We start from the raw sequence: 126,767 nt of genomic DNA on the forward strand, positions 1-126,767 counted from the left end.
TTCTCATCCCACCCCTCCTCCGGTGGATGCACCCAGCATGCCGTCCACTTCCTGCAGGGCTGTGGCTGCCGAGGGTGGTCAAGCTCAGGTCTGGCTTTCGTCAGACACCACCCATCCCAAAGACCACAAGCCTACGCGGAGGAGGAAGGGGTCAGGGGAAGGGGTGGAATTCTCCAGATTTTCTCCCAGCCTCCAAAGGGCCTCCAGAGAGGTAGTTATATAAGCTTTCTTTGTAAAAAGCGTGGAAAGGAATTTCTTGCAAATATTAAGAAGTGCCACGCAGGACAAATAACGGGTGGACACCCTGCTTGTGGATAGGGCCAGTTCTGAGCCAGAGAGGCTCAGCGGCTCCCCCGTGGGCAGGGGCTGGACCAGCCCGTCCCTTTGGGTCCCCAGGGCCAAGCTCGGCACCAGGCAGGAGGAGGCGCTCAGCGAATATTTGCAGATTTAGCAAATGAAATCAAGGAGAAAAGAGCTGGAGAGGAGGAGAAATAGGCCAGGATTGGGGGTGAAAGGAGGGAGCCCGAGAGAGAGAAGGCAGGAGGGTGGCTCCTGATGGAGATGGGGCTCGGGAATCAGGAAAAGTGCTGAGTAAAAACTGCCTTTGAAAAGGCCCCAGATTATTCATCTAAGTCCTCATCTCGCTAAATTTCAGTTCAAGCGGCTGCAAATATTTGAAATGAGTAATTTCTCCTGATGAAGAGAGTCTGATTTTGATTCTGCCTAATTTATTTTGAGATTTGGGGGAGCACCCAGAGGAGAGGGGTTGAGTCTGTGATCAGGCAGCTCCCGGCCGCCCTCTCCTCCAAGTCTCCCAGTCCTGCCCCGCCCTGCTCCGGAGTTGAGATCCTTGGGAGAGGAGGGTGGGCTGCTGCCCCTGCACCGGTGGAGGGGCCTGCCTGGACCACACGTGAGCCCCTAGGCCCAGTCAGCTGAGGGGCCCCCTTCGGGGGGCGGAATCAGAGCCAGGTGGCCCCAGGCCTCCACGAGCTCCTGGCCACTGCAGACTCACCTGGGCCTCTAGGCCCTCTGGTCCTAGCCTCTGGTCCGCTCTGTCACAGCTGCCGGCCCTGGGCCCCTGAGCCCCTCCGCAAATCCCTGAACCCAGCTAGTCTGGCCAGAGTTTACCTCCCAGCCCCGCCACCCCTAGGGCCCCTCCCTCATCCTCTACTCACCATGGCCAAAGTGTCCCCAGGCCCTGGTGGCTTCTCATCACTCGGGCGGGCACCAGGCAGTCCCCTGTTCCTCCTACAAGGCTTTTGAGCCCAATGTCACCTCCTCTGTGAAGTTTGCCCTGCCACCTGGGGCTCCCCCACCCTGCAGAGCCCTTGCCCCCTGAGCAGGTCTGTAGGCCTCCCCATTTTCCTCCCGGAGTGAGGCGCAGGGCTGCTCTGTGAGGCGCAGGCTGCCCAGCCTGGCACAAACAGTGTGCCAGGGAAATATTGGGGGTAAGAATTAACCATAAGGACACAGATGAAGAGGTGACGAGTGTCTGGATAAACATGACGGGACCAACAGATGAACTCAGGGCCCACCCTGAACAAGCAGAGGCCCCGGCACCCTGTCTGGGTCCAGGGGCAGCCACGGGAGCCTCCAAGAGAGGTCAGTCCATGGAACCTTTCCAGAGTCCAGCCACCCAGACAGGGAACAAAATGTCGGCCTTGGCCCTGGGACCCAGACAACACGGTATCTCAGCAGCCCCTCACTACATGCAGAGTGTGGCTGGCTCAGGGCCATCTGTCACCACTGGGAGAAGGCCACTGAAATGGCACACAGTGGGCACTCAATAAACACTTGTCAAATGGATGGATGGATGGAGGGAGGGATGGAGGGATGGAGGGACGGAGGGATGGTGAGATGGAGGGATGGAGGGATGGAGGGAGGGAGGGATGGAGGGAGGGAGGGACGGAGGGATGGTGAGATGGAGGGATGGAGGGACGGTGAGATGGAGGGATGGAGGGATGGAGGGAGGGATGGAGGGAGGGAGGGAGGGAGGGATGGAGGGAGGGAGGGATGGAGGGAGGGAGGGATGGAGGGATGGAGGGATGGAGGGAGGGAGGGAGGGATGGAGGGATGGAGGGATGGAGGGATGGAGGGATGGAGGGAGGGAGGGAGGGATGGAGGGAGGGAGGGAGGGAGGGATGGAGGGATGGTGGGATGGAGGGATGGAGGGAGGGATGGAGGGATGGAGGGACGGAGGGACGGTGAGATGGAGGGATGGAGGGATGGAGGGATGGAGGGATGGAGGGATGGAGGGATGGAGGGATGGAGGGATGGAGGGATGGAGGGATGGAGGGATGGAGGGAGGGAGGGAGGGATGGAGGGATGGAGGGATGGTGGGATGGAGGGATGGAGGGATGGAGGGAGGGAGGGAGGGATGGAGGAAGGGAGGGATGTTTGGATGGAGAAGGAGGCTCCATCTGATTCTAGATCCCTGGTAAGGAACACAGGCTCTGGGTAAGAGAGCCTGGGCTTGAATGTGGGTTTTTTTTTTTTTAATTGAAATATAATTGATTTACAATGTTGTGTTAATTTCTGCTGTACAACGAAGTGACTCAGTTATACATATATATATTCTTTTTTCATATTCTTTTCCCTTATGGTTTATCACAGGATATTGAATATACTTCCCTGTGCTCTACAGTAGGACCTTGTTGTTTAGCCATCCTATATATACTAGTTTGCATCTGCTAGTCCCAAATTCCCAATCCTTCCTTCTCCCACCCTCCTCCCCCTTGGCAGCCACGAGTCTGTTCTCTAGGTCTGTGAGTCTGATTCTCTTTTGTAGATATGTTCACCTGTGTCGTATTTTAGATTCCACATGTAAGTGATGTCATGTGGTATTTGTCTCTCTTTCTGGCTTACTTTGCTTATTACAATGATCTCTGGCTCCACCCATGTTGCTGCAAATGGCGTTATTTCATTACTTTTATGGCTGTGTAATATTCCAGTGTGTGTGTGTGTGTGTGTGTGTGTGTGTGTGTGTGTCTGTGTGTATACATACCACATCTTCTTTATCCATTCATCTGCCAATGGACATTTAGGTTGTTTCCATGTCTTGGTTATTGTAAATAGTGCTGCTATGAACATAGGGGTGCATGTATCTTTTCAAATTATAGTTTTGTCTGGGTATATGCCCAGGAGTGGGCTTGCTGGATCATATGGCAGCTCTATTTTTAATTTTTTGAGGAACCTCCAGACTGTTTTCCATAATGGCTGCACCGATTTACATTCCCACGAACAGTGTAAGAGGGTTCCCTTTTCTCCACACTTGAATGAGGTTTTGCCGCTTCCTGGCCCCGAGACCACGTCAAGCCACTTAGCCTCGGGTGCTGGGGCTTCCAGAACATCTGAGGTGCCTTGTCTCCCAGGGCCCTAGGAACCTGAGGCCCTGACGACCTGGATAACAGCACTCACATCTATTGAGTACTGGCCGGGTGCCTGGCCTATGTCAAGGCCTCTCCACCCCATGCGACCCACCAGTGACACCACACTGACACCGTGTCACAAATGAGGAGACTAAAGTGCAAAGAGGTACAGCGACAGGTCCCCGTTTAGAGAGGGGAAACTCACGCCCCCAAAATTAACTCGGTAAGAAGGGGAAAGAGCCCTGGGACAGGAGCCCAGGAGCCTGGGTCTAGGCCACCTCTGCCCCTGCCAGGAGACCCACAGCCCGCAGGTCCTCCTGTCCCCAGTGGTGAGTCCGCTGTCCCACACTCAGGATCAGAGCAACACCCAACAGAGCGGGATTCAGCTGAGCGAGCTCGGCCCTGAGACCCTAGTGAGTCCTGAGCCCTAGAGAAGAGGCAGGTGTGTGCCCAGAGGGAGGGGGCATCAGAGGGCAGCGGCACAAAAGCTGGAAAAGGTAGGCGTGTTGATGCCTGGGTGCCCGGCTAGGCGCTCTCGCCTGCATTTCCCTATAAAGGAAAAGCAGCACGTGCGTGGGGGGTAAAGGGAGCGTCACCAGACAGGTGACAACAGGCTTTACATACATGCCCAAGAGCCTTGGTTCATTTCCAGGATGCTGACCCGGCCCTACAGTGCTCCAGGTCCTGGGCTGGGGTGGGGTTCAGAGCTAAGTGAGGGCGGGGGGTCCCTGTACTTGAGGATTCGCGGTGGGGGAGGAGAGGCAAGCTGAAGCATCTTTGGAGGTGGCGGGGCTACTCTCCAAGGCAGACAGGGCTGGCAGCTCCCACCAGGGATCAGCTTCTGGGCGGAGCGGCGATGCCAGGCCCAGAACTCCACTCTGGCCGGCAGAGACAAGCACAGACGCTGCCACCCATCCTCCCAGCGAGGTCTGGGCTGGGCTTAGACCCCAGGGGGGATATATTTGAGCTGAGTGAGCCGGTGAGTTCCCACCCCCAACCACCTTGGGTCTCAGATTTCAGGATGCCCATAAGGGCTGGGGTAGGGTAAGGGGGGGGGCAGGAATAGCCCTAGTTTTAAATGCAGGTTTCCAGGCCCCACCCCAGAGGCTCTGATTCTGCCAGTCTGGCCCAGGCCCAGGAATCTGCATTTGACAAGCTGTCCGGGTGACTCTAGTGCAGCAGGTCCAGGAGGGTATCACTGCCCAACAGTGTATTGATGGAGAACCTGGCAAACGTGAGGGCGAGTCCCACGTCCCCCCTTCCCTGCTGCATGGCCTTCAACTTTCTGCTAGCACCCAGCGCAGCCATTCAGAGAGGCCGGTGGGTACAGGGTTTAAAAGCTCAGGCTCCCAGTCAGATGACCTAAGCTTCTGTCCTGCTTCTGTCCCACCTCTGCTCCTCACGGCTGTGTGACCTTCCACAGGCTAATCAACCTCTCTGTGCCACAGTTCCTTCATCTGCACAGGAAAGGTAATAATAGCACCTGCTCCCAGGGGTGTTAATGGAAAGTACATGTTTACGCTAAACATTCCGTGAACCGTGGCTCTTGGGTACGAATTCTCGACTTCCCAACGGTCTCCCTGAACCTGCCCTCACCCCCAGAGCAGCCAGAGGGATCCTGTTAAAACCTGTGTCCCCGGGCTTCCCTGGTGGCACAGTGGTTGAGAGTCCGCCTGCCGATGCAGGGGACGCGGGTTCGTGCCCCGGTCAGGGAAGATCCCACATGCCGCGGAGCGGCTGGGCCCATGAGCCATGGCCGCTAAGCCTGCGCGTCCGGAGCCTGTGCTCCGCTGCGGGAGAGGCCACAGCAGTGAGAGGCCCGCATACTGCAAAAAATAAAAACAAACAAACAAAAGACCTGTGTCCCATCAAGTCAGGCCCCCCATGCAGTGGCCTCCTGGCCAGTAGCCTTCTTTCTCACCATGGACCACTGGCCCTGGATGCTCTAACCCCTGCCCATGTCTGTGTGCTCAGCCCCAGCCAGCACCTGGGCCCTGGCTCATGTGCCTGCCCTCCCCAGGAGCCCTCCCCGGTTGGGCTCCTTCTTAGCCAGGCCTCAGTCCAAATGTTAGTACCCACTGTGTGCCGGCTTTTTCGTTTGAACAGAATATTTATATTTTCTCCAACAGGGACACCTCGTCTCACTGTGCTTCGATTTGTTGCACTTTGCAGTTACTGCGTCTCTTACAAATTGAAGGTTTGTGGCAACCCTGCATCAAGCAAGTCTATCAGTGCCGTTTTCCCAACAGCATTGGCTCACTTCGTGTCTCCGTGTCACATTTTGGCCACTCTCAAAATATTTCAAACCCTCCACCAGCAAAAACATGATTGTTTGCTGAAGGCTCAGATGATGGTTAGCATTTTTTGGCAACAAAGTATTTTGAATTAAGGGGTGTGTATTGTTTTTTGTTTTGTTTTGTTTTAAATATAAATCTGTATTTATTTATTTTTGGCTGCGTTGGGTCTTTGTTGCTGCGCACGGGCTTTTCTCTAGTTGCGGCGAGTGGGGGCTACTCTTCATTGCTGTGTGCGGGCTTCTCATTGCGGTAGCTTCTCTTGTTGCAGAGCACGGGCTCTAGGTGCGCAGGCTTCAGTAGTTGTGGCACTTGGGCTCAGTAGTCGTGGTTCGCGGGCTCTAGAGCACCAGCTCAGTAGTTGTGGCACACGGGCTTAGCTGCTCCACGGCATGTGGGATCTTCCCGGACAAGGACTCAAACCCGTGTCTCCTGCACTGGCAGGCAGATTCTCAACCACTGCGCCACCAGGGAAGCCCCTGTACATTGGCTTTTTTAGACATAATTCTACTGCACACTTAATAGACTGTGGTATAGTGTAAACATGACTTTTATGTGCACTGGGAAACCAAAAAATACCCATGACTTGCTTTATTGAAATATTCGCTTTATTGCAGTGGTCTGGAACCAAACCCGCAATATCTCCAAGGTATAACTTTATCTACCGAAAGAAAATGTGAAAGATTCTTTAAAAACTAAGAACAGTGATTGTTGGGTTAGGGAATCAGGCAGATAGGAGCAGAGGTGAGAGAAGGGCTTTCCTTTATAACCTTTTCTCTATTCTGGGTTTTGAACCACATGAATGCTCTATATATTCACCTTTTTTGGTGAATAAATGTATAAATAAATGGATGGATGCTTTTTTTAAAAAGTTTCCACCTTTTTCATTGAAAAAAACAGAAAGACAACTTACTGAATTGGAGAAGATATTTGCAAACGATATGACAAATAAGGAGTTAATATCCAACATATATAAGCAGCTCATACAACCCAACATGAAAAAAAACACAAACAACCCAAATAAAGAATGGGCAGAAGAACTGAATAGACATTTTCCCAAGCGGAAATGCAGATAGCCAACAGGCACATGAAAAGATGCTCAACATTGCTAATTATCAGGGAAATGCAAATCAAAACCACAGTGAGATATCACCTCACACCTGTCAGAATGGCTATCATCAAAAAGAACACAAATAATAAATATTGTCAAGGATGTGGAGAAAAGGGAACCCTCGTACACTGTTGGTGGGAATGTAAATCGGTGCAGCCACTGTGGAAAACAGTATGGAGGTTTTTCAAAAAACTAAAAAGAACTACCATGTGAGCCAGCAATTCCACTCCTGGGTATATAGCCCCCCAAAGTAAAAACACTAATTCGAAAAGATACATGCACCCCAATGCTCATGGTAGCATTATTGACAATTGCCAAGATATGGAAGTCACCCAAGTATCCATCAACAGATGAACGGATAAAGTTGTGGTATATATATATATATATATATATATATATATATATACACAATGGAATACTACTCAGCCATTAAAAAAGAATGAAATCTTGCCATTTGCAGCAACATGGAGGGACTTGGAGGGCATTATGCTAAGTGAAATAAGTCAGACAGAGAAAGACAAATATGTTATGATATCACTTATATGTGGACTCTAAAAATAATACAGCAAACTAGTGAATAAAACAAAAAGGAAAAAAAAAAACAAAAAACAAAAAGGAAGCAGACTCACAGATATCCAGAACACACTAGTGGTTACCAGTGAGGAGAGGGATGGGGGGGAGGGACAGTATAAGGATGGGGAAAAAAAGGGTTATTGTGGATTTATGAAATCAAGTGTGTGAAACTCTTGAAGACTGTAAAGCACTATAGAATTTAAAGCATCTTTCATTCAATTTAAAAAAAGGGCTTCCCTGGTGGCGCAGTGGTTAAGAACCTGCCTGCTAACGCAGGGAACACGGGTTCAAGCCCTGGTCCGCGAAGATCCCACATGCCACGGAGCAACGAAGCCCGTGCGCCACAACTACTGAGCCTGTGCTCTAGAGCCTGCGAGCCACAACTACTGAGCCCGCGTGCCACAACTATTGAAGCCCATGCGCCTGGAGCCCGTGCTCCACAACAAGAGAAGCCACCGCAATGAGAAGCCCGCGCACCGCAACGAAGAGCAGCCCCCACTCGCTGCTACTGAGAAAGCCTGCGCGCAGCAACGAAGACCCCACGCAGCCAAAAATAAATAAAACAAATAAATAAATTTATTTCAAAAAAAACTTGAAAAAATTTTCAATTAAATAAATAAATTTTTAAATCACCTTTCTGGAGAGGCTCGCCCTGACCAACCTTAATAAAACTGCCCCCTTTCCATCACTCTCATTCCCTCACCTGCTTTATTTTTATTCATAATCCTGTCACTGGCTGCCATCATTTTAAGTGTGTATTGGCTGATTACTGTGTGTCCCTCCCACTGCAATGTCACCCTGTGAGCAGCAGGCCATATCCCGCCCCAGCGCCTTGTCGGAGGTGTGTCATAGATCCCGAGGGGAAGAGTGAAAATCGTCACAGAGTTAGCTGCTCTCACCTGCCCGGCTGTGTGCACCTCCACACCCTGTCCAGGGCTTGTTGATACGGCACCCAGTATTGAACCTGGCACAACTTCACGCTCAATAAACCCTTGTTGAGTGAATAAAGACATGAATGTCTAAAGGACCTTTTAATAGGTGGACACATACCTCCCAGAGGAACAAGCAAAGCCTTTTAAGAGGAAAACACCTAGAAGAGGTACTGGTATCGCGTAGTTGTTCCATACGTGGTAGCTACTACAATTCTACTAAAGTCTAAATGACTTACCTGAACCCCTTTCCTTGAGCAGGAAGAAGTAAGACCAGGAGAGCCCTGAGAAGACAGGGAGGAAGCAATTCCAGAGACACAAAAATCTTCTTTGGAGTTTTTCTCCAATAATTGTATCATTTCCTTTTTCTTTTCAGAAAGTCTCTGTCCGTGTGGGTCTCTGCTTGCCTGCCCCTCCCTGCTGTAAAACATCCCAGACAGTCTGAGGGTCAGGAGCCCCCATCAGAGAAGCTACAGCTTCAGATTCAAGGTCACGAAGCTCACAGCCCCCGAAGGGGCCAAAGGGGCCACACCCAGGTGTTGAGGGTAGGGAGAGCAGGGAGTGACCACCTCTTACCCCCCACCTATGCCCAGGGCTCCTCCAGGCCGTGCTCCCAGCAGCCCTGAGAGGCCACAAACGTGCAGAGGAAAGAACTTGGTCTCTAGAATCTGTCAGCCCTGGATCCAGTCCCAGCTCCTGACCTTCCAGTACATTCTGTGCCCCAGTCACCTTACCCACTATTTGATATGCCTGGTTTTATTTCACCCTCACATCTTTGGGAAGCAGTTGTGATACTGCCCCATTTCATAGCTGGGGAGGATGAGGCCAGAGAATCACTTGCTCACACACTGTAAGAGTGTCCCAAGCCAGGAGTCCCAGCCACCCTGCCTGTGCTCCCATCTCCCACCACACCGCCTTAGGCCAGGTGCTCCACCTGCTGAGTCTCAGTTTCCCTATTAGTAAAACGTGAGGAATGGAGGCTCCTTTTCAAGCTTATTGTGAACATTTAATCGCTTGAAAAGTGACTCACGGAAGCGTTTGACCCAGGAGGGGCTCATCAAACGTCTCCTTCCCTCCCTGGGGAAGCCCTGCATCCGTTTGCCACTGGACAGCAGCCTTGGTTGGTCACTTCTTGCATTTCCCATGTCAGTGGGATGGGGATGCAGGAAGGGCTGCAGGGAGGACCTGAAGGGTCATAGTGTCCACCAAGCCCGGCGTGGGGAGGGGCTGGGGGCTGAGAGTCCACGTGCCAGGACCCTGCAGCCCCTGCCCCCGGCCTGTCCCCACAGTGACACGGTACCTGCTGCCATCAGCTCTCCAGCAGGGCCAGCAAGGAGCTGGCAAAGGAGGGCTGAACAAAGAGGAGAGAGCAGCCCTCCTCCCAGCTTTTGTTTCTTCCTTGCAGTACTGTTTTTTGCTTTTTGGTTTTTTTTTTAAATCCAGCCACGCTGTGGTCCCATCCAGGGCCTCCTGCCTCCTTCCACCTCCTCACTGGTGGCTGTCACACGACAGACATTTTTAGTGGTGACAGCTGGCCTTGTGGAACTCAGCTCGAGTACGGGAATGTTTTTTAAAAAAAGAGCGAGCCAAACCACCGTCACTTTAAATAGCAATGCAGCGGGAGGAGAGGCGGGGAAGCGCATGCAGACAGGAGCCCCATGTCCCCACGTCCCCACGTCCCGCATCCCCACGTCAGGCTGGGCTTCCACACACAGTGTCAATGGAAGGAGGAAGGTCCAAGCCGAGACGACCTCAGAGCTCACAGGTCCCACCTCTGCATTTGACAAAGGGAGAAACTGAGGCCCAGAGAGGGAGGGTGTCACACCCAAGATCACACGCTTGGGAGTGGCAGGGCTGGGACGCCAACCGAGGTGTGTGTGGGTCCAGCACCAGGCTCTTCACTGTGACAAGGCCCGGCCCCCCGATGCCCCCAGCCCCTTTCCTGACCTTGGAGAGAGCCCACTGCAATGGGCGTGACTGGTGACCGCTGCTGAGACCAGCGTTCCCAGACCAGGGCACCATGAGAGCAGAGGCCCCCGGGGCCCAGAACAGGCTGGAACTCAGTTAACAGCTACAAAGGAATGACAGGTACAGGCTCAGATTCCAAGGGGTCCACAAGCCTCCCCGGGACCTCATCTTTGTAGCTGCAGGATCTAGAGCCTGTTGACCCCCCTTGGTCCCATCCAACACCAAGTCTTGTCACTTTTGTCCCCACCACATTCCCTTCAGCAGCCTGAAACTGACCACAGTGGGCTACTGATTCCGTGAAATGGACTAATGCGACCACAGCTTCACACACAGACCACGAGCGTCAGCTCTGAGCCCGAGAGACCTGGGCTCCAGGCCTGTCTCTTCCGCTTCTCTCTGTGAACTCAGGCATGCTGAGCCCCCTTCAGCTCCTCTGCGGGTGAGGATAAGGGTATCAGGTGGACTGACTGTGAGAATCAACAAGGAAATGCGTGTAGAGCCCGGAGCCCAGCGCCTGCCTTAGTAAGTGGTGGCCGTTCTTGTGATTACTAAGGTGATACGGTTCCCTGTCCCTTCGCCATCCAGGTCTCCCCTCTCTGGACATCTGCCCCTTCGCTGCGACATCCATCTGGCCTGAGCAGAGAGAGAAGAAGAGGACTCTCCCCTTCCCTGTTCCAGAGACCGCACTGCTCCTAGTGTAACCTGAGAACGAGCTCCCCAGGCCTTCCGGGCCACCCCATTCCCTACCATTGCCCTTTCCTGCCTAATTCTGGCACTTACCATCAGCGCTGTGTTGGTTGGTTTAATGCGCATCTCCCCCCTCATCCCCACAACAGGGGCTCCATGAGGGCAAAGAGTTTGCTGCGACATCCAGAGTCTAGCCGGGTGCCTGGCACATCACAAGAACTTAATACACGACCACTGAGGCTCAAACGTGCCCTGGGGGCACCTCAGCGGACTGACAGCTTCTCTGTGCCTCATCCAGAGCAACCTGGGCAGCCATGGGAGAAGTTAAAAATTAGAGAAGGGAAACATGGAGCAGAACGGGGAGATGAGGGCACAACTCCTGCATAGCAAGAGGGAAAGTTTGTGTCCCAGGAACCTTAGTTTAAACGCAAACCTCTAGATGCCCTCCTCTGCTGAGGACCTACTGGATGTCTCTCATTTGACCCTCACAACACCTAGGAGGTGAATTTTTTTTACTACCTCTCCACCCAATTTTACAGAGAAGGACACTGAGGTTCAGAGAGGTGAATACACTTGCCCAAGGTCACACAGCACTAAGTAAGCGTGGGACTAAGAATTCTAACCAAAGTCTGACCCTAGTGCCTGCACTCTTGTTATTAATAATCTATTAATAATCTTCAGCCCTGCCCAAGAGAATCATTCTGCATCAGGGCAAAAGATTCAGAAATTAAACAGGCTGGTACATGAAGCAGGGAGCTCCCCATCACTAGAAGCATTCAAGCAGGGGCTTAGCAACCCCCAGAGATGGACAGGATGGCAGGGTCCCTGAACTGGGTGAGGGTGGGTGTGAACTAGAGGGACTTTAGGATCTCAATGCTGAGACATTTCGATTCTGTGATCCACACCCCAGGCTGTGACCTGTGGGTCTGTGTTTCCGTAAGCAACACAGTCACTCCTTGTTTCAAGACTTAGAAAAGAAAACATAACCCAGAGAGTTAAATAAATGTATCAGCATGTCATGTCCTACATTGGAGAAACACACTTATTTTTACATAAGAAAAATTCTGGTAAATAATAATATCTAATATTTTATGGAGTTACTACATGCCAGACTATAACAAATATTTTAATATATTAAATTGTTTAAATATATTATCCCATTTAATCCACACTGTGATCCTGTGTGGTGGGTACTATTATTATACGGGTGGATTAGTCAGGTTTCTGCTACAACCCTGCTGTGTAACAAACCACGCCACCAATCCAGTGGCTCGCCACATTTCTCTTCCTCTCTCATAGGTCTGCGGGTCAACTGGGGTGACTCTGCTTCATTCTGTGAGTCGGCTTGATTTAGCTCCAGGCCATGGGTCAGATTCAGGTCAGCTCCACAAGTGTCTCCTTCTAGAACCATCAGCGAGCTACCTGGGACATTTTGCCTTGTAGCACATGGCAGAAGCTCAAGCATCACGGCCAAAAGTCCAACCACGTATCAAGCCAGTGCTTTTGTCACATCCACTAATGTCAGACTGGCCAAGGCAAGTCACATGGCCAAGCCCACACTTCAGCGGACTGGGGATTATACCCTGGCTACTCCAGTGGGGGCACTGCAAAGTCACGTGGCAAAGAGAATGGATGTATTAACCTATGACAGGAGGGAATGAAAATTTGAGAATAATACCCAGTCTATCCCCAAGAGGTGTCACAGTTGAGAACCCAGGGCCTCACCTAGGGACACAAGTGGCCCAAGGTCACAGGGCTGGTTACTGGGATTCCAGCTGGGATTCTGACCCAGGATGTCTGACATCCAAGCTACTCCACCCCCACAGGCTGTCAGGCCAGTACCTGATATGTACCAGGTGCTCCATTAATTATCAGCTCATCATTAAGGTGTATATGCTTCAAATAGGTGCAGTTTATTGCACGTCAGTTATAGTCAGTGAAACTTAAGTTGTCTTTAAAAAGAAAATTTAAAGAGCAAGAGAAAGGGCTTCCCTGGTGGCGCAGTGGTTAAGAATCCACCTGCCAATGCAGGGGACACGGGTTCGAGCCCTGGTCTGGGAAGATCCCACATGCCGCGGAGCAACTAAGCCCTTGGGCCACAACTACTGAGCCTGCGCGTCTGGAGCCTATGTGCCACAATTACTGAGCCCGCGATCCACAACTACTGAGCCCATGCGCCACAACCACTGAAGCCCGCGCACCTAGAGCCCGAGCTCCACAACAAGAGAAGCCACCCAATGAGAAGTCCGCGCACCGCAACAAAGACCCAACGCAGCCAAAAATAAAAATAAATACATAAATTTAGTTTTTAAATAAAGAAAGAAAGAACAAGAGAAAACTGATCAGCCAATGAATGAGATGTTAGTACCTGGTGCAGGACTTGGTTTTGAAGAACATCAGCAAAGGATTGGAGCTTGGCTTCCACAGTGAGAACGAAGAAAGCCTCCGAGACATCCATAGGGAGCTGCTCAGATGGGAGGTCAGGCCTCCACCGCAAGGCTGCCCGGAAGAGAGGCCAAAGGGAGGCCTGGTTCTTCTCCAGATCCGAAGGCTGAGAGCAAGCAAGTCTGGTCGGCCTGGACATCGAGCAGCCGCAGGTAAGGAGAGCGGAGGGTCCACTGCTTGCTGGGACCTGCCCCAAACACCCCTCGCACTGAGCCAAAGAGGGTGATGCACCCGACGCAGCCGATGAGCGCGGGGCGGTCGGCAGGATTCAGGGAACGGGGTCAAGACTGCAGCCCAAGGTCAGTTCCCACACTACATCTGCCCTTTCACCTCTTGGGTTGCAGAAGTGACCAGGGGTGAACATAGAGAGGATGTAGCCCTTGCCCAGCGGGGTCCTTTGCTTCGTGACCCAGAATTTGGGTCACATGTTGCCTCAGAGCCCCAGATTCCTCCTCAGTTAAAAACAAGGGGGCGGGGGCTTCCCTGGTGGCGCAGTGGTTGAGAGTCCGCCTGCTGATGCAGGGGACACGGGTTCGTGCCTCGGTCCTGGAAGATCCCACATGCCGCGGAGCAGCTGGGCCCACGAGCCATGGCCACTGAGCCTGCGTGTCCGGAGCCTGTGCTCCGCAACGGGAGAGACCACAACAGTGAGAGGCCCGTGTACTGCAAAAAAAAACCAAACCAAACCAAACCCCCCCCCCAAAAAATAAAATAAAATAAGGGGGCGGGAGAGAGGGTGGTAAAAGACGGTACATAAAGGGAAAGGATGGAGCATCTGTTCTACCTGTCCTAGTCAAACTGTATCACCTGGTGCCCAAACATAGAGGAGGAACATCTCAGCTAATCGATGAAGCAGGGATAGCGCTGGGCTACATGCACTTTGCGGCCCCTCATGAATTAATGGGTCTGGGCAATGAGGAACAACTGGCTGCTGACCTCCCAAAATGAGAAGCCAGAGGGTGTTGTGCCCGGTGGGGAAAGTGCTTCAAAAGCACGCCTCTGAAGTCGTCTTACCAAAAACAGCGAACTTAAACCTGGAAGAGCCTCTAGACCCGAATGCCAATTTACAGGAAATACAGAGAGCAGAGAAACAGGTTAGAAACCACCAAGGGGACACAGTCGGCAAGATCCAGACCAAGGGGAGCTCTTCATGACAAATACATTGCAAGGAAAACAACATGGGACACCGGGAGCTTATTTAAGAACAGATTAAAAGCACTTGTCAATTTCAGTACGTGGCCCTTATTTAGATGCTGGTTCAAATGAAAATAAACGCATATGAATGCATGTTGTATATATTTTCACATATTAAATACATAAATATAAATATATATTAAGTATCTAATATATGAGTGCCCTAAATATTAAATAGATATGTTTATATATTAAATGTAAATTGAGACCATTGGAAATGAGACCATTATGTAATGACACTGCATACGTGTTTTACATGTATAATTAGGTATGAAATATATTTGCACTTAGAAATGTGATGGCTTGATTTGGGTTTTTTAGGTATTGTAGCTATGTGTTACACTTTGAAAGGCCTTATTTTTTAGAGCTGCACTCTGGAGTATTTCCAGATGAAACAATATGGTGTCTGGGATTTGCTTCACAGTAAATAGGGAGGAGAAGCAGGGGGTAGGGGACAGAGGTGAAATGACACTGATCATGAGCGATGGTTGGCACAGCTGCGTGATGGGCACATGGGGCTCATTATACCATCCTCTCCATTTTTTTTTTTTTTTTATCCTCTCCATTTTTGGTAAATGCTTGAAAATTTCCATCTGGAGAAATTAAAGCTAAATAACCTCCATAATAAAAAATTTAGAAAGTTTTTCTCCATTTTTTATTGCATAAACTACAAACATAAACTTTACCGTTTTAACCGCTTTTAAGTGTACTGTTTGGTGGCATTAAGTCCAGTCACATGGCTGCGCAACCATCACCACCATCCGTCTCCAGAATCCTTCTCACCTTGCAAAACTGGAACTCTGTCCCCATCAAACAATTCCCCATTTTCCCCTCCCCACAGCAGCTGGCACCCACCATTCTACTTTCTATCTCTATGAATTTGATAATCTAGGTGCCTCATATAAGTGGAATCACGTAGTATTTGTCCATTTGTGACAGGCTGATTTCACGTAGCATAATGTCCTCAAGCTTCATTCATGGTGTAACATGAGTCAGGATTTCCTTCCTCTTAAAAGCTGACTAATATTCCATTGCACCTATAGACCACATTTGGTTTATCCATTCATCCATCAGTGGACACTTGGGTGGCTTCCACATTTTGACTACTGTGAATAACGCTGTGATGAACATAGCTGTATAAATATCTTTTTTTTTTTAAGATTTTCTAAGAAGATAATTATGGAGGCCATTCTTTCCAAATCAGAAGTGGGAACTCATGGCCTGACATCCCTGCAACATTCGAAATAAGACACACTGGGCCCCTGCTAAACGTCAGGTACCGTATTAGGTTCTATGGATCCACCAGGGAGCAGGACAGACACACACTGGGCTGAGTGGAGCTGCCTGTCCCATGGGACCTGTCAGGTCGGGGGGTCTCCAGGGCAGGGGGAGAGGGCATGGGGGGTCAGGCCTGTGTTTTCAGGAGCTCTGGCAGGGTGGCATGCTGAAAGGGGACAAGTTCACCAGCCAAGCAAAGGGCAACAGCAGAGCCATTCCACGCACCCCCATCCATGTCATTGTTCTGCTCCCAACCAGAAAGTGACCCTCTCATCTCCTCCATCCCTCCCTCCCATCCCCTCCATCTCTCCCTCCCGGCAGCCCTCCTCTGAGCATTAGACTCAGGCAGCCGTGGCTGTCAGGCCGGCCAGCCCAGCAAGACTCAAGGGGTCGCCTCTGCTTTAACAGGAGAGTAACCTGCAGGCCAGCTTTTGGAGTGAGCCGGGATGCCTCTTCCTCTTCTCCTTTCTAATCTGTGTCCAGGAAAGGAGGGCGGTCCTTGAGGTGGTGAAGAATGCTGGGGCCGTGCATCTAGCCGCTCACCATGAGCCCCTGTGTGCCACGGCCTGAGTGGCCGTCGGGGAGATGGAGGTGGCCGGGCTCCCGATTTCTGCTCTCAAGGGGTTTGTAGTCTTTAATTGGAAAGCCAGACACACACCCAGTGGCAGTGCGGCAAGGAAAGTGCTGTGATGGGGGAAGTATAGGCCCAAAGAGGACCCCAAGCCCCACTGAAAGGGGATACCTGGGCCAGAAGGCCCACCTGGGATGACTCTGGAAGGTGGAAAGGCAGTGTGCCTCCTGCAGCTCAGAGGGGAGGGTGGCCATGGTTCACTGTGACTGGGCTGGGCTGCAACAAAGAAGCTGAGCAGGGGGCGGGGCCAGGGACTGAAGAGCCTGTAGGCAAAGGGAAAGGGTCTGGATTTTACCCAAGGGCAGTAGGGAGCCACTGAAGACTGTTGTGCGACAGAGAGAGAACTGAGCACGCACGCCCTCAAAGGTTCCGTCGCTCTTGCTGCCGCGGCAGAGATGGGAAGTGGGAGGGGTCAGGCTGGAGGAGGGCAGACGGGTTGGAGGGTCCCACAGCAATCACAGCGAGAGTCTCCAGCGCCATCTCGGGAGCCTGCCTACAGGGCAAGCCCCCTCCCACTCACCCCCCGGCACTGGAAACTCCAGAAATGGCCAGGGCTGCTTCTTTGGCCTCCACCCCGACCTCCTGCCAAGGCATTTAGGAAGACGTGGCTAAAAATGAAGAGCTGCAAAGAGTCCACGTGGGCCTGAGCGGTTAAGAACTTGGGATGGAAATCAGAGAGACTGGTTGGCACACTTGGCCTCTGCAGAACTTTGAGAAGGTCCCCACTCCTCTGGGCTTCAGTTTCCTCGCCTCTAAAATGGACATAATACACATGCTTCCCCTACAGGGAGGCGGAGAGGATCAGTGAGAAAATAAACATCAAGAGCTACCACGGTGCTTGCTGAACAAACGTTGGTTACTGATCATCAGTAGCAGTACTGCTATTACATATGTCCCAGCAGTTCACAAAATCTCAACCCCTCCACCCAGGGCAGCAGGATTCAAGTGTTCCTGGTCTTTTCTACCTGCTTTCTTGTGACTCCTTCTGCCCTGAAAGGTCCCCTCCCTGATTCTCAAACCAGTGAAATCCTGCCTGTGCCTCAAAGTCCAGCCCAAAGGTCACCTCCTCCACAAAGCCTGCCCGGATTCCTCCTCCCCACAACACAGAGACTCTCACGTCCACAGCCTCCAGGGCTCACCTCTGTGGCAGCTCCTAGTTTCCCATGAGGCAAGAAGCTTGTGTCACCCTGTCGCTTCCCCCTTCAGTCTGTGAGGGCTGAGGTTCCAGCATAGGGACTGGCGTGGAGCAGTTCAGCAAATGTGGGCTGGCTGGGTGGACAGATGGACAGAAGAATGGTGAAACAAGCTTTCTGTAACAGTCAGAACTAGTTGCAAGTACAGAAACCCAACTCAATCTTCTGTAAGCCAGAAGGCAGGACTGCTTCAGGCAAAGCTGGATCCAGGTGTTCAAACAATGTCATCTCTTTTTCTCTGTCTCCATCTCTCATCAGTGTTCTCTACTATGTTGGCTTCATCTTTGCCCATGCTGTCCACGTGGTTGACCTTTTACCTCACACCCTACCAGCCTTGACTGCCAGCAGAAAACAGCTTCACTTTCCCCCTTATCTGAGCCCTTGTCCCAGGATTACATCTCATTGGCCTGCCTTGGGTCACATGACGACAACCACCAAGCCCTCTAGCCAGTGGGATGGCCAGGCCAGGGTCACAGTCTCGTCCCCGACCGAGGGAACCAGAGAACCAAGGGTGGGCATGGAGCAGGGGGCAGGTAAAAACAACAGCCACATCCCATGTTCCCGTCTTACCCTGAGCAGCGGATCTACAGGCTGGGTCTAGCTTTGGCCTAAGTGTAAAGAGAAGACAGAGGGCCCTCCTCAGAGAACTCAGCCCCAAAGAGGAAACGGACAAGTAAACATATCACTAGGAGCCTCGCTGTGCGGCCACCAGAGCCGAGCAGATGGCCCGAAGGAGGTGACCGAGGAGGGAGCCAGCCCCTCCGCCTGGGTGGTCAGGAGGGGCTGTCCCCAGGAGAAACGGAGCAGGGTCATCGCACTCACCTTGACCAGGCATCCCAAGACCCTCCTCCCACAGGCTAACCTGCCCGCCCCACCGGGCCACACCCAGACCTGGTATGAGGAGGCCCGTGGGTCTCCAGCTCCGACTGGCCCTGATCTGGAGGGTGGTTTCCCTCAGCACACAAGAGAAGGGCACCGCGCCCCACAGTGTGCACTCGAGGCAAGAAGAACTGGAGTCATTTGGATGGCAGTAAATTCAAAAGCTGTCGCCTCCTCTCCCTCCCTCCCAGGAACAACAATAATGATGACCTTATGCACACCTCATGCAGCCCCGGGAGACTGCTGCACGCCATTTCATCACCACGCACAGACACGGACTCGAGGTCCAGAGAAGGACGTCCCCTGCCCAGTGTTACACAGTAAGCACTGGGCTGGGATTGAAGTGACCCCAGAGCTGTGTCCTCCATGCTTCGCTGCCGCCTTTCACTCCAGAGCAGTGTCTCCACACTCGCATGCCCCTCACCACTGCCTTGGGAGCTGCTTATAAAACCTTATTCCTGGGCCCTCCTCGGACTCTCTGCATCAGGATCTCAGGATGGGAGGGGCCCAGGAGTCTGCATTTAGCCAGCCTCCGGGGGGTTTCTGATTCAGCCCGACTAGCAGGCACCTGGGGAAACCATTTGGTTTCCAGAATATCCCCATCAAGAGGGCGAGGAGCCAGGTAGAGACAGTCCCCAAGGGTCCCACTGGGGAAGGGACCTCAGGGACAAACGGCCCCCTTGTTCTTCCCAGCCCCTCCTCATGTCCCCACATATGCTCAGTTTTTAACTTAAATATTCAGAGTCCCCTCCCCTGTTTGAGCATAAATGTGCAGTTCCCACCAGGATTTGGGGGCTGGAGGGGATCTCAGGCCAACACTTTCTGTGTGCTCCAATCTTTTCAGGAAGAAGAGGCCCCCAAGCCTCAAGAGAGATTTTTTTTCCTACTGTCTGAATTGCATTTGTGAAGGGGTCATTGATTTGCTTCCCCATTTTTTATTAATCAAAGGCAAACCACAGCCAGTCAGGCCTCTGATCTGGGGGACGCAGCCACACTGAGATGATCCCATCCTCACCCAGAGCACAGGCACCCAATGTTTCTGATGGGGTCACAGGGGCTTTGTTCCTACTAGGCCTTCTCACATATCTAGAACACTCCCCAGCAGTCCACGAGCCCAAGGTGCCAGATACGGAGCCTGGGTTCCAGGCAGAGGGGACAGAGAGTAGGTTGAGAACAATTTGCCAAGGTTACCTTGGAAGCAAAACCCAGGTGCTGTCATAATTGAGGCCCGGGCTTCCTGCCTCTCTCTTTAGATGTGAGCAGAGCCCAAAAGCACATCCCCAGGGTCTCTTGGCCACAGTGTCAAAGCAGAGAAAACCAGAGCAGCAACCCAGTTAGGGCTCATTTTCAAACAGCAGAACTCCAGACATGGCCCCTCCACCCCCATGCAACTTGCTGGGCCTATGGATCCCCAACATCTGGCCTGAATCCGTTCTGCTTCTACCACATCTGGGATGGGGAGAGGGTGTGAAAATGACCCTCCCCTATTTCCCAGGGCTGGTTCCTGACAGTTGGAAAGTCTGAGGAGGAGAAGGCTTTTCTTGGATCTCACACAGAAGCTCACTCAGCAGAAGTTTGCCCGAAGTCTCAGTTTCCCCTCCCAGTAACAGGGATGCTGAGCCTGCCCCGCAGCCAACCCACAGCTCTCCCAGCTCCCTGGTGACTCCTGGAACAGCTCCAGGACAGCACCAGACCAGCTCTTGCTGCAAGCCTGCCCTGGAGCACGTCAGGACCTAGAGACAGGGCCCCTGGGCTGGGTCCAGGCTCTGCCACTGACCCCTTAGGCCGGCCGTCCTGCCTGAGAAACACACATCCGTGTGAGATCAAATGAACACTCCTCACCACGATTCCAGGTCCTTCAGATGCCCCCACTGGACTCCCCACCTCTCACACTGGCCTCTTAGCCCCAAGTCCCCTCCAGCCGCAGAGCTCTCCCTCATGCTGTTCCCTCCAACTGGAACACCTTTCCCTGCTCCTAATCTGGCCAGCCCGGCTCAGGCTGAATATCACCGCCCTTTGAAAGCTTTGCCCCTTTGCCCATAGCTAGGGTCTCTTTCAGGCCCCTGGGCCGCCTTCCCCACGATTCAGGTGGGGTCATCTCATGTGTTATTGATGGTTGAATGCCTCTGATCCCCCTCTCACGCCGCACCCTGACCCCAAAGGACCAGATACACAGCTGACAACGCTTGGCCAATGGAGACTGGAAAGGTTTCAGTGAGATCACGGGTTTTAAAGGGCCGGATCGCATGCCGCTGGGGGCTGATGTTTGTGAGAAGATGGTTGGTGAGTCAGGGATGGGGCAGGAGCTCGGTCCCGCCCCTTAAAGGGCTCCCGGGAGCATGCGACCGAGCTATCCAGGGTTCCTCAGTGTCGTGAGGGTTAATTCCAAGGGCCTTCCACGGGTGTGCCCTCCACCGGGGAAAATGGCCTGCGCTCCCCCACCAACCGCGAGCCCTGCGGGTGCCCGGCTGCTCCGCTCACGTTCGCGCCAGCGGCGAAGCAACCAGGGCCACGGGGCTGAACTACAACTCCCATGAGGCCGCGCTCCACGGCGTGTCCGGGAGGAGCGAGCGCCGGCAGCACCACCCCTCACGGCCTTCTGGGGACTGTAGTTCTCCCCAGAGGGGCGCGGCCTGGGGAAAGAGGCATCTGGGCCGTCTCAGGGAAAGGCTGAGCCTCCAGCCCGCTAGTAGGGAGGGGCTGAGGACGCTGCAGGCCTGGCTGGGCCTCCCTTCACTCCAGCAGCGGTCTCTCCCAGCGTCACTTCTTCTTCAGCTTCATCATGATCATCACCACCACCCTCATCATCATCAACGTCATCACAGCTACTCTATTCCGTGAGCAGCTACTTTGTGCCAGGCCCTGAGCTCATCTCTTGGAAGACAGAGATAAAGGCAGACATGGTCCCCGTCTTTGCTGGCACACAGTCCAGGCAGGGAGACAGACATGGGACATTTAATCGCAGACTTAATTATTTGTGCGGGGTCCAAAAGAGTACAGTATGAGGCTGTAAGAGCAGAGGGGACAGGGAAGGTGATGATGAATATTTTCTGAGCTAAAGACAGACACAGAGTGTGGACAACAATGGACTGGAATCTTTGAAATTCAAAGAGTGAATTTGATGGGTGGGGTGGGAAAATCCAGAACCATTCCTGCAAATCCTTTCATTATCCCCAAGAAGAAATTTGCCCAGAGAGATTTGGGGACTTGCCCTAAGTCACACAGCAAGTCAGAGGAAGTTGGTACAAGGAGGCAACCCCAGATGTTAAACTCCCCAAGGACAGGGCCTGGGTCTTCTGTCTTCTAGATGCCCCACCCCGCAACACACACACACACACACACACACACACACGTCTCGCCCAGTCTTGCACATAGTGGTGTGAGGAAGAGTTCCAGGGGCAAAAACATCTCATGCCCAGTGTCCTCCCTCAACGTGGCAGAGCCCAGCCCTTACTCAGCAAAAGTTTTCGCCTCCCTGAGCCTGTTTCCCCATCAATGAAAGGAGGGCACAGTACACCCCCCTCATGGGGTAGTTCTAGCAGAAAAACCAAAGATGATGGATCTGAAACCAGCGTTTTACAAGCAGGAGAGGTGCCGGTGTGAGTCACTTCCCATTCTGTGCCCCATTGCAACACTGTGGGGCAGCCAGGAGCCATCTGTGAACTGCCATTGGGTGCCGACTGGCGGACAGCTGCCCATGCGGGAGGTGCACATAGGAGAGAGCTGGCAGCTGGAGGCCCTTCTCTAAGGGGTTCGAGTTTGATCTGAGCCCTGAGGACACCCCCGTCGAGTCTTCAAGGTGAGCATGGAATGTGTCTCCCTCAGCGACACATCGCAGGTGCTCAGCTTGAATAGCAGAGCTTCAGGGCAAATATGACCACGTCACTCGTCCTGAAAACTCGTCCGTCGCTCCCTGTGGCCCTCCAGATGAAATCCACAGTCCATAGTCTGACCCCAGCTGACTCCTTGCCCCAGAAGTCACCAAACCCTTCCCTCCAAGAGAAGGAAGGCCTTTGGCCAAAGCTATGGGTTGGCAACCCGAAGGGCATTACAATCCCTCTCCCTTTCCACCTTCTACTGTAGAGATGAGGAAAATTGTAAAACTCCATTTTCCCAGCCTCTCTTGCAGTCTGAGATGACCATGTAACCCAGTTCTAGCTAATGAGATAGAACAGAAGTCCCTGCGGAGCAATTCCCTTTCTGAATAAAGAGATGGAGTCTGGCGGGGAAAAGGCCTTTTCACCCTTTGCTCTTTGGCTTTTAGCTTTTTCCCCTTCTTCCTGCCTGGAACACAGACATGAGACCCAGAGGTTCGGCAGCCATATTGTGACCATGAGGCACCAATGTGAGTTCAAGGCCTCCCTGCTGAGGATAGTGAAAAGGAAGACAGAAAGAGCCAGGGCGCCTTGTGGCATCTATAAACCTCTATGCCAACCCCTGACTGCTCACCCCCGGCTTGTTGTTGTCTAAGTCAGAATCCCCTATCTGTTTAAGCTGCTGTAATAGAGTTTCTTTATTTGACCTGAACACAATGCTGATGATACACGACCCTGCATGAATGGCCCCTGCTGAGCTCATATCTTATTGCTCTCCTGGGGGGTTCACTGTACTCCAGCCTCTATACTGGCCTCTTTCGGTTCTTTGGCCACACTGAGCTCATTCCTGCCCCAGGGCCTTTGCACTGCCCACGTCTACTCGTGGCTGGTTCCTTCCATCATCCAGGCCTCACCTTAAATGCTACCTCCTCCGAAAGGCCCCCTGGTCCACTACACAATCTGGGGGAGCCTTGCCAGAGCCTCCCCTCTACCATATGACCTTGCTTAATTTTACCACCATTCCTTATTGCTAGCTGATTGTTTCTCTTTCAACTTATTTCTTCATTTGCTTATTATACAGAATGGGAGCTTCGTGGGAGGCGGGTTGTCAGGATTTTCACCTGTATTACTCGCCCCTGTATCCCCAGTGCATGGTACATAGTAGGCATTCACTAAGGGTTTGTTGGATTAATTCAGCAATCTGTTAATTAACGCTGCTGCCCTGCCTGACATACTCTCTCTCTCTCCCACTTTGCTTGGGAACTGGAAATGTCCACTCTTTCTTTGAGCCACCCCTCCTAGGAAAACCTTCTTGGTACTCCTGTATTTGGGCTGGGACAGGTCTGGTTCCCACACCCGTGACTTTCCACGTCTCTCCTCCTCTGCCCTTTCACACGCATAACTGCAGGGCAGTTGACATCCGGCTCTGTTAGATGTCATCTTCCCCTCCAGGACGTAAGCTCTAAGAGGGCAGGGGCTGTCTGCTCTGTCTTTCATTCCATGGCTAGTGCCTGGCACAGGTAAAAGTGATTGCTGAATGAATGAATGAGTAACGAATGATTGACAGGAGCTACTTGCTGACTGTGCGCCAGCTGGGCAAGGGGCTATTTTGACGACTTGGTTCACTGTCCCAGCCTAAAAGGGCTGGGTCTTGAGGGCAGGGACCACTTAAGTCCCATCGACCCCAACCCCTGCTACGAGAAAAAACTAAATCAAAGCAGTGCGGCCAGTTCAGATTTGCCCTGCTCTGAACAAAGGGGCAGCTGTGGCTTCTGCCTAGACAGGCGCCGGCACCATAGCCGAGCAAAGCCAGCCTGCCTGCACAGCCCAAGGGGCTCCGGGCTGTTTCTCAGCAATATTTTGCCCCTTCCCTCCGCCCCATCCTCCTTCCTCAACCTCTCCCCCAAATAACAGCACAAACCCTCGCCCTCGCATGGAATTTTTCGTCTTCAAAGCACTTTATAAACATTAGCTCATTAGCTGAGCAGCCCCTTGACACCAGGAGGCTGCTCCCTGGGTGTCTTCTGAATCATAGCGCCAGAGTTTACCGACGAAAACAAGTTTTTCCCATAGAGCGAATGTAGCGCCACAGCCAAGATCAGTGTGTCTCAGAAAAAAGGAAGAAGGAAGGAGAGAAACTCTGCCTCTGGCGAGTGTCAACTCCGAGAACCAGGAGAGCGGAGGGGTGCCAGGCTCGGGGCGATGCCACCAGGCTTCTGTCCCCCGCCCAGGGTCCGACGACCCCACACACGGGGGAGCAGCTGCTGGAGCATCGCCCCCAGCACCCTGGCACCTCTTCCTGCCTCCCCTCCAGCCCCACATCTGCCTTCCCACCGCTGGGGGAGTTTCCCGCCTCCCACCCCCACTCCCAGCCACAGCCCATCCACAGCGAGCAGAGGACCAGCGCCTCCTAATCTAGAAGAGGTGGCGTCGGCCGCCGTCGGTACAGACGGCGGCTGCTTTGGGACTGGACAACCTGGGTTCAAATCCCAGATCTGCACCTACAAGCTTGGAGCCCTCAGGCAAGTGGCTGAGACTCTGTTTCCCCCTCCGTAGAGCAGGGCCAGATGGGCACGTCCTCTCTCGGGGGGTGGTCGTGAGCCATCTGTGGAAGATGCGTGAGAAGCACCTGGCACTTGGGGGTCGGCGTTGTTCTCAGTGAAGGCGGCAGCTTCCTCCCTCCCTGGTTCCCGAGCGTGGCAGAGGTAGGGCACAGGTCTCCATGGAGGGAACTAAGGCCTGAGCATCACTGAAGCCTACCACAGAAGTAGGCCCTCTCCCCGAGGGAGGGCCTGGTCTCAGCCACCCCCGCCTCCACACCCCGCACCGTCTCATCTCTGGAGGAGGTATTTAGTGAAGGCCCAAACTAAAAGCCCGGAAAACATCACCGAAACCACTGCGGAAGTTAAACTGGCTCATGGTAAAAGCCCCGGAAGTACTGCTTTCTAGAACCTCCTCCCCTGTTTCCCCGACAGATATTGACCGAGGCCCTGCTGTGCGCCAGGCACTGCGCTGGGCAGAGGACACTGCCTCCGAGGACGGTAAAAGAGAACTGAGGGTCTCCCCTGAGCACACGCCAGCTGCTTGCTACTTCCAACTACAGTGAAAAGGTCCAAATCTACGTGGCCCCCAAACGTGGACTCCTTGAGGGCAGAGACCCTGCCGGGTGGGTAAGAATACTGCTGGCCAGCTGGGTGTCCATTTCAGCTCCATCTCCCCTCCTAACAGAACCTTGGTTTGAAGTGAGTAAATATGCTCAGATAAAATATTCACCTCCCAGACTCCCTTGCAGCTAGCTGGGCTGCTTGACCCAATTCTGGCCAATGAAATGGAGTTAGGAGTCTCCTGCTGGGAACACCCAGGAAATCGGTTGTTTTTCCGATAAAAAGAGGAATTCACCTGGCGGGAGCCTTTTATCCTTTGCCCTTCACCTTTCCCCGATCTTCACCCTAACTTTCCTGCCTGGAATGCTGTCGTGACACCTGGAGGTGAAGCAGCCATTTTGTGCCATAAGGACGAAAGCCACATGCTAGGGATAGTGGAGCAGGAAGCCAGAAGGATATCCCGAGAGGCTGCCCAGCTCTGACTGCCTCCCCCAGGACTATCTGGGTTCTGTGTTTAAGCCATCTTGGTCAGGTTCCTGTGACTTGCAGCTGACTGTAAATCCTGCCTCATCGGCAGGCCACCTCGGAGACCCTCACGGTGCTCAGCAGAAGGGCCAGCACAGAGCAGCTGCTTAATAAACATAAGTGAATGACGGAGTGAATGGATGGAGGGGACAGACCAGCCCTGAGACTGTAGGACCTGAACTGCAAACTCAACCCAAAAAGGAAGAGTGGTGGACAATCTAGTCAGTTAGGAGACCTGCATTCCTGACCAGCCCTCCCTGGGCCACGCTGTGTGACCCTGAGCAAGTTCCTTCCCCAGTCTGGGCCTCAGTTTTCCTATCTGAAAAATTCGTGTGTGGACTTTGATGGGTACGCAAAGGGAGCAGTCAGATTCACAGGCAGTGGCCTCTGTGATTCTTCCTTCTTTACTTTCTGGTGAGGGAGGAAGGGGGCTCCTCTCACCTTCAAGCCGAATTCCACAGAGGGGACGACAAAGGAAGAAGCTGCTGGGTTTGGTTATTATCTGGGAAGGGCTGGCCTTCCTGTGCCAGACACCACCAGCTCTGTGTCATCTCTCTGAATCTTCACTCCATCCCATGAACTGGGTGCTCTTATTATCCCTTTTTAACAGATGAGGAAACTGAGGTTCAAGGGTTAAATAGCAGGGCCTAATTTACAGAGTGAGCATGTGGCAGAGCCAGGGCTTGGGAGCCGAAGGGATGAGGCCAGACATAACTGTAGTCCCCGGTTATGGGGACGGAGGGACGGAACCTATAAGAGGTGACATCATTTTTCCCAAGGTCCTAGGGAAAAGTTCAACAGGTAGTCCCAGGACCGGGCCCCAGGTCTTTCTGCCTCCAAAGCAGGTGCCTCCTCCCAGGAGGAGCTGGCCATCGAGGGTAGGAGAAGGATAGAAGGAGAGACAGACATCGGTGTGAACCCAACCCGTGGGATGTTTGGTAAGCAGAGATGCTCAGAGGCACGGGGACAAAGAGAAGTGAATAGTTCTGATGGGGACATCAAGGAAGGCTTCCTGGAGGAAGTGACGTTAGAAAGGGACATTTTGAAGGGGTGGGAGCAAGGAAGGGATTGTATCCCAGGCCTGCAGAACCACAGGAGGGCTGGACACTTGCTCCACTGTGTTCTCTGAGTTTGGGGGAGGGCTGACTGTGGAGGCAGCCCACCCATGACTGTCTCCCCCATCAAACGACATGCTCCTCAGCGTCTTCCTCAGGACTTAGCACGGGCTGGGACTCAGGGGACGGAGAGAGGTTGGATGAGGTCCAGCTGGGTCCCAGAACGTCTTGGGGTGAGCAGGGAGTGAGGGCGGGAATTTTCGCCCAGTCCCAGCCTGGCATACAAGGCAGCTTCCTCCCAAAGAGCTCTCACCTCTTCCTACCTCTCTCACCTCTGGAACCCATCGCATCCCCCACCCCCACCAGAGAATCCCCAGCTGCCCCTGGGAGGCAGGCAGTGCTGGCTGGCAGCTGAGACCGGAGGGGAGTCTGGGGTGGTTAGACTCGTAAGAGTCAGTGTGATGACACTCTCCCTCCCAAGCTTCTGCATAATTAACAGGCCCTCCGGTGGTTCTGAGGCACAGCCAGGTTTGAGAACCACTGACTTAACCTGCTCAAGTCTCAGTTTCCTTATCTGGAAAATGGAGGAGTATATGTCCCACCCCCATAGCATAGCTCTGGAGATGGTAAGATGCACAGGGGTGTTTAGCAAGGGGGAAGAGCCCTGCGAGTAAATAATGGTGACTGGTATTCCACACACTCAGCTAGTAACCGGCCACAGCAATGAAGCAATGGCCCAGACCTCCACCAGAGCCCAGGAAATGGCCCGGAATCTGTGCAAGAAGCTGGAGCATTATTAATTTGTGAAAAATTCACTGTGACCAAATAGTTATTCAGTACCTCCCAGATCATTTTTAAAATGCAAATTTTATCAACAAAGAGGAGAGCCTAATGCAGTAACTAGCAGAAGGGAAAGCAGAAAAGTGAATAAACTAGAAAACCAAAAATCAGCCTCTTCTACCCACCCCCACACATGCCCAGCAGGAGTCAAATATTAATTAACTGCTTCTTCCACTTGGACCCCCTCTTTGCAGGATTCATTCATGTTTGTTATGACAAACACTGCAGGAGCCAACCAACAAAACCCATCTCTTCAGAGGAAGAGATGGAGCCCAAAGTCACCAACAGAACAGACCCCTAGCTGGGCTGGACCTTGGGGAGTTTTCTCTTAAAACAAATGTGCCCTAATTTTCAGTCACTTGTGTATGATACCAAGGAGCGGCAGTAGGGTGAGGTGTTTGATTACTTTTACCTGGAGTGCAAGTATTTGCAGGTACTTGGAGCTGTCGAAAACTTGCACTCTTGAAAATAATAATCCCACAGAACATTTAAATGATAAACATGGTATTCAGGCACAAAGACAATTTCAACAAATTCCAAAGTAAAACACATTCTCAACACAGTGAAATAAAAAAATTAAATTAATAGCTAGAGAGGGTTCTTCTAATCTAACTTGGTAGAAATTTGAAAACTCTTTTCCAAATAACTCGAGATAAAGAGGGAATTCAAAAGGAAATTACAGCCTACTTAGATGTTTCATACTATTTGGACATTAAATAAAATGAGAGCGTTGAATACTAAAACTTATAGGATGCAGCCAAAGCAATACTCAAAGGAAAATTCATATCCATAAATATACCTAAAGGATATTAAGTCCCTAAGAAAGAGATTCTTTTAACAGAAAGTTGGCTTACCCATCAAACGGCCCTCAGTAAGGGGAGAAACATCAGTCTAGTTGTCTTGCCAAGGTTCCTTAAAGTTCATACAAAAGAAAGATTGCTAATACAGTTTTCTTTCCCAAAACTCACCATCTCCAAACTTGAGATGTATGGTGATGAAATCACAGGAGTAGCAGAGATGCGTACATATACACTGGGTTTGCTATTTCCAGTAGACAGATAAAGAAAGCAAGCTAGAGGAAGTTCGTCATGCCTACAGAGAACCCTCAGTCCCAGTTCTGTTCTCATTACTGGTTCCTCTACCTGAAAACTGCAGTTAAGCAGTGAATAGGGAGGCCAAAATTCTAGACTCTGGCTCTTCCGTTCATTAGCTGTGTGACCTTCACAGAATCACTTAACACTTATGGAATAGTCAGCTTTTGCCATAATGATGCTGTTTAACAAACAACCCCAAGCCCTCAGAGACCTACACATTTATTCTCATTGGTCTGGAGGTTGACTGCAACTGGTTGATCTAGGCTGGACTCAACTAGGTAGTTCTGTTTCAGGCCGTAGGTCAGTTGAACTTGACTCCAGGCTGTGGCTTGGGCTCAAGTGTGCCCCGTGTGTCTTCACATTATTTTGGTATCAGAATCCAAATGGGATATATTCTGTTGTGACAGAACACAAATAGGCAAGACATAGGGCAGGAGCGTGTGATGTCTCCTAAGGCTTCCTCTCAAGAGGCATCCTGTCTCTTCCACTAACAGTCTGTTGGCCAAAGTAAGTCACGTGGCCAATGACAAAGTCAGTGGGACAGGAAAATCTATTCTGCCTCAAGAAGAAGGGGACTGAAGAGTTGCTGAACAATAATCCAATCTATCCTACTTTCTTAGCTTCATCTTTCCTGTCTGTAAAATGCGGTTGACGGAAATTCCCACCTCATAGCAAAAAAAGTCCTGAGCTTTGCTCTAACCTAACAGTACCCGAACCCTCCACTGGTTGGCTTTGACTCGGGTTATGTCCCCCTGCTGCCCAGTAGAGGGATGGGGTGGCCAGTCCTGGAGCCGGGGGTGGAGCCAGTGCCATTCAAACCCCAGGTCTGTTCCTGGATGGAGAAGAATTGGAACCTGTGTCAGGAACCTCACCGCAAAGCCCACTCTCAGTGTTATACACTTGTTATCCATCAAATTTCCAAAACTGCTCAAGTCCCACTGAAAGGTTCACTACAGGGATCACCTCCCCTTATCCAGGCCCCTCCGGAGCTGTAAGCAAGGCTGGCTGCCATCACTGATTTACCAGCTGCCTTTTCATCTTCGTCGGCACCTCGAGTCCCTCTGGGCCAAGAGGTGAGCAGCCTCATGCAGACCCCTGGAGATGGAGGGGCTCAAACAGACTCGCTTCAAGGTCCAGTCTCAGGATGATTCCCCAGTCAGTCCAGCCTCCTTTTCAAAGGAAGAAAGAAGAAGCCAAAGGCAGGAGAGTAGAGTTGTGAAGCGTTTGGGTTCTGGAATAGGAAAGACTTTGAGTTCAAACCCCATCTCTGCCACTTTCCGACTCTGTACATTTAAGCAAATCAGGTAAGCTCTGTACACCTCAGTACCCTCATCTGGGAAATGGGCCTGATGACTACATCTCAGGTGGGTGTCTGCACAGAGTGGTGGAGGGATGATTCAGAACATGGGATAGAACAGCACCAGGTTGGAACCCCAGCGCTTCCAGTGAGGGTTTCTAGAAAAGCTTTGGTCTCTTCTTCTGTGAATTGGGGATGATACAACAAACTGCCTGACGGGGTGTTTGAAAGTCCTGTGCTGGGAACCAGCGAGCGCTGTGCCTCATAGGCACTCAGTTCTCAGTAAATGATGGTTCCGTCCCTTCTCCGTGACTCTGAAAATACCAAATGGGCTGCCTTTAACAACAGAGTCACTAAATGTGGGCTGATTCGGTGTGTTGCATGATGCGCCTTATAAATGTTAATTAGTCCAATGAGTAAAATACCCAGACGTTGTCAGATCTAAGATGTTATCAATGCTAAGACACAACACAATTTCAGAGGTATTAGATGGGGGCGGGGCGGGGGGGGAAGGGCAGGGCGGGGAGTAGGTGCCTTAGAATAGATTAAATTCAGTGCTTGGTACTACAGGTGAGAAATCAAGCCATGGTTCCAAAGAATTAAATGGTGTCTGATTTCATTACCTTGGAATAGCCTCATCTGCGAGTATATTGCATCCACTGGAGAATGACTGTCCTTTCCGATTCCCTAATATCTTGAAAGGGTTTGGCACATAGCAGACACTCCACAAATATCTGTCGAAAGAGTGTATCAGTCTCTCCCTCCAGTCATCAAAGAATCAAAGAACAAATCAGCAATGAATGACACTTGTTGGTAAAAAACTGTGCTCACCACGAAGAAAGGACAAGACTGGTTAAAACTTTTTTTTTTCTTTTCAAAAGGGACTTCCATTCTAGACTGATGTTAAAAAATATTTTTGTCCATATCCGATACATGGAAAGGTAAAACAGTTGTTCACCAGTATCCTCTCGCACAGATAATGTTTGTTCATTGAACAGAGAGAAGTTGGGCGTCTGTTATTGGCTAGGGACTAAATAAGGTATCAAGCACAGAGAGTTGCTTGTGGACTCTGCCCACAGGGAGTTTACAGTCTAGGAGGGAAGACAGACAGACATGCTTAAAAAAATAAACTTTTCTTGGTAGCCATGTGATAAGAAGCCCTCCCCACCCTGTCCCCAGATAAGAGCTTTTCAGTTTATTTTTGTGGTCCACAAATGGGTGAAGCTCTGCTTTCGCTTTCTTCAAGGCCTTCACGTCAGTGACAAAGCTGTGTATTCACTGAACCGGGCCGTCTGCCTCCTGCGTGCAACTGAGGACTACACTGTCCAGCCTCCCTTGCAGGTAGGTGGTGCCATGTGACTCCATTCTGGCCAATGGAGGGGAAGAATGCAAATTTAGACTTCACCGTGAGACAAGCTGCAGCATCAAGCACATACTGGCTCCTGCCTCCCCCGTGTGCAAGGCTGAAAGCAACAAAGTATGGTATGGTGGAACTGACAATGGGAGGAGGCTGGAGGACAGCCGTCTGATCCATTGGACTGAGATAGAAAGAAACTGTTATTGGGTCAAGTCCCTAAGATTTCAGGAACTATTTGTTACTGCAGCAGAGCATAGCCCCACTCACCCAGACCTTTATGAAAATCATTCCCATTTTCAAATGAATGGGACTAAAGATCTCCTCACTGCCAAGGAGGAAAACCAGGCACTGAGGAAAGACCCTGCTACGAAGAGGCAGCACAAAGGGGAGATGAGGCTCTAGGCTGGGGCCATTGCTGTCCCGAGAGGATCAGTGATGGGGCAAACCACCTCCCAACCCTGAGCACCATGAACCAGCGAAATCAGGCTGAAAAGATGAACCAGAACAACATCAAAGGTTCACAAGTTCACACGGATATTCACCAGCCTCAGCTCTCAGAGTCCCGGAGCCACGTTCTTCTTCCTGCCATCTGCTTCCCCAGGTGTCAGGGTTAAAGGAGCCACGTGTGGAGGCAAGCCAGTCTAGATTCCAGTCAGTTCACCTCTCTGAGCCTCAGCACCCTCCTCTGTAAAGTGGGCACGATAATAAAAGTACTTCAGTCATAGATTCTACCATGAGGCTCCAACAAGATGATTCATGTCAAGAACTTGGTGGCTAGTACACAGTAAGTGCTCAATAAATAGGCTAAGGGGAGGGCACTGGGAGCCACCACCAAGGACACGAGGCAGAGACCCACTTTGCTACATCCTAGGGTCAGTTCTGGGGAAAGGTTTTGACCCCCCAGCACAAACCACACGGGTTCACTCTCCAACCTGTAAGTCTCTCTCCCCCTCCTCCCTCTCGGCCAGATTAATCCCAGCCCCTTTGAGGTCACAGGCTGGGCTCCTTCCCTCATTTCCACCCTTCCTGAGGCCAGAGCTGTGACTAGGTAACTCACTTAGCCCTGAGAGTGAGTGTGTGTGTGTGTGTGTGCGCGTGCACGCGCATGCACATGTGAGTGAGTGTGTGTGAGTGTGTGATGGGGCAGGCAGTGTGGAGCCATGTGACTCCTGCCTCCCTCTCCACCACTCATTAGCGGGAGGACCCACACAGATACTTCTTGTTTCTGCACCTCGGTTTCCTCATCTGTATGACAAACGTAATGATGGGGCCTGGGTCCCCCAGGAACTAGGTGGGTTTGCTTAGGACATGGATGTCGAGGGCCCCCCCAGGTGCCCTTTCACCAGCACAAAGTCCCGAACTGAGATACTACTTAGCCCCACGTTTTAAACAATTTTTAAATAAAAAGGAACTCAGGAGATGAATTGAGGACAGTTGATCAATACTCACTGGGCTGTCTCTTTCTCACTCTACACACACACACACGCACACACGTGCACGCACACATACACACGCGTGCGCGCATAATGCACCCTTGAGAAATGGGGGTTTTTTGAGAAATGCTCTCAAAACAAAAACAAAAACTCTGCTTTGTTCCATGTAAGCAGCATTAAAAATTCACCAGTTGTGGGGAGTAGGAGGGCCGGGAGTGCAGCCCGAGCTCAGGACAGATTGCTGGAGAGTTCGGGCCAGCAAAGCAGGGACTTGGGCCTGGGGAAGGCCGGGGGTGGGGGAGGGGCCAGGGGAGAGTTGGGAGCTTGGGACCCTGTGACCAGTGTGCCTTCGAGGCTGGTCACCCCCCTGCCACAAGTCTCCATCACAAAGCCCTGTTTACTTCTTTATCACCCTCATTGCAATCTTGTTTATTTATCTGCTTACTTATTCCTTGTGTTTCCTGTCTGGTCTGGAATCTAAGTAAGGTGCTTGAGAGAGAGGTTATCCTGGTTCTAGGAGCTGATGCAGAGCCTGGCACACAGTAAGCACTTAATATTTGTGAAGGAACAAAAGGATGAAGTGAACAAATGAGTAAATGGATGAATGGACAAAAGACCAAGGACGAGGTACAGCTGGTCAAGAATGGATGAGACAGTCTTTCTCTAGCTTGGATCAGAGTCTGGTACCCACGGACCAGCAGCAGCCAGGAGATGTGTGGCCCCAGAACTTCAGTTCTCTGGGCCTCAGTTTCCTCAACTGTGAAATGGGGATTATTGTGCTACCCACCTCATTAGATTGTCTTGAGGATTAATGAAAAAATCCATATTAAACATAGTTCTGTGCCTGGCACAATGGTCTATAGTTTTATTCCCTGAGTAGGGAGGTGGGGGTGGCAGGTGGCACATACACCAGCTCCCACTACTCAAATGAAAAAAAAAATCTCAGATTCAGTTCCTAAGATCCAAGGAGCTTCTCACTCCTTAGCAACTCCCAGCTGAGGCCGGTGAGGGGACAAAGGTCTGTACTAAGTGAGTTATAAAAACAACTCTGAGCCAGGAACCTCTGAGCCACCCCCCAGCCACCCACACACACACACACACACACACACACACACACACACACACACACACACACACACACACACACACGGCTGACCCAGGATTAACTCTGGTCTGCTTCTGGCAGGATTTTGAGAAAGGAAAAGAGGGGTGGGGGAGTGGGAGTGTCCCGTCTCAGAACTAATCCCCTCAACTCTTCAAAGCACTTTCCGGTCATTTGATGCTCACAGTGCCTCCTGGAGGAAGGTGACAAATGAGCAAACTGAGGCCCAAGAGAGGCCATGCGCATTACCTGAGGATAATAGGCCAATCTGGGGCTAGAACCCGTTTCTCCTGACCTCCAGACCCACTCTGTCTGCTGAACCGGCCCAGATGTCCAAAGCGCTGAACAGACACTCCATCCTCATCCCAGGGGCAGCTACCCAGCAGGTTTGCCGTAAAGGCTCCCAGCTGAGCCCTTGGCAGACATCACTAATCAACTGGAGCACGCACCAAATCCCTTTCAACCCAGGGTTCCGGGCAGACACTACCAATCAATCAGGGTTGGCCTAGGAGATTAAAAGGATCCTCAGCCCTGCTCCGGCAGGGAGAGCTGCCTGGTGTTCTTAGCACAGCGCCTGCTCATTGGCCAGTATTTAGTCCATGGTTATTGAGTGAGTGAATGAATACATGAAGGAATGGGTGAGTGCACAAACAAATGGGCACCCAGCTGGTATCAGGTGCTCGGGCAGAGACCCCAGGTGAGAGATCACATCCGCCCTGTATGCACATTCCATCCATAAGTACAGAAATCATTCAAAAGTAGCAGCGGGGGTCTCCAGTCCTCCCCTGCTGCTCCCGGTGCCCCCACTTCCCCAGAGTCCTGGGATTGCAGTCACTTCTCCCTCCTTGCTCTGTGACCCCAGGCAAATCACCCAAGCTCTCTGTGCCTCAGTTGCTTCATCCATAAAATGGAGATGATAACCAAACCTGCCCCAGAGGTTGGTGTGGGGCTTCAAGGAGACCAGCGTGCGACGCGCTTGGCCCGGTGGCTGGCACAGAGCAAGAGCTCCAAAAAGCCAAGCTGCTGTCAACCTTCCACATTACATTTGAGGACCTTGAAGCCAGGAGCCATGATGTCTTCCTGGGCACTAAGCCTGTTGCCCAGGACCATGCTGGGCAAACACAGACCTGTCATTAACCTGGGCCTGGGACAGTGACAGGATGACGGTTCTTCAGGGCAGAAGGAGGGTTTCCCCGGCCCCAGGACCCCAGCCAAGCTTCCCAGTGCCCATCAGCCACAGAACAGCCTTCTTGGGGTACAGCAGGGGGCTCTCTCGTCCAAACACCACTGGCTCCACAGCCTCAGAGGGGACTCAGCAGTGACCCCTGTGGTCAGCTGTGCCCCATGCCTTCTCTGCCACTGTCAACAGTCCCAAATCTCAGTCCCCACGGAGCAACGCCCACTCCAAGCCATGGAGACAGCAAGCTGGGGCAGCCAGAGGCTGGACTGGGAGGTGGGACGTCGGGGTTCCAGTCCCAGCTCGGGGCGACACCTCAGCACATCCTTCCTCCTCTCTGGACCTCAGTTTACCCATCTGAAATTAGGGATGGGGGCAGCCCAATGCCTAGGACCCTTCCAATTCTAAGTGTCTTCTGCATACTTACATTTATTGACTGATTTATTTCACAAATGTTTATTGAGTGCCTACTGCATACCAGGCCCTGGGCCTCAAGCTGTTCTCTCTGGTGAAAGGCTCCTCCCCCTCCTGGGCCTCCCAGTCTCAGCTTCCTGCAGGAAGCCTTTTCCAGGCCAGCTTTGGGGTCTCTCCCCTGCCCTCCTCCAGCCCCGACCTTCCTATCACAGACTTATCGCTCTGTGTCATCTGGTCTGTTTATCTTGTCTGCTTCCCTCTGAATTGTGGCCTCCTGAGGGCAGGATCACGTCTTGCTCCCCCGACCCATTTGCAGGAATTCCAGAGTAGTGTTCTGGAAATACCTCTTGGGCCACTGAACAAAGGAATGAATATGTCAATTCCAAATCTCTCTCCCCCTTCCCCCGCCACCCAATACAAAACCCTCAATTAACCTTTTGTCTCTGCAGCCTCTTCGCCAAACCAATCCCTGGGAACCCACCAGGCAAGTCCCAAAGCTGACCAGGGTCCTTCCTGGCATGTCTCCCACTTCTGAACTGGGCGACCAAAAGGTGCCCACAGGCATATGTGGCATTTCAAAGTGTTCAGGGCTCCACTGTGGGGCTGACACCACCTGGGGTTTGATGGGAGCCCAGGTCCCGATAGGTTCTGTGCCCTGCTCCACACTGTCCCAGCAGACCCTCGGTAAATATTTAGGCATTAATTAACTTCCTCCAGGGAGCGGTGACTCAGGGCCAGATGTAATCTCCCAGCTCCGGGGGGAAAAGGTGAGCGCCCCAACCTTTCTCAGGTGCCCCAGACCAATAAGGCCAGCCCTTCATTCCAAGAAGCCTGGTCTCACTCAAACCTGCCCCCCGGCACACGTGTGGACGCAGATACTCACACACACGTGTACACCCAGTGCCCTGGACGGTCTGTAGTACCCTGCTCTGAGCCGTTGAACATCCGAACAGAAGCCTTATGTGTGACCCACCTATTCTATAAACGTTTGTGAATTCCTACTGTGTGCCCCCCAATCTTCGCTACTCCCAGGGCACCAAAGAGCTCAGCTGTTCCACTGCCTCCTGCAGCAAGTGTTTTCTTACGACAGCTGCAGCAACTCCCCCGTCCAGGCCACCCCAAAAAAGATCAAGGGTTTTATTAATCTGGACAACTGCTCAGCCCTCCCCACTAGCCACTTCTTGATTCTTGAGAAGGAGGGGAGACCAAGTGAATGCGGGCCCCAGACAGGAGGGCCCAAAGAATGGGGCCACGCAGACGGGGCTGACCACTTCTCAGCTGGCCCCAGGGAGTGGAAGAGCCTTAGCAGAGCTCAAACTCACCTTGGGGCAGAGGCTAAGTGGGGGGGAGGGGGGGCCTGGCTCCCCTGCCCCCAGCCTGTAGCTAGGGAATCCATTTCCATCCCTACCTGGTGTCCCATCTGGACCCCCAGGGTTAGGGGGTGCAGCTGTGAGAATGGCTGTCGATGATGAGCTGAGCTTGGAGAGAGATTTGCTCCTTCACAGATCCTGCAGGCCCTGGTCTCACAGCAGTTGTCAGGAATAGTGGTGGGGTGTTGATGAAGTCAAGGTTACGTTCGCCATGAGCTGAGCCCTGAGAACTGGACTCAGATCCACCCAAGGCAGAAGCAAGCAGCTGATTTCAAAGAACCTAAAGCAAGTTCCAATCCTGGAAACAGACCTGGGTTCAAATCCTGCCTCAACCTCTTCTTGGCTGAGTGACCTTGAGCAAGATACATATACTCAAAGTCTTAGTTTCCCCCAACAAATTCTCAGCAAGCACAGAATGAAGGTCCAAAATCAGCATTAATAACACATTCTTGAGATGTGGCACATATATACAATGGAAAATTACTCAGCCAATAAAAGAAATGAAATTGAGTTATTTGTAGTGAGTTGGATGGACCTAGAGTCTGCCATACAGAGTAAAGTAAGTCAGAAAGAGAAAAACAAATACCGTGTGCTAACACATATATATGGAATCTTAAAAAAAAAAAAAAAAGGTTCTGAAGAACCTAGGGGCAGGACAGGAATAAAGATGCAGACGTACAGAATGGACTTGAGGACATAGGGAGGGGGAAAGGTAAGCTGGGACAAAGTGAGAGAGTGGCATGGACATATATACACTACCAAATGTAAAATAGATAGCTAGTGGGAAGCAGTCGCATAGCACAGGGAGATCAGCTCCGCGCTTTGTGACCACCTAGAGGGGTGGGATTAGGGAGGGTGGGAGGGAGATGCAAGAGGGAGGAGATATGGGGATATATGTATATGTATAGCTGATTCACTTTGTTATAAAGCAGAAACTAACACCATTGTAAAGCAATTATACTCCAATAAAGACGTTAAAAAAAAATTACATTCTTGGAATCATGCAATGTGCCAGACGCCATGGGTCCCAGACGTGACGGTAGAACCAGATAGGACCTCCCGCTTCCCTCCACATGCTAATGATATCTCAGAGGTGAACTTCAAAAATAAACGAATGGGGGCTTCCCTGGTGGCGCAGTGGTTAAGAATCCACCTGCCAATACAGGGGACACAGTTTCAACCCCTGGTCCGGGAAGATCCCACATGCCGCGGAGCAAATAAGCCCGTGCGCCACAACTACTGAACCTGCACTCTAGAGCCCGCGAGCCACAACTACTGAGCCCACGTGCCACAACTACTGAAGCCCACGTGCCTAGAGCCCGTGCTCCGCAACAAGAGAAGCCACCGCAATGAGAAGCCCACGCACCGCAACGAAGACCCAACGCGGCCAAAAATAAATAAATTTACTTTAAGAAAAACAAATAAATAAACGAACGAAGGCTTTGTGTGTCAAGACAGGCCCTGGGGAAGTAAGGAGCAGTATATTTTTATTCTTACAGGTACTGTCACATAAACAAGTTCCACTCCTGTGTGTTCCTATCACCAGATCACCAATAGTATAGAAGATGCCCTTTCTCACAGTTCCCCTAAAATGTCAATCCTGGCTTCTCTGGGTGGGGGCAGAAGAGGTGCTTCTGATCACAGGGGCTCAGACCAGTTTGAGATTGTTCACAGATGGCATGGAAAGGCCAGAGCACTGGATCTGGAGCTGTGGGACCTCAGGCAAGTCCCTTCCACTGTCAGTGTCCCAAGTTTCATCTGAAAAGTGGGGTACGTGCTCCCTAAATCTGTTTTTACCCTTGATGCCTGGCACTGAGTAGATGCTGAAAAATTGTTTGAGGAAACAAACCTGGAGAATTCTTAAGTCTGAGGGGAGACCCAGAAAGTACAGAATGGGCTGGCTGGGTCTCTTTACTCCTGCCAAGGGATGAAGTAGGTGCTGAGGACAACAGGCCCAACGAAAGAGGAAACTCAGAAGAAATCCCAAGGAGAGGGGGAAAGAGCAGGAAGTTTGCTCCTGGGACCTCGTCCCACCCCAGCCCCGCCCCCAACCGCCCCCAAGGCCCACCTAGCCCTCATACTCTCTGTGAAGCCTCTTCCTCCTTCAGGGGCCAACCCTCAGGCAAACCACTTCAAAGACACCCTCCCACCCAGGCGCCTTGGACCCCAACCCCCCCTTTGAGCAGCAGTCACCCCCTTTCAGGCTTCCCAGTCCAGGAGGAGAGCGCCCTGGAGATCGTCCCCACCATATCAGGCCCCAGCTGGGAGGAGGTGACCCGTGAAATGGTTCAGGACAAGAAGGAAAACAAAAGTGTCAACAAAAGTTAAGAGGGCGAGTGCCTCGGCCCTTGGTATTCGCCTCCCGTCTGGAGCTCACAGTCCTGGTACCAATCCGAGCCCTGCCCCTTAGGAGCTGTGGGATTCCCACGAGTCACCCCACTCCTCAGAGACTCAGGTCCCCGCTCTGCCTGCAGTCACAGGGAGGGAGTCAGGGCGCTTCTGGCAGGGCCGGCCCCATCCTAGGCACTTAATAACAGTCCCTAGTGTCATTATTATTAGTTAGGAAGGCAAGGAAAGGTTACAGAACCGGTGATTAGGACACTGGATGTCAGCTCTCGGAACGCCTTTAGACCTCAGCGGTTTGCGAGGGGCACGCCTCCAAGCCTCCTCTATCAGAGGAGACCAAAATTCACCATGTTTTGGTTTCTCCCGTCAGACAAATGGGGAGGCCGGCCCTTCCCCGAGTGTTCTCTGAATCTCCTCAGCCCAAAAGTCAAGGAGTCAGGCCCAACATACTCGGCGGCTGAGGGTACCTCGAAATCTCTTTCTCCTGAGGAGTCCCCAAAGGTCAAGCCGGCGGCCCCACTAGTCTCTTGCAAAAACCTTGCGTCCCGCGGGTCACCCGGGGGCGGTAGGTATGAAAGGAGGTGCCGCGTGGCCGGGAATGGGAGCCGCGCTCACCTGCCGCAGGTGAGGCCCAGCCGTGCGGAAGGGGGAGGAGCCGTAGCAGCAGCACGCAGGTGAGCCGACCCCCGGCTCCCAGGAACTAGGCCGAGGGCGGCCGCGGGCTCCAACGTGGCGGCTGCGAGGCGACCCATGTCGCAGACAGCGGCCTCGGTGGCTCCGAGTCCCGCGCGGCGCCGCAGCCACAGGAGAACATTCGAGGCAGCGGCGGCGTTGGAGGCCCGGGGTCCGTTCGGTATTTGAATAGCACAAAGGAACCGCCTTGGTCTGATTGGCCAGTCTAGTGGCCCCGGGGCGGGTAGCGTCTGTCACTCGGGAGGTTTGGGGCACTCTTATTGGCTCATCCGGTGTGGGGCGGGGCCCGGACGCCCGGCTAAATAGCTGGGGCCGGGGCCGGCCGAGGCTCATTGCTTTGGCGCCGTCTGGGGAGCACGAGCCCGCGGGTGGCGCGCAGCGCATGGTGGCGGCTCCTCTCGGAGCGCAGCCGACCCGCTGACCCGGACTCCGTTTCCCCTGACCAGCGCGTCCCGGAGGCCGGCTGGAGGCCGAAACAGCAGCAGCATTAGCAGCAGCAGCGGTCGCGGCTGCTCCGCCGCAGCCGTCTCCGCGGGAGCATGGAGTGCGCCCTGGACGCCCAGAGCCTGATCAGCATCTCCCTGCGCAAGATCCACAGCTCCCGGACCCAGCGCGGCGGCATCAAGCTGCACAAGAACCTCCTGGTGTCCTACGTGCTCCGCAACGCGCGCCAGCTCTACCTGAGCGAGCGCTACGCCGAGCTCTACCGGCGCCAGCAGCAGCAGCAACAGCAGCAGCCGCCCCACCACCAGCACCAGCACCTCGCGTACGCGGCGCCGGGCATGCCGGCCAGCGCGGCCGACTTCGGCCCGCTCCAACTTGGCGGCGGCGGGGACGCGGAGGCGCGCGAACCTGTCGCCCGGCACCAGCTGCACCAGCTCCACCAGCTCCACCAGCTGCACCTCCAGCAGCAGCTGCACCAGCACCAGCACCCTGCGCCCAGGGGCTGCGCGGCGGCGGCGGCCGGGGCGCCCGCGGGCGGCGCGGGGGCGCTCTCGGAGCTGCCCGGGTGCGCCGCGCTCCAGCCGCCGCACGGCGCGCCCCACCGCGGGCAGCCCTTGGAGCCGCTGCAGCCGGGTCCTGCGCCGCTGCCGCTGCCGCCGCCCGCGCCCGCCGCGCTCTGCCAGCGGGACCCTCGCGCCTCGGCCGCCTGTTCCGCGCCCTCCGCGCCCCCAGGGGCCGCCCCTCAGGCGGCTACCGCCGCCTCCCCGCCCGCCTCCCCGGCCCCCGCCTCCTCCCCCGGCTTCTACCGGGGCGCGTACCCGGCCCCCTCGGACTTCGGCGTGCACTGCAGCAGCCAGACCACCGTGCTGGACCTGGACACTCACGTGGTGACCACGGTGGAGAACGGCTACTTGCACCAGGACTGCTGCGCCTCCGCCCACTGCCCCTGCTGTGGCCAGGGCGCCCCGGGACCCGGCCTGGCGTCCGCCGCCGGCTGCAAGCGCAAGTATTACCCAGGCCAGGAGGAGGAGGACAACGACGACGAGGACGCGGGCGACCTGGGGGCCGAGCCCCCCGGGGGCGTCCCGTTCGCCCCCTGCAAGCGCGCCCGCTTCGAGGACTTCTGCCCGGACTCGTCCCCGGACGCGTCCAACATCTCAAACTTGATCTCCATCTTTGGCTCGGGCTTCTCCGGGCTAGTGAGCCGACAGCCGGACTCCTCTGAGCAGCCGCCGCCGCTCAACGGGCAGCTGTGCGCCAAGCAGGCGCTCGCCAGCCTCGGCGCCTGGACTCGAGCCATTGTCGCCTTCTAGGGACCCCCGAGGGCACGGGGACCCGGGGCCCCGCGGGGCTGGGGACAGACAAAGACTCGGCCAAGGGGCGAGAGGAGGGAACGAACGGGCACCCGGCCACTCGGGGCTGAGCTGGGGGCGAGCAGAGGGAGATGGCTGATGTTTTATAAATTGTAAAATAAAAGAAAAAGAAATCTAAGATCTTGGACTTTATTTTTGCAGAGAGAAAAAGCGCCTATTTAAGTATGCTTTGTGTTTCTCCTACTCTTTTTTTTTTCTTTTTATTGTAGTGATTGCAGTGGTGTTTAGAGAGGAGCCAGCCACGTGAGGAAGGGCTGCTGCCCGGCGGAGCTGCCGGGCAGCCGGGGGCGAGGCAGGGCGCCCGGACCGCCGGGGCGCGCTGGGGGCGCAGCGCAGGAGGGCGCGGGGCCCGGGGCTCCGATTCCAATCAGTTGTCAGACCTAGGAAGCCCGGCGCTCCGTTCTCCCGAGTTCCTCCGTGGGGTGAGGAATGGGTCTTGTGAAATCCTGAGCAAAAACAAAGGCAAACTCTATCTCCGAAAGGGACGTTTGGGTCACATTTCCTCTCTGGGGGCGGCCTCCAAAGTTCTCAAAATGAGAAGGCAGAAATGAAAACACTTCAACTTTTTTTTTCTTTTCTTCGCGGGGCGGGTGTCTTGAACCCCTCCTCTCCCCGCCCCTCTGGCTCTGTTCTCCTCCCCTCCTCCACCCGTCTTCCAGACTCGGGGGTGGCGCCCGACACCCCGACACTCTCGGACACTGTTTGGGGAAGGGGTGGGGAGCGGGCACAGCCGACTACATTTCCCATCATGCCCAGCACTGCGGTCCTCACTAAACAAAAAAGGAAGTCGATTCCTTCACCTGGATCTCCGGCGGCCCCGAGGGAGGGAGGGGCCGGGACCGCCGACTGCGTTGGAGACTTTTCACTAAGTTCCTGGTCAGATGTGGTGTTTGTGTGTGTGCTTCTAAGTTGCACTGTCCTGGTTCAGCCTTCGGTTGCATTTCATGAAACCAGCATTGTTCGAGCCTGTGACAACCCCGTCCTGTGTCTTCAGCTCGATAGATCTTGTTTAATTTAAAGCCTTTTGTTGTAAAAAGGTGGGGTTGGTCTGCAGCCCCTCTGGTTCTCTATCATCAGCACCATGTGGACTCCAAAACAAGTTGCCAACCCTTCCTTTCTTGGCCCTTCTCCCTCATTCCCCTGTATTTTTGTGCATACTGAATTGTATATCACCGGGTAAAACTGTTCAGATTTGTTTAAATTTATAATCTTAATAAAAAGTCGATTATAGAGGATGGCGGTGCCTTGTTTTCAGGTCAACCTGGAGGTGGAGGGGAGGATAGAGGGTGGTGAGGAGAGACCCCTACCCTCCGGCAAACCCCAGCTCTCCTGGGCCTGGGAGGGCAGGATCTGCCCACAACCGCAGGGCCGGGGGTGGGAGCGGAATGGGGGTGTGGTGCTGGTTGCTGGGGAAGGAGCCGGCGCTGCGCGCTTCCCGGGCCCCCCTCCCTAGAGGCGCCTGCTCCCCACGGGAACCGGTCGCCCCCAGGGTCTCCATCAGGAAGCCGAGCGAGCCTCCAGCACATTTCCTGACCTGCCAGGGGCGCAGGGCCTGGTCGGCCTCACGTCTGAGCTCTCTTCGGCTGGGGAGAGCAGCCGGGGGGCTTGCGGGCCACCCACACCCCCCGCCCTGCGCCTCTGCCCGCACGTCCGCACATCTTGGGCTGCAACTTGGGGAAGTTTTTTCCTTTTCCTTTTCTTTTTTTTAAGTTGAGTTTGTTATCACTGCTCGGTGCCACTTGGTGGTGTGCTGGCGGCGTCTCCCTCCCTCCTCGCGCCCCTCCCTTCTCCCTCTCCCCTCCCCAGTGGATGGAGGCAGGAAGGCTCCAGGCGCGCTCTCCCCGCTGACCACCTACGGAATGACCTCAGAGTGGGAGAATGTGCCAAGGCCCCGAGGAAGCTCGCGTCCTCCCCCCGGAACCAAATTCACATCTGGAGCCGCACCTCGGGCTCGGGGGCGCGCGGGTTGGTTCCAGCGTAAGAGGGGATAGGAAGGATTGAAGCCGGGGCGGAGGGGCGGGGGGGGGGAAGAAAGAGAAAGAAAGAAAAAAAGCAAAGTGGCAGCTTGCTATTTGATAGTGCCTCTCTCTCTCTCCCCGCCCCCCCACCCCGTCCCTGGCGGTCTCCTCAGTGCCCTCTCGCTCTCTTTCTCGCCCCTGCGCTCCCTGAGCTTTGCTGCACGAGCCACCCCGCAGGACGACTCACGTCCCCGACCCCAGCCTTCACGCCTCACGCAGCGAGAGGAGGCGCTGCCGCCGAGAGGCCCCGCACCCCAGTCTCCGAGAGGCGGACGCAAGCCAGTCCCAGGAGCCCGCTGGGCTCTGGGTCCCGGTGTCGCGCGAGGCGAAGTTCTCAGGGACACTCCAGAGCCCGGGGGGCCGCGAAGGGCCCGCGATGGGGATGGAGGAAGAGGGAGACTATGGAGGCGTGAGTTACGGGGAGGAAAGGCACCTTCACCCCCCCAGGGCTGTTTCCTCGGCCTCCCACGGGAAGAGTCTGGAGCTGCTGAGGAAGGGTAACGGCGTGTCGCCCTCCTCCCCATCCTGCCCCCCACCCCAAGTCCGAGGAAGAGCTGTTTGATGCGCGGTTTTGATTCAATCCACCAAGCCAGTTGCCAGAGCTCCCCCTAGCGCTCTTCCAGGGTGCTGCAGCGGCAGCGGCTGGGAGTGGGCGAGGCACAGCCGGGGGCGGCGGGGCTGCTGGGGGCTGCTGGGCGCCCACCTGGGGCACAGCGCTGCGTCGGGATCTAGCCCTGGCTGGAGCGGGAACCGGGGTCTGCGTGCATCCCCACTCCAGGCCCGCGGGGAGGAGGGGGCACGTGGTCGGCCGCCTTTGTTGGGAGGGCGGACCTGGGCCTGGGAAGGGACCAGCCGAGGGGCTTGGGAACTCCCACCTGTCCTTGGGGCAAAGGAGTGTGGGCGGTGGCCTACGACATAAGAGCTCTAAACTCAACAGGACCCCGGACCGGGGTTCTCCTCTCCTCTGCCAGGTTTTCTGAGCTTCAGCTGCGGTAAGAGACCTCAGGCACACTAGGATCTAGTGAACCCGTGGGAAGGGGGAAGGAGGGCGCGGGAAGCACCTGGAAGAGAGGTGCCCTTCCACCCAATTATCTTTTCAGGGCCCAGGGACCTTGGGTAGCCACACAAAGCGTTAATGCCCTGAGCACAATGCACAGTGACCCAAAACACAACCCCCTGGCCACCTACCTCTCACACTAAGACATTCCACGCAAAGTCGTAACACAAGCAGTGCTGATGTTACAGTACACACCACACTGAAGGCCGCACCTGGCCAAATGCACCGTCCCCAACACGAGACGCTCTAAGGAGCATCCTCACTCCACTCAAGGCCACGCCCCCTCCCCTGAGGTTGGCACAGCTCACAGCGTGCTCTCCCAGAACATCCTGAGAGAATAATACTCCCCAGCTGAGCGCAACCGAAAGGCTGAGGGGAGGGGGGGCGTGGGGGTGTGGGGAGGATACGGGCCGTGAGGGTCTTGGGAAAGGGGGAAGGGGGCAGGCCAGCAGACAAACCAGGAGTCCAGAGACCCAGATCCACAGACAAGCCCTGTTCTTTCCAGGAAAAAGACCAAGCCAGACCCCACAAGAGCCCCCAGGCAGGACTTAGTGTGGGGGGCTACTTGAGGAAGCAGGGAGATTGGAAGAGACTGGGGGACTTAGGGAGTGATGAGACGGAGCTTTCAGAGAGCAGCAGTTCTGGAAGCGAGAGCTCCAGCAAGCCCCTGGTCCCCCCAAGTTAACCAGCGCACGCGCGCACACACATACTTCCCTCAGCTCCTAGAACACCACAGGTCCTGCTGTCCTTGATACGTGGTGTAAAGCAGAACCAGGCTCCGAGCTGTGCTCCCAGCAATGTGGAGCCGCGGGGATAACAGCTGATAGCCTGGGAGAGCTGCAGGCTGCCCTCCAGAGAAGCCAGGGGCTGGGGATGCCCTGGGCTCCCAGGAGGGTCACTGTGTAGCATACTGAGATCTGAGTGCTACTATCCTATGTGTGTGTGTGTGTGTGTGTGTGTCCGTGGGTGTCGCTCTGGTGCGGGGCATGTCTTTCTGCATCTCCATGCACGGGACACACATTTGCAGGGTGCCCACTTAGTGCCTGGCCAGTGCAAAGCACTGGGCTGAGTACTGAGAGAAAGAAGAGCAGATAAGGGGACAGCAAATCCCTCTGTATGTATTCACTCAGCTAATTTTCCCAGCTACTCTCAGAGATAGATACCGTGAGCATCCCAGTTTTAGAAATGAGAAATCTTGGCAGAAGTCACATGACAAAGAAGTAGCCAGTCTTTCTGTTGGAGCTCACAGTCTCGTGGAGAAGAATGTATAACATATTACAATGCGCTGTTGATGTTGTCTAAACAGTAACATTGTTAAGTTCCAGCTGAACCTGAACTAGCAGGGTGGAGGGATGGAGAGACACACAGGACAGCGGTGTCTGTATCCCACCCCACTGAGGGCAGGGACTGACCTCTTCCTGGGATTTGTCACGTACTTTATGGTAGGGAACAATGACTTGAATGGAACCAACTTGGGCAAAAGGTGGCATTTCTTGGTTCGTGGCTCTGAACTGTACCGTGGGCAGGGGTGCGGCTGGCTTCAGGTACAATTGGATCCAGGGGCAAATCTCCAGATGCTCTCTCTGCCTCCCGTGACTTTCTTCTCTGCACTGAGCACGCCACTCTCCTACTGCAGATCCACTTCTCATGACAGCTGTAAGAAGCAGCTCCTGGACTCCCATCCCATGGCTTTTCCACCCAAGAAGGACTGTCCTCTTCTCCTGTTTCCAACCCAGAAGATCTCAGGGAAGGACCCTGTCCTGTCCCAAACCTGCAGCCAGGGTTGGACGGGGCTTGGTCGTGCCCACTGGAAGCTCATGGGCAGAGAAGGGACGCTCTTCTCAGAAAAGGGTGGTACAGGTGACAGACCAAAGATGTCCTCCAGAGAGAGGGGCTGCAGGCCAAGCAAAAGGAGGCATTTTCACGTGGGACATGGGGAAACCCAGGACACAGGCATGGTTGCTTCAGGGCCTGGGTGATTAAGTACAGCCAACACAGCTCTGGAGAAGAAACATTCCCTTGCTTCTTAGCAGGATAATGAGGCCTCAGGGCCATCTGATGCCTCCCAGCGTTGCCACTCAGGAATCACCAGGGGAGGGGAAGCTGCAGGCCCCAGGACAGGGGCAGCAACAGAAGCCACCCTCGGGGAACTAGGGCATTGGGTACCCACAAGGAGGCTAAAATGGAGGAACTTGGCTGGAGCTCATATGTGGCTCCCCCAGGCACTCCCAGACCTAACGGAAAAGGCTGTGAGGGGAGGCCAAGGTGCTGGCCAGAGGGATGGAGGGGGACATGCTGAAATTAACATGCCCACCTGTACACCCCCAGCTGGCAGGGCCTAGGGACATCTGGGGTACAGGTAACATTATCGATTCACATGTGCAGATAAAACAGACGGAATAGAAGCTGGAAAACGTTGAAACGGTTGAAAGGCGGAGGGAATATAGATGACCTTTGTTTTATCATATGCACGTTTCTATGTTTTCCAAGTTTTCTACAATGATCATGTATCACTTTTATATTTAGAAGAAAAAATTAACACTATATTTTTCAGAGAAAAGTGTGATGTGACAGGTGCTATCATCGATGTAGCCTGCTACAGAGCAGAGAGAGGGGAGCAGTGATATGCACCCTGTCTGGGGCAGGCTCAACCCCTGAGAACAGAGCACTCAACCAAAAAGCCGTGGCTCACCAGGAGTCAGCCTCCTGCCCTCCGTCTCTGTTAAGAGACTGTGAGACAAAAGGACAAACATTGAGGACACATCCTGGAGGGCACTTTGCTTGTTCTCACCTCTGACCCCTGTCCCAGCCCCGCCCAGTCCTTCCCGTCAATCATCACAGAATGTTTTGCTCAGAGTTGCTAGATTACCTGGCCAGGTGGGTAGTAAGAGGCAAAAGTGCTTGGGAAATGTCTTTAGCAACTTAAGCTGAAACTAAAGACGAAGTGGCAAAGCTCGGCAGAAAGGGCTCTGGACTAGGAGTCTGGAGACCCAGGGGCAGGTTCTGGCTCTGGGTCACAGGCTCGCCTTGGGACCTGGGATGAGTTGCTTTCCTAGCAGACCCAGGTTCCCTCATCTGAGGAGATAGAGCAGGAGGAAAGAAGTAAGGTCCCAACCCAGTCTTGATGCTCCAAAAGTAGAAAAAGGAACCACTGCTTCCAGCCTTCTGATGATCTGAGGCTTGTGTCTAATCACAGTAAGAAAGCTGCAGGTGGCAATATCAGACTCCACACCCACCCACGAGCATGGTCATCTGCCTACGTCACTGACTCATTCAAGAAATGCATCCATTCATCCATTCATTCAAATATATATTGAGTACCTATATATGCCAGGCACTGTGCTAGGCACCAAGGACACAGCATGAACAAGACAGACAAGGGCCCTGCCCTTATGGAGCTTACATTCTAGTAGAGAGACAGACAACAAGCAAGTGAACCACTGAACAGTGGGATAAGTGTGGTGGGAAAATGAAACAGGGCTGGAGAAGACCGATGAGGAGCTGGTGGCACCACTTTAACTTTGATGATCAGAGGAGGCGATATATGAGCTGAGATCTAAATAGGTCAGTTGTATTAGTCAGTGTAGGATAAGCTCTGCTGCGGTAACAAATTAATCCCCAAATCTCAGCAGTTTAACACAACAAAGATTAATTTCTTGACCATGCAAAGTCCAACTAAATCGGACAATTCTCCCAGGATGCTTTCCCCCATGCGGTGACAGCGATTCAGGAGTTAGGTTATTCTGCAATGGAAGCGATTCTCCTCACTTATACTCACAGCCCATTGGCTGAATTAGTCCCACGACCCCGCCTAACTGCAAGGGACCTGGGAGGGGCAGTGCCCCTGGCAGTCTGGGAAGCAGATGGGTGGGCCCTAGAAATCTCTACCATACTAGCCGGAAGAACAATGATGGAAGAGCATTCCAGGCAGAAGGAACAGGAAGTGCAAAGAGTAAACACAGGAACTCATTGGCGTGTTGGAACTGGACGAAGGCTCCCAAGAGGGAGAGGGCAATGGGGAGAGTGGCAGGAGATGGGACCAAAAAGGAAGGCAGGGCTTCCCTGGTGGTGCAGTGGTTGAGAGTCCGCCTGCCGATGCAGGGGACACGGGTTCGTGCCCCGGTCCGGGAAGATCCCACATGCCGCGGAGCGGCTGGGCCCGTGAGCCATGGCCGCTGAACCTGTGCGTCCGGAGCCTGTGCTCCGCAGCGGGAGAGGCCACAGCAGTGAGAGGTCCGCGTACCGCAAAAAAAAAAAAGAAGGCAGGGACGGGAGGATTCAGTTATCACCCATGAAGGGACTTCACGAAGTGCCTGGCACACAGCAAGCACTCAAGAAATGGTAGTGATTCTTGGTGTTATAGGAACTTCCTTCTTTCCCCCAGGTCAGTGGGGTGGCGGCGAGGGTGACTGGTGGGGACAGAGGGAGGGAATAAACCAGTATAACAACAGTCTGGAGCAGCTGCCCCAACCAGTTTCGGCTGAGGCTCCAGGCCAAGCCGAGCTTTGTCCCTCCTTCCAATGGACCGAGCCCCAAGGACACACCCATCCAAGGGACCCTCAGCAAAGAGGGAGGGTGAGCGGGTGGACCTAGGACTGTATATGGGTTCCTTGTGCAACATCCCCTCCCTGGAAGTTGTTAATATCAGATGAGTGAGCGTGGACCAGCATGCAGAGGCCAGGCGCCAGAGGGCTTCCCAGGGTCACCTCCCCACAGGGCGCCTGTCCGAAGCCGGGGCATTGTCCTTCCAAACTCCAGAGCCACACAGACCTGATTACAAACCGAGGGCTGCCACTTTCTAGGCAACACTAGGCACTTCACTTCCCCTTTCCAAGCCTCCAAACCCTATTGTGCACGATGAGGATGCTTGTGAGTACCCACCTATGCAGCGAGCCTTCTACAGCACCACGCCTGGCACACAGTAGGTGCCCAATAAACAAGAGCTGCGATATCATCACTGGTCAGCTCTGCTCAGATAATACATTTTCCGTGCAAAATGCAGGACAGTTATTCTACCGACTCTCTCCTGTTGAACAAAATTGATGACCTAAGAAGTGAGAAGATGCACCTTTTTCCAGAGGGACCCTATCAAGTTCTTTTCACTCTGGGGCTGGGGAAGGAGAACAGAAGTGTCCTGTAAACTCTGTTGGATTTTTTGTGTCTTTCCATAAATTCGCGATCATGTTTTCAAGGTTAATCTCCAACAAGGTGTCTGGGTATCTTCAAGGCCTGGCTATGCCTCACAGTCAACATTTACTCCGTGTGTGTTTAACAATTTCATTCAGGACACAGGCTTGGCGATGGAGTGAATGAAGTGATGGATGCATTCATGAGTGAATGGACTGTTTGTCCTGTCCAAGGAGTGGGTTAAAGGAGAAACAGTGGGTGAGAGGTGATTCGCCTACCCTCCCCCAATCAGCCCCTTCCCCACCCCCAGCCCCCTGGGTCTCTAACTCCTTTCCAACCCCCGCTCTGCCCCCCAATCCAGTCATTTTCTAACATTTGTTGAACACTCCTACACACCTTCCTCACTTTCCTTCCCTAGCTCCCAGCCACCCTCCAAGCCACACACACACATACATCCCCCACCCCGGGGTGGGACGTGAGGGTCTCCTTTGACACGCACATCAGCCAGCCTGAGGAACGCTGGAAGGCTGAGGAATAAAGCTACCCTTTGTTGGGACAAAGAACCGGAGGTCTAACACAGATAACGGACCTGGCCGAGAACAGAACAAGTCCATGTGTGGGGGGGGGGGGGCAGTCAGATCTCTGAGTGACCCACAGACATTTTGGATGGGCAGACAGTTCCAAAACTCTTTAAGCCAAGAAAGGAATCCAGGTCTCCAGATTCCCAGGCCTGGATCCTCACCTCGGCAGGTCCCGCATTATTCACACCTCAGAAACTCAACCAAAGCTGGCTTAAGCAGAGTTTAATTGGCTCTGGAACTGGGAAGTCCCTGGTGTTTTAGCTCCAGGCACAGCTGGACCCAGAGGCTCACATGATGTTCACAGGGCTCGCTCACTGTCTCTTGGCATTTCCTGTCTCTCCTTGGCCTCCTCTTAGGTTTTCTCTGGGGCGTGAGCAAGGTGGCCACCAGCCAGGGCCAGCTTCATGGGCACACGGCCAGTACCCAGGGCCACGCGTTCAAAAGACTCCATGCCTGGGGTTTAACGCTCTGCTGTTTTAATGGGGCTTAACATTTATGCCGTCTTGAAATCCATAATCGTTTTGACTTTGAATCTGTGTTTTGGAAGTGAAGTCTGATGGGACAATGGCGCATGCGCTGAGGGCTTAGACTTTCAACTCACATGCCATCCTGCCTCCCTGCCTCCCTGGGACAGGTCCTCTGTCCCCCACTCTGACACCCAGGCCTGCCTGGCATCCCCCCTCTGCATGACCACTGCTGCCCTCTACCCTGGGCACAGGCTTAGGGAGGGTTGGGGTCAGGCTACGTGCCCAGAAGCATTGCAGGGCGTGGTGGCCGCCCTTGTTGCCCTGGGTTGGCCAACCAGAGACCATGTGCAGGAGGGGGCGAGCCTCTTACCTACCCTCTCTCTGAGTACTGAGATCCTTGGGAGTTACCCTTCTGTTGGAGGTTGAAGCGGGGCTTGTGGGAAGGGGAGGTGTCTAGGTCCCAGCCCAGCGCCAGGACTCAGGACATCAGTCTGGTGGTTAGTGGAAGGGGTAATTCAGCAACTGTCAGGCCCAAGGGAGGGAGGGAACACGCACGTGGGCATGCACGGCAGGGTGGAAGGGTGCCTGGGAGGTTCTGGAATATCCCCTCAGCCAGCTGCTCCTCCTATAACCTTCCTGAGTCTGGTTTCCACTCGTCTTTTCTGACCAGCTCAAGGCACCCTCAGGGATAAGCCACGAAATACAAATCGTGTAATTCGTGTTACACGAATTAAACACTCTAATATTTGCATTTTAAACTATCCTGTTGCACAGTATAGAGATGAATGGAAAAATTCATGTTAATCAGTTAAAATGTTTATTTTTCCTTACTTAGAATGATATTAAACAGCAGACAAAAAACACCATGACAAGTTGAGAGCCTGCAGAAGGAAGGAAACGCGTTCTAGGCACCATTAGTGGCACTTTTTCCTGCTTTTTGAGCAGGGGGCCCTGCATTTCCATTCTGCACTGGGCCCACAATTACACAGCTGGCCCTGCCACTAGCATCCCCAGGATAACATTTTCCCAGCTTAGCAACCCTGGCAGAAGGGGCATCTTCCCATAGCTCCAACAGGAAATATCAGGGATCCACTCATTGGCACAGCTTGGGTCATGTGCTCATCCCTGAACTAGTCTTAGCAGATGGGGAGGCAGGAGCCCTCTGATTGGCCAGGTCTGGTCATGTGTCATCCCTAAGACTAGGGGATTGGTCAGCCCACTTCAGCCCCTTTTGATGGGTTCTCCATAGGGAAGAGGGATTCTATTCCCAGAGGAATGAGGGCTGCACAGCCACCAACCCCTGATATCCTTCCTTTACACACCCTTCATGCTTAGTGTAAAAAACAAAAGTATCAGCTGGGCAGAGAGCAATTTAGCTCTATTCTCCTGGCTCGTACCTCCCCAGTCTCCTTTGCGGGGCCCTCCTCCCCTTCCTCTAAATGCAGGGAGACTCTGGGCTCAGACCTTGGTCCCCTTCTCCCTTCCTGTCACCTCCTCCCAGCAAAACTCATGCAGACCCATCATCTTGCTGACAACTCCATCTCCATCTGGGACCTCTACGCTGAATGTAGTTTAGGGGTCCCAGCCCTGCATGACCTGTCCTCTTGGGGTACCAGCATCTCAGAGCTCACCTGTCTGAACCCAAACCCCCTGAGAACCACCCCTAACCCCTGCTTCCTCCCCACCCCCAGTTTTTCCCATTCCATCAGTGGCACCATCATCCAGTAAGCTGCGCAGACCAAAAACCTCAGAACATCTGGGCTCCTTCTTTTCTCAGAAACCCAAATCCAGTCCATCAGCAAATCCTGGCAGCTCCCCCTCAGAAGAGATTCACAGCCCACCCTCTTCTCACCACAATTGCTTTTGCTCTCCTGGTCCAGACACACAGTCGTTCACCTGGATCACTGCACTAACCTGCTAACTGGGCTTCCTAGTTTTTGCTTCTATTATTTATTTTTATTTATTTATTTTCGCTGTGCCAGGTCGTTGTTGCGGCACACAGGATCTTCGTTGTGGCAGGCAGGATCTAGTTCCCTAACCAGGGATCGAACCTGCGCCCCCTGCATTGGGAGCGCAGAGCCTTACCCACTGGACCAGCAGGGAAGTCCCCAGGCTTCCTACTGTTGCTCTCGCTCTCCTACCGTCCACTCGCCTTCTCCCCATCCTCTGACATTTGAAAATGTTTATGGCAGGTCATAGCCCACCCCAACTCAAAGCTTCCCAGTAGTGGGACTCCCCTGGCGGTCCAGTGGTTAAGACCACGCTTCCACTGCAGGGGCCGCGGGTTCGCTCCCTGGTCGGGGAACTAAGATCCTGCATGCCGTGTGGTGTGGCCAAAAAAAAACAAAAACAAGATTTCCCAGTGCTGTAAATGTTTAAAACCAGTTGGGGGTGGGGGTGGGGTTGTGGGGGCAGAGTTCATCTGTAGAACTTGCCGATCCCTGTGGTACAAATACTCCCCACCTTGGCGATTCCAAGCTACCAATGTGATATCACCGAACACAGAGTGGGAAAGAGACGTGCACAGCCAGCTCTTGCAAGGATGCTGACGGGACTCCAGCACACCACGGCTGCTGGCCTGCTGGGAACAAAGTACAAAGTCATTCTACGGCCCACACGGCTCTGCACCACCCAGCCTGGCTGCCTTTCCACTCATCTCCCGCCTCCCCATCACTCACTGCCCTCCAGCCTTCGCCTTGTCCTCCTACCTGCCAAGGCTGTGCCCACCTCAGGGGCTCAGCATGTGCTATTCCCTCTGCGGGCATGTTCTCACAGCTCTTTCCATGGCTGACTCCTGCTCACTTGTCTCCCTGACTACCTCTCTAAGATAATACCCCTCTATCGCATTCTCCCTTATTTTTTTCATAGCCTTTATCACTGCCTGACGTTTTACTCAGGTAAAATAAACTCAGGTTTATTTGTCCATTTGTCCCTCTTCCTCACTACACTGTAAACACAGGGCAGGAAGTCATTACCCTACTGCTCTGCCCCCAGCTCCTGGACACAGTAGGTGCTCAATAAACTTTTTTTTTTTTTTTTTTGCGGTACGCGGGTCTCTCATTGTTGTGGCCTCTCCCGTTGCGGAGCACAGGCTCCGGACGCGCAGGCTCAGCGGCCATGGCTCACGGGCCTAGCCGTTCCGCGGCACGTGGGATCTTCCCGGACCGGGGCACGAACCCGTGTCCCCTGCATTGGCAGGCAGACTCTCAACCACTGCGCCACCAGGGAAGCCCCTCTTTTTTTTTTTTAAATTGTTCTATTTATTTGTTTTTGGCTGCGTTGGGTCTTCGTTGCTGTGCACAGGCTTTCTCTAGTTGCGGCGAGCGGGGGCTATTCTTTGTTGTGGTGCATGGGCTTCTCATTGTGGTGGCTTCTCTTGCGGAGCACCGGCTCCAGTCTCCAGGCTTCAGGAGTTGTGGCTCGCGGTCTCAGTGGTTGTGGCTCGCGGGCTCTGGAGCGCAGGCTCAGTAGCTGTGGCACACGGGCTTAGTTGCTCCGTGGCATGTGGGATCTTCCCGGACCAGGGCTCGAACCCGTGTCCCCTGCATCGGCAGGCAGATTCCCAACCACTGCGCTACAAGGGAAGCCCCGCTCCATAAAATTCTGTTGGCTGAATGGACCCACTTCCTCTGGGTCAGCGAGGCGCTGGAAAGATGGTATGAATAAGTGCTGGCCCCCATCAATGAAGCAGAGGAGACCCGAGGGGGTGGCCTCAGATGCGGAAAGGAGGCCAGCAAGGGGGCTCACCTGTTTCAGGGAGGGCCCTGAGTGCCAGGATGAACACTTGGACCTTCCCCTCCTATGTCAGGGGGCATCTGTACGTTATCCAAAGCAGGACCACTCCCGCTCCATCCCTCTCCTTGCTGCCCTGCCTCTCCACCCTTGGGGATCTCCCACAGACTCAGCCTACCCAGGTTCACATGGTCTTTCCTGCTTCCATCAAGAGTGCTGCCCTGCTGTTCTCTGAATGAACCACAGAACCATGACTCCTCAGAGCTCGGGACCCTGGGAACTTGTCCTGCCAGCCTGACCCTCCATGGGGCCGCAGAGCTCCTGCACTGGACCCGGGGGAAGGACAACTTGGCACCCAAGGCCCCCGTCCAGCACATGCAGTCCAGCTTTTTCTAGAACAACTCCAGGGACGGGGCGTTTTATTCATTCATTCGCTCAACAAGGAATTACTGGGCACCTACATACTCTGGGGCAGCCACTGTTGCAGGCACTGGAGATTCGGCGGTGACCACTGTGAACCTGCTCCCTGCCCTCAGGAAGCTCACAAGCTACTGAGAGAGGAAATGAGAACCAGGCAAACAAGTCCACAGACAACAAAATTTCAGATCATGACGAGTGTCATGAAGGCAACTAGAACAGAGGACCTACGTCAGGACAGAGAACAGCTGGCGTGGTCGAGGCTCCCTCTGCAACTCAGAGAAAGCAGGGAGGGCCCCTGGGAGGTGGCAGCATCTGAGCTGAGCCCTAAACAACCAGACAGAGCCACTGCTCACCCTGGGGCCCAGGCAGTCCAATCAGAGGGAACAGCAGGTCCCCAGGAGAGGGAACTCCTGGGGCAGGAGTGAGCTTGGCACCTTAGACAGCCAGCGAGGGAGCGCAGGAAGTGGGAGGAGAGTGGAAAGGGTCACAGGGGTCAGATCATACAGTGGGATTTTCTGTTGTCAGTGAGAAGCCACTGGTGGAATATGATGGGACTCCCCTTTGATTGGCTCAGCGTGGAAGCTGGGCTCAGAGGGTAGAGTGGAGTCAGGAAACCAGAGGGGAGGCTGCCTCAGGGGTCTGATGAGAGCTGACAGTGGCTGAGACCAAGGTGGCTGCAGGGCAGGCCAGGGAGAAGTGGACAGATTCAGGTTATACATTGGATGGACCCAATTAGACCTGCTCATGGGCTGGATTTGGGGAATGGAAGAAAGACAGGCTAATGCCTGCATTGGGGGCCAGATGGGTGCTGTCCACTGAGAGGGGCTGCCTGGGCCTGGGGGCAGAACCAGGAGCCACGGGCCATAAGCAATTTCCACTACTGTAGAGACATCTTCCTCCTGCCCAGCTGGAAGTGTCTCGTCCTGCTGACCAACATAGGACCCATATCAGACAAGCCTGGTTCCGCCCTGACTCCACGGGAGGAGCTAGAAACCTTGGGCCGTCACTAAAATCCTCCAAGCCCCAGTTTCATTGTCCCTAAAATGTGAAGGTGACGCCAGTTTCCTGGCTCGCTGTGGGGACTCCACGAAGGCACGTGTAAAGCACATCTTGCAGGCCGACACATGGCTATCTGCCAGAATTGTCATTACCGGCCTTGCTATCCTGCTTCTTTGTCTTTGTGTGAACCAGCCCTGCCTCCAGAAACGGGGCTCTGGGAGAAGGTGCCTCTCAGACAGGGCCAATCCTGGAGAGATGGGCTGTGAAAAGCAGGAAGAGGAGGGCTCTCAGGTCACCTGAGGCTTCAGTTCGGGCCCCGGGGAGAGGCTAGAGGAGCATGAGCTTTGACAGGAAAGAGACCCAACACCTCCCCTGTCCGGCCAGTGCCTTGACCCACCTGAGTCTCGGTTTCCTCCTCTGAGAAATGGGTACATAGTTGGCCCATGGTGAGGATGAGGTGAGACATGCTTTTAGGCACTTTCACCCAGGGTCAGACATACAGGCTGACCTCAGGAGCCACCAGCTCCAGGGTCCATGAGGACACCTCCAGTGGTCAGGGTGCATGTGGCTTCTGGGGCCTGGAGCAGCAGCGGCAAATGAGGAAATGGGGGGCCAGGAACGTGGATAGAGTGGGGCGGGAGCAGCCCCTATAGGAGCTCGGTCATCCAGGAGGACTCACCAGGCCAGTGGGTTCCAGGCTGGAGGTCAGGCCTGGAGTCGGCAGCCAGCACTGGGACGATCACGCCCTAGCTGCACCTCAGAGCCTTTCCAGGAGTTCTCGCTGCCAGGGGCCCTGGTCCCACCCGCAGGGAAGACTCCCCACCCCACTCCCATCCTCTACGGTGCCCATCGCCCCCCGCAGGCCCTCTTGTACCATCCGGTGCAGAAGGGTCTGCTCAGGGAGCAGACCATCCTGAATGTCTGCAGGTGGAGGTCTGGGCAGTCTGGTCCACCTGCGGCCCCCCGCCCAGGGCTGGACTCTAGTTATCTGGGGATGCAGTGCCTGCACTCTGCTTGCCTTGGCGCTGTCCCTTCTGAAAAGCCCCAATCTAGTCCCAAGCAAATAAGGAGGGAAAGGGGTGTGTCCACACGCAAGAGATCTGGCTAGAGGTCAGCCAAAATCCAGCTGGAGAGGGTGCCAAATGTCCTGGAGCAGTGGCAGCGGATTGAGACCAGCCAGGGACACAGCTGGATGCCCTGTGGGAGGGGATGCACCTCCCGCTTCTTTCTGCACCTGGGGAGTCGACATCGTGCCAGGCACTGTTGACGCTCTACCTCAGCATCATGGCTCTGGACTGCCATCCACACGCACAAATAAGAGAACTGAGAGGTTCAGAGAGGTGAAGACCCTTGTCCAAGGTCACACAGGCCTGCCTGGTTCCCGGGTCCTCTCCACTATCACTTTCCCTAGAGACCTTGCGCTTTTCCCAGCTTCCCTGGTGCTGGACATGGTGCCTTCAACGGCCCGTGCTCAGTGGAGGACGGTGCTTCGGCGCTCTGCCCCTTTGTTGGGACTCGGGAAACCAGCCTCTGCAGGATTGAAAGTGTTGAGAAAAATGGAACCATTCATCCCGTTCGTCCCTTGGTTTATAACTATGCCCACCTCCACCGCCAATCCAGGTCACAGGCAGGAGAAAGTACACCTCATCTCCGGGATTGGTTTCTGGACCCAACCCATGTCTGCTGGGATCCTGCAGGTGCCCACCAAGGAGCCACTGACTCACCTCAACTTTCCACATCCAAAGGCTCCGAGAGGAATCCCAGCTACCTCGCTGGGTCCAGCCTGCAGGAGGCCTCATCACAGGTCCCCCAGGAGCTCTACTCCCCGAAGCCTACCTGTCCTCCTCCCTCGCAGGAAGACTCTGCTAGAAGTCACCTCCCGCCTCCTGGTATATCTAAGCAAGTCTCCCCTCCCGCTTCTCTCCCTCCTGCCTCTCTGCCAGAGGTACACCGGACTCCAATGCTCTTTAGGGGGAAATTTTTTTTAATTTTAGAAAATGATATGTGGACACTATAGAAAGATTTACAAATCAAATGTGAAAAACAAAAAGCAAAGTTAAAACTTACCCACAGTCCTTTTCTTTTTCTTTTGTGGTTCAGTAATGTTTAGCATTTTCACAACCATCTTTTGGAAGCAGAAAAAGCAATACGGATTTCCCCAAAACCCTCACATCCCCAGCACCCATGGATAAGCACGTTACTATCTAGAGAAATAGCCTTCTGCTCCTCTGTCCATGTAGATGGACAGAGAGATGGAGCGATCAAAAATGTAGATTTTCGATTTCTTACAAAAAGGGGCTGTACTTTACCCATAGTTGTTATAGCGGCCTTCCCTGCTTCAGAACCGGTCATAAGCATCTTCCAAAAGAATAAATGGGGCTTCCCTGGTGGCGCAGTGGTTAAGAATCCGCCTGCCAGTGCAGGGGACACGGGTTCGAGCCCTGGTCTGGGAGGATCCCGCATGCCGCGGAGCAACTAGGCCCGTGAGCCACAACTACTGAGCCTGCACGTCTGGGGCCTGTGCTCTGCAACAAGAGAGGCCGCGACAGTGAGAGGCCCGCGCACCGCGATGAAGAGTGGCCCCCACTTGCCACAACGAGAGATAGCCCTCGCACAGAAACGAAGACCCAATGCAGCAAAAATTAATTAATTAATAAACTACTATCCCCAAAATCTTAAAAAAAAAAAAAAAAAAAGAATAAACGGATAAGCACATCATCTGATGGCCCATTGTATGCTTGCTCCATCCGGTCTCCAACAATCCCCCACTGCTGGACACATAGGGTATGTCCAGTGTTCCACAGGGTCATGCTGGAACAGGCTCCAGGAGGAGCGCTGGGAAGCGGGGAGAGTTGTCTGTCTTGCCCACTGTAGCACCCCAGCACCTGGCACAGGGCTTGGAGCAGAGCGGGCTCCAGTGATGTTTGCTGGTTGAATGAACCAACGCAAGCCAGCCTCTCCAGCACCCCCTTCCCCCGTGGCTCTGGTCCTCAGCCTGCAGTTGCACTCAGGTTCCCCAGCGCAGCCCACTGCACTTCTGCCTCGGTCCCCATGCCCTCAGAACTGCTCTCTCGGAGGTCCCCTGCACACCCAGCTCCTGTGCTGGCCGGCTGGCCTCAGAACAGCAGTGGACACGGTGACCCCCTCCGCCAGAGCAGCGTCTCCCTGCCTCCAGGCTGGGTGCCCAGCCAGCCTCCTCTCCTCCCTCCCGATTCTCCTGGGCAGTGCCCCTAACTCCATCACAGCCATTCACAGATAGTCTCCTCCAGCACCCTGGGAGGGATAGCGGGGAGACCAGAGGCACGTGGCAGGGAACAGTGACAGGGGGCGCTGACCGATGTGGGGAGGGCCTCAGCCCCCACCAAGGAACCCCAAGTAAAGAGAAGCTGTGTCTGCAGAGCAAGCAGCCCCCTACCACCCCATCTTCCAACTAGATGGCTGCCCCCCATTCTCCCCAAAGGTCCTGGAGCAGCTGCACAGACACACGTAGTCCCCAGAGCCGGGTGTGCCCAGCACTCAGAGCACGGACAGGCGGGCGGCCACACAAGCACATCCAGGATACCTGCCCTGGTCTAGGGTGCCAGGAAAGGGCTCTCAGAGGACGGGAGGTCTCAGCTGAGCCCTGGAGAGGGGCCAGGGGCTCCCAGTGGGGAAAAGGGTTCTGGGGAAGGGGCCAAATCCTAACTATTCAGTGGCCCGGAGCTCTGAGGAACAGAGAGCACGGGGTGGGAAGGCCGCCTGAGGCTGGAGCATTGGCGGTGGGGGGGAGCGCAGACTGGGTGGGGGGGTAGTCCTGGACGTCCCTGCAGCCCGGGCTCCCCTCCCCACTGGGGACTGGGTCTCAGCAGCCCTGACAGCCTCCAATCAGCCAGGTCTAACATGTCTACCCAACAGAGCTCTTCAAACTCAGCGCCCCTTCCCACCCAGACGTGTTCCTTCCCCTGGGGTCCTCCTAGGCACAGACGGGGTGTCCCCAGGGCCATCAAGAACCCCACACTCTCCCTTGGCACCAAATGCCACCCCAATCTTCCTCTTTCCAGCCCAGGGCCTCTCTCTACCCTTCACAGGTCCTTCAACATCTCCCACGTGCCCGAGGCGCCAGCAGCAGGTTCCACTCAGCACCAAGAAAGCGGTCCTGAGTTTCCAAAACCGCAGCTGAGCAGCCTGGCATCTCTGACCCTCTCCCCCTCTCCCCCTATTTCTCTCCATCACTCCCCCCCTCTCTCCCTCTCTCTCTCCCACTCTCCATCTCTCTCCCTCTCTCCCCCTCTCTATCCCTGTCTCTATCTCTCTCTCCCTCTCTCTCTCCCACTCTCCATCTCTCTCCCTCTCTCCCTCTCTCTCTCCCACTCTCTACATCTCTCTCCGTCTCTCTCTCCCACTCTACATCTCTCACTCACTCTCTCACTCCCTCTCTCCCACTCTCTACATCTCTCTCCCTCTCTCTCCCTCTCTCTCCCACTCTCTACATCTCTCCCTCTGTCTCTCTCTCTCCCACTCTACATCTCTCTCTCTCACTCACTCTCTCACTCCCTCTCTCCCACTCTCTCCATCCCTCTCCCTCTCTCTCCCACTCTCTCCATCACCCTCCCTCTCTCTCCCACTCTCTACATCTCTCTCCCTCTCTCCCACTCTCTCCAACTCTCTCTCCCTAACTCCCTCTCTCTCTCCCTCTCTCTCTCCCTCCCTCTCTCTCCCACCTCTACATCTCTCCCTCTCCCTCTCTCCCACTCTCTCCATCTCTCCCTCTCTCTCCCACTCTCTCCATCTCTCTCCCTCTCCCTCTCTCTCCCTCTCCCTCTCTCCCTCTCTCCCATTCTACATCTCTCTCCCTCTCTCTCCCTTTCTCCCACTCTCTACATCTCTCCCTCGCTCTCTCTCCCTCTCTCCCACTCTCTACATCTCTCTCCCTCTCTCTCCCACTCTCTCCATCTCTCTCTCCCTCTCCCTCTCTCTCCCTCTCCCTCTCTCCCTCTCTCCCATTCTACATCTCTCTCCCTCTCTCTCCCTCTCTTTCTCCCACTCTCTACATCTCTCCCTCGCTCTCTCTCCCTCTCTCCCACTCTCTACATCTCTCTCCCTCTCTCTCCCACTCTCTAACTCTCTCTCTCCCTATCTCCCTCTCTACATCTCTCTCCCTTTCTCTCTCTCCCACTCTCTACATCTCTCCCTCGTTCTCTCTCTCCCTCTCTCTCTCCCCTCCACTCTCTACATCTCTCTCCCTCTCTCCCACTCTAACTTCCACTCTACATCTCTCTCCCTTTCTCTCTCTCCCTCGCTCTCTCTCCCTCTCTCTGTCTCTCCCTCTCTCTGTCTCTCCCTCTCTCTCTGTCCCACTCTCTACATCTCTCTCCCTCTCTTTCCCACTCTCTACCTCTCTCTCTCTCCCACTCTCTACATCTCTCTCCTTCTCTCTCTCTCCCACTCTCTCCATCTCTCTCTCTCCCTCTCTCTCTCTCCCCTCTCTCTCTCTCTCTCTCTCTTTCTCTCTCTCTCTCCCACTCTCTCCATCTCTCTCCCTCTCCCCGCCCTCCACAGAGGCTGGTTAAACACCCTCCCTGGTCACTTCTTCGATGTTTACCGCTGCCTGCTGTGTGCCAGTCTCTGCTGTCACTGGGATCTAGCAGTGAGCTGGTCCCTGTCCTCCTGTGGTTCGTCTTCTAGCGGAGAAAAGCCATTAAACACACACATTCGCAGATAACGGGATGCAGCTGTGCAGCCTGTCTCGGGGCTGCGGAGAGGGCTCTGGGGGTCTCACAGAGGCGGCCCAGAGCCCTTCTGGCCAGCCCGCCAGCCCTCCAGCGCTGCCTGTTGTGGCCCAACATGGGCACCTCCGCTCACAGCACGCCCCCGCCAGAATGCCCTCCCTCTGTGCCCATATTCCAGGCCCTGCTAGAATGTCACCTCCTCCACAGAGCCTTCCCCCAGCTCCCCCAGAGTCCCTCACACCCCTTCCTCCGCGGCGGGCCCACTGGGTATCTTATTCCTCCCACTAAGTCAGAAGTTTCTTGAGAGCAGGACTCCGACCTTTTCACCTCCACATTCCCTTGTATGGAGCATACGCTTCATGCTTTTCAGATTCATGGAAAACCTGTCACCCGACTTGGGTATGAGTCTGGGGCACAAGAAGCCTTCACCTTTGTTCTCCTTCCAATCCAGCTCCTGCCTGTACTTTTCCTCCTAGAAGAAAGCCCCTTTGCTCTCACCTCCCCTGAGCATGGCTTGGCCTCAGCCCCTTTGAGCCAGAAAGGAACACAGCTGGAGTTCAACGTGTTCCCTGGGGCCTCTCCCGCCCAGGATGGTGGGAAGCTGACACCCCCGCCCCTCCAGCTCTGGGGGCCAGCCCCACCCTCAGATTTCCCTGGGACCCGCTGGCCCTCGGCGGATGAGAGCAGCGCAGCCATCCTTCACAGAGCGCAGGCGGGCAGGCAGCACGAACCGTCGCCACGTTCCATCTCCCAGGTCCTGCGTGGGCTTCCCACCCCGCCCCGAAGCCCTTGCCCACATCCTGCCTTTCCCCACGTCAGCTGATGGCCTCGCCTCGCAATTCCCTGCAGAACTAAATCCAGTACAATCCGCCTAATGGATGCCAAGGGTCTGCCTTCCCTCCGTGAGAAAGGACCAGCAGCCTGGCGTCTTCTCCAAGGCCCGCTTGCATCAATTCTCCCCTCAGGCCGGCATCGCCGCCCTCTCACCTCTCCCGGGTCGCCCCCAGCGGAGAGCGGACACAGCAGCCTGCAACGAAGGCTTCCCTGACCTTGAGCCCCGGCCCACCCTCCCAGTCTCTGCTCCCTTCGCAACAAAACTGCTAACGGTCGGTAAGGAGCAAGTACACCGCCCAGCTCCACACTCTTCTGTGCTCCCACAAGACCCTCACCAAGCCACCGCGGGCGCCAGGCTCACCTGCCCCTCCGTGTTCCGTCCCCGCTCCCTCGCGAGCCCACTCCCGCGCTCCCACCCAACTGGAGCAGCCCTTCGCAAGGACACAAAGACCCAGGGCCCTGCCTCTGTCCTTAGTCACACGTCCAGCGTGTCGACACCATCTCCAGGCCCCCTCACGGCACTGCCCCGCAGGCTCCCCTGCTGCTGTGCCCAGAGTCAGTCCCTTCTCTCCTTCACCTCCCACCCCGCAGTGAGCGGGGAACCTGGGCCCACCACTTGCTGCCCAGTCCCTCGTCCACTGCAGCAGCCCGGCTGCCTCGTGCCCAGCTGCCCACCCCACACCCCCGCTTGGCAGCTAACAGCACCCCCAGGCCCAGCGGCAAATCCCCTCCCCACTCAGCCCCGCCTCAAGAAGCGGCATCCAGCCACACGTGCCAGGACCTGGGGCTGCCCTTGGCTACTCATCTCCCGCTCCCCCTTCCTCCGGGTGCCAGGACCTGGGGCTGCCCTTGGCTACTCATCTCCCGCTCCCCCTTCCTCCGGGCGGCCGCACGCTGAACACAGCCTAAAGCAGACCACTGCTCACCACCTCCACGCCGAACCCGAACCTAGGCCACCAGCCTCGCAGGTGGGGCCGCCTCCACCCACCCACCCCCACCACCCCAGGCCCTTCTCCTGTGCAACCCCCGGCCCCCCCCACCCCCGGCAGCTTCCCACAGACAGCTCCCAGCCTGGACCTCAAACCCCTCAGCAGAGCTCACGAGGGCCCCCCACCAGGGCCCCCGCCCACCCCACCACCTCCGAGCCTGGCCCACCCCCCCGCCCGCGCCGCCCCCTGCCCTGGCCTGCAGCTCTCCCCGTGGCCCTTCCTCCTCGGTGGGATCTCAGCTCATGTCTTTCCTGACCCTTGTAGCTCAGGCAAACTCCCTCGCTGACCCTCTCTAATTAACTGCTCTCTCATTTTCTTTGTAGGAACATGCCACTACCTAACATTCTGGTATTTGGGGATTTACTGTCCCCAACACTAGAATGAGAAATATGTAGCCACTGTTTGTGAAATGAATGAATCTCAGAATCTGTGATCTAAGTACTATTATGCCCATTTTTCAGATCAGGAAGCTGAGGCTCAGACATGAAGTCAACTCTCAGGGTCTCCTAGCTACCACGCAGCGGGCTTTGGGTTGAACTCACGCCGGCCTGGCTCCTGGCCAGCAGGCTCTCTGTGCCCTGTGCAAGGCCTCCCCTCCGAGGCTGGCAGAAAGGCCAAGGGCTCTTGTTCGCAGAGGAGGCTCGTCCGAAGACAGAAGCCAAGTCTCAGGCACAGCAGCCCCACAGAGACTCCCAACTCCAGCAGGACAGGGACATGAGGCGTGGAGGAGAGAGAGCACAGGGCACCCCCTTAAAAACTGCAGGGGCGCGGTTCACAGCCAGGCCCAGTCCAATGGCTCCCCAGGCCAGTTCGGGGCTGACCCAGGGGTTCAGAAAGGCTGCCTTGATCAGGAAACAGCCGCAGCGACCGCAGAGCATTTGCTACGTGCAGGCCCTGCGCTGAGGACTTCACACCCCTCATTTTCTCCTGAGGCGTGGAGGAGAGCACAGGGCACCCCCTTAAAAACTGCAGGGGCGTGGTTCACAGCCAGGCCCAGTCCAATGGCTCCCTAGGCCAGTTCAGGGCTGACCCAGGGGTTCAGAAAGGCTGCCTTGATCAGGAAACAGCCGCAGTGACCGCGGAGCATTTGCTACGTGCAGGCCCTGCGCTGAGGACTTCACACCCCTCATTTTCTCCTGGCAAGCGCCCTGTGAGTATCCCCATTTTAGAGATGAGGAAGCTGAGGTTCAGAGATTCAGGAACTTACCTAAGACCCTGCAGCTGAGGGTGGAGACAACCGGGATTTGAACCCGGGTCTCCACTTCGGAACCGCCTAGGCAACCCAGAACCCAGCTGGACCAGCTCAAGCCCCAGATTCCGTGGCCCAAGGGAAGGGGACTTGATGGGGGACAAACTGTCCCGTGGAGAAGGAACACTCATGTAGCATGAAAAGACACACCTCACACAGGTGACAGGTGTAAAGAGAGGCTTTAATCTGAAGAGCAATGAAGGCGCCAAGGGCTGGGGCTCAGGGGGCACAGGGAAGGAGGGGCCAGGAAGCTGCGGTCTGGACCCTGGGAGGGAGGGACGGAGGGAGGGAGGGAGGGACTGAGCCTTTCCTAGGAAAACTATTTCTGTGACTCTTGCAGCTCGTGTCCCAGCCTCTGCCCAGGACGTCGGCCTAGACCTGAAGGCCAAGCCCCTGAATTGTGCTTCTCGGGTGCTCCCCCTTCCCAAAGGCTGTGTGGACCCAGATACGGGGAGGGGGCAGTGGAGACGGGTCAACCTGGGCTTGGGCAGGGAAGAGTCTGCGAGACCCAGGCCTGGGAGCAGCCCCCCCGCAGAAGAACATTCTGGAACTGGCCTGCTGCTCCCAGCACCCCCTCACCCCCCAGGTGGGCCTGCCCGGCCCAGCCCCTGCTGGTCGTCGGAGCCCATTCTGGAACTCCAGCAGGCAGAGGCTGGGGCGGTGGGAGGGCGAAGGGAGTGGGCTGCTGTTTTCGGAGCCCTCCTGCGGCACACTCACCCACCGCCCAGCTAGAGGGAAGCAGCAGCAGCGAGGGGCATGAGGGTGAGCCCAGGTTCTCCGTGGCCACACTGGCCCCGAGTCCACCCCCCTTCCTTCAGAGCTTCTGCCACCCCCTCCCAGCCAGGGAGAGCTCTGGAAAGGCAGGCCTCACCCAATCCGCCAGTGAGCTAGCCCTGCCGGCGCCCTCCAGAGGCCACCCTTGAAGCAAGAGCCAAAGAGCAGAAAAGCAAGGATGAGGCACTGGACACAGGTGCCCACGGGCCCAGCGGGCAGGCGTGAGGACGAGCTGGGAGGGTCACCGGCCAGAACAGCCAAGGCTTCTCCCTCCCCCCCCCCCGCCCCCGGGCTGGCCGCCAGCCTCAGCGTCCAGCCCTCAGGACACCCAGACACCCACCCAAACAGGGCTCGGGAAATTGACCCACGGCGTGGGGAACAACTGCTCCAACCCCTAGAAAGACAACCTGGCAAGGGAAAGCAAGGGCAACTGCACATATCTCCCTCCCCACAGTGGCCCGGAACAGCCTGCTCTCAAATGGGACTGAACAGAGAGGAGAGGGGGCCCAGGGACCCTGCACCCGCCCCTCTCCCCTTGCCTGTCCGCCACAGGGCAAGTCAGGAAACTGGCCACACTTTGGTCACTTCTCCCAACTTGGGTCGTTCAGCCTTATGCCCTGAACCTCCCTCGAGCCCACGCTCACCACCCACCCCAGTAAACAGCCTCTCATCAAACAGAAAGAACACAGGGAGGGGGTGGGGTGGGGGAGGGCAGGCACTAGCACGACGTGACCGGGTGGATGGGCAGCAGGCTCCCGAACTTGAAGTGCTGGATCACCGGGAACTTCTCCAGGCACTGCAAGGAGGAGGGAGCAGACAGGAGAGGTGAGGGCCGCACTGCACCCCTGCCGGCCTGCTTGGCCTCTCGGGCCGCCTCCGAGGGACCCCTGGACGACTCCGGAGGCCCGGAGCAGCGCAGCTCCAGCAGGTGCCCACCCAGGGCTCAGGAAGCAGCCAGGCCTTTGGCGAAGGGCAGAGCTTCCAACCCATTCCTGATCACCCCCTCCCATCCAAAGACCCCGTACTCCACGACAATCAGGTCAGGTCCACCAAATAGTGAGAATGAGAGTGAGTGAGAGGGACCGAGGGAGGGGGGAGGGAGAGAAGGCAGCCTAACCCCACAAGGCGGCGGCCAAGAAGAGAGGCAGCGGTGACATCACTTGGCCCAGAGGGACAAGTTGGGGACCAGAGGTGAAAAGAACCCTCCAGCTCATGGGGGTTCTCCCAGCCCTGGAAAAGAGGTGTGGGGATACTGGGACCCAAGCCCGAGAAGGGTCCAAGGCCCATTTTCCCAATGTTCAGTTCTCTAGACTGAAAAAGGCATCTCGGCACTTCCGAGTGAGACGATAAGAAGCAGCGGACAGCCTCCCCACCCCCAGGGCAATTCCCAGCAGCCCTGCAGAGCACAAGAGGAGCGATGAGCAGGGGCATGGCTGAGCGGGGGATGGCGCTGCTCCCTGAACCCAGCCCAGCCAGGGCCTTGGCCCCAGGGCTCTGGCAGAGGAGGGGAGACAGAGAGCAGCAGGACCGACCAAGAAGCTGGCCTGGCCCACAGGCAGCCGGAGCCCAGGCCCACACCGCACAGCACCGGGAAGGTGACGCGCCCCGGGCTCCCAGCCCCCCGCCCGTGTGTGTGTGTGTGTGTGTGTGTGTGTGTGTGTGTGTGTGTGCGCACACACATGCGTGTCAGAGTAGGGGGTGGGCCACAAGGCCTGAAGGAAGGGAAATCTACGGTGGAAGGATGGGGAACCAAGCTCTGTCTGTGTGGGAGCAGAGCTCCAGGCCACAGCCAGGCTCCTGGGCCTGGGGCACAGAAAGTGGGGAGCAGGCAGCTGGGGGTCGGCGGTGGGGGGAGGGAAGAGCAGCAGATCCAGAAAAAGCAGCTGCCATTGTGCTTACGTCATGGAGGAAGTGGTGGGAGTTTGTCAAAGGGGGGCCCCCCCAGGGTCCTGGAATTCCAGAAAGGGTCAAAGGTCAACCTGCTTCTAGCTTTCAGGCCTGAGAAACTGTGAAGGCAAGAGGCTTAGGGGGAGGGCGCAGGGGCAGAGGTTCTCTCCACTCCTCCCTCAGGGACCCAGAACAAGCTTCCCCAAAGCCTGGGGCAGGGCAGGGGGCGAGGAGCTGGGCTAAAGGCAAAAGGCTGCTTGGGGCAAAGGAAGTCGGGGGCTCCAGGGTCACAGCAGAGGGAGCCTCTGGCCAGGTCTTTCTCCAGTGACCGGTGCCCCTGCGCTCCCCGTGTCCTGGGCAGAGCAACAGCTTCTGCCTGCCCATGAGTAGACCTTCCAGCTGGCGGCCCTCCCAGGTCCCGGCGACTCAGGGGGAGAAGGGGCTCCCCAGGTCCTGACAGGCCCTTCAGAAGGGAGCCCCAGCACGGTGATAGCCCTCAGGAAAAACAGACCCCACCCCCCACAAGGGTCCCAGAAAGCATCTGGCTCTTCAGTTCAGAAAGGCTGAACTGACAGGCAGTTCGGAGATGCAGACAGCTGGTCCCAGATCCTGACACCAGGCCCGGTCAGGCCTCTATGGCAGCTCAGAGGACCCGCTCCCCTCCAGCAGCCATCTCTGGCCAGGGGCTCTGGCCTTTGCTAACGCCCATCTGGACTTCAAGAATGGTGAGCCTCAAAGGTCTTCCGCAAGGACCAAGAACTGGTCTGGAAAAGCAAGTCCTTTCCTTGCTTTCCTCCGAGCAAAGAGCATGTGACCACATGACTCACAGGGACCAAAGAGTAAGGGCAACCCGCTAGCAACTTACAAACGAGTGTGGCATGTCACAGAGGCTCGGTGTCCTAAAACTAAAGTCAGTGAGTTCCCGCGCTGTCCTACAAAGCCGTGTGGCCGCCACGCAGCGCCCGGCAGGCTGCGTGCGCCCAGGGCTGGAATTTCCGGGTCTCAGGAAGGGCGCTGGGTTATCTGCTCGTGCTCCCTCATCTGGTCCTGAGCTGCGGGCACTTTTCAGTGGCTGACCTCCTTGGCTTCAACATCCAGAGAGATACTGACAACTGTTATACCACGGACTGTTTCGTCTGTGTGGCCCCATCACCACCTCTAATCTTAATCTGCTCCTCCCTCAACCTGTCAGCCAGAGTTCTTTTGCCTTTGGACAGGGCAGGTAGGGAAGGGAGGCAGGGTCTCCTCCGCCCTTAGGGGCCCAGGTCAAGCTAAGTTTAGTCACTCAAGTAAGAGCCTGCAGAAAGGACGGCATTTAAGATCCCAAGCAGGAACACCACCAAAGAGTCCTGCCTTGGGGGGGGGGGGGGCGTGGCCAGCAGGGAGTCCCCCTCAGCCCCCACTGTGGGACTGGGGCGGGCAGGGGTGTCAAGAACAACAGAACACATAAAGGGCAGGACCCCGGGTGCTCCCCAGCAGGAGGGCCAGCATGGAGGGCCGGGCTGCGGCCGGAAGGAGCCTGCACAGCCCCAGCAAAGGCTCCTCTCAGATTAGAGAGGTATGTGGGCTGGAACCTAAACACAGGATGTGAAGTCCAGAGGAAGGGGACCAGAGGCGGAGGGGGCGGAAGGGAGAGAGAAGGCCAGGCCCGGTCAGCTCCAGAGCCTTTAACCCCTTCAGGGCCATGCAGAGGGATCCAGGCCCACTGGAAGCGCTGGTACTACCAAACGCACCCAGCCCCCTACAGCCTGCCCTCCCTGCTCCCCTGCCTCCATTGATGGGTCTGAGTGAGCTCTGGGTGTAAGGAGGCCACCCGAAGAACCCCCCGTCCCCAGGAGAGGGATGACCAAGGGTCAAGAGAGGCGCACCTGCAGGGCAACACCTGAGACCACCAGCCTGAGGGTGAAAAGAGGGGACTCTGGGACCCACTCCTCCAGGTGAGGGACTTCACGCCCAGGCCCTCCCCTGGCCAAGGTCAAGCAGTTCCAGGATTGGCCTGCATAAGATGTGCAAGGAGCCAGAGGAAAGCATGGGGTGGGAAGAAATGTCTCCTCCCTACTTGCCAGAAAAGAAGCCACCTCCTTGGCTGGGAAAAGGGTGCCAAAGAGGCGAGCAGAGAAGGGCAGGAGAGGGGGCAGCCGCCTCCCAGCGCGGGGAGCTCTGGAAATCCAGACCTCTCCCTGCCTCTCTGACTGGAGAGCAGCGAGGACCACCTCAAGTGGTCATTAAAAATGCCAGCTCCCGGCCTCCCACCTGCCCAGCCATCAGACCCACCGAAGCTGGAGGGACATCACTTCGGATGATGCCTCCAAAGGATAAAACCCTTTCCCAGGCCTGTTTTCATTTTCGTGTCCCCACAGGAGACAGAGCTGAGAAGGGCCTCCAGTCATTTGACAAGTGGGAACAGAGACCCCCGAGCAGCGGGGCCTTGGCTCAGTCACAGGGCAGAGCTGGGCCTCAGTCCAGTGCTTTTCTGACTGCCCATCCCACAGACAAGAGATTCTGAGGCCTCAAGCGTCAGAGGGGCTGGCCGGCAACTCAGAGCTGGATTCAGAACAAAACAGCGGGGTGGGGACGAGGGAGATGCAGCCCAGGACCAAGCGTGCAGGCCAGTCCCCACTCACCTCGGCCTTATACATGCGGATGAGACCCTGGTTCACTTTGGACCAGGAGGGGACGGCACTGATGTTCCACAGCTGGTTGGAGTGCTCTGCAAAGGGGCCTGTTTTCATCTGGAAAAAAAAGAGTCCACAAGCTGGAGAGATGGGTCGCCCAGGAGCCCACCCCCTGCTCCCCTGCAGCAAGGTTGTGGGAGCATACACACGTACACACACGCGCAAGTTGCAGGCCCGTACATATATGTGGACACACACACAAGTGCCAGGACAGGGTCCCTCTTGGCCTGCCACAGGCAGGGCTGGAAGAGCTGAGGGAGGGGTCGGTTTGGGGGAGGGCCCAGACCAAACCCAGGCATCTGACTGCCCTCTGCATGGCAGGCAGAAGGAGAAGGAAAAGAGGGGGCAGACATGAGCCACAGGGTACCTGCAACAGATGGGGGAGGAAGGTCTGTCTGTTTAGAAAGCCAGCCTGACCTGGCAGGGGAGTGGGGAAGGGAGGGCAACGGCAGCGACGGCTCTGTTCCCAGTCCCTCCTCTTGGAAGAAATTCTGCGGCAAGCCCAGTGGAGCCCCCCTGGTATCAGAAACCACCGCGCTGAGACCAGGAAGAGCTCGTGTACCTGAGTGCACCCCGTGAGCAGCACGAGGCCAGCGTGTCTGTATTTGTTAACAAGCAGGTCACAATCCCCCGCCACACAGTCCCCTCCCGGGCTGATAAGCAACACTGATGATGCTGGGGGAACGGGCTCAGCACCCGGAGCCCCAGGTTTCAGAAGAAAGAGTTTCAAAAGCAAAGAGGCTGAGCTGGCAAGAAAGCAGACTTGGACCTTGAGTAGGTGGAAGGTTCCAGAAGAGGCTGTGTGTAGAGGCGGGGCTGGTGGAGAGCTGTTCCAGAGAGGAGGGATGGGTCTCCATACTGGGCACCATAAGCATGAGGTCCCAGGAACACAAACCCCCCACCCTTCAGCTGTGGACTCGCCTGGTGACCCATGCTCGCAGGCCTCTCACTCCTGCAGCAAGGCAACTCTTACAAAACTGTAAGATCTACGTCGAAAAAGATGCCATTCTACCCTTGCCATCTCCCTCCCCTGGCCCAAGTCCCCCCAAAGCCTGTCTCAACCCCCGGGGTTCGAGCAGTGAGGCCATGGCCCATGGTCCCCACAGGGCTTCTCCCGGGCCAGTCCCTTCACCCAGAATCTTTCCCCTCCTCTCTGTAAGGCTCCCTCCTCCAGGAAGGCAGCCAGGAGCCCCCAGCCTGCAGGGGCTTGGCCTTCAGGGTGCTTTGTTCCCAAAGTCCCACTCTGTCAGGCTCCATCCCGCTCTCCCCTCGCCCCGCCCCTTCCCCAGGCTCTGGGCCCCACGGGAGGAGCGCTAGGCTCCAGCCCTCTCCTGCATACTTCCAGGCCCTGAGAAGCTCAGGAATCACTGGAGCTGGGGAACCAGTTTCACTCTGGACTAGGTCCCGTGAGCGAACCACCCAGGAGGCACCCTGCTGGCTCTGTCACAGCCGCAGCTCCAGGGGTCTGCTCAGCGAGGGCTCCGTGGCCAAGGCTGGCCCAGGGACGTGGGGAAACCAGGGGTTCTGCCTGTGGGCCAGCCTCCCCGGCTAGGGGCACGGGGTGGGGGACCCAAAAGGCCTCTCTGGCCCGCTGGCAGAGCCGGGGGGAAGCCCGAGCTCCGGAGCCCCAGTGGCCCGGGCCGCCTCCATGGAAAGGCCAGAGATGCTATTTAGAGGGGCTGCCCCCACCCCCACCCCCAGCCTTCAGGGTCCCAAGGTCTCCTTAGGTCCTTCAGAAGGAGCCTCTGCAACTCTGGAAAGGAAAGCAGATAAGGGGGGAAAGGGAATGGGGTCAAGAAGACAAAAAACATTCGCTCATTCCAGCCACAAAGGGAGAAGAGAAGGAGCGAGAAGGAGCGAGCGAGCTGCAGGCCCGCAGTGACCCCAGGGGGATCGCATGAGTCAGAGCAGCCATATTGAGCAGGAAATTACTCACAGACGCTGCGTTCCTGCCTCTCCACTCCCAAGAGAATCGGCCTTTTGTAAATGGTTCCTCTGTCAGTAACTGAGGGGGGTGGGGTGGGGGGAGGCTCTGCACAGCGCCTTCCTGTCAGCTCCTTCCCTTCCAGCTGAAATCTGATCCCTCCCTTCCCAAAACTCCAAATTTAGAAGCCAGATTGAAACTGAAATTCTTTTCCTGCCTGCCCTGGGCTCTTAAAGGCGCCAGGGCTGCATTTCCTGAGGCGGCAGGAGCCCTGCAAGGTGAGGTCCCTCATCAGGGACGCTCAGGGACACCGGGGCAGGTCGCAGGCTGGTCCCGGCGGGAGGAAAAGCACGGTCTCATTTCCAACTTCTTGTTTGTTAAATCCCCTAGCTGCACCAGCTCTAGTGATCCCTGGGGTCTCCAGAGGCAACACTGCCCCCTTCCTGACCACAGCACACAGAGCTCCACGCAGGCCGCCGGGTCCCCACGTCCCAGCGTCAGGCCTCGGGCCTCCCTCACCACCAACTGGGGGCTGCGAAAACCCTGGTCCGGGTGGTGAGCCCAGACTCCGGAGAACTAGCACAATGTGTGCCACAGTCAGGAGCTGCGCCAGCCTGCTCTAGGCTGGCCGAGTGGGTGAGAGGGGCTCTTGCCGGTCACTCGGCTCTGGGGCACGTCCCCTGCTAGCGGCCAACGTCCACCACCAGGCCCAAGCACCGAGGCCCCAGGCGAAAACCAGGCCTCGCAGAGAGCGTGTGGAACCACCGAGGAACTCCAGGGCCTGCCGGCCTCCTGCCAGTTCTCGCCTCTCCCTCAACTGTTACCAGAACCTCCGAGTTCAATGTGTCTTTAGTGCCACCTAGTGGCCACCGTAGGATTCCCTCTAGCAGAGGACCTGGGTCCCAGACTTGAGCAAAGCTTTGGGGTTTTCACACCAGCGTAATCGAACAAACAAACAAGGAAACAAAGTTTTAAGCTGGAGTCAATTCCCATACTCCCTGAGGCCCAGCCTGGCGTTCCTCCTTGTTAGTTACTGACAGGGACCCAGGGGCTTGGCCAGCCGGAACAGCTTAGCCTCTTACCCCCAGGAGCGGGCGAGGCCACCCCTTCTCCTCACCTAGCTCCTCCTGGGGTCTCCCCAGCTCCGCACACCCTCCCATGCTACTCTGGAGAGAGCAGCATGTGACTGGCTCTCAAGGCAGCGAGCCAGGCTGCCCTGGAGTCCTTCCGACCTTGGGCTGCCTGCAGTGCTGAAAGCAGCAGATCTCTGAGAATCGAGTGGTGGCCGCCCAGCCGTCAGGACGGCCTTCATTTGCTGACTTGGAAAAACGTGGCATTCCCCTCTGGCCTCTGCAGTTGGGCGCAGGCCTGAGCCGACTGCTGACCAGGAGAGTCGAGCTCTGGCTGCTTGGCCAGGCGTCTCCCCCTCTTCAGGGGGCTCAGAACGGGCGGCCAAGAGAGAAGCCCGCACCGGCAGGGGCGCCCACGGGTGTGCGAGGGACATCACTGGGCCAGCAGGAACGCCTGCGGGTGTCAGGAAGGAGAACGGGGGCGAGACCCTCTCCAGGTGGCAGAGCCAGGGTGCCCTTTGGGAGCCTGTGGGGTGGGTACCAGGCAGGGAGGATGAAAGGTCCCCACACCTCCTGAAAGAGAGGCCCGAGCGCAGTGGGTCCCCAACTTTCATGCCTGATCACCTGGCATATGTGTTTACATTCAGGTTCCTAGCGCTCATCCCCCAAGATTCTGATTCAGAAAGCTGAGGTGGGGCCCAAGAACGCGCATTTTCACGAGCTCCCCAGGTGACCCTGAGGAAGCGGTCCAAGGCCGCACTGGCGGGAGGCCCTACTTTAGCAGGACAACGACACCCAGTTAAACGACCCCCGCTGGGTGGGCTGGGGGTCCAGGCCTGTCACTTGTGCTTCCAGCACCTCCCTTGGCCCAGGTCCAGCAAAGCCGTGTCCCTTCAGCAGGGATCTGTCCCGCCTTCCACTCCAGTCTCTCCAACTCTTGCAATGGCTTCGTCCCACACGCACACAGCTCTGCAGACCCTGTGGCCCCCACCCTTCAGACCTGCTGCGTCGGTCACCAAGTCCACCTAATGACCAGGTCTTAATCTGTCGGCTCCAGTAGAAACCCCAGAGTACTGATTTAGAGGAAGAGAGCCTGGACAGTCAGAAGGTGGCTTAACCTTTCAGAGAGGCCTGGCTGGGCTTCCTTTTCAACAACCCACTTCAGGGCTTGGCCCTGCCATCTTCAGATGGCAGCTCCGGCTCCTGTGTCCAAAGCCACCAGCCTCAGCCCCTTTTGGCCCGGAGGCTGCCGCGGGCCCCTCCCTCAGCCCTTCCGCTCACCTCGGTGATAAACAGGACGCACTCCAGGAACATGTAGTCCTTGTGGCTCTCGTTCACGGCCTTCTCATCGACAAAGTGCCTGGGCTCCAGACACGGGTGGTCTGGAAACAGCAAAGAGCCCCGGGGTTTAGAACCAGGCGTTCGCGCCGGCGGGGCACCGCAGCCCCGTGCCATCTGCACCCACCCCACGGCTGCAGTCCTGCCCACCGCCCTCAACGCCTGATCTCGCTGGAGCAATCGATGGCCCTGTGCAGGTCTGTACTCTAGTGTAATAAGCTCCGGCCCTGCTGCTTTCCAGCCATGCCACCCAGTTGCCTCACCCGTGCAGTGGGGCTGTGGAGTGCCACCTGAACGTCAGGAGCACCGTGAAGCACCTGGCACGGTGCCTGCACGGGTGAGTGCTGGGCAGCGGTTTGCCGGCAAAGAGCCTCCCCAGGGTGCTTGCCTGAAGCAGAGAGCAGTGCCTGGCGCAGGGAAGTACTCAACAAAGGGTCGTTTATTAAGATTACTCCGTAGGCAGTTAATCCTACGTGGAAACAGACGTGGACCCTTCTCCCACTCTGGCTCGCCCGTGGGAAAGTGGGAGGGACCCCCAGAGCGGGCCCGGAGCGAGCAGCAGCTCCTCGATGGGCGCCCCCCGTGCACGGCTCGATGATAACAGCGGATGGTGCTGGTCACTGAGTCAAAAGAACCCCTCATTTTCAACAAAAAACCCCGCAGCTGCCGCCAGGAGCCGGGGCGCATTTCACACCAGTCCGTCACGCGCCAGGCGCCCTCGCCCCAGCCCGTGTCGCTTTCCATTATCTGCCTCAGCCTCCCCAGCCTGCCACGCCAGCTGCAGCAGAAGGTCGGCAGCGAGCAGCCTCCGTCAATAGCCGGTCTAATGCCTGCTTTCCAAGCTGTCACTGTGCACCCTGGGCAGGAGGGGAGGGAGGAGGGCCAGGGGACCTCAGTACCTATCAGCTGCGAACTGCCCCAGATGAAGGGCAGAAACTGGAAGTCATCCAGGCCCCACACGCCCTGGCTGCCGGCCGGCTCCATCCTGTACGTCTTCTGGAGCTTCCGCATAACCTCAAGGTACCTGCACAGGAGGGCAGGGAAGGGAGGGGAGGTGACAAAAAGCAGAAAGACAGTCTCAACTCTTTGGCCAATGGGAGCAAAGGAGGCCGGAAATAACCACCTAAGAGTGTAACAGATCTCCTTTTCAATGAAAACCTGCATGCCTGTGTTACGCATCGGCTGATACACTCAAAATTATGGAACTTCATTTTCTTCCCTCACACTCAGCCTCCTTTTGGCCCACGAAAGGGGCAAAACACCAACTGGGAAAGGGGGTTAGTGCCATCACCTCCTGACAACTTGAGAGCCTGGGCGGGAGCCGCAGCTCCTCTTGCTTCGGGTTGCCCATAGGAAAGCTGATGGGAGTCCAAGGAGATCATCCCCTAGATCCCTTCGGGAACCGCCCCTGGAGCTGCAGCATCAGCAGCACCAGAGTGGGGCCCTGAACAGATGTGTCAGCGCCCCCTGGTGACGGAGACACACCCACGTGCCGGGAGGTGGTCTGGGTGGTGAGGGGAGCAGGTCAGAGCCTGACTGCTTGGGTTCAGCTGGCTGTGACCTCAGTGAAAGGACCCGATTTCTCTATGCCTCAGTTTCCTCATCTATAAAATGGAAATGAGCGTCTTCGTGAGAATAAAAAGAGCTGTGTGTAAAGCGCCTACAAGTTACCACTACGCGAGAAATGCCACAGAACGCGAGAAATGCCACAGAAGCATTAGCGGTCGTTACGTAACATTCCCTTCGCTTATTTTTACTTGAACTTGAACCTGTCAGAAGGAGGAGTCCTGGACACCCTGTTCACAGACACAGCTTGATTAGGACAGGACAAGAGAAGCCACGGCCCCTCAGGAGCCCCCTCTAGCACCCCGTCCCCAGTCTGATGGTAACAAGGAGGAAGGAGACCCGGCTGCTCCTCCCCCGGCCGCCGCCCCTCCCGCCGGGCTCACTCACCGATTGAACACCTTGAAGACAATGGCTATTTGGTCGTCTACTCGCAGCACCCCTATCTTGCAGAGACAGCAGAGGAAAGCAGCAAAGGCAGCTTCATGTCCTGGGGGAGAAAACACAGCCGAGGTTGACAGTCTTCCAGAAGGCGTGGGACTGTTCTTGGCCTCACCAGAGTCCAAATCACTGCTAACTTCCCCTCTAAGGACGGAGGTGAACATGGAGGTGACGGGGCCTCTTCCCCACCCAGAAAGAACTAGGTCCTTTTAAGAACCACTAGTCCTATAATCCTACTCCTAAAAAGGCCCGGGCTGGTGGGGCTTCAGTAGGCATTCGCATCTCATTCTGGAGGTTTAACTCACCCATCAGTCCTGCCCTACTTATGCAGCACCTACTGCAGGTGGCCACCACCGCCCATGTCAGGCACTAGAGGGACAGAGGCCCTTGTTTGATAGTTTATGACCTATCAGGATGACAGATATTAAATATACAATCACTTCTATGAACCCACCTCTGAAGGAGAAGGATAGGGTAATAATTGGAGGATATCACAGGGGGATCCTGACATTAGGGTTCAGGAAGGCTTCCCTTCAGAAATAACATTTAATTTGAAAGATGAGTAAGAGCTGGCAAGGCACAGGGCGTGAGGGAAGCAAGAAGGGCACGCTAGCCAGGAGAAACAGCACATGGAAAGGCCCTGAGGCCCCCCCAAAACAACAACAACAACCGTGATATGTTTGAAGAACCCTAGGAAGGCCAGTCTGGCTAAAGCAGAGAGAACAAGGGAGAAAGTGTAATGCAATGAGGCTGGAGATCAGACAGGCATTTACAGCCACAGGAAAAAGGTTCAGACTTTATCCTAAGAGCAGTAGGAGCCACTGAAGGCTTCGAAGCATGGCCACACTGCAGGGTCAAAGGGCACCCCCCTTCCTTCCCAGTCACGTCAAATAGAAATGGTCAGCGCTACAGAAACCGCCGGCGGGACTCTGGGCCGAATCCCATGGTTCATGGTGTCATAATAAACATATTTGGAGGGAGGGGAGGAGAGAATATTTCAGTGGCTTCCTGTCCTATTTCTGCAGAAGAAGGGTCCCTGCAAGGGCCTGGAAAGCTAATGAGCTGTTCCTTTCACCTGCACAGTTTTTGATCATGACCAGCCAGAGTCCAGGCCACCATCACACAGGGGTAGTCATCACCCTTGCACAGCTAAGAGCATCTGAGAGTGGAGGAAAAACCCAGCCCCTGCTGACCTGGCCACTCCCCACCTCCATGTCTTCCTGGTCGGCTGGTCTCAGTCAAAGCGCCGCCCCTAAAAGTCTCACTCGATAATAAGCCTGTTCCTCAGCATCAGGGGAGCAGATGACAGAACTTTCCCATGACCCAGGTCCAAGGGGGCCCTTCTCCAGGCCTGCCCCTGGGGCCGGGGCTCCTCCAGAGGCAAGGGAAGGGCCCGAGAGAGCAGTAGCTCTTGCATTCGCCTGCTTCAGCGTGGAAAGGAAAAGAAAGGCGGGCCTATCAAAGCAGCGACCCTCCTCAGCCACGCCTGACCTAGATAGAGGACACCCCCCCTTCCCTGTTAAGATGCCCACAGCGCTCCCTCTGAAGGGCACCGAGTGGCTAACAGCAATGCTCCACAGCGCTGCCAGAGGCTACCAGGGTCTTTCAGTTCTCAAGGATTCCGTAAGCGGTTGTCTCGGGATACGCTAAGTGCTCAACAAATTATCAGTTTGGGGATGACGATGAGCGCACAGCGAGGCCCTCTTCACAAGCAACAGAAGTCAGCTCTGCGCTTACACCACCATGCATGTGGCACCGGCTCCCCCTGGTGGACCAAGCCAGAGCAGCAGGCGTCCCTGCACCTGCCGCGCTGCACCCGCCGCGCTGCACCCCAGCTGGCTCCCTCACCCCACCAACACAACCCAGAGCAAAGAGCAGGCAACCCGAGAAAGGGCCACTGCGAAGCCAAGCAGGCGCCGCCCACGGTAACGGGTACCTGTGCCGTAGTCGATGCGCGTGGAGTTCCCGACTGACTCCTTTAGGTAAACAGCCACCTCGGGCACAGCAGCTGCCAGATGGGTGGGGACCACCGTGGCCACCAAGTTTTCTGCTTCCTGATAACATAAGAGACACAAAGTGGTGGCAGATTAGGCAGCATCTCGGTGGCCAGGTGCCCAGAGGCAGCATCTTGGCTGGAGCCTGGCTGCCACAGCGAGCAGTCCTGGCTCCCTGCTCTGACTGCCCACAGAAGGAAGAGGAGGGAGAGCATGTCTTTTCACACAACGGAGACCACCCTGGGGTGGCTCTTCATCTGCTGACCCTCCCTCCAGGGGACACGGTTCTGGGGGCAAGACAGGAGGGATCTACAAAGAAGCCATTCGACTTTCCCACCTAGTAACTCACTGACACCTCCAGAGATGTCCTCTTTCTTCATACTCCCAGCGAGGGAGTTTGTGCCCGACGTCCACCAGAGACGTATGCAAGGACGTTCACGGCAGCATTATTTATAGCAGCCGAAACGTGGAAACAACCCACAACCGAACCGTCCGGCAACGGCAGAAGGGATAACTTGTGCTATGGCCTTACCCTGGAATGCTGCGTAGCAATGAAGAAGACCCACTGCTCCGCCCAGCACAGGGGAGTCACACAATGTTGAGCAAAAGAAGCCAGACATTTACGTGAAGTTCAAACACAGGCAAGATCGAGCTACAGGACAGCTGTCAGAAGCGTCTGGGGGATATCAACTAGGAAGGGGCACCAAGGCCCTGCTGAAGTGCGGGAATTTTCCATGGCTTGACATGGACGGATGCAAGGGTAAAAACATGTTAAGATCTATCAAGGGGACTTCCCCGGTGGCCCAGTGGTTGAGACTCTGCCTGCCAATGCGGGGGATGTGGGTTCGGGCCCTGGCCCAGGAGGATCCCACATGCTGCGGAGCGGCTCGGCCCCTGCGCCACAACTGCTGAGCAACCCCCGCCTGCCACAACTAGGGAGGGCAGGCACACAGCAACGAAGACCCAATGCAGCCAAAAATAAATAAATAAAAATAAATTTATTTTAAAAAAAAGATCAATCAAGCTGTACATGATTGACAGCTATGGCTTGTCAGCTTTCTTTAAGTTATAACTTAATAAAAAAAAAAATACGCCCACGTGCCATCTTAGAGACCAGAAGCAGCCCCAGGCCACTCTTACGGAAGGACGGTGTTTTGCTGGGTCCTTGGGACTCCCCTCTGTTCCATGTGAAAACACTAGGCCAAAGAAACTAGGATGCAAGTTTCTCTAAGTTCAGTCTATAAACACCTGGCATGAGGGACTTCCCTGGTGGTCCAGTCGTTAAGACTCTGAGCTTCCAACGCAGGGGGCGCAGGGTTCAATCCCTGTTGGGGGGACTAAAATCCCATATGCCACGTGGCGTGGCCAAATAACAAAGAAACAAAAAAACCCAAAAATCACCTGGCATGAGAATCTCCTGGAGACCTGGTGAGAATCTGGACTCCCAGGGGTGGCTATCCTTCATGTTTATTTTTTGTTTGCTTCTAACAGGTATTACCTTTGCATGACTCAAAAATAAATACATTATAAAAGGGATGCATTGAGAAGTCTTACTTCACCCTTTCCCGTCCACCCCCTCCCCCATCCTCAAAAAAAGAAACCACAGCCTTATTTGCCTCTTACATATCGTTCCAGTGCAAACAGCAATACAAACATACCTTTTTTGTTTCCCCTCTTTCTTACCAAAAGGCAGCTTGCCGTGTGCATAACACCCCAGCTCCCCTCTAACCTAACAGTACAGTCGGCCCTTTGTATCCATAGATGGAGAACCCATGGATACAGAGGGCTGACCGAACCTCGCCATTTTATACAAGGGACTTGAGCATCCGCAGGGGGTGCCGGAACCAATCCCCCACAGATGCCGAGGGACCACTGGAAGTTGCGGTCCCTTCCCGAGTTCCCTAGTCGGCCTCCCTATTCTCTCTCAGAGCTGCATGGTACTCCCTGGGTTGACTTTCCAATTTATTTAACGGATAATAAACTGCAGATGGACACGTGGGACGTTTCAATCCGTTGCTACGATCACCTAATAAACAGCCCTGTGCAGAGGACTGCGCATCCACAGTGGTGATTCCTGGAGGAGGGCTGCGGGAGAGGGTAAACGCATTTGTACTTTGAGAAACGGAACTGCCATTTTAACAAACTCCCCAGTGATTCTGATATCTGACAGCTCTCTCCCCAGCCCAGCCCCCAAGCCTGTCCTGCAGCAGCCTCACCTCGTCAAGTTTGGCATACCAGGTCCTGTAGGCCTTGTTCCCAAATCGAGAGGGCTGGTCCACGGGAGGAGTCTCATCAATCCACCTGTCCAGCGTGTTAAGGAGAGCGACCAGCTTCTCAATGGCCTGTGGAGGCAAGTAGAGGGGGCCAAGCCATGAAGACTAGTGTCCCCAGGCTAGAGCCACAGAGGGAAGAAGTCCCAACTGCTGCTGGACAGTGGCCGCGAGGCCTGGCACTGCTGGCGTCTCCCTGCTGTCCCCCTTTCTTCCCACCACCCTGAGCATGAAGGAGGGGACAGGTGAACACAGTGAGCCTCACAGAAAGGGCCCGGCACTAGGCTGAAGGACCAGCGTGGCTTCCGCACCCGGTTTCACAGCTCACCCGGGGGAGCTGCCACATGAGCACAAGCTGCGGCCCTGACCTGCTTTACTACATTTTATTGGTGTCTTCCGTCTAGAACACGATACCTGCTCAGCACTGAAAACAGATATGTAAAAAGGAAGAAAACAAAAATGACCAATAATCCTGCCACCCAGAAAGCAACACCACAGGTATACCCCGCTTTTCGAAAGTTCACTTTTCGCCGCTTTAGTTTTACGGGAGACCTACATTAGTAGCTGTTTTTGCTACCCGAAAGAAATCTAAAGAGGATTTTCACTTTACACTACTTTGGTTTACAAAAGGTTTCATAGAAACGCTGTACTTTCAGATAACGGGGGAACCTCTATTAACATTTTAACGTACTCTTCTATTGCATCTTTTTAATAGTGTTTTCCATTGTTTATCATGGTGAGAATTTTGAAGGCAGCTGGACCTGCCTTCAAATCACAGCTAAAACACCATTTGGTTGCCGCAAGACCTTGACCAAGTGACTTTAACTCTCTGAGCCTGTTTCCTCATCTCAAAAATGGGCATGATGGAAAATGACTCCAAGGGCCGTCACAAGGACTAAGTGACAATCCAGGAAGCACAGTGCCTGGTACAGGGTGATGGTACACATCCACACACAGACGCTGAAACAGGCGTCACAGGGCACACGCCACTTCGTAGCCTGATCAGTTTCCTCATGACCCTCGTTCCACAGCAACAAGGAAACATAATTTCGCAATTTTGCAAAAGCCTCTAACAAGTGAATAATATTTCACTGTACCAATGTACTGTGATTTACTTACCAAATCCCTCACTGTTAAATGTTTGGGTTACTCCCAATTGTTCACTCCATGAACAATACCCTGTGCAGAAATGCTGGGTCAGAGGTGCGAACGTGGGTAACGCTTTGTACGGCCAGCAGTGTCTGAGACCCATCTCTCATCTCTCACCTCTATCGCTCCTACAGAGGGCAGGGACTAAGGAGTGGAATCCGTGTGACAGGCCAGGCAGCGTTAGCACACCAAATGTTACTCACCGAGGACATCAGGTGATGCTATCTATCTAAAACAAAGGTCTGTGAGGGCAGCTCCAGAAGTGCCCCTTCCAGATGTAGCTCGCAGAAATGGGCCAGGACAAAGGTAACGAAAGGCTCGGGGAGCACACGACACAGGGGACAGGTGGGCCGGGAGGAGGGGCCTTGCCCAGAAGCAGATCTCGCCTGTGTCTGCCGGGTACAAATGGTATAAGGAGACACCTCCAGGCGCTCCTGGCGGGGCTAGGAACTAGCAAGAGGTGCCCACGGGAAAAGGGGCAAAGGCACAGAGGGCGAGGCACGGTCAGGTCTGCCACTGCGGAGACTCTGCAGAGAAATGGTCCCGAGAGCTGAGTGTGTATTTGTGGGGAGGGAAAAGGCGGCCTTGAGCTAACGGGGTACGTGGTAGCCCGTGCCCCCCGCACCGGGAGGCACAAACCACACTGCAGTCCGTGCAGTCCACACAAATAGCAACGTGACAGTGGCCCTGATGCTGCCCTCCCTCACCTCCCCTTTCCCTACACTTGGGGCCTGGGAGAAGAGGAAAGTTATCTGTAAGAGGAGAAAGTTCCCTTTATACCTGGCTGTGGCCAAGGGCCAGGGTGACAAAGAGCTGCGTTGCTGAAATGTGACCAAACGCTCTGCCAGAGCCTGGCTTTGTGAAGAACCAGGTCGCCAGGAAGAGCTGATAAGGACAGAGCAAACCTAACCCCATGCAGCAGCTGGGACTTATAAGGGTTGGTGCAGTAATCCTGGCCCCAGAAGCACCAGAACAGATTCCCCAGAGAACTGTCTTCTCGGTGAGGCACTGAAGGGGATATAAAGAAGGTGCTTGAAGCCAGCGGGGGGCCAGGCCCCAGCTGCTAGCTCAGCTGGGCCAATGAATAATTAAAAGTCTCCTATAGCTTCTCTTTCTGGAGAGGGTTTTTGAAGGCAGGGGCTGCCTCTGTTGTTTGCCTTGTTGGGAGGAGAGGGTTGGAGGGGAGGGAGCTGTGGGCTGAAGCCCCTAGGAAGCATGAAGAATAATTTGAGCCACCCTCCTCCTCCTTGGACCAAAGCTTCCTTTTCAGATTTCATGGACCAGTAAAATTTTCTCCAAAATCTTACTTGCCAAATTTAAATTCTGCCCTCGTTTAAAAAAATCAAACGGAACAACAACAAAACATAAGCCTCCTATCTACTATCACCTTTATTTTACAAAAATAAAACATTTTAACCCCCAAAGAATAGGACAGACATAATATCAGAAGGAAGGAGCGCATTCTAAACAAGGGTCTAGACGATCTCATACATCGCCTCGCCGGTTCCCCTTGCTGTGGGTGGTCTGGAAGCCGCCCCCAGGCCACTCCGCCCTCCCCCCCTCTCCCTCCCCCCCTCCCCTCTCCCCGCAGTGACAGAACAGGACCTTGGCCTCCCAGCAGCCAGCTAGGGTCCAGGAGCATGAGGGCTATGCCAGCCTTGCCAAAGGTGGACGGACTGGGCCAGGGCAGGGCCAGGCCTTACCCGACAGACCAAAGCTACAGCTAGAGAGCTGGGTGGACAAGGCACTGAGAGGCTGCTCGGGCCTGGGGTCTGAGATAAGATAAAGCTCAAGGGGGCTCTGGGCTGCCTGGGACAGGAACACAGGAGGCCGCTGGAGGCCTGGCACCGGGGCTGGGATGGCATCCAGCAAGGGCCGAGAGCTTGCCCGTGCCTATCAGCCTCCCCACAGCTCTCACCCTCCCTCTACAAACAAGCCGGTCTTTGAAACACAGCCAAAGAGCACCAAGCAGTGTACGCCCTGCAACTCAGCATTTCCACCTCTCGGAATGAATCCTTAGGAAAGAACGCCCACAGGTCTATGTGCGAGGGTGTTCAGAGCAGCAATGTTTAGGGAAATAACCTCAAAGTCTAAGTGGGGGACTGTTTAAACCAGCGAGGGCATGGCTCAGGGGGCAGAGGAGCCCCCGGGGCAGGTCTGGGCGACAGTCCCCTCGCTGCGAGCAGCAGGCTGCCCTTGGGAGCACGTCACGGGGCGGAATACAGGGCATGGCCAGCGTTTTTGTTCGTGTTATACAGGTTTCTAGCAGTAATCTCTTTTTTTTTTTAAGATTTTTTTGATGTGGACCTTTTTTTTTTTTTAAGTCTTTATTGTATTTGTCACAATATTGTTTCGTTTTATGTTTTGGATTTTTGGCCGCGAGGCATGTGGGATCTGAGCTCCCCGACCAGGGACTGAACCCACACTCCGTGCGCTAGCAGGTGGAGTCCCAACCACTGGACCGCCAGGGAAGTCCCCCCTAACAGTAATCCCTTCAGTGAGCATCTTTACCTCTTTTGTGATCATTTTTAATTTAAAAAGTTACATACAGACACCAGTTGACAAAAATGCAGGCTAGGGAGTTCCCTGGTGGTCCAGTGGTTAGGACTCCACGCTTCCAATACTGGGGCCCAGGTTCAGTCCTTGGTCGGGGAACTAAGATCCCACAAGCCACACGGTGCAGCCCCAAACAAAAGAACAACAAAACGAAACAAAACAAAAATGCAGGCTATAAAGCAGCTTATATACCTTGATCTCAATTTTATAAATACACATCTATGCACAGATTTTTTTTTTAATTAGAAATGCAGACACTAAAATGTCAGCGGCACGTGTGTCTGGGCGATCTTAGTTTCTGCACTGGGCCCACTGTGGGCTCTTGGCAGCTATTTTTGGAAAGACCCGGCCTGGCAGGCTCCTGCCTTTGCCTACCTCGGAGACTCTGTACTCGAAGCTCAGCTTCTTCCCCTTCACACCTTCGTTGAGGGTGAGGATGAATCCGATGTAGTCAGCGTAAGCCTGCCAAACAGAGTGGGGGTGGGACGTGGAGAAGGGTGTCAGAGCCCCACCCTCTACACCCTTGACAGCCCCCAGCTCCACCCAGTTACCAAAGAGCTCCAAGCTGCCCCCGGCTCCCACCCCGACAGCAGGAGCAGCAGAAAGATAATGCCAAGCACCCAACCCTGATCCTCCATCCAAAACCACTGGCAGGCCAATGACCACAGTGACACCTGGACCTCCAACCAGAGTCTACTGTGCACTCACCATGGCTGCCAGCAGTTTCTTTATACAACAACCGCACAAGGTAGACACTATCATTGTCCCCATTTTACAGATGAGGAAACCAAGGCTTCAGGGGAAGTGACTCCTAAGACCAAGATGTCATTAGACGTGGAGCTAGGACCCAGCCAGCCAAACTCCAAAGTAGAGCGGCGAGTATACCACCGTTATACTATACCACCAAGGGTCCATCCCCTGGTAACTTTCCAGATGTTTCCCCCACCAGGCAGGCCAGGCTGCGTACCTGCATTGCAGATGCCCTGCTCCCAGGAGATGAAGCTGCTTTCTGCCCATAGCCAGGTCTCCCAGCACACCCATCCCCAGCTTCCAACTGGGCAACCTCTTCCCCACGGGGCTGCAGGTTACAGCCAGCAGAGGCCTAAGAAAGCACTGAGGTGCAGGCCCCTGTAGAGGCAGCTCCTGGCAGCAAGCAACTTCTGTGTGGCCTTGTTTCTTCTGCATCCCTTTTGCCTCTCACTTTCTTGCTTCCTCTTTATCCAACACTTAAGGATGTCGGGGGGGGGGGGGGCTTCCCTGGCGGTCCAGTGGTTAAGAATCTGCCTTGCAATGCAGGGGACGCGGGTTCGATCCCTGGTCTTCGTTGAGGGTGAACTAGATCCCTCATGCATGCCGCAACTAAGACCCAGTGCAGCCAAAATAAAAAGAAACTAAAAAAAAAAAAAAAAACAGGCAGCGGGCCAGATTAGGCTGCCCACCTACAGCCTAGAGCACAGCAGCTCAACCCATGGGGCTCCAGAGCCAGGCAACCTGGAGACATAACTCTTTGGACTCTCATCTCGACCACTAACTGTGCCTTGCTAGATGTCTAAATGTCTTCACCTCCTGGCCTCAGTTTTCTCAATTTCAAAATGGAGATGACCTCAGAGTCCCAGGGTTTTTGTGAGGGTTAAATCAGCTAAAGCACCTGGCGCATCATAAACACCCAATGTTCTTTGGAAAACATCTAGGGGAAAGCAAGGAACTAAAGCCACGTTTGGATTCAGACAATCCTGCAGGTTCAGGGAAGAGAAAAGTGGTGGCTCTCAACCTGGGCGAGACGGCTCCCAGGAGACTTCCAACATGTCTGGAGACATTCTTGGTTGTGATAACTGGGAGGAAGGCTGCTACTGGCATTGAGTGGGTAGCGGCCAGGGCTGTTACTAAACATGCTACAGTGCACAGGACAGCCCCCTACAGCAAAGGATTATCTGCCCCAAGCGTCAACAGTGCTGAGCTTGAGAAACCCTGAGGCAGAACAACCAAGACGATGAAAGGACTGGAAACCACATCCTTTGAGCAGCTAAAGAACTAAGGCGTTTATCCCGGTGAAGACCTGGGGGAGAAAACAACTCAGAGAAGACACGATAGCCATCTCCAGATATTTAAAGGGCAGGCTTGTGAAAGAGGAGCCAGACAGGCTAGCACGACCCCGGCCCCAACAAGGCTGCGAGGACTCGGGCTCAGCGTAAGCACAGCAGACTCCTCACAGAGAACCTGCCAAGCTTGCCAGGACCCTGGGCCACCCTTCTACACAGGTGACACTCCCCACTCCAGCTGCCCAGACCAGGTGTAGGCAACTGGATGGAGCTGGACTCAAGGCCTTCCCTGAGAACTTGAAATTGGCTTTCTTTTTCTTAGTCCCAGTCTTTCCACAGCCTGTACCAGAAGCCGGGAAGGTACAAGCTGTTGTCTTCTGCCTACCATGAAGACTGAGAAGCACAGAAAACTGGGATCCCAGTTCCCTGGTGTTTTAGACTCAGCCACTTCCCTGCCCTAGGTTTCCATGTGGTAACCTCCTCTCCCTGTGATACACTGGCTCCCAGACTTGCTATCACTTGCAACCAAGCATCAGGGTGACCCACTCCATCATGTAGGATGTTCAGCCAATACAGTAACACCCAAGGGGTGATGGCTTACAAGAATCTGGAGCAGAACTCTCCATGGTTAGCCTCACCCCAGCCCCCAGAGACCTTCCCACTAAACTGAGTGCTGCCCCTGAGGGGGAAGAGACAGCCAGCTCCCCTGTCACCTCTTTCCATAGCTTCTAAACAGCTCTGGCTCCAAAAGCAAGAAGGGTCAGGAGCTCACAGCCCCACTCAGGCCTAGAAAACCACTGTCTTTGAAAAAGCCCAAGTTTCTCATCCAGTTCTGACCCTACAGTACAGACACCATTGGTACCTGAGAACGCTTCCATTTGCCCATGTCTGGAACAGTGTGGATCTCTTTTTTTGGAATGATGAAGTTCTGAGTGGCTGGAGGGATATCCTCCGAAGAATCTTGACAAAGAAAATGAAAAAGCAATCAGATAAATAGAATCCTTCCCTCCCAACACACACACACACACACACACACACACACACACACACCACACCCCACACACACACACACACACACACACACACACACACACTTTTAAACCAAGACTCCAACGCGCAAGCCCTAGCATAAACCAGACACGTACTCCCAGGATAAAGTATTGGCTTGTTAAGCCAAACCCACTGGCTTCCTGCCTTTCCTCACTCTGCGAGGAGCTGGGCAATCCTGGCAACCCCCTCAACAATTGATACGTCCAGTGGATCTGCCATGCCCTCTCCTCCTGCTTCCCAAGCAGGCAGAAAGGTTAGAAGAATAAAGCCAAGTTGGCCTTTTAGACATAAACAGGCAACTCAAAGAAGAAGGGGAAAAAAAAAAGGCCAAGATACATTTGAAAAAAATTACCAACATCCCGAATAAGCAAAGAGATGTAAATTAGATGAGACTGCTTTTCTAAATCAGGTTGGCAGATTAAAAACATCTGGCACTGATTGGGGAAGGGGAAACAGGAACTCTCCTGCACTGTTGGTGGGAGTCTTAAATGGTAGAATCTGCTGAGGGGGCAACTCAGCGCTGTCTTTTGAAGTAAAAACTGCATTCTACACCCACTGAGCCAACAGGAGGCATCAACCCTACAGATGTGCCCACAGAAATAGACAAAGATGTATATAAAAGTGCTTACTGCATCGAAAAAAATTAGAAACAACCCAAATATCAATCAATAAGGTGATGGATTAATAATGATATGCCCGTATGATGGAAATCTTCCTAGCTTTTGAAAAGAACAAAATCTAAATTACTGACATGAGAAAAACAGCCTAAATATTAATAAATGAAGAAACAAAACTGCAGTATATTACATACAATATAATCTTATTTTTGTAAACGAAAACTTTACATACTAATATAAATAACACATATACCTATTAGCTTATGCATTGGAAAAATCTAAAGGATTAAACACCAAAGTTAATAGCTGTCATCTCTAGGAGGTAGGATTTATATACTTTCTAAGCTTTTTTTTTTTTTTTTTTTGCGGTACGCGGGCCCCTCACTACTGCCGCCTCTCCCGTTGCGGAGCACAGGCTCCGGATGCGCAGGCTCAGCGGCCATGGCTCACCGGCCCAGCCGCTCCGCGGCATGTGGGATCTTCCCGGACCGGGGCACAAACCTGTGTCCCCTGCATCGGCAGGTGGACTCTCAACCACTGCACCACCAGGGAAGTCCTACATATTACTATTAAAAACTGACATTGTAGTACTTTTGTGGTCAGAAATAAACTATTTTAAATAGAGTTTCTGTATTTTCAGAAGCTGAGGGAAAGGAAAATACAGGGTAGTTTGTGTATCCCATTTAGCTGAAATGTATGTTTTGCTGCATAAATCTTTTTGTTTGATAATGGGACACTGCTTTCTGAAATCTGAAAAACTCTGAATTCCAAAATACACCTAGTCCCAAAGGTTACAGGTTGGGAGTTGTGGGCCTGAATCTACTCTTGGAGATTTGTCAGATTAGTAAGCCCCTTCCTTTAAAAATGAAAACTCTCAAAAAATAAAAATAACTTTTAAAAAAATAAATAGGGCTTCCCTGGTGGCGCTGGGGTTAAGGATCTGCCTGCCAGTGCAGGGGACACGGGTTCAAGCCCTGGTCCGGGAAGATCCCACATGCCACGGAGCAACTAAGCCCATGTGCCACAACTACTGAGCCTGCGCTCTAGCACCCGTGAGCCACAACTACTGAGCCCACGTGCCTAGAGTCCGTGCTCCACAACAAAGAGAAGCCACCGCAATGAGAAGCCCATGCACCACAACAAAGAGTAGCCCCCGCTTGCCGCAACTAGAGAAAGCCCGTGCGCAGCAACGAAGACCCAACGTAACCAAAAATAAATAAAATTTTTTAAAACTAAATTTATTTTAAAAAAGTAAATAAATGAAAATGAAAACTCCCCAAGAAGTGTAAAGGACTATCAGTCACTCACAATGTAGTATAAATCTGTTCCATTGCTGTCCTCCTAAAACCTAGCTCACATCAGCTGCATGGAGAAAAGGGAACAAAGACCTAAGTAGGTTCTAGAACATATGACCTTTGGGGGACTAGAGCCTGCCTCGAGAGGCCCTGAGGAAAGGAAAAGTGCCAGGAGACCTGGAGACCTAAGGAGACAGAGAATCTGGGATAAGACCAAGGCAAACCTCTGCCTAATTCAAATTCAACCCAGGGCCCCAAAAACCAGACCGGAAACTCTCTTCCTCCTCTCACCTGTTCTGCAAGTCCTGTTCCCAGAACCTTCAATTGACAACCATCCTATTAATAAATCGCTACTTCAAGTAAGATGCTAAATTAAAAGCTTTGTAGGTCAGGCTGGTGACCTAACCGCATTGTTTTTATGGGAAAATGTGTTCTACATTCCAAATTATCCATTTGCAAATGATCTTTGGGAACAGAGCCCTTTTCTAAATTTGCAAGAACTGTTCCCTGAAAGGGACTAGCCTTCCCCACGTTATTTCACAGGGCTGGGCCCTGTTCCCAGAGGAAAGGCTACTCGGAAGTTTTGCGACCAATCACTGATGAAACACACACACACACACACACACACACACACACACACAATTCGCCAGAACATGCAATCCCAAATCAAAAAGACAAGACTTCAAACTCGAGACTGTGATCAGCGAGGTCAGACCCACAGCCTCTCTAGCCTCAGATTATTCCGCCTCTGACAAAGGTGCCATGGGACAGCTGGATCCCCTACAACCAACCCTCAGTATAAGATGGAAACCTCCACAGTTTTAGAGGTGTTCCTAAAAAATCCCACAGGGTATAATATGTTATCACCTACGACTTGGGAACCTGTCTACATGTTTTAACCTGTACCATCTTTGAAAAGGATAACAGCAATCCAGATTTACTGATTACCCCCACGCCCCATGATTTGCCCACACCATCGACGGAACACACGCTACCAGCTCGGTGAGGAAGCTACAGTAGCCCCATTTTGAGAGATAAGAAAACAGGGTCACAGAGGCCGCAGCGTGCCAGGTAGAGCCAGGTCTATGTAACTCCAGAATCCAAGGTTTTCATCACTACACTGTCTGAGTTAAGCAGTTCTTTCCACTGCTCCTAAACATCCCTTGTTTCAAACTTCAAAGAAGGAACACCTCCTGGGAACCCGAATCTTCTCAGCCATAGATAACCTCCCTGAGCCTTCCTCGGTCTCAGTGCACAGGTTCTCCCCCCACACCTCCCACCGCCCATCTTCACAGACACATTCATCTCACTGATAATTCTGGTTGTCTTATATATCCTGATGTCATTACCGGAACTCCTAAGGGCACATGCACAGAAGTTTTGTACCAAACAAAATAAATGTCAGGTTTCAAATGCCTTAACAGACCATACCCAGCTCTTTGGGGTTTTTTTTTTTTTTGCTGTTGTTGTTGTTTTTTTGTGACGGGGTAGGGAGTGGAGGGGATGCCTCTTTTGATCTTCAAAGTTTCTCCCTCCTGAGACCTTCCAGAGGTCATAAAAGGGGAGACAAGGTAGAAGGAACAGTGAATCGTTTCAAAACATTAGCTGTTTTGAAATAGCTGTTTAGCCAACCTATTTGCACCTTTGACAGAATTTTAAAAGTCCTTCTTGACTCAAGGGAGGGGACGGGGGAGGGGTCAGCAAACACCCTTCCATTTCCCCACGTTACCGGTCTAAGAGGATCCTTTCCCTCGCACCTCCATCCCAGTTATTTGAGATGCACAGTGTAAATAAAAGTTACAGATGGTGATGCCAGAAAGAAAGTCGTCTCTTTGCACAACCAGCGTTTTTAAATCAGTGGTTTAGAGGACCAAGGGCAGTTTCCCTCGATAACTTCTTAGCCACTGAAACTCCGGAGCCCGGTCTCCAAGGGGAAAAGAGAGCAGGTGATGAGGGGGAGTCAGGGCCGAGGGGTCGAGGCAGGCCCCACGGAGCACCAGCCCCCAGCCCCAGTGCAGAGTCTAATGAAGACAGCAGCCGCCATCCCCGCCTGCTTCCCCGCCAGGTCAAGAGCTGACTTTAGGAGGAGCAGCCCAGGTGTGGAAAAGGCCTCCCCTTCGGGCCACGGGGCTGCTCGCCCGACCCTCGGGCAACTCAGGCTCCCCAAGTCCTGGCGTTACGCCCCACCCATCGCCCTTTTGCAGTCCCGGGATCCTACCCTCCCTCCAGATCCCCCAGCACTTCTCCCTCGGGGGCCAAGAGCGTTGGCCCCTCGAGCTCCTCCACCTCCCGACCCTCCTCCCCTTCGCTGAGCAACCCACACACCGCACCCCACACACCCCACCCCGTCCCCGCCCCCACGCCTGGCACCGCCCCCGACCCCCCACTCCACCGCGGCCCCTCCGCCCTACCTGGCTGCGACCGCCGCTCGCCCTCAGCCATCTTTCTGCCGCCGGGGGCCGGCCTGGACGCCTGCAGTCCCCTCTCACCTTTCACCCCCGCACCCACCCTGCCTTTTCCCGGCCCCACCACGCGCTCAGAGGTTTCCGAAGAGAAATGAGCACCGGCCGGCTAGAGCCGAAAACCGAGAATTATAGTCACCCCAGAGAGGACGCCCGCCATATTAGTGCGGGGCACTCAGGGAGCATGCCCAGCAACGGCCGACTCGCGGCGGCCGCGCTCACCCGGAGGCGGTGGACATGTTGGTGCGGGGCGCCGGAGAGCATGCGCACCAACGGCCGGCTCGCCGCGCGACTCGCCAACCGCCTGCTGGGAGGGCCCTGGGAGCGCGGCAGCCATGCTTTTGCTGGGCGGTCCCCACCTGTCATCTCGTAGCGTGCCTCTGACGCTATCCCTAGGACTAGTAGAAGACATTCCCTTGTCAACATGGTTGTGTTTTCCCACCACTCTGAGAGCAGCGCTCAAGGGCACCAAAAGGACTGAGAGGGGTGCACACCACTGCCTCCAACAGTTTGGACGGCTTATGGAGGTGGGAGAGGGCGAGCTGGACGGCAGCCTCCGCCTTGCTCCCCTTCCGGTGTTCCACCACCTCGCGGGGTCCCCAACCACTAACTGCGCCCTGGTCCCGCCCCAGGCCCCGCCCCACGCTCTCGGCTGGCCGCCGGGGCCAGCAACTGGCCCGAGGCCGCGCCCCAGGAGTCCGCCTACCCCGGGCCGCCTGCCCGGCCCGGTGGGTGGGCGCGGGGCCGCCTCTACCGGCTGGCGGCAGTGACTCGACGACCTTGGCCCGGAGGCTCTAGCGGGAACCCATCCACGGCGGCGGCGCGGACTTTGCCCAGCGCGGGGGACGGAGCGGACCGTGTGTCCGCGGGCGGGCCGCAGAGATGTTGGCCTTCGCTGCCAGGACCGTGGTGAGTGCGGCCGGGAAGACGGCCTAGCGGGCCCTGGACCGGGCGGGCGGGCGGGCCGCATACCGGGCCAGCAGCGCAGCTACGCCCGAGTGGGAAAACCGGCCGTCAAGGCGCCGCGGCCCGGTGCCTGCAGTCCAGCCTCACCAGCAGCTGCTGGGCCGGGGTCGGCAGGTGGGCTAACTCCGCTTGTCAGAGGGGGAGACTGAGGCTTAAGGTCAGAGGCTAGATAGAAGCCACACTCTGTGGCGCCAAATTCCAAAGACCCGGCAGACACAGTAAGGACCCTGGCTTCGGGCAGCACCTCCACCTTAGGCCCGGAGCCAAGGAGCGGAGAAACCAGGAGTGTCTTCTCACGGTTATTCTCTGCCTCACACACCTGTCGCACGCTCAGCCTGAGCCATTTCTTCCCAGGCCAGAGCCACGTCTCCAACCCCATCCAGCTGGTCACCTTCCCCGGGCTTATCAAATGGCCCCTGGGGTATTGTGTGTGGCCAGAGACACTTCAGTGAGGGCATCAAGCTGGGCTGCTCACAAAGTCCTCAGAATTGGCAGAAGGCAGCAGGTGGTAGCCCCATGCCCTCCCTCTCCACCAGTCACTCGCCCAACTTGATTAACAACTGCACACCCCCATGCCTCCACCCCTACCCCCAATCTTCCCCCGGGGGGCAGCTTGGAGCAGGTAGTGCTGCTATCCTGACTTGGATTCCTTTCCTCTCTACTCCAAGTATATCTCTGTTTGTATCTCCCTCTGTCTGGGCCAAGAAGGGTATTCAGACACTGCCAGGCCCAGAGGGCTGAGGTACCCATGCACCTGCCCAGAGGCTTTTCCAGATTTTCCAGGACCTCAGAGCTCCATCTCATCCTTGCCACTGCCACCTGAGCTCTGTTCCCATCCCACAGTTGGCCTCTGGGTCATATTCTAGGACCTGCTAAATGGCCTGATCACTGTACTGCCAGGAAAACTGAGGCAAGGGGAGACTTGGCCAGCCTCCCCTGGACTCAAATCTAGTCCAATCGCAAAGCCAGCGTTCTCTGTTTTGGGTTATTTATTTATTTATTTGTCTGCACTGGGTCTTAGTCGCGGCACTCGGACTCTTTAGTTGCAGCATGCACGTGGGATCCAGTTCCCGGACCAGGGATCAAACTCGGGTCCCCTGCATTGGGAACTCGGAGTCCTTTCCACTGCACCACCAGGGAAGTCCCTGGTTTATTTTATTTTATTTTTTTGTGGTACGCGGGCCTCTCACTGTTGTGACCTCTCCTGTTGTGGAGCGCAGGCGCAGTGGCCATGGCTCACGGGCCCAGCCGCTCCGTGGCATGGGGGATCTTCCCAGACCGGGACACGAACCCGTGTCCCCTGCATCGGCAGGCGGACTCTCAACCACTGTGCCACCAGGGAAGCCCTCTGGTTTATTTTTAATGCCCAAAGGTCTCGTAACCCCCAGCTGAATGAGCCACAACTCAAGAGAACCAGGCTTTGGTGGAAGGGTGGCCCAGAAGGGCCCCAAGAGTTTTGGAGGGAAATGTCCATTTACACTCCCTTCCCAGTGTCTGCCCCTTTGCACCAACCCCTATTTTCAGGACTATATTCAGGGTTGTAGTTTAACCTCAGTGGCCAAGCAGTTTCTGTCCTCCAGCCAAGTTGTCCCTCATCAAAAACACCTATGCAGATTCTGACAGGTGCATTTTTAAAACCTCTTGGCCTGCCTCCTTGGCGTTGGGCCCATCCAGGGAAGAAAGGGAGAAGTTTTCCAGGTTTCCTTCTACTCCAGTGCACACCACCAGCCCTCTCACCTCCTCCCCATTCCTCTACTTCTGGAAGCTCAAGAGGGTGGAACAGCTGCTCCTGGGACAGCCATAACACCAGATGCCACCACAGCTGCTGTAGCCATCGCCGCTGCCCCCTCTGCCTCCCCCTGAATCTTGGCTCTTGTCTTTTCTTTCCAGCCCGGGCAAGTGGCTGCCTCTTGCTAGGTTCTGCTCACCCACTTGGTAGCACAGTTAGGCTTAGAGATCCAGCCCAAGGCAGACAGACAGGGCTCAGAACCTCAGTCCTGCCATGGAGGACGGGCAGCAGAAAGAGAAGGTATGAAACGGAGCCTCTGCCGCTTGCCTGCCCACTGCTGCCAGCAGCCTTGGACCCTCCTGTCTCTCTTTCTGTCCGCCTCCAGAGTCTCCAGACTCTCTCTCTCTGTCAGCTCTCACCCTCCTTGCCAGGCCACTCAGCTCCCTCTTGGCACAGCGCTGCCCCCATGCCACCCCTGTCCCCACCCCACAGACAGGAAAAAGCCCAAGACCTCGCCCTCACCCAGAGGTAATGTCGTCGTCTGGCCCTATCTGATTTTCTCTTCTTTCCTCCCATGTCTCCACCTGGTAAGGATGGGAGAAAAGGAGGTGGGGACCTCCGGGAGGGAGTGGTCACCTCACTGCTGGCTGGCTCATCGTCCCAGGGTGAGAAAGGTGGGGCCCTGTGCATCCGATAAGTGAGAGGTCCCTCTGAGCTCTGCCACCCCCAGGGTGAGAAAGGTGGGGCCCTGTGCATCCAATAGGTGAGAGGTCCCTCTGAGCTCTGCCACCCCCAGTAGGTGCCGTTCATCCTGACTCGGTTCCTCTGAGTGCTGCCAAGATCAGTGGCCACTCCCCACCCTCCTCCATCCCTACTTACATCTCCTGGCTCCTAAGAGGTAGAGACACCTACAGCTGGAGAGCTGGGAAACCAGGGCAGTCACCACCCAAGAGGCCGTCTCTGTCCCCAGGAGTGGGCACAGAAGTGCCCAGGACTTCGGCTTTGGGGTTGCCAGGGCCTCCCAGAGCCGGCGCGAGAATGAGTGGGGTGTTCTGCTGCCTGCAGGTGAAGCCCCTGGGCTTCCTCAAGCCCTCCTCCATGATGACGGTCTCCAGTCGCTTTAAGACACACCAGGACTCGCTACCCCGGCTGCCCGTGCCCCCGCTCCAGCAGACCCTGGACCATTATCTCAAGGCGCTGCAGCCCATCGTGAGCGAGGAGGAGTGGGCCCAAACCAAGCAGCTGGTGGAAGAGTTTCAGACCGCGGGGGGCGTAGGGGAGCGCCTGCAGAAGGGGCTGGAGCGCAGGGCCAGGAAGATGGAGAACTGGGTGAGTGAGAAGGCAGGGGCACACCAGTCCCCTTGACTCGCGTGCAGGGTTAGGGGAACAGGGCACCCCCCACCCAGAGACTCTGGGTCGTCCCTCCTGTGGCCTGTTGCTGGCCACAAACCCCAGATTTTCCAGTACGGGCTGTTCTGGTACATCCATTTGCACCACAGAGTTTCTTGAGCACTTACTCTGTGCCCGGCACCAGGCAGGGTGCTGGGAGAGCAAGAGGGGCGCCGTCAGCAGCCTGCAGGAGCTGACATTCAAGTAGGGCAGGAAGAGGACACACGCAAGTGGACGAGGTCTTCTCAGGCAGTGACGTTCTATAGAAATAAAAAGGATGATGTGAGAGTGAGAGTGGAGAACGGTAGCGTCTTCATGCTGAAGGGGCAGAGAGGGCAGGGAGGAGGCGGTGTTGGGTCTGAGACAGACAGAGGGAACAGCACGGGCAAAGGTGGCAACAGCTCGCGCGTTCGGGGACAGAGGCTAGAGTGGAGTGCAAGGGCAGGGCGGGGCCCCCAGGAGAGTTGGGCACTTGGACTTGAGCTCAGTGGGAGGGGGCTGCAGGGTGATTATATTGACGGTGACTCGTTGTCCTGGTCCTGTGTCTCCGTCTGTCACAAAGTTGTGTTCAGCGCATGCAGATGCCCCGGGCCCTTGTCTGTGCGCATCCTACACCTCAACGTGAAGTTAGAGAGGACTGCCCTGCTGCTGGGAGGGAAGCAGGCTGGGACAGGGAGCCCGGTGGGGAGAGGGTGGGAAGTCATTTGGTCCAGGGTATATTTCGGGGGTGGACAGTCCTGTCCTAAAGCAACTGTGGGTGAAGCGAAGGGGAATGTGTTGAGAGAGGGGTGAATGAGGGAGAAGCGGGTGTGTAGGAGAGGACCAGAGCCAGGTCTGGCCCTACAACGTGAGGGGCGCTGTGAGGGAGCGGGTGGAAGGGTGGGGGCTGCACAGAGGAGGTGGGAGTCATCAGCTGGCAGAGGGCACAGATGAGCCTTAGCGGGTCAGGGCCTTGGACCCTGGAATCAGGGTCTCAGCAAGTCTGAGACCTGGCAGTTTTCCAACTTTCTTTAGCCCAGAACTACTGCTTCAGACAGAATCTGCTGGCTAAAGGGCTGGGGGCACCACCCCCTCTCCACTCACAGGGCTCTTAAGGGGCTTTACCACTGCCCAGCAGATTCTCACTGAGGGAATGCCCACATCTATAGGATCTCCCCTTGAGCTCGGGTCAGAGGCTCTGAGGTCCTTGGTGACGTGAGGGCTCCTGGCTAAAGGCCAGCCCAGCCCGGCTGTCCTCAAGGGGAGGGAGTTCCTGTCTGCCCCTCCCTGATCTACAGATGAGGAAACTGAGGCCCAGAGAGATAGATTGAAATCCCAGAGGCACACAGCAGCTCTCCAGGAGGCTCCGAGTTAGACAGGGGGTCTGGCTGATCAGGGGCCATGTCTCCAGGTCACAAATCAGCAGACAGCAGTCGCCCACTGGCCTGCTGTGCCACCCAGGCACGTTGTCCTCCTTCACCCCTTGCCAGGGGCCCAAGGCCAGCAGTTTCCGAAGGGGAGTCTGTGTGGTGAAGAGGCACGCCCCAGTGCTGTTTAAGATGGGATGCGGAAGCACGGTGGCGCCTGGGTCTCCAGGGATTGAGGGACCTGCCACAAAAACGCACATTGGGCCTGTGCTTGGGGGAGTGTGTAGTGGGGGCGATGTTGCCATCGGCACCTAAGGTACAAGGGTGACAGGCACCTGGTTGTCCCAAGATAGGAGCCTTTAGCAGCATGTCCGTGGCTAGTCCCCAGAGATACCCTGCCCTGGGCGGAGGACAGCCAGACCAGTGGAGACGCAGCGTGTCGCCTACATCTTGTCACTAGTGCAATGATTTGTCTTTACAGTGAGCTCCCCAAATTACCCTGACCTTGAGATCCAAGTGGGTGTCCATTCCCTAGTATGACAGCAACAAAACTGAGGCCACAGAGGACCAGGATTCCTGAGGGCTCTTCTGAACCCCGGGCTCCTGCCTACCTGGACAGTACCTACCTGAGATGGGCAAAAACTCATTCATCAGACTTTCTTTTTATATAGCTTTCTCTGTTTTTCTTTGTCTCTCAGACAGACGTTTTTATTTCTAAAAGTATTAAAATCATTGACCTGAAACATGTAAGATAAGGAAAAATGGTTGATTTTTCCGCCTCTGTTCTTCCCCCCACCCCAGGTTTCCTGCCAGTCTTTTCTTCTCGGCAGTGTTGCCTGATTTCCCTCGCTAATGCTGATTGGCTCCATCTAAAGGGAGGATGATGGGATGCTGCTGGGTTTAAGGGATTGGGCGGGGTCTGGATCTGAGCATTCACTTTGAGAATCTGTGCTCCCTAGAGGGGACAGAGGATGCCCAGCCAGGTCCACTGGCCCTGGTGGGGAAGGGGCAACCTGGTCCCCGTGCACCCCTCCTCACAGGCTCTGGTCCTTCCCCCAGCTGTCCGACTGGTGGCTTAAAACAGCCTATCTCCAGTACCGCCAGCCCGTAGTCATCTATTCCAGCCCTGGTTTGGTGCTGCCCAGGCAAGACTTTGTGGATCGGCAGGGCCAGCTCAGGTGAGTGGCCAAGGTGGGCGTGGGGCTCTGGGCTTTCTGCTGGGAGATCGGAAGGGCCCCGGCCCTGTTATCTTTCATCCCCACAAACAGCCTTAGGAAGTAGGGAACGTCATCCCTGTTTTACAGGTACGGAAACAGGATCAGAGCAGTGAAGGCACCTGCTCAAGGCACCTTTCAGGATTGGCTGACCCAGACAGGAAGCAGGATCTTCCTGGCTCCAAAGCTTCATAACTGTTAACCACCAAACTGCAGACTAAGGCCCCTCCCTCCTGCTAAACCTGAGGCTACCCCTCACCCCAGTTCTGGCACTTCACCACTCCTTCCTGCTCTCCTCCGCTGGCCACAGGGGTGACCTTTGTACACAATCCCCTTTCCACATTTGGCCATGTCACTTTGCCTTGGCCTCTGTTCCAGTCCTACCAGGGGTAAAAATACCAGTGACGAGGATCTCCTGCCCAAGGACTAGACACTCACGGCTATCACTGCTTCTCTTAAAGGGATCAGGGCACCCCAGGAAGGGCCAGGGGTTCAGGCCCAGGAACTCTAGCCAGTGGGCCCCATGTTGGAGGCCAGGAGCACCCCCAGACTTCGGGCATGGTTGATATGGCCCAGACAGTCCAGGGATGAAGGGCAGGATGAGCAAGGTGGCCTGGGGGACACAGAGGCCCAGAAACAGGAAGGGATCTAGGAGAGGGGAACACGTCACGCCACTGCCCTCCCATTCACCCTTCCCCTACCCCCACAGTCCTAGGTCCCTCCATAACTGATGCTTCAGAGCGGGTGACGGCCTTCCAGACTCCAGGCTGTGGATCAGGGCCTCAGGCCCCCTGCGGGTGGAGTCAGAGGGCACTGACTTATAACCCAGCCATGATCATGCTGCTGTTCCTGCCAGGCGCTTGGCCGTGCATCTCCCTAATCCCTTTCCCTAGAGACTACGTGGGCTGGGACTGGAACGCAGGTTCTGCACTTGAACTCCTTCAGGCTCTCTGTAAGCAGGAGAGAGGAGGAAGGGAGTAGGTTGCTTCCCTGGACTAGGCTGCGCCCATCACCCTGGCTTCTCTGACCCAGGGACCTCCTTCTGGGTGTCCACACAGCCTTCTGATCTCTAACTGGTCCCTCCAGGTTCGCTGCCAAATTAATCGAGGGTGTGTTGGATTTCAAGGCCAGGATTGACCAGTGAGTGGCCCCGCCCCCACCCTGTCTCCTCCCACCTTGACTGCCTACTTGCCACAGTCCCTCCAGCCGGCCCCGCCCTACCCTAAACCGGAGCCCCCTCCCCACACCCCGCACCCCCTGCCGGGGTGCTGAGCAGGCCCAGAGCTCAGTCACTTTCACTTCCTGTTGACCCAGCCTCTTTAGGGGCTGCGGAGACAGACCTGGGTCCTCCGCTCCAGCCGCCGTGACCTCCTCCGGGTGGTCCTATTCCAAGAGAGCCCTGGAATTGGCGTCCCAGCCAGCCAAAGGGGACCCCGCCCCCCCCACCCCCTCCACCCCCCCCGGGGTCGACTTGCTGCTTCATCTTCCCTGTGGCAAACTGAAGCCCAGAGAGGAGAAGGGAGTTTCCAGGGTGACTCACGAGCAGGGTGGATGTCAGGCCTCCTGACCCAGTCGGGCTCCAACAGGCCCCCCTGCAACCGACCTCACGCTGAGGGGGCGGGGGGACACGAAGGGGCCCAACACTGCTTGTGTGAGCCCCACTGCCTGACCAAGCCCGCAGCCATAGCCAGCAGCTCCCTGTGGGTCCCGCCTTCCTCCCTGTCCCTCTGCCCCTGCAGCGAGACCCTGCCCGTGGAGTACCTGGGGGGAAAGCCGCTGTGCATGAACCAGTACTATCAGATCCTGTCCTCCTGCCGCGTGCCGGGCCCCAAGCAGGATTCGGTCACCAGCTTCAGCAAGACCAAGAAGCCACCCATGCACGTCACCGTGGTGCACAACTACCAAGTGGGTGGGCCCCCGCAGCCTTAGCGCCCCCCCGCGCTCGGTTGCCCAGAGGAGAGGGGCGGGGCCGAGAGTCAGCTTCCCCAACACACCTGCCCATGTGCCCCCGGAACAGTTAGGCCCTGGGCCTCTCTCTGCCCTGGGTGTCCAGCCAGGCCCCGGCCTGGGGGAGGCCAGGAAGGGCTATGGGCCTGGCCAGCCTGGGGAGAGCAGTGCAGGGACCTCCTCCCATCTCCTCGCCCTCGGCCTGACGCCATCCTCTCAGCTGGGCTGCCCAGGCCAGGAGGAGGCTATGCTGGGAGGTGACTGCTGCCCATCTGAGGCTCCCACGAACCGCCTTCTCTCCACCTGCCTGTGCCCGGACAGTTTTTTGAGTTGGATGTGTACCACAGCGATGGGACGCCCCTGACCTCGGATCAGATCTTCATGCAGCTGGAGAAGATCTGGAACTCATCACTGCAAACCAACAAAGAGCCTGTGGGCATCCTCACCTCCAACCACCGTAACTCCTGGGCCAAGGCATACAGCACCCTCATCAAAGGTACCCCTGGGATGGGAGGGGAGGCCCACACCAGGCCCTGGGCAGCCACGTGTCTCACTGAATCCTCTCAACTCGGAGCGGGTGCTGTTGGCCCCATTCCATGGAATAGGAAACTGCAGTGCGGTTGGGTCCAGTTAGTTTATTCTTTCTATTAAGTAGCCAGTTGCCGTGAGAATGCAAGTCCTCTGGCCGAGGAGCCCGCCTCCACCTTCCCTCCAAACCCCGTGCTGGTCAGGAGCACTGTCCCCAGAGTCAGCCCGCAGGTCGGATCCCCGACGGCCTCAACGGCTCTCTGCGTGACCTGGGCTCCTGTTTCCTCCTTTCTGAAGTGGGTCAGGTGTTAGCCCTGCCTCACGGGGTGCCGTGGGGCCGCAGGCCCCTGCCAAGTGAAGCTCCGGAGGCCTCCCCAGGCCTGGCCCCCACGCCACCGCACACACATGCGCACACACATCCCCACAGACAAGGTGAACCGGGAGTCAGTGCACTCCATTCAGAAGAGCATCTTCACCGTGTGCCTGGACGCACCCATGCCTCGGGTCTCGGAAGACGTGCGCCGCAGCCAGGTGGCTGGCCAGATGCTGCACGGGGGTGGCAGCGAGCTCAACAGCGGCAACCGCTGGTTCGACAAAACGCTGCAGGTGAGGACCTGGCAGGGCCAGGGCTCCCGCCCAGGCATGCACCCAGCCTTGGCCCACTGCTGCCCGGGACTTCCTGCCCCTCCCCTGGAGCCCGGAGTCCCTGGCTTCCCAGCTTGTAAAGCAGCGGGGAAGCCAGAAGGTGGGCGGGGCTATACTTAGCAGCAGTCAGCCTGTCATTACTGGGCCTGGCCTGGTAACCTGCGTCACTCCTCCGACATACCCATCAGCAGATCAGAGAGGGGCCAGGCAGAGTGGCACAACCTTGGTCGTGACTTTCCCTCTATACCTGTAAAAGGGGGTGGTAGGACTCGCAAGCGTCGTTGCGAGGACTCGGAGAGGTCTATTTAGCACGAGATGTGCTTAGCGTGACCTGGGACAGGTGTTCCAAGGTCCCCAGTGAGTGTTAGCTGTTAGGAATAACAGTAATAAGTCAGCAGAACCCCTTGAGATGGTTCAGGGACGCCCTACCCATGGGACCCAACCGGAGAGTGGCTCCAGGGACCTGGGGCTGTCGGGGTCCCCATTCTCCTCTGCAGTTCATTGTGGCAGAAGACGGCTCCTGTGGGCTCGTTTACGAGCATGCGGCAGCAGAGGGACCCCCCATCGTCACCCTTGTGGACCACGTCATTGAGTTCACGTGAGTGTGGTTCGCCCATCCTCCAGCCAGTTCTCCAGCTCCTGATGACAGGTGACACAGAGGCGACAGAGTAGCCTTCAAAGGAGCAACGGCATTCTCCCTTATACCTGGGAATCTGTTTCTTCAGAGGAAGCCAGAAGAGGGCATGGGTTTTAGAGTCGATCAAACTGGGGTTTGAATTCTGGCTCTGCCACTTCTCAGCCTTGTGACCTTGGACAAGTCCCTTCCCCTCCTCCGTTTTCGCCATTTAAAAGCTGAAATGAAGGCAGTTCTCAGAAGAACAAACCCAAGAGTCTCCCTGGGCTGGTCCCCGCCAGCTTCGGGGACCCATCCTAATCCCGGGGATGGACCCAGGCTCCCGAGACGCCTGGCAGGAGGCTGAGACCCCCACGTCCTGTGCAGGAAGAAGCCCGAGCTCGTGCGGTCTCCCATGGTGCCCCTGCCCATGCCCAAGAAGCTACGGTTCAACATCACCCCTGAGATCAAGAGCGACATCGAGAAGGCCAAGCAGAATCTCAGCATGTGAGTGCGGGGTGGCAGGCGGGCGGGGCCGGGCCCCTCTAGCCAGCACGAGAGTCAGCTCTGCCATCGTGCCTGGCTGGTTCTGAGACTGCCCTCAGCCCCTCCCTGGGGTTGGCAGAGGCTGCCAGGGGTCTGCTCCTCACCCACCTCCCCCGACCCCCAGCATGATCCAGGACCTGGACATCACGATGTTGATGTTCCACCACTTTGGAAAGGACTTCCCCAAGTCTGAGAAGCTGAGCCCGGACTCCTTCATCCAGATGGCACTACAGCTGGCCTACTACAGGTGCGCCCCGCCCCCCAGGAAGGAGGGGTGAAGCCTGGGGGCGGGGGCAGGGGGACCTGCCAGGGGTGTGCTCAGCCCACCTCCCACCCAGGATCTACGGGCAGGCGTGCGCCACCTATGAAAGTGCCTCTCTGCGCATGTTTCACCTGGGCCGTACCGACACCATCCGCTCGGCCTCCATGGACTCACTGACCTTCGTCAAGGCCATGGATAACCCTGATGTGACGGTGAGAGGTCTGGGGCAAGGGTGGGAGAGCTGGGTTCGAGCCTTCTCCCTTCCTGCTCATTCTGTCAAGACGCAGTGAGCACCTATTGTATTCCAGTCCTGTGGTGGATACTGGGCATCTAGGGGAAGATGGAGCCATGAATTTATCAGCGTGAAGCTTTCTTTCAGCCAAAGAGAAAAGGAAACTGCAGTGGACCCTTGAACAACGTAGGGGATAGGGGCACCGCACGGTCAAAAATCCACATGTAACTTTGTAGTCAGCTCTGTGTCCGTGGTTCTGCACCTGCAGGTTCGACCCACCACGGGTCATGTCGTACTGTCGAATTTATTGAAAACGAGCCACGTGTTAAGTGGACCCGCACAGTTCAAACCCGAGTTGTTCAAGGGTCAGTCATCAGCAGTGAGCACTTGCCCAGTGTCAGGCCTTGGCTGGGGACTGGCCAGAGAGATGGGAGCTCCAGTTCCTGGTCGCAGGGAGCTCAGAATCTAGAGTGGGGAGTGGGCCACTGAGGAAGGTGGCAAGAACAGGAAGCTGCAGCTCCCTGTCCCCTCCCCCTGCCCAGGAGCACCAGAAGGTGGGGCTGCTGCGGAAGGCCGTGCAGGCCCACCGGGCCTACACCAACCAGGTGAGCCGGCCCTTCCTGTCCCTGCTTGCGTGACCCGGGCATTTCCCACTGGCCTGTCCACCTGCCTGTCCATCCCTGCAGCCAATGGCTGCTCCCCTTAGCATCAGACACCCCTCCCCTAAGGCTTAGGGCACTTGGAGCAAAGCTGAACATCCCCATTTCACAGTGGGAGAAACCAAGGCGAGGCCCAGTGGCTGCCCGGGTTGGCCTCTGGATCTTGTGTCATCAGGGCTCCCCTGATGCCCCTGGAGCCCAGGATGCTGAGGGTGTGCACGGGCTGGCAGACAGCAGGGTTCCTGCCCTCTGACAGCTTGGGCTGCAGTCAAGGGGTGGAGGTCTGATTCCCATCCTGGCCCTCAGCGCTTGTACATGCCAGGCTTTGCCCATGTCACATGCAGAGGTCTATCTAGATCTCACTGCCGCCCCGCAAAGGGAGTTTAGTGACTGTCCCTATTTCACAGATGAAGACACTGAGGCTCCAAGATGTAAGTGACCTGCCAAGGTCCCTGCCAGGATGAGGCCAGGCTACCCAGCTGCAGTCCTGTGCTCTTAGGCTGCACTTTTCTGCCTCCCTGGGTGGGTCCCTGGGCCTCAGTTTCCCCATCTGTGAAGTGAGGGCTCTTCTGCTTGGCTGCCCTGGTCTCACGGGTCTGAGGGGCCAGTGAATGGAAGAGGCATTGCCGCCACGGGCTCCTGAGGAGGGCAGCGGTGCCTCGTGGGCCTGAAGCCCCTGTTCCTGACAGCTCCCCTTCCTGCAGGCCATCCGTGGGGAGGCCTTCGACCGGCACCTCCTGGGCCTGAAGCTGCAGGCCATCGAAGACCTGGTGAGCATGCCCGACATCTTCATGGACACCTCCTACGCCATCGCCATGCACTTCAACCTCTCCACCAGCCAGGTGGGCCACTGCCCTAGGTGCCCTGGGGTGGCAGGGAACAGAAGCCACTAGAAACTGGAGCCGGACAAAGGCTGCACTGAGTGGAGCTGAGGTCCAGAACATGGTCACTTGGTGGTGATGTGCCGTGCAGAGGCGCACTCCCGAAGCAGCTGAGCTCTGGAGGAGGAGCTGGGGTCAGCGGGCTTCGCCGCAGCTCGGGCAGGCCGGGAAGGCGTCAGGATCCCCCCTGCCTGCTTTCATTCGTTCACTGATCAGATGTGAAGGAACGTCTGGGCACTGGGGTAGAGCAGGGACAGACCACTGCCCCTGCACCCAGGGGCTCACAGTCCAGACAGGAAGCACAGGGAATGAGACAGCCCCCCCTCAGGGACGTCAGGGAAGTCTCTGTAGGGAGGTGACACCAGAACTGCACCCCAAAGAATGAGAGGGAGTAAGCTGTCGGCTGGAGACGAGGAGAGGGCGTCTCAGGCAGAGCACGGTGGGAGCCGACGTGGAAAGGCAGGCTGGTGCCACCATGGGGCTGGGATGAGAGCCTTGGTCCTGTGCCATTCTCAGGTCCCTGCCAAGACAGACTGTGTCATGTTCTTTGGGCCTGTGGTCCCAGATGGCTACGGTGTCTGCTATAACCCCATGGAGGCGCACATCAACTTCTCCGTGTCGGCCTACAACAGCTGCGCAGAGACCAATGCGGTCCGCCTGGCGCACTACCTGGAGAAGGCGCTCCTGGACATGCGCGCTCTGCTGCAGAGCCACCCCCAGGCCAAGCTCTGAGCCCCGCTGCTCAGGCCTGCCGGTGCCACGGCCAGGCCGCCTTGGGCTGGCCCACCCACCGGGCCCTACTCCTTCGCTCCCTCTCCCCCTGGGCCCCCGCAGATCCGACCGAGTCTGGGATGGCATCCCCCAGCGGGGCCCACGGGGCCGAGCTGAGTACCTTCCGTGGGTCCTCGCCAGCACCCGGGCTGAGTCCAGAAGCTGAGCAGGAGGTCGGGCCCGGCGCCCAGCATCTCACCCGCCGTGGCCTCCTCCTGGGAGAGGACCCAGCTGAGCTCATCCCTCGTCAGGGTGGGGACTGGGGAGTCCCTTTCTTACTAGCTCAGCTCTGCCCAGGTCCTGCCGTGTACGCAGCCAGGCTTGGGTCTGTACCCTGATCCCTAAGCTCCCAAGGACCTAGAGACAGGGTTACCTGGAGCTGGGGGGCCTCCAGGCTTCCCCAGGGCTGAGGGGCCAGGGCGCAAGGTGTGCTGGTGGAGGGGAAGCCCACGCTGTGTTACAGCGCCGTCCCCCGTGGCTCCGTGCTCTTCTGGGTGATGTGGCTCACAGGCCCCAGCTCGCTTGCTTCTACACAGCTTGATTCCTGAACCATGTCCTGGTTGTATAACAGTATCACGCGAGGCAGTTAATAAAGGGGAAATTTGTTGGGAAAGAGTTGTTTCAGCCGAGGAGGCAGGCAGGGTGAGGCAGATGCCTGGCTTTGCCTTCCTGCAGCTTCCCCTGCATCTGAGAGCTGGTGTCCAAGCAGCCAGTGGGTCCAAGGGTAGGGCTCCCAGAGGAGCGGAGCTCTCAGGCTTGGGTCAGGAAGCCAAGGGCCAGCTCGGACCTCAGGGCTCTGGGTCAGGACGGCACCAGACCCAGGCCTGCGTTCTTCATGGATACCTCCCACCTACCCATGACTTGGGCCTCTCCAGTGCCATGGGCTGTGCGCCGGGACAGCCCTCCCAGGGGACTGTGGGGCCCGATACCCTCGGGTCTGGTTGTCTGGGCAGTGTGGCTGACACCCAGGGCCCAAGGCCTCATCTGCTGCCTTGCACTGAGCCCAGCAGGAACGGTGGCTGGGCAGCCGTGCTGACCCCAGCCCTAGCCACTGCCTGGGACCACCAGGCACCAGATCATGTGGCCACCCAGTACGAACATTGTATCTGTCCCCAACCCCACGCACCTGGTACGGGCAGGGTGTCCTGCCAAAGTCAGCTGGGCTGCCTGTGGAGAGCGGAGGGACTCTGGCCCTGAGGAAGACACATGTGAAGCCCCAAACGGAGATGCCAAGGGTGGGAGAGGCTACCCAGCCTGTGGGTGCGGTGCTGCATGGCCTGGCTGACCTGCGGTGGTCACTGCGGGAGGCGGGTCCTGAGGTGGTGTCCGTTTTGCAGATGACGGAACAGGCTCGGGGAGCACTGCCACACCATGGGGCAAAGCCTCGGGGAGCAAGGAGTAGAGCCCAGCCCGTGGGGGAGTGGGTTTCACCCGAGGCCTGGCTGCTCCTTGGGGCCCGGCAAGGCCGGCAGGGTGGGGTATTGCCAGGGCAGGGGTGCACAAGTGTCCCTTCAGGGACCTCAAGCAGGAGGACCAGAAGAGAATCCCACCTCAACAGCACAGAGGTCTTGCTCTGCAGCTGGGGAGCGGGGCGGGCCCCTGGTGTCCGCAGGCTGGGTCTCAGGAAGCAGGGCCCGCAGCAGGAGCTGAGCGTGCCCTGTGTGAGCAGCGCTAGGGCGGAGCTGCGCCGACCCAGCCGGGGGCAGGCAGGGAGGGGAGACAGTGATGCAGGCCAAGGACACTGCAGTGACACACACCCAGGACTCCTGAAACTCAAGTCCTAAGAACTGTATGGGTCTGACTGTAAGGCAGGATTTTTTCCCAAAATGTTACCCTTCAGAAGTGAGGTCATTCCGTTGCATTTGAGTTGCTATAGGTCTCATAACACAGAGGCTCACTCAGTTCTTGAGGACAGCAAAGTACTGTTTGGGGAAGACACATTTAGCACCTAAAACAGCCCCAGTCAGTGTTAGATGGAATGCTTAGAAGTCCCCTGGTGGAGCTTCTGGGGGAAAAAAGTCAAAAGAACGATGAAGATGTAATTATTCCTGAGGGTGTGACCTGTGGCCTCACACTTTGCAAGTGTTGAATGCAGGACAAGCAAGTGCCTTACGGGTCCCTGGACATGAGGGGAGGTAAGTTTTGGGGAGGGCACGTACCCCTACAGGAGCGATTTTTAAAATCCAGCTGTCTGAATGTTACACCAGTATGTTTGGAATAAAATTTCAAGTACCGTGTCATGCATGAAATCCAGAAGGTGCTGCTGTAGCCCAAACTACCTGTGGAGTGGACCCAGGAGAACTAGGTCAGCAGACCCAGAGGTTGCCCAGGGACAACCAGACCCTGACGCCAATGATGCAGATGAACTTTTTTTTTTTTTTTTGCAAAATGAGTGAAAAAGAACTGTCCTCAACTTATATATTTTGTGTAATACAGCATTTGAAATTTGAGAATAATAAAATTAATAATAAAGATTACTTGGCTTTTACCTAGGTCCTCTAAAAGTTTGTCCGGGTTGGCATGAACTTGATTTTGCTCTCTCCATTGGGAAAGTGCAGTGGCTGGAATCAAGGGCAGGCCTGGAGCAGAGCCCCAAGGTTGAGTGAGGGCTGGACGCCATGGGCCAAGTTAAAGGCTTGGGTTTTATCCCAAGACACTGAGGACGATGTTTTAGGAAGATGCTGAGGAATGGATTGAAGGGCCCTGATGGGTGGGGATGAGGGCAACCTGCCAGGAGGCTTTGCTGCTGCTGAGCAGGGGGTAGTGGGCTGGGACCCAGACTGGCCTGGAAGGCAGAGAAAGTGGCTATTTCAAAAGACACTGACAAGGTGGAGTGAGCAGGGCTTGGTGACCAACTGAATGGGAAAAGGAGTTGGGCAACCCGCAGGTGGGGTGCCGGGCAGCTCTCTGAGAGCCCAACCAGGGTGAACGTGTGGGTGAGTGCCAACTGGGGTAAAAAGCAGCGTTTACCCGGGATTCGGGGAAACCTCAGGGCTCATGAGACGGCCCCGTCCTCTCTCTTGCTGCATCCTGGATTTCCTCTGACCTCCAGTTTTTCTCTTTAACTATGTCTAGTCTGCTGTTCAATCTACCTACTGAGTTCTTGTTTTTTAGCTATATTTTCCAGTATTCATTGAAAAATCTGCCAGGGTTCACGTTATAGTTTCCTGTTCTCTGCAGATACACATATATATACACACATACATACATACATACATATATACATATATATGTTTATTTATTTATTTCTGGCTGCCTTGGGTCTTCATTGCTGCGTGCGGGCTTTCTCCATTTGTGGTGAGCGGGGGCTATGCTTCGTTGTGGTGCGTGGGCTTCTCACTGAAGTGGCTTCTCATGGAGCACGGGCTCTAGGCGTGTGGGCTTCAGTAGTTGCAGCACAAGGGCTCAGTAGTTGCAGCACGCAGGCCCTAGAGTTCATGGGCTTCAGTAGTTGTTGTGCGTGGGCTCAGTAGTTGTGGCTCACAGGCTCTAGAGCGCAAGCTCCGTGGTTGTAGCGCACGGGCTTAGCTGCTCCACGACATGTGAGATCTTCCCGGACCAGGGATCAAATCTGTGTCCCCTGCACTGGCAGGTGGATTCTCAACCAGTGCACGCCCAGCGAAGTCCTGCAGATATTTTCAAGCTTGTCCCTTACTTCTTTAAAAAAGTAAAACAACTTAAAATCTGTGCCCAATCATTCCAGCACCTGAAGTACGTGTGGGTTTGTTTCTAATACTTGTTTCCAGCTAGTTCTCAAGGGTGGTGGTGATTCCTTTCCTACCTGGTCATCTTTGTCTATATTTTGTTCATGGTAATTTCTTAAAACTGTATAAGTAATTGAAGTCTAGCATGAAGGTTCCTTCTTCCAGAGATTTGTTTGCTTCTGCCACACGTCTGGGATGAGGTCACCTTAACTAAATGTCCAGGTTGTATGGACCGTGGTGGGGAACCCAAACCCAGCCTTCGAGCTCATGTGAGGGTGGGATTACTTCTGATTCGCCTGAGGGTGAAGCTGTTATGAATCTCAGGTTAATGAATTAAAGAAGGGTTAGAACCCCCACATTGGACCCCTGAAACGGCTTGTGTTCTTTTCACTCCTACAAGGCATCCAAAACCCAGGTCAGTTTGCAGTTACTTCTTCCAAAGCACGATACTCACCTGTCCGCACACTAAAGCACTGAATTCAGCAAGGAGTGGAGGTCTTTATCCTGGCAGAGGCTTGAGAAGGACATGCTGGTTGTCCCCAGTCTTCAAGGGCTGTCACATGAAGGAGAAGCTAGGCTTACTGACGGCAGAGCCAGCCAGTGCCACAGGGGGAGGTAGACTGGGACTAAAAGAACTCAATGGAAGGGAGCTGTCCTCAGAGCCCAGTGGGGTATGTCACAGAGGCCATTCCAACCCTGGCTCTGGGGGCTGGAGGGGACTAGGTGTCTTGGAGACGCGCACGATCTTCCGGTCTTAACCATGCCCTTGCCCCTCGGGTCGTGTGTCCGCACAGCCACGTCCCCGGCTCCTCCCATCAGCTCAGTCAACATGTTCAAGCTGCCAGAGTTGAAGATTTTATTTTAAAACAATAGTAAACAATTTTCATCGATTTTTCTTAAGTCAAACCACCTCACACTTGGCTTATCTCAGGCAAAAAGTAAAAAATAAAAATGAGAAGGGAAGGAAAGGAAAATGTGGGGACTGACCGACCTTCCCCAGAAACAGGCCCTGGTCCTGGCATCTGGAATGGCTTTGGACACTGTCTTCAGCAAATGAGAAAAGAAAGCACCAAAATATTGTGCTTCAGCAGCAGATCAGGAACCTCCACAAAGAAAAGGGGGCGGGAGGGGGGTCGGGCCCGGAACACAGGTGCCGAGCAGCCTGGTTCAGTTCTAGAAGCTTCCAAGTCTGGACGCATCTCCTCTCCACAGCTCCATTTCAAAGCGGCTTCAAGATTGGGAGGAGTCGTCCTCCGAGCTGGGCAGTGGGGATCTGTGAGCCACACCCCGGACACAGGTTTGGGGTGCCCCAAGCAGGTTCCCAGCCTCTCGGAGGGGGGTCGGGAAGGACAAGGAATGCTCAGAGCACACAGAGGGGAGGGAAGGGTGGGGACAGTAGGCACCGCTGCCCCACTCCTCTCACCAGCTCCTGCTTCCTCTGCATTTTGTTCGGGTGGAGATGAAGACGACCCAGTAGCGGACGCAGGACAGGAAAGAGCTGTAAACAGCTTGGGTTTGCTCACCCACAGGTGCAGGCTCTTTCATCAGAAAGGGACCGCTGTCTTGGGGACAGGGAACCAGAGAAAGCCCTTGCGGTGCAGGGTCGATGCGGGTAGGACGCAGCGATGGCAGCGCAGACCCCTGCTCTCTCTGGGCCTGGCTCCCGCACGGGAAACACTGACCGAGGTTCTGGAATGGCGTTGGCGGCAGGGGGGGCATGGGGGTGCTCCCTCCTCCTGGGCCCCCAGGCCGTCTCTCGGGCCCAGGGCAAAGGGCCTGGGAAGCTGACCTGGGCTCCTCGGTACGCAGGGCAGCCCCCGCAGAGCTGGGTCTTCCAGTCCCTCTCCAAAATCCCATCTGCCTTTGACAAAACCAAAAAATAAATAGTGTGCATTTTTCACGCCACCTACATTTCCTGGCCCTGTGGCCAGAGATTCAAGCCCTCCTTCTCTACCCCATGCCCCAGTGCCCACGTCAGGGGCACTTTCCGCCCAACTGGGGGCTGGCAGCAGCACTGTGAGGGTCTCTGGCTGTGAGGCCCCCCGGCAACAGGCCCTCCAGGGTCCTGGCTGAGGGGCTGGCTCAGCCCTTTGGTCCACCTTGTTCATTAAAATTAAAATAAGAAAAAAAAAGGCTCCACTCGGTGACTTGGGTCTGTAGAGGTCTCTGCTTCGTCCCTCTGTCTGTCATTCCATCCACCCTGCGAGGCATCGTGCAGGCCAGATCTGGAGGCTGGAGACAGCCACACTCACCGGTCACTGCAGTTTCGTCCCCAGCTTGCGCTGTCTGTTCCTGCAAAGTGGGGGTGGGGGTCAGATGAGGGGACTCCTGGCGTCCAGTGACTCGCCCCTCAGCTGTCTCCTTCCTCCCCACAATCCCATCAGAATGAGTGTCCACTCCCAGTAGCCCCAGTGGTTGGCTCAAGCTGGGCCAATCACAGCTCTTGCCCTGGGACCTGGGACTTGGGGCCTAGAGAGGGTCAATGTCTCTGCTGGGCCTGTATCACAGGTGCTCAGCTCTGGAGTCCAAGTGCAGCCAGGAGGCCGGGGCAGGGGCGGGGGCCAGGATGGGAGAACAGAGGCAAGAGGGACCTGGCTGGATTCCAGTAATCATGGGCAGTTCCCACTTATAGATAAGCCAGCATAAGTGGGGTTCTGTTACCATCAACCTAAACAGACAAGAAGGTAGTGAGTTCTCCATTTGGGATATACATAAGCAAAGGTAGGAGCACTCCTGATACAAGTTATCGAGTGGATCTGAGTACCTGACTTGGGGGTGTGGCGATATCTACGACGGGCTCAGGAGCCTGAGGGAAGCAGGGGCAGCCCCGTTCCCTGGAGGGCCTGGCTCCTCGAGAGACCCCACTGAAATTCAGAAACCTAACTGTCCCCACAGGTCCTGTGTGATGCAGCCCCAGCCTTGTGCCATGGGCAGCCCCCTTCTTCCCTGGGCTCCAGCCACACCTGCCTCCGTCTGTTTGGTGGACTCCCCAAGCTTCCTGTTCTCAGAAGCTTTGCACAAGCTGTTCCCTATGCTGAGAGCACTCTCCCTGCTAAACCCCAACTTGGACAGTCCCGCTTTCTCTCTGCTCAGACCTGTCACAGCGGACAGCCAGCCCAACCACACACCCTCACAGCATGCTGCTGTCACGAGCTCTCAAGCCCGAGGCACTTGTCGTACAGGTAGGTGCCTCATTCCTCGTGTCCCCCCTGCCGGCCACTGCCGGCCACGGCCTGGCACAGAGCAGGTGCACATGGAAGTCTGGGTACATCAAGGTGGGTGGCGGCCAGCCGGGAGGGGCGGGGCCGCTCTGGGAGCCAGGTGGAGAGCCTGGGCCAGCTGGGGCCTTCCGCTAATAACAGGATTGCCTGCCCTAACCCCTCAAATCCCCTTTCCTCAGGATCCAGGGCTTTACCCTTAAGTTCGTTAGGATAATTGGGACCATGATGCCCTAGACACACTTCCCGGCTGCTGTGACCCCGCCCTGTGGTTCCTCTCACCAGGAACCCAGGGCTCCTCAGGAAACCTCCCAGGCTTGTGCTGGAGCCCAACCTCGCCTCAGCTCCCCTCTGAACCTGGGAAGGAGCCAGGCCTTCCCGACCCCACCTGGCACCCCACCCAGGATTTGGGGTGCGTGGAGAGCTGAGTCAGAAGAAGCCTCCAAAGCCGGCTTTGCCCTGACTGGCTGTGCAAACACGGGTGCCCCTAACTCACCACACCTCAGTTTACCCCTCCAGAGGAAAGTGTCTAGACTAAACAGTCCCAAGGGGGGTCAACACACAGGCCCCCAGAGAATCCTGGCTGCCCAGCTCTCTGGTTCCGGGCCACAGAGGTTAAAAGCATGGCCCTGGGGCTTCCCTGGTGGCGCAGTGGTTGAGAGTCCGCCTGCCGATGCAGGGGACACGGGTTCGTGCCCTGGTCCGGGAAGATCCCACATGTCACAGAGCAGCTAGGCCGGTGAGCCATGGCCGCTGAGCCTACGCGTCCGGAGCCTGTGCTCCGCAACGGGAGAGGCCACAACAGTGAGAGGCCCGCGTACCGCAAAAAAAAGAAAAAAAAAAAAAAAGAGAAAAAAAGCATGGCCCTGGGCTCAACAGCCTAGATTCCCAGCCCAGCTCCCACACGCATGATCTGCAAACCCTTGGTCAAGTGATTGCTCTCCTCCCCTCTCTGAGCCTCAGTTTTCTCATCTGTAAAATGGGGTCCAGGGGAGGATTCACTGAGGCAGTACAAGAAAAGTGCTTAGGCAAGTGCCTGGCTCTCAGGCAGCCTTCCAAAACTGGGGGCGGCACTGACTGAGGGATGTGCCCCACTGAGCCACGACCCAGTGATTGCTATCCCCTTGACTCACCTGGCTTCTGCCCGGGTTACCGTGTACTCAAACCAGAGTACGTTGGGAATGAGGCTCGTGTCTCGGATTAGGAAGAACTCAGAGATAGGCCTGGAGAGACAGACACCCGGAAATCCAGGACGTGAGTCTGTCACCAAGCCAGACTCTCCCACCAGTGCCTGGGGCCGGCGATGCACCCTCTCCCCACCACTTTGCCTGGCCTGTGCAAGACCCAGATGTGTCGCCTGTGTGACACTCAGGCAGGTCCAATGCCCCAAGGCACACACAACCCAGAAGGACACATGCTGCTTTCCAAGTCCCTGAGAGGCCAGGCAAGGACAGAGGCTGGCATCTTGGCTTCTGGGCTGAGAAAACGCCTGGGGGAGATGGAAGCCAGACGAGCGGGGCCTGCAGCCCTATGCCCACCAGAGGCCTGGGCACTAGGGCCCTACCAGGGAGACTGAGGCTGGGGTCAGGACGCCTGGGTCCTCCCACTGATGGCCCCTTTGCAGGAAGGGGCACGGGCCATAGTGCCTGGGAAGGTGGGGGGAGCGGGGGACAGCAGCAGGGGCAGGAGGCAGTTACCAGGCTGCTATCCTAGGGAACAGGGGGGTGAGGACCTCCTGCGTGAAGACGAACCAGGCGATGGCCATGAGGCCTCCAGCGATGCCCCCATAGAGCACCTGGCTCCAGGTGTGGTACAGCAGGTAGACCCTGGGCCAAGGACAGAGGGAAGTTCATCAGAGCCAGCCAGAGACAGTCCTGCACAGCCTCCCTGCACGCCTGAGTGCCAGCTTCCCTGGACCTCTGCACACACACGGGAGACATACACAGACGGGACAGGCCCCTGTGACCACACGGACTCAGAGCTACTTCTAGAAGGAGGCAAGGGGTTGGACCCCAACAGCTGCTCCCCTGACTCTAGAAGTGAAGGGATGGCTCAGGTAGGATTTGCCCCCCTTCTGTCCAGCCCTTGAACTTGGAGTTTGTCCGCAAGGGGCTGCTCCAGGACATTGGGAACAGATGGCTAACCCTAGAACCTTGGGCCCAACCAAGAGGAGAAAGCAAGGACTGGGTTGGAAGGGCCAGCTGGAGCCCTGGCCCTTTAAAATGAGAGGACTGGAGCTTCCCTGGTGGTGCAGTGGTTAAGAATCCGCCAATGCAGGGGACACGGGTTCGAGCCCTGGTCCGGGAAGATCTCACATGCCGCGGAGCAACTAAGCCTGTGCGCCACAACTACCAAGCCTGCGCTCTAGAGCCCATGAGCCACAACTACTGAGCCCGCGCGCCTAGAGCCCGTGCTCCACAGCAAGAGAAGCCACCGCAAGGAGAAGCCCGCGCGCTGCAACTTGAGAAAGCCCGCATGCAGCAATGAAGACCCAACGCAGCCAAAAATAAAAAAATAAAAATAAATAAATAAAATAAAATGAGAGGCCTGGGACCCCCTTTGCAGCCCTGCTCTACAGGCTCTGGGACTCGGGTCCACAGCGAGGTCCAATAGGGACCAAGTATCCAGCTGGACCCCAGTGGGCAGGGCGTGGGGCAGGGGCTCTACCTCCCTCTGTACCTGCTATAGGAGACTAGAAACGCCACGGTGAGGAGACCCAGGGAGAGTACATGCCTCCACAGCAAGTCCAGGAACCTGGCGTTGTTCGTTTGGTGCATTCTGGGAAAACAAGCCTGTTAGGTGGCCTCGGCCCACAGCCTGGGGCCCAGGCCTCCCACACAGCCCCGGCCCCAGCCACATGCTCCCCGGGCACCTTCTGCCTTGGCTGCAGCTCCTCCCACCCCAGTAGAGGCCAAGCCCTAAATGGCATCCAAAGGGCTTGCAGCAAGTCCCTGGCAGAGGCCAGCCTGGGCCAGTTCAGGGCCACCCCAGCCAGGGCAGAAGCTCACCTTAAATACAGAAAAAGGAAGGAATAGACGGAGAAGAACCACATAAACTGGGAATGGCTGGAGGGCATCCCGTACTTGGTGCCCACTGCCGTGTGGGGGCCTGGTGGAGACAGAGAACAGGGCATGATGGGAGGATGCAGGCCTCCCAGTAATGCCCTAACCTGGGGGACCCGCAGACCCCCAAGGCCTGGGCCCTACCTCCACAGGGCCGTGGCTCCTGGATGACGTGTTTGATCAGCCAGTTGACCCCCTCGTTCAGTGCCAAGCCCCCAAGGAACGAGATCTGCTGGGAAGATGCATGGTCAGCAGGGCCTCTGTGTGCTTGCTGGCCGCCGCCCAGCCCAAAGGCCGTGGCCGCCCACTGAACCTCCAGCCCAGTGGACAGCCTGCAACCAGCCAGGAGGCTCCACACACCTCAAGAAAGGTGGAAGCAGGGAAGGGAAGGCAAAGCCCCTGGGAAGGAACGGTGAGGCCCCTCCTCCCTGGGCTGGGAGTGACTCACTCACCGTGTGCAGCTCCCGCTTGAATATGATGAGGGTCACAAAACCAACGATGACAAATATGGGGCTGAGGCTCAGGTAGGCAAGGAGATGGCCAGAGAGATCACCTGGGCAAGGCAGGGAGAACAGGATGAGGACAGAGTGCAGCCATCGAAGAGGGCCTGGGCCCCAGCAAGCCAAGTAGAGCCTCAGTCAGAGAGGTGGTCCCAGCAGGGCCCGGAGCGCAAGGCCAGCTGGCTGGGGGTGCCTCAGCCTTCCAAGCTCACCACTCGTCCTCAGTCACGGGCACAGCGTGTTTACTAAGCACTCAGGTTCACAGATCGTGAGTTTAAAGCAGGTGCCTTCACTCTCCCTGCTCTACAGATGACGACACTGAGTCCCACAGGGGCTGCATGATTTGTCCAAAGTCACACAGCCAGAAAGAGGTAGGATCTGACTAAAATCCAAGTCTCTAGCCTGGTCCAGGTGCTACACCCACTATCCCACCAAAGCGGATATTTGAACCTGGCTTGGTCTGACCCCAGAGGCTGGGCCCTGTCCCAGGAGGCAGCCTGGTGGGCACACGGATGCCTCTGGAACGCAGTGCTGTGCGGAGACCGACCCAGCCAAGCCCTGGGCCTCCAGGGCAACCTGGTATTCTCTGAACACCGCACAGACTTGGGTCTACACTGCGGACTCTGACGGGGACCAAGGCTGGGGGTGCGGGGGAAGCTCCGTTGCCCACTATGGCCACCCGCTGCAGTAACAGCTTCTCACTGCCTCTCTACTGACAAAAAAATTGGCTACCTATTGACTACCTGCTTTTTACCCCCTAATAGGTCTCGGCGGGAGGATCCTGGAGCCAACAGACAGGAGCCACTTTCCTGCTAGCCCAAGGGCAGGGTTGACACCGAGTCCAAAGGCCACCCTCACCATTTGAGACAGGGCAGCTATGTAGCAGCTCTGGGGTCAGAGAGTGTGGTTTAGTTCCCATGCCAGCACTTGCTGGCTACACGACCTCAGACAAGGACTTCACCTCCCTGAGCCTCAGCTCTCTCACCCGTGAAATGGGGATATCAGTAGCCACCTCCTACAGCCATGGGAGCTCTGATGTGACCAGGCCTGTGAGACGCCCAGCTCGGTCCCTGGCACCCAGGACACTTCCATGTTTGGAGAACTCAGTGTGGGAAATCGCCCCACCACCAGCCTGGCCTCACACAGGCAGCAGGAAGGTACCCACCCAAGGCCGAGCCCAGATTCCAGGCTGAAGGGATGGGCACACACCTGGCCTCCCCCACACCTACCCAGGGTAGGGCTGGCTTTGAACTGGCCTGGGAGAACAGGCCAGCAACATAGGTCCAAATGCTAGTACTGCCATAGGCCCCCTGGATGACACTGGGTGAGGCCCTTCCTTTTTCTGGGGTTCTGTCTCCTCATCCACACAGTGGCCTGGCCCCCTCCAGCCCTGAGATTCTGGGTCTCTCAGCTGTCCAGCTGATGCCCAGGACACTGGGTCATCAGGAGGACAGGAAATGGCTGGTGCCCCCAAACCCTTGGCCATCTCCATGGCCTGTCTCACAGCAAGCGCCACCTTTGGGCCTTCCTGCAGATGCTGTCAGCAACTCTGGCTTCACCATCCTCTGATCTAAGCCCCCCGGTGGCTCTCTCGGCCCTTAGGATAAGTCCCACCTCAATCCAGCTCATCAAGCCCTGCAGTCCTGGCCCTGCTTCCCTCCCACCTTCTGCTCCAGTTCCAGGAACCAAATTCTAGTTCCCTGAACGCACCATGCTCTGTCCTGCTTCTGGACCTTTGCACACACTGTTTCTCCCACCTGGGATGCTGTCTGGGTTAACTCAACATAAATTAAGTACCCACCACAGTGGGGAAAAAAAAAAAAATCACACTCCTGCCATTGCAGAGCTCTCAGAATCTGTAACCAGGGCATCATTCAGGACACCACTCATTAGTGGAGCTATCCGGCCTGCATCTGTCTCTCCCTCTAGAAAGTAGGCGCCATGAGTGCAGGGATGGGGTCTCTACACCCCACTCAATTCCCCCAAGCCCAGCACAGCACCTGGCACTTAACTGGGCTCTAAAATGATGTTAAATGAATGGAGAACGGATGAAGGAAGCAGGGTCCGTGTGATGAGGGGCACGAAGGAGAAGTGCAGGGGGGTCACAGAAGAGTTAGCAGGGGCACTAGACCTTGAGAGAGGCCCCCAGGTTCAGCCAGGTCTCTCCTCCAGGCACCCACAGTCCCTGCAAAGGGCCCCTCATCACAGCCCGCGTCATGCCGCTCATATCTGCCAGCCTCCTCCTTCTCGCCGTGAGCACCCAGAGAAGTACTCCCATGCCAGGGAGGGGAAATCATGAAGGTGCTGAGGACTTAAGCAGGTCCCTTCCCCACTCCAGGCCTTGGTTTCCGTCCTGTAAAGTGGGCTTTTTTTTTTTTCACAGTCTGGGAGTTCAGGGACATATTGGTTTGTTCACCATTCAAAATGCAGAGCGAGCCCAGGGCCTGGCATTCAGGAGGTGCTCAGTGGATACCAGCTGAATGAAGGATGAGTGAATGGCGGGGAGGCAGGCAGACAGTAGGGCCCAACAGCTGCAGGGCTGCCCCATCCCCAGTATAACCCAGAACACCTAGGGTCCAAGTTTCCTGGCATCCAGTCCTGGGACCCTCAGCAGGGCCAGGTTCTCATGTCTCTGCATGAGTAGGCCCTTCCTGGGGCAACCAGGGCTCAATGAGGGGGCCCCCAGCCTCACCCAACACCCAACCATCCTACACATAGATGGCAGGGTGGGCTTGAGAGGGTCCTGGGAAGGTGGGATCACGTTAACTGCAGTTATTTCTTCAATGTTTACTGTATGCAAGGCACTGCGCTCAGCATTTCTCACATCTCCTATTTCTGATTCTCACGTCACCACTAGAAGGGAGGCACTGTGATTAGTTCCACTTTAGAGAGGCACAGAGAGGTGAAGTCACTTGCACAAGGCCTCGGCCTGAACTCTGACCCCAAGGCCCAAGCTCTGCACCACTCTACTAAACGGCCTCCAGAACGCTCACTAAAGGACCTCAGGGATGGAAAACGCTGAGCTTCTGGAGCTGTGTCTGATGGGAAGCTCCAGAAGTTAACATCCCAGAGGCTGCCTGACCCCTCACCGGGTTCCCTGAGTTGTAGAGCAGTGCCCCCTACCCAGGGCGTGGCATCAGAAGTACTCAAACAACGAAGAGCTGCCCGGCCTCGATTTGCACACTCCCAGCAATGGGGAGCTCTTTCTTCCAGGCAGCCCAAAAGCACTGTTTGAAGGAAAAAAGGCACTCCCTACACGCCGAGGAGAGAGTTCAGCCTCTCCGGCTCCGGGAAGGGCGGGGAAGAAGGGCCCAGGTCCAGGCCAGTGATCCGTTCCCGCCTCACGCACACCACGGCCCCATTACAGCCCACCGGCGCCCCAGGACCCAGTGGAGCACCCCGGCCGCGCAGCCGCAGAGTGCGCGAGCGAGCGGCTCACAATTTCGCCCAGCTCATCGCCACACCACTGCGCCTGCGCGGCGCGCGCGCCGGCCGAACCCTCCGTGGCTCACTATTTGACAGTTCCCACCCCGGTCCCCCGGCGCCCCCTCTGCAGGCTTGCGCCGGCCGGAGCGCCCGGCACTGACCGGCCGGCCCCAGGAAGGCGTCCTCGAAGCCGGGGTTGTCTTTTACCTGCAGGATATTCGACGTGGGTGAGGGTCACCGGCCGCCATGAAGCGGGGAGCGAGCACTGTCCGTCCGCTGCCATCTTACCCGGAGACCGGGCTTCGCCGAGCAGCCAATAGGGAGTCAGGGGGGCGGTGGTCCTGACCTATCACGCCGGGGGAGGTGCCGCGCACCCAATCGGAGGCCGATACAGGTAGCGGCGCAGCCATTCACCGTGCAGGCCGTGGGGCAGGCCCGAGCGGCGAATCAGGAAGCAGGGCCCCTAGGAGCCTGCGAGCCGGCCAAGACGGCGCCCAATCCGGGACGAGCGCAGGTAGGTGGCTAACCAATCAGAGAAAAGGAGGGTTTCAGCACACAACAGAGAGCAGAACAGCCAATCAGAAGGTGAGGCCGGCTCACGGTGTGGGCAGGGCGGGCCAATCACCCGCTAGCTTGGGGGGCGTGTTGAACTTTGGTGGGAGCTTTGGTTTGGTGGGGACGTGTACCGAGTGAAGGCTTCCTCGGTACCGGGAGCCAGCCCGGGGTCGACAGGACTTGAGCGCCTGTCAGAGCGCATGCTCGAAGCGGGGAGGCAACCTCGGCACTATGGAGTCTGAACTCACCTACTTTTAGTTATGAGTTAACTGAGGCCAGAGACCCAGAGGGGACTTATTTTCCTTTGCCCTTTACTGACTGGCAACGGAGCAAGTCACACAAAACTGACAACCTTTCCATTAAAGGTTGGGGGTGGGATGGGGGAAGGAACTCCCGGGTCGGGGCTCACAGTCGGCCCCCTGAATGCTTTATGGAAGCTTAACTGATGTCGAGTGGAGGCGTAATTGAAATTAAAAGACTCCGTCCCTCATTTCATTCAATTAACACAGATTTATTGATTCAATCCCATTTATGCTGCTTAATGAGGCCATCTTGGGAGCATTTTAAACAAGAGGCGGGTTTTCCACCTATACCTCAGTTTTCCCAAAACATTCCTCTCATTGTCCTACAGGCCTTGCATAAATAGCCACACCTTACCACCCACCTCTCCCTCTCCCACCCTCACTCTCTCTCGGGCTATATTGCAGTGCTTACAGTCAGGTCAAGTGCCCGGCTCCTCCTGTCGTTGAGCCTTTTCACATGCTGTTCCAGTCTGTCTCAGGTGTCTGTCCTCACTTAGAGGTTTCCGTGGCCAGGAGAGGGGCCTCCACTGGGCTCCCACGGTTGCATGCCAGTTGCATCCCCTCTCCTACCCCAGCACTGACCACACGGGGGTGTAATTGGCTCCTTGTCTGTCTCTCAACAGTAAACAATGGTTCTTTGAATTCATGCAGCGCCGAGATCAGCTTGTAGAAAATGGGCCCTGGATTGATCCAGTAGATCTTGGGTTGCAGCCTTGGAGTCTACATTCTTATGTCCCCTGGGGCTCTGATATAAGTGGTTGCAGCCACAACTGGAGAAGACCTGGGCAGCATGAAGACAGGGCCTGTTATGTATTGGAGACTGGCCCAGGCCGATGCTAGAACAAGTGCCTGATAAATAGCCTAAGTGTTTATGAGAAGTGAGAACACAGCAGAGAATTCCGCTGACTCTGTGAGCCAGCCAGGCAGCAGGAGTGAGTACCATGGGTGGGGCTGAAAGGACTGGGGGCATGATGGTGACTCAGAACCCACCAGCGAGCCAGGAGGGCCCCCAGGACCCCTCAACTGTACTCAGCTTCCCACCCGGCCCAGCCTGGGCTCGTGTGGGTCAGCTGGCCCCATTTCACTGTCACCTGCCCTCAGCTACCTCAGGCACTGCCATTATTAGCCACTGAGAGGCAGGAGGTGCGAGGAGTGGGCTGTGAGTTTCCCAGAATAGTTCCCTAGGACAGGGACGCCGTCCCGTCTGGCTGCATGGCCCCTCCCTGGTTAGATGGCATTTCATGGATGAGCAGTTAGGCTTGAGAAGCCAAGTCCCTGAAACCCAGGCCTATCCTCTCACCTCAGGGAGAGTGTCAGGGTGAGGAACTATAAAATGTGAGGGAGTTAGCTGGGGTGGGCTTTTCCTGGCAGAGGGAACAGCACAGGATGAAATAGGCGAGAGAGAGGGAGAGGTGAGGTGCTGGGGGAGAGGGGCCTGGCCCCCCAGAACTCGGAGGGCCACTCTTGGTGACTACAGAGGGGATCTTGAAAGGTGACTTTGTCGTTTGGTTCGGTTTTGCCTTTGAAAAAAATTAAAATATAACACTCATACAGGAAAATCCAGAAATCGAATGTGTATAGCTTGATGAAGTTTCACAAACTAAGCACACCTGTGTTAGCAGCCCCCAGATCGAGAACCAGAGCCCCAGGAGCTCCTGACAGCCCTTCTCATCACCCCAGGGTGACCACCATCCCATCTGCTAGCACCATACATTAGGTTAGTCTGATCTGTGTACTTTCTATAAGCCGAATGATACAGTACGTGCTTTTGGGGGCATGGCTCCTTTCCCGGCATTGTGTTTGTGAGATCCATGCTGCGGCCTCTAGTTGTAATTCGTCTACCCTCCCTGTGTAGTGTTCCACGGTGTGAACACACCGTGTTTATTGGTTTCTTTTCCATTCGACTCGACTCTTTTTTTTTTTTTGGCCGCACCACACGGCCTGTGGGATCTTCCCCGACCAGGGGTCAAACCCATGCTCCCTGCATCGGGAGTGCGGAGTCTTAACCACTGCGCCACCAGGGAAGTCCTTCCATTCAACTCTGCTGGACTTCAGGGTGTTTCCAGGTCTGGGGTATTAGGAGTGGTGCTGCGAGGAACAGCCTTGTGCAGATCTTTGGTGTACAAACGGATGCTTTTCCGATGGCGATGTGCCTAGGAGCCAGTGCGGGGTCCCATGAGATGGGAGAGATGACAGCACAGACCTGCCATGTGGATGAGGAGCTGGGCTGTGCAGGCATGAATGCTGTGAGGGGAACCATGGGAAGCTGAAGGAGCCACCTGCCTCCTCCCTGAGCTGAGGTGAGGGGTGGACCAGTGATGCCCCTGGTATCTCTCTGAGCATCCTGGGAGATGCTCCATCCTTAGTCACTCGTCTTAGCTCCACTACAGCCTGGGAGGCAGTTCTTTTTTTTTTTTTTTTTTTTTTAGAAGATGTTGGGGGTAGGAGTTTATTAATTAATTTATTTATTTTTGCTGTGTTGGGTCTTCGTTTCTGTGCGAGGGCTTTCTCTAGTTGTGGCAAGCGGGGACCACTCTTCATCGCGGTGCGCGGACCTCTCACTATCACGGCCTCTCTTGTTGCGGAGCGCAGGCTCAGTAGTTGTGGCTCACGGGCCTAGTTGCTCCGCAGCATGTGGGATCCTCCCAGACCAGGGCACGAACCTGTGTCCTCTGCATTGGCAGGCGGACTCTCAACCACTGCGCCACCAGGGAAGCCCTGGGAGGCAGTTCTTAATGCACCCAGTTTATAGCTGAGGACAGTAAGGCTCTGAGCGTCCCACCGTTTGCCAAGTCAACTGGCTAGTGTGTGACAGAGCCACGATTTGAATCCAGGTCTGCCTGATGGGCAGGCCCAGGTTCTGAACCACCCTGCATCCCATTAACCAAACTGCAGGCTGCCTCCTCCCACTGCCCAGAGGAGTCCTCAGACGAGCCGCAGCTGTCCCGGGCAGGGCAGGCCTTTCACTTTGGCCTCTCCTCTGGAAGGGAGTTCACAGACAGTGCGGCCCCCGGATTAGAGGCACAATGTCTTACTCTGTGCACCACACCCCAGCCACCCTGGCATGCGCTCCAAGTCCCTAGGAAAGAACTCTTCCCCTCTCTGGGCCTGCTTCCCCGAAATGTGTCAGCTGCCGCCCTCTAGATTAGAGGTTTGTTCATGCACTTCCGGGACTATTTGAGCTCCTAGGCGGTGCCAGACCACGTCCGTCTGGGCATCAAGGATGAAGGGAGAAAGATGGAGAGGAGCAAGGGTGCCGCCATCGAGCAACTGTCCTTCCCACAGAGGATGTGGGACTCCTGGATCCTAAAGATGCCAGTAAGAAAGACAAATGGTCTCAAAGTAGAAGTGACAGTTTTGGCTTCAAAACCTCTGAAAGGAGCCATTCACTGTCTGTGTCTTAGAATAGAGGCTTCTAGAAGTCAGGGCCTAGCATTCCAAACACCGTGGAGCCAAGTCTTCGAGACACATTGTCTGGCTCAGTCTCCCAAGCCACAAGCTCCCCTGGTTTGTGGCATGTGCTGACTTCCATGGTGTAAATACTCTCTCCCGTGGCCACTTGCCAGCCACCATCGTGATGGTACTGAACAAGGAGTTAGGAAGAGATGCACAGTCCGCTCTCGCTAGCAGATGGGGTGCAAGCCGGCTCCGGAGCCTCCACCGCTGCCTGTGCAGTACCTGGCGCAGTGCTTGGCACACGGTAGGCGCACAGGAAATACTTGGTGGACAGATGATCCTTCTTCACCTGTCCTGTCCCATTTGCGTACACGCCCTGGGAGCCGTTTATATTGTAATCGAAACCACTGTTTACTGAGCACTTGATGTGAACCACAGATTGGGCCAAAGATGACACTACGACACTATGAGATCTTACCCTCCACACCCCCCTCAGGCTGCACGAGAATCAGTCTCACAGGTGATGCAGCAGAAGCCCTACGGGTTCAGGAGATATGCGTGTCCACGCTGGGGCTGCTGTGTATCCGCTGTATGCACTGGGGCGGTCATCCTCCACTCTCAGTTCCCCCTTTCATCAGCAAGGGGGCTGGCATCAGTTACATACTGCTGTGTAACAAGCCAGTCCCAAACCTAGTGCCTTAAGACCATCACCATTTTATTGTTCAAGATCTGCAACTTGGCTGGCTCAATTCTGCTGGGTCACTCATGCAGCTGGTGACTCGACTGGGCCTGTGTGGTCCAAGGGGGCCTCCCTCAAATCTGACCCTTAGCTGGGGCTGCTGGTCCGGATGCCGCGTTCTCCTTCACGTGGCCTCCAGCAGAAGAGCCAAGGTTTTCAAGGCCGCAAATACTCTCCAAGAGGGCGACCCCAGTGCACCAGAGCTCGCCAAGCCTCTGCTTGCATCACGTCACTCTTGTTCCACTGGCCAAAGCAGGTCACGTGGCCGAGGTCAGAGCTGCTATGGGAGAGGCCTATACAAGGACGTGGATTCCAAGAGGCACGATTCGTGGGGGCCGTGACTGTAACAGTCCACCAGCCGCCACAGAAATAAGTGGGCCAGGATTCCCCTGAGGGCCTTCCCAGACCTGGTGTCTGGTATTCTGAGCTTCCTGGGACTTGTTATGCTAGAAAGGAAGTTCTCGAAGACTGATTTCAGGGTGTGTGGGGGGGGTGGGTGGCAAAAGGAGCCAGGAGCCAGCTCAGAGGGGCTCCCACTGGGAAAATTTGTGACCATCTGAACATCAGAAAACTGATTGTAACTGATTGTAAATATCAAATAAATAATAACCCACGAGTCCATAGTGGTATTCAAAAGGGAAGAGGTAAAACTCTTTGTGGAATGCTATTCAGCAACAGAGAAATAAAATACTGATACATAAAAGGGATGAATCTCAAAACATTATTCTATGTACAGAAGCCAAGCACAAAAGATCACATGTTGTGTGGCTCCACTTACAGGAAATGTCTGGAAAAGGCAAGTCACGAGAGAAAGTAAATTGGTGGCAGCCTGGGGGCTGGGGGATTCACTGCAGTGGAGCATAAGGGGTCTTTTGGGGTGATGGAAATACTCTAAAACAGGGGTCCCCAACCCTTGGGCGATGGACCGGTAGCGGTCCGTGGCCTGTTAGGAACCGGGCTGCACAGCGGGAGGTGAGCGGCGGGCGAGTGAGTGAAGCTTCATCTGTCTTTACAGCTGCTCCCCGTCGCTCGCAGTACCGCCTGAGCTCCATCGCCTGTCAGATCAGTGGCGGAATTAGATTCTCACAGGAGCACGAACCCTACCGTGAACTGCGCATGCGAGGGAATCTATGTTGCGCACTCCTTATGAGAATCTAATGCCTGATGATCCGAGGTGGAGTTGAGGCGGTGATGCTAGCGCTGGGGAGCGGCTGCAAATACAGATGAGCAGAGAGGTTTCACTGCACAGAGACTGTAATAAATCAGTTGCTTGCAGACTCATATCAAAACCCTATCAGTGGGCTTCCCTGGTGGCACAGTGGTTGAGAATCCGCCTGCCAATGCAGGGGACACGGGTTCGAGCCCTGGTCCGGGAAGATCCCACATGCCGTGGAGCAACTAAGCCCGTGCGCCACAACTACTGAGCCTGCGCTCTAGAGCCCGCGCGCCTAGAGCCCGTGCTCCGCAACAAGAGAAGCCACCGCAATGAGAAGCCCACGCACCGCAACGAAGAGTAGCCCCTGCTCGCTGCAACTAGAGAAACTTTTCTATACATTTAAAATTTTCAAAAGCACAGAAAAAATTTAAAACGTACAGTGGTCCCTGCTTATCCAGTTTTGCTTTCTGAGACTGCACTTACCCTCAGTCAACCATGGTCCAAAAATATTACACGGAAAATTCCAGAAATAAACAATTCATAAATTTTAAATTGCGCACCGTTCTGAGTGGCATGATGAAATCTCGGGCCATCTCAAGCCATCCTGCTCTGTCCCCTGGGATGCGAATCATCCCTCTGTCCGGCATACCCGTGCTGTATACACTACCTGCCCTTTAATAGCCATCTGGGTTATCAGAATGACTATC

The 126,767-nt window shown here is 55.6% G+C and overlaps 4 protein-coding genes and 1 long non-coding RNA gene across 17 annotated transcripts; 2 read left to right on the forward strand and 3 right to left on the reverse strand.

Moving 5' to 3' along the window:
- Positions 1-28,399: 28,399 nt before the first annotated feature.
- Positions 28,400-34,576, reverse strand: LOC116755090. Its single transcript, XR_004350231.1, has 4 exons — positions 34,422-34,576; positions 32,180-32,322; positions 30,904-31,014; positions 28,400-30,214 (listed from the first exon to the last, which is right to left on the reverse strand). It is a non-coding gene; the product is annotated as an uncharacterized LOC116755090 (long non-coding RNA).
- A 5,930-nt stretch (positions 34,577-40,506) lies between these two features.
- Positions 40,507-43,219, forward strand: IER5L (immediate early response 5 like). Its single transcript, XM_032636415.1, has one exon. The coding sequence runs from the start codon at positions 40,712-40,714 to the stop codon at positions 41,927-41,929; it is 1,218 nt and encodes a 405-aa protein (XP_032492306.1). The 5' UTR covers positions 40,507-40,711; the 3' UTR covers positions 41,930-43,219.
- A 22,113-nt stretch (positions 43,220-65,332) lies between these two features.
- On the reverse strand, positions 65,333-92,542 carry PTPA (protein phosphatase 2 phosphatase activator). Of its 4 annotated transcripts, none has more exons than XM_032634153.1 (10): positions 92,224-92,542; positions 87,713-87,810; positions 85,187-85,273; positions 81,053-81,178; positions 78,779-78,896; positions 76,792-76,891; positions 75,738-75,862; positions 74,782-74,882; positions 70,456-70,563; positions 65,333-66,740 (listed from the first exon to the last, which is right to left on the reverse strand). In XM_032634153.1, the coding sequence occupies exons 1-10, from the start codon at positions 92,252-92,254 to the stop codon at positions 66,663-66,665; spliced, it is 972 nt and encodes a 323-aa protein (XP_032490044.1). In that variant the 5' UTR covers positions 92,255-92,542; the 3' UTR covers positions 65,333-66,662. The 4 variants fall into 4 exon arrangements, with proteins under 4 accessions (XP_032490044.1, XP_032490045.1, XP_032490046.1 ...); XM_032634154.1 differs by lacking the exon at positions 92,224-92,542 and adding an exon at positions 91,542-91,944; XM_032634155.1 differs by lacking the exon at positions 92,224-92,542 and adding an exon at positions 87,945-87,992.
- Positions 92,543-92,616: 74 nt separating this feature from the next.
- On the forward strand, positions 92,617-108,490 carry CRAT (carnitine O-acetyltransferase). Of its 4 annotated transcripts, XM_032634150.1 has the most exons (15): positions 92,721-93,183; positions 95,131-95,269; positions 96,035-96,298; positions 98,764-98,882; positions 100,005-100,058; positions 100,658-100,823; positions 101,187-101,361; positions 101,821-101,999; positions 102,536-102,636; positions 103,039-103,158; positions 103,322-103,444; positions 103,536-103,671; positions 104,234-104,296; positions 105,055-105,192; positions 105,748-108,490. In XM_032634150.1, exons 2-15 carry the CDS (start codon positions 95,243-95,245, stop codon positions 105,961-105,963), a joined length of 1,881 nt encoding a protein of 626 aa, XP_032490041.1. In that variant the 5' UTR covers positions 92,721-93,183; positions 95,131-95,242; the 3' UTR covers positions 105,964-108,490. The 4 variants fall into 4 exon arrangements, with proteins under 4 accessions (XP_032490042.1, XP_032490043.1, XP_032490041.1 ...); XM_032634151.1 differs by lacking the exon at positions 95,131-95,269 and having other exon boundaries at positions 92,617-93,183; positions 100,658-100,795; positions 101,213-101,361; XM_032634149.1 differs by lacking the exon at positions 95,131-95,269 and having other exon boundaries at positions 92,723-93,183.
- Positions 108,491-109,488: 998 nt separating this feature from the next.
- On the reverse strand, positions 109,489-120,214 carry DOLPP1 (dolichyldiphosphatase 1). Of its 7 annotated transcripts, XR_004350522.1 has the most exons (10): positions 120,120-120,214; positions 116,439-116,539; positions 116,131-116,218; positions 115,933-116,032; positions 115,604-115,702; positions 114,622-114,750; positions 114,058-114,147; positions 111,130-111,998; positions 110,698-110,750; positions 109,489-110,544 (listed from the first exon to the last, which is right to left on the reverse strand). XR_004350522.1 is itself a non-coding variant. In XM_032636305.1 (9 exons), exons 1-8 carry the CDS (start codon positions 120,193-120,195, stop codon positions 111,962-111,964), a joined length of 720 nt encoding a protein of 239 aa, XP_032492196.1. In that variant the 5' UTR covers positions 120,196-120,214; the 3' UTR covers positions 110,539-111,563; positions 111,959-111,961. The 7 variants fall into 7 exon arrangements, 4 of the variants coding, with proteins under 4 accessions (XP_032492196.1, XP_032492194.1, XP_032492197.1 ...); XR_004350520.1 differs by having other exon boundaries at positions 110,698-111,998; XR_004350521.1 differs by having other exon boundaries at positions 110,539-110,750.
- Positions 120,215-126,767: the final 6,553 nt, after the last annotated feature.

The sequence above is a fragment of the Phocoena sinus genome, chromosome 6 (assembly GCF_008692025.1).
Source record: "Phocoena sinus isolate mPhoSin1 chromosome 6, mPhoSin1.pri, whole genome shotgun sequence".
Lineage (NCBI taxonomy): Eukaryota > Metazoa > Chordata > Mammalia > Artiodactyla > Phocoenidae > Phocoena > Phocoena sinus.

Coding starts and splice junctions, on each gene's coding strand:
- IER5L (XM_032636415.1), top strand. CDS start 40,712: ATGGAGTGCGCCCTGGACGCCCAGAGCCTGATCAGCATCTCCCTGCGC.
- PTPA (XM_032634153.1), bottom strand. CDS start 92,254: ATGGCTGAGGGCGAGCGGCGGTCGCAGCCAG. Junction 87,811..92,223: donor CGAGCGGCGGTCGCAGCCAG/GTAGGGCGGAGG, acceptor TTCTTTGTCAAG/ATTCTTCGGAGGATATCCCT. Junction 85,274..87,712: donor GCAAATGGAAGCGTTCTCAG/GTACCAATGGTG, acceptor TCTGTTTGGCAG/GCTTACGCTGACTACATCGG.
- CRAT (XM_032634150.1), top strand. CDS start 95,243: ATGGAGGACGGGCAGCAGAAAGAGAAG. Junction 103,159..103,321: donor GCCAAGCAGAATCTCAGCAT/GTGAGTGCGGGG, acceptor CCCGACCCCCAG/CATGATCCAGGACCTGGACA. Junction 105,193..105,747: donor TCAACCTCTCCACCAGCCAG/GTGGGCCACTGC, acceptor TGCCATTCTCAG/GTCCCTGCCAAGACAGACTG.
- DOLPP1 (XM_032636305.1), bottom strand. CDS start 120,195: ATGGCAGCGGACGGACAGTGCTCGCTCCCCGCTTCATGGCGGCCGGTG. Junction 114,751..115,603: donor TTTCTAGTCTCCTATAGCAG/GTACAGAGGGAG, acceptor TCCTTGGCCCAG/GGTCTACCTGCTGTACCACA. Junction 114,148..114,621: donor TTCCCTAGGATAGCAGCCTG/GTAACTGCCTCC, acceptor CTGTCTCTCCAG/GCCTATCTCTGAGTTCTTCC.